Source organism: Cydia splendana, chromosome Z (genome assembly GCF_910591565.1).
Source record: "Cydia splendana chromosome Z, ilCydSple1.2, whole genome shotgun sequence".
In the NCBI taxonomy this organism is placed as follows: Eukaryota; Metazoa; Arthropoda; class Insecta; order Lepidoptera; family Tortricidae; genus Cydia; species Cydia splendana.
Genome location: NC_085987.1, coordinates 8,257,160 through 8,377,646, shown reverse-complemented (window position 1 = coordinate 8,377,646; position 120,487 = coordinate 8,257,160). Strand labels below are relative to the sequence as shown.

Sequence of the window (120,487 nt, the reverse complement as noted above, 5' to 3'; positions counted from 1 at the left end):
TTGATGCTTCTCAAAAGTGGACTTATTTGTGTCTCTAGCCGAGGCAGTGAGCAACAATGAGCATGTTTTAGGTAAGTAGGTACATTTGATGGTAACATATTGTATCAAATCATACAATACTATAACCAATACATAGGAGGCCCAGTAAAATTTTAATAATATCTCATAAATAGTATTAATATTTGTATCTCCTTGGATATCACGGGCCTATAATCCCGGTTTTTTGATAGGCTTGCGTGGGGACACAGATCCAACACGTAGAGGCCCGTTGGAGAGCTTTTATGTCATGTAGAACGCACCCGTTCACAGGTGCAACAATAGACACCCATGAACTAGTCTCAGCAGGCATTGGGACTATTGTAGAAAAAGAGAAAAGTATACCAGTCTATGGATTGAAGTTTGGGTGGACTATGAGACTGGGTTATTACAAAGACGTACGGACACCTGCCATAACAATGTTTACACAAGTTATCGAGGCAGGTGGTGACTTGCCGCGCACTAGATGGGCCCCTGAAACTGCCGTCGCGAAGACGACCAGGAGCAACATCGGTGTGAGCGGCCCAGGGGTGTCGAGAGGTGTGCGCTGCTTACTACCCAGTGGCTGTTAACAGCCACTGTGCCAACTCGCGTCTTATGCATCTTTCACTTCCACCCCTGGAGCATATAGCAGTATCGACTCCTCTCTGGACGGCCAATTAAGGCAAGCCAGAGCTGAGAGTCCTGCGGGTCCCCTTAGGGTCCACTCCGACCGACGAAGACACGCCGGAGACGGAGACATTGACCGACTCTCGGGAGCACTCGGGTCCGTGGGATCGTTACTTCCCAACAGCTCGCCACAAGCTGCCCTGCGGGCAATTATAATATTATTATACTTATCAACATACTTAATAAAATAATGAATAATGATATCAATCTAAGAAAATCCTCTTTGTGGTAATGTAATGTTAATGCAAGATTAGGTATAATACACCATTATTTTTTATCAAGCAGATACGTCTGCGAGCGACCCGGAAGCGGGAAATTTGTCCTTTAATATAGTAATAGGTATAATATTTTATATCGAACCTACCTAACTTGGTAACTACCTAATGTTTCTCTCTGGTAACAGCTCGTTTTGTGCGGTCGCGGTTCTAATCTAACGCATTTTTACAAGCTTTTATTTAGTTTCACCTGTCGCGTTGTCAGTAATCAAATCTTGCAAGTTCAATTTAGGTTCTCGGTTTCCGATGAAGCTGAAAAATTGTATGTAAGGCGCGTGACAATGCAATATTATGGTACCATCGAGCTGATCTTATGATAGTTATGATGGAGACAGGAGGCGGCCATAGGAACTCTGCTGTGATAAAACAACGCAATCTAATTGTGTTTGTGGCTTTTTATTTTGGTGTAAGTTCGTTTTTGAGGGTCATAGTTCTAACATGCTAACCTAACTTACTTTTCTGGTAGCAGTTTAGTTATGTACCTACGGGTCGCAGTTCTAACCTAACCTAACCCCAGAAGGTAATGGTTTGAACAAGGCTCTATCAAACAATGGATTTGATTAAATTTTTTGCCATGAGTGGTTTTAACAGTTAATGTAAGCAATAAATTGTTTTTCTATTCATATGTTATAATATGACATTGTGACAGTTAAATGTGTTGTCATATTATTTTCTTTTTATTTATTTTTTATGAATAGAATACGTTCTAAATACGTTTAGTAACTATATTTATTATATGATGAGATTGATGAGAGTAGACAATTACTCAAGAGTAGGTAGGTATTAATTAACGCGGCGTTGCATGGAGGTTCTAATTTTTCTATATTTACTAGCGGTACTTAGCCCCTCGTATATTTTTTAACAAAATAACCATTGTTCCGTTTCGCGGCTTAAAATAAAAACCTCTAATTGGTGCGATTTATTTATTTATTGTAGAACATTTGTTTCAATCGTACCCAAGTTTGTACTTACAAACCAAAACGCAGGCTATTCCAAGCCAAAAAACATTATGTTGAAGTGCCTAAGTCCACTGAAGCCCATCTTCGATCCACTGTGAATCCAGTCGCACTCGTGACTTCGATACGCAATTACGAAATCGAGCCTAGCCAAGATGATAATCGTTGATAGAAAACGATAATTGAAACTTAAATAATGTATGGAAATACCTAATAGTCACCTGCATTCGCTAATATACACTATAGTAATACCTACAGCGAGGCCAGCGAGGCTACCGCGATTATCATGTCCACAATATATGAAGTGCATTTAATAACTTGTTCAATAGTATACCTTGTATACAGTAAACATAAGAACTAATATTCAAATGTACATGGGGCAGATATATGGATATGCGTGCGGCTGAAGAAGGCGCCGGCGACGGCGCATCGTTCGCGCGCATGTGTAATGCGCTCCATTTCTCACGGACGTTTGCTTTACTCTAACTAAACAAATAAGAGAACTATAACACGTATTACTGCACCGACCCGCTTCAATAACAATTTCCACATTCCGCTATCATTATGCCGACAAATTAACTATTCATTAACTTCACAACACAGGTCATAAGTGTAGGTATTTCCAGTAAATAGCTATTGAATTCTGGGAATATTATCATTAGCTTAATCATCGTTTATCACGACATTTAGGAAACCCGATACCAATAGAAAACAATAGAAACCTATGAAGTTAAATTAACATGTAATACAAGTCTGCGTTAGTAAACATTAACTAGGTATTAAAAAGCCAGTTTGTTTCGTGTACCTATGTTACCCTAGCTACGAGTAAGTCAAATAAATTATACTCAGTAAATACAGAAAGATCTTATTTAAGTATATCCTATTTAACGATCGTAACGTAATTATGTAAATGAAATACACATAAGTAAATACAAAATCGAAATTAATCGACCTAAATAATCTTCTCTCGTTATATGGCCAGAGTATAGTGGTGAATCTAACTGCTCCATCCCCTTAAGATGATTCTTATGTTTAGAATCCCCCGCTTCTGTGGTATTAAATAAAACCGTCAAGAGGCGAGAAAATGTCCAACATCGGCAACCGGTTTCTCAGCCGCAGCCGTGGCAGTCACAAATGCCGTATAGTATAGTTTTCAAGCCTCAACAACACATAGGCCCTTTCTCACCTTTCTGGCAGTGACGGGTCTGGTCATCATGCTGTGCGCCCGCCCGGTCTGTACCGGTCTCTCCGCTCGCCTCATTCACATTACGCTTTCTACGGCGACGATTCTAAAAGATACAACATTAAATGCGTCTGTCAAAAAATCAGGTTTAACACAATGTTTTTTCTGGTAAACTGTATTTTTCTTAAACACAGTCACAGTTAAAAATCTACGCACCGAGACGATTCTACATAATGAGTTCAAACTCGGGTGGTGTTGTGTTGTTTTATTTAATTATGATTACTGATTCTGCAAACTGCATCTTAAGGCCTCAAGAAAATCTACTTATATGTAGTTACAAATGCTCTACGAAAACCGTACTGTAGCTGAACGCACTGCACCCTGTTATTATGTAGGTTCTTTTGCAATTGCTAGCTCGATCGAACCGCCTGCAATGGGTCAAATTTAAAGATTTTATTACACACAATAAGACCTAAGTAGTTAAAATGTTTCCACCTGTTGACGTGATGACCTTTTCTTTCAGGTCGTGCATGTAATAGATACCTAATTACTGTTTGATTTAAACCTGCCTGCCTGACCGAACCGAAGTTACCGAAGTCAGTCAGATCGGAGAAGGGTAGGTACTGAAGGCTACTGGACATAATTGCCATTAAGTGCTGGGAATTATTACGATTACTAGATACGTCTTCACGCGCACAATGCTTGACTCGCAGACCAGTTTTTCGCTATCCTACAATAAAAATTACTGCTATGAATACTATGATTAGGCCGCTTTGGGCCTCAAATTAACTGTCAGAAAAGTAATATAATAACCGTACGGAACACTAACTGTGAAGAGTTAACATAACGAGTAAGATCCATAACTACATAGGTACATATTTTACTTTGTCGTGTAGACCACACACAATGAGTTGCGGGTTCGTTTCTAATCTGAATTTATTCAGTACTTTTTTATCCGCATCATGGAAAATAATATTTATCCGCATTTGCCTCATTCATAATGCGTCTAATAAAGGTAAGATGTAATTAGTAAGTGCAGAAATTATAGTATTGTTTCGCACGGGGGCACGGGCGGCGCCTACGTGCCACCACACGCGTTGTCGGCTTGTTACGTCGTTTCAGTAAACACTCCTCTATCCACTATCGCTCAATGCTAATACTGACACGATGTACCTACTGTTTCGCACAGATAATGATATCATTGCCACTTGTCCGAGCCGACTGCGGCTAGTGGGTCGAGCAGAATATGTAAATACTCAGATTATTCCTTTTGTGTCGGGTGCAGTAAAAAAAAATTAATTGATGATATAATGTAAAACAATTTCGCAACGACGTTTTCCTTTCCAAGGGACACAGGACTCTCATACGTACAGTACACATGATTTATTATGATATTTATAATATAGCAATGATGGCGCAACGCCGGGCGTAACATGCGGTTCCTGCACAAGTGCACACATCAATCACATCATGGATAGCTTATAATATGTGTGTAAAATTATGAAACTGACTTCGTTAGTTTTAATACCTTTCGTTATGTAGCAGTCACATAAACTACTATTAGGGCCAGTTTCACCAACCACGATTAGCAGACACATCAACGTCACTCGGCAGTAAACTATGAAACTTATCCCACACAATAAAATTTAGCAGACTCTTTAACATTCGCAGACGATTTGGTACAACTGAGCCTTAATCTCAGAGAAATTACATAATTTTCTGTTTAAAACAGAGCTGCATTTACAGATATTTGAGATATTACACCAAGAAATATATCTACATAATTACTTAAAGATTAATGGACTCAGACAAATTCTATCTGAGAACTGAGAATAACCGAACGCAATCGCCCAAAGAGTGTTAAAATGATAGACGATTTACAGAGCAATTACTATGCCTTCTATGAATTATCCTTTTCCGAACAATACATTTTAACGAATCGAATGACAATTTATGTTGCGTTAAAATATACCAAGCAGGGACCGGAACCGGTTACCTTAACCGGGGTTTTTCATAGGGTTATTTTAGAAGTGGTTATAAAAACCCCTACCATAACGGTAACCGTCTGATAAGGTAACACTTTGATTCGGTAACCGTATCAGATCGAGTTAACCTCGGTTACCGGTAACCGAAATAAAAACCCAGTCGATTCAGTTACCTCATAATAAGGTTTTGAACCAGTTCAAACGATTGTAATCTTTACGCACACTTAAATTGAACTTATTATTGAATAACCTTGGTTGGCATGGGCGGTCTATTAAGTCTCCAGCACAAACACGTTTTTTTGTCGGTAATTTCGCGTATTGTCAATTCAAACAATATTGTACTTTGAGTCCTTAAGCTAAAATTGAAAACATTATTGAGCGATTACAGTATTATTTTGGAGCGACAGCCGCAGCGCGGCCATTCCTTTGTTTATCTTTATACCTGTGTGTGTTCTTATTGTTTTTGTTCATTTCGGAGCAATTCTAGTTTGGAATTTTTAGAAAAGGGCTTGCTGCAAGTATACACCATCCTATCCTAGCAATATCTGCTATTATTTAGTTATATTTTTAATGCTACTTAGATATTATTTTTCTATTTTCGGGTTCAAACTTGGTATGTACCTACAGATTAAAGACTGATTTAAGGAAAAATTTTAACCTAACTAGTAATTTTACTGGTAGGTATATAGTTTATCTTTAGATAGAGTGATTAAAAAAACCACTTTGTGATAAAGATACATGCGTTAGCGGATTGTGGTAGTGTGGTAGATATTTAACCATTGTTGACAAATGACATAATATAGTGTAAATAACATTATTTGCGGTATTTGACACATTATGACTGACGTATATAGAGATGTAACTAACGCAAATCGATTGTCACAGCAAGCGATTACGATTGGATGGCACGTAGACTGAGGTATCGAATTGTGACGTATAATGAATTTTTATTTGCGATTTAAATAAAGCTAGAATTATATGGTTTTCCCGCAAGCTACCGGTCGGTCGGTGTATTTAATACACCGACCGAGTAGGTCGCACCCATTATCAAAATTGAAACTAACTGGGGATCTATTTTAAAGTTTATTTATGTTATTTCTGTGTCAAATTTGTTGTCTGTTAAGTGACGATAAATATATCCATATTTACAGTTAATTATCCACCTTTTCCTTATTTTTATTAAAAGAAAAATGAAAAATTCATATCGATTTACTTAGACGACTACCGATTCATAACGGTGGTGTCCGGCCAACCCTAAAATTAAAAAAAAAAGACGTAGAACGTAAACGTTCGCAGTGCAGTTGTTTTCCTTTGTGATTTCGATGTGCAAAACATTTTACGTAGTATTGCTGTTGTGAGTGACAGACGTCAAATACCGCAAATAATGTTATTTACACTATAGTTATTATGAGCTTATTTTATAATAAGCAATTACTTTTAAACGTTTTCAGATGCGGTGAGTTGTGTCAGCTAAAAGTCGTAATTTACCTTGTTTTGCTTAATGCAGCGAGCAGAAAAAAATATATATATATATTATCTATAGCAGTGATAACCTTATTTTAATACTTCAAATCTTTCATTAATACCAGAATTCATTATATTTATTAAGTATCTGTAACATTGGTAGGTGAAATAATTTTGATTAAATTAAATAGATACATACTTAGTAAGCAGTGTTGGGCATTCAAGAATAAAATCATTATTTGAATAAGAATTCCTAAGGATAAAATCTTAGGATAGGATAAAATGTTGATTTTATACCCGTCAAAATTATGCAAATAAAAAAATTTATAAGAATAATCTCATTCTTAATCAAGTAAATGTAATCATGATTTTATATTCTTAATAATATTCCTGGATTAAAACGTAGTCTGGGTGCCGTATAGATAGAAGTAAATAATAATAATTTCTTGTCTAATTTATACCTAATTTTATTCAATAAAATCTTAAGAATTTAATTTACTGCCGCATAGTCTTTGTATTGGTCGATACCCGTATTGCTTTTAATGTGATAACTAAATCATCAGGTACAATTCAGCTGATCTGATCGGATGGTGGATAGCGAAACACTTCAATGGCTCACTGTGCCTAATTTAATGTAAAAAATAAAATACCGGCCAAGTGCGAGTCGGACTCGCGCAGGAAGGGTTCTGTACCATTACGCAAAAAACAGCAAAGAAATCACGTTTGTTGTATGGGAGCCCAACTTATATATTTATAATATTCTGTTTTTAGTATTTGTTGTAATAGCGGCAACAGCAATACATAATCTGTGAAAATGTCAACTGCCTAGCTATCACGGTTCATGAGATACAGCCTAGTGAAAGGCAGACGGACAGCCGAGTCTTAGTAATAGGATCCCGTTTTTACCCTTCGGGTACGGAACCCTAAAAAAGATGTTTTTAAAGGTATGATAAGGAATAGCTCGATATGGTGTATTCCTATTTCTCTCCGCCGGGCACAGATGGGAATAGGCACTTCATTTAAATCATTCCCATATATATGTCCCCACCTCATGTATCGCGGCGGTCACGTTGGGCAGGAACAAATGGGGAAAGTATTCATGATTTTTTCTGTTTTCGAATTATGTTTAGTATGTAGTTTCAGTGTCCGAGTTACTACCGAGACTCATTGTGTTTTTAAAAGTTCAGCTGATATTTAAAATTTGCATTCATTATTAGACGGAAATGAATAGATATTAATATCGTTTGACACACCGCCTACCACACGTGTTTAGCAAATGCTGACAAAAAATTCACCACGCCACGACTTAATCTTATTGTTATTGCCAATGAGTAATAAATGACGGTCTCAAGTGGAAACACGCCAAATAATACAATACAATTCATGCTGCGATCTGCGACTTTCTGCAAATCTAGTGATAAGCGTAGGACTATTTTCTTACCTGCTGTAATTTGCTATCTCATTCACTTTCCGTAGGTGTGAAAGAGATAGAATACGCAAGACCTCAAGGCTGATAAGAATAATAAACAAAATACATACTTAATTGGCAAAGGAATATACATTGAAACCATCATAATTATAATTTCGCAGTTTACTTTATATGTAGTTTCATTATCAAATTATCATCGCCACAAAATAAACAAAATAAACAAAATGAACAAAATGAACAAAATAAACAAAATAAACAAAATAAACAAAATAAACAAAATAAACAAAATAAACAAAATAAACAAAATAAACAAAATAAACAAAATAAACAAAATAAACAAAATAAACAAAATAAACAAAATAAACAAAATAAACAAAATAAACAAAATAAACAAAATAAACAAAATAAACAAAATAAACAAAATAAACAAAATAAACAAAATAAACAAAATAAACAAAATAAACAAAATAAACAAAATAAACAAAATAAACAAAATAAACAAAATAAACAAAATAAACAAAATAAACAAAATAAACAAAATAAACAAAATAAACAAAATAAACAAAATAAACAAAATAAACAAAATAAACAAAATAAACAAAATAAACAAAATAAACAAAATAAACAAAATAAACAAAATAAACAAAATAAACAAAATAAACAAAATAAACAAAATAAACAAAATAAACAAAATAAACAAAATAAACAAAATAAACAAAATAAACAAAATAAACAAAATAAACAAAATAAACAAAATAAACAAAATAAACAAAATAAACAAAATAAACAAAATAAACAAAATAAACAAAATAAACAAAATAAACAAAATAAACAAAATAAACAAAATAAACAAAATAAACAAAATAAACAAAATAAACAAAATAAACAAATAATATAAATAACATTCATAAAATGAATATTATTAATAAAATAAACTACATTAATAAAATGAATATTATTGATAAAATATTAATAAAATAATGCTTATTAATAAAATAAATATCATTAATAAAATAAATGAATTATAGTAAATAAATAAACAAAAACGTTAAAACAAAATTAAGAAAATTAACAAAGTTAACAATTAATAAATTCACTATTTTTTTTAGTATTTTACTGACGGCACATCACTAAATACGGATGTAGCAAACCTATAAGCGACCGATAATAAAGGTTACCATAACTGAATAAAAACCTGTTAAAAACCCCTAACAAAAACCCTATCGCGATTGGGTTTTGAGATTAACTCGGTTAAAGGTTAAGGTTACCGTTTCAATAAGCTTACCATTACAATCAGGTAACAGCATGATAGGGTTACCGAATGATACGGTAACCGAATCGATTGGGTTACCGAATGGATAGGATTAAGCGTAAAGAGGGGTTTTCCGGTCCTTGATACCAAGGCGTCTGGGGTACGGGAGGTGCGCAAATAGGTAGGTATCTATACAATACAAACGTACAATCCTGATAAACGAAATCATTAGTTCTTTCATAGTTTTCTTACGTCAGGTAAAGTAATTTTTTTTACATTTCTCATGCTCTGTAAGTGGCTCACTCTTTATCTATGAAACAGGGTTTTAGGGTTCCATACCCAAAGGGTAAAAACGGGACCCTAATACTAGGACTCCGCTGTCCGTTTGTCTGTCTGTCACCAGGCTGTACCAGGCTGTCTCATGAACCGTGATAGCTACGCAGTTGAAATTTTCACAGATGATGTATTTCTGTTGCCGCTATAACAACAAATACTAAAAACATAATATAATAAATATTTAAGTGGGGCTCCCATACAACAAACGTGATATTTTTGCCGTTTTTTGCGTAATGGTACGGATCCTTTCGCCGGGTTTTTTTTTTACGATAAGCAAAGAAAACTTTGTCTAAATGCACATTTGTTATATCTATAATTTCCGTTCTGAATAGTTCTGATATTTAACCCCCGTTTCCATAAATAACGATCTTTTTACTTAAAATGTTAATTGAAAGTACCTACCCTCAAATATACTATAAAATATAAATACATAATATAAACAATGTTTGTGTTGTAAAATACACATGTATTTTATTTATCTCGTATTCGGGTCATATATTTTCATTTTCTCTCATTCTGGCTCAAACTATTGGCTCGATATAATATAATACTACGTCGGACATGTGCCTTTCATCCCTTGGTCAACAATCGACTATGTATTAATGACATGAATCATGCCGCATGATGAAAACCGTAAATACATAACGTTATTTTACAATCACGGTGACCGTTAAACAGATCATAGCCACTATACCTACCTATAATTCCGATGCGAATGGCCTGGAAAATGGCAGGATGTTTATCGCACTGTAACATTATCAGTCACGCGGATAAATCCGTTGCATACGTTCTCGACTTCTCGCCATCATAATATATTATTATCTCCTATTTGTTTTGGTTTAAAGGTGAACTTTGCTAATTAGTCTAATTATTAGATCGATTCAATAGTTGAAGATGAACCAAGAGCAAGATCTTGCCAGATTTAATTTAAATATTTGGTGGAATCTTTTGCAGACGTATCTGCGTGTAAAATAATGGTTTAAAAATGCTGATCATTTAATAAATAAATAAATAAATAAATAAATAAATATTAAGGACATTTTTACATAAATTGACTAAGCCCCACGGTAAGCTTAAGAAAGCTTGTGTTGTGGGTACTCAGACAATGATATATATAATATATAAATACTTAAATACATAGAAAACAACCATGACTCAGGAACAAATATCTGTATCATCATACAAATAAATGCCCTTACCAGGACTCGAACCCGGGACCATCGGATTAATGTTGTAATAATATTCTTTGTGTTTTATGACTTACTAGGTCGTCATGCACAATTGATGGATTTGGGATTTGGACTTGGACCACTACCTAATGGGTTAGATAGGTAGGTTATATTATGTTTATGTATTTGGACCCAACGAACTGATTTGGACCACCTACTTAAAAATATTGCAACATTTTTTTACCATTTGTTTACATACAATGTACAAACATTGATTGAGATTACCCTATTGATTAAATTGGAATTTAAAACTGGATCTAACATGTTGTTTATCGACGAGGGCAGCGTATGCGTCACCGTCACCTACCATAGGTACCTGTCGTGTTAAGTCGAAAGGTTTTATACTAGGGATGTACCGACCGACTAGTCGCCGACTATCCGGCCTTATTTGTAGTCGGCGATTAGTCGGCAAAAATGGCCGATTAGTCGGCACTTTATAAGCAGAGCCCGGAATTCTCGTAGCATTTTTGAGTTGTCATAGGTACTTCTCGTTTATCGACTTCCGACTATACATATGTATATCGGTAATAAAAACAGAATACAATATGTAAAATATGCAGATAAAACTACTAATCAAAGGTCATCAGATTAATGGCCAGTACCTACTAGTACATAACATGATATCATTAGACTCGATAGCAATTGTCGTTGCAATTTCTTTCGAAAAATGTTTAAAAGGCATAAGCAGTCCACAAATTATTTATAAGATACAATAAAATATTATTATTTTTTTTTCTATTTATAATTTCCTAAAAGTCGGTATCCAAAGGTTATCTCGAAGAGATCGCTCATTCGCGATAAGACTGCATATTGTTAACTTCTACTCATAATCATATTTTACATATTGTATTCTGTATTTATCGATATACATATGTATAATCGGAAGTCGATAAACGAGAAGTCCCTATGACAGCTCAAAAATGCTACGAGAATTCCGGTCTCTGTTTATAAGTGACAGAAAAACAGGGCAAAAAGAAATACTTAACAGCAAATATTTATAAGCGTTTCGCCTATTTTTCCCAAATTCCTATTTAGGGTGTTTATGAAAACTTTTGTTCGAATTATTGACCGTGTCGTCGCTTTCTTGTCCGGTTGTCATAAGAAATATAGCCTTAGGATTTTTTTATTTATTTAATTTTTCAGCTTTACTATCTATAATATGATTAATAGCGTGACGAAAGGGGTAAAACGAATATTTTTTAAGTGCATCTGAACCGAACTTATACGAAGCTAATGATCTGGCCGACTAGTCGGCCGACTAATCGGCCATCCGAGTGCCGATCAGTCGGCTAGTCGGCCAAGTCAATAGTCGGTACATCACTATTTTATACCTATGCAAACAAACATCATGATCACATACGGCTTTTCAGAAAGAACTACGGAGCGAGTCGCGCGAGTCTGGATCGCGAGTCACGCGAGTCTGACCGACACTCCTATAACATAAACATTGCCCAGCTTGCTGGCTAAACTAATGTACGAACTCAAAAGTCTAAGCACATACTACCACGACCACGAATACCCAGTTCGTATTAATAGATCCTGTAGCCAACTAGTCTGGTCTCAGCGGTCTTAAATGTAAATGAATCGTCACTGTAGCGCGCTGGTGCCATTTGTGCAATGGGTGCCCGGCGAGAGGGGTTATTCCCACTAGTTACCGCCAAGTTGTTACCAGCCCATACAACCATTTTCAGTCGCCGTTACGACACGGTGTAGACACATCTTGTGTCGACACCGTCTGTTTCGTTCACAATTCCAGTCGCAGAGTCGTCGCCGTGTCGACACAGTTACCAGAAATGGGGAAGGGTCGACACATACATATTTACACACATAGTGTCGTCGCCGTATGCACACATTGTTACCAGTTTGCGACTACTTTATCCCAAAATCATTCGTTCATTCGTTCATTTTGTTCCTGTCAAATGGAAACTGTCAGATGGAAAAATACTTAAATAAAAATAAGTGACATTAATACGCCATCTCTAAAACGGATTACAAGACGTAAGTATTTATTGTTTGCATTTATATCACAAGAGGACTTAAATTACTATGGGGAATTAAACTGCTCGAGTGATTTGATAAACTAAGTGTAATATAATCAACGCGCCACCACATTGTTTTAGTTTAGCCGGCAATGAAATTGTTTACGAGGGGCGTTCAATATATAATGAGAATGAGATGCAAACTCTTTAAATATTAGGAAAGTAAATACTGGCCGGTAAAGCTAATCTAACTATAAGTATAAACAACATTATTTGCGGTATTTGACACAATATGACTGACGTATATAGAGATGTAACTAACGCAAATCGATTGTCACAGCAAGCGATTACGATTGGATGGCACGTAGACTGAGGTATCGAATTGTGACGTATAATGACTTTTATTTGAGATTTAAATAAAGCTAGAATTATATGGTTTTCCCGCAAGCTAAATGCATTTAATACACCGACCGAGTAGGTCGCACCCATTGTCATAATTGAAACTAACTGGGGATCTATTTTAAAGTTTATTTATGTTATTTCTGTGTCAAATTTGTTGTCTGTTAAGTGACGATAAATATATCCATATTTACAGTTAATTATCCACCTTTTCCTTATTTTTATTAAAAGAAAAATGAAAAATTCATATCGATTTACTTAGGTGACTACCGATTCATAACGGTGGTGTCCGGCCAACCCTAAAATTAAAAAAAAAAAGACGTAGAACGTAAACGTTCGCAGTGCAGTTGTTTTCCTTTGTGATTTCGATGTGCAAGACATTTTACGTAGTATTGCTGTTGTGAGTGACAGACGTCAAATACCGCAAATAATGTTGTTTACACTTATAGCTTATCGCCATGAAAAAATAAAACTGTTTTTTGTTTAAAAAAAAAATACGGCGATTTCTTTGCGATGCTATTTAGTACGTTAGCGAAAATGGAGAAAATTGAACTGCGCGCCGTTATCAAATACTTGTGTTTGAAATTTTTTTCTACGGACCAAGTCAATTTAGATTTACGGGACACTTTAAGGTCTAATGCTCCTACGTATTCGACAGTCGCACGTTGGTGCGCCCAATTTAGACGTGGAAGAACATCGACCATGGATGACCCCCGCTCCGGACGCCCTCCCAGGTAGCAAACTGACATCAGCGACGCACAGGCGACGTCATTTATAGGTCATAATAAGGTCGGTCATTTATTCGTCCAGAGTAGACGTTTTACTGACGTCTATTTGGGGTCAATATCAGGACGTACCTTTTAGTCACAAAATTGACGTTTTAATTACGTCTATTTAGGGTCACTACCAAGACGTACTATTTTAGTCACAAAGTTGACGTTTCACTGACGTCTATTTGGGGTCACTATCAGGACGTACCTTTTAGTTACAAATTTGACGTTTTAATGACGTCTATTTAGGGTCACTATCAGTACGTACTATTTTAGTCACAAAGTTGACGTTTCACTGACGTCTATTTTGGGTCACTATCAGGACGTACCTTTTAGTCACAAAAATGACGTTTTAATGACGTCTAATTAGAGTCACTATCAGGACGTACTATTTAAGTCACAAAGTTGACGTTTCACTGACGTCTATTTGGGGTCACTATCAGGACGTACCTTTTAGGTCACAAACATGACGTTTCACTAACGTCTATTTGGGGTCACTATCAGGACGTACCTCAGCGACACAGGCGACGTCATTTATAGGTCATAATAAGGTCGGTCATTTATTCGCCGAGAGTGGACGTTTTACTGACGTCTATTTAGGGTCACTATCAGGACGTACTATTTTAGTCACAAAGGTGACGTTTCACTGACGTCTATTTGGGGTCACTATCAGGACGTACCTTTTTGGTCACAAACATGACGTTCCACTGACGTCTATTTGGGGTCACTATCAGGACGTACCTTTTTGGTTACAAACATGACGTTTCACTAACGTCAATTTTGGGTCTATATCAGGACGTGCCTTTTTGGTCAAAAATACGACGTTTTACTGACGTCTATTTGGGGTCACTATCAGGACGTACCTTTTTGGTCATAAACATGACGTTCCACTGACGTCTATTTGGGGTCACTATCAGGACGTACCTTTTTGGTTACAAACATGACGTCTCACTAACGTCAATTTTGGGTCACTATCAGGACCTGCCTTTTTGGTCACGATTACGACGTTTTACTGACGTCTTTTTGCGTTCACTATCAGGACGTACCATTTTAGTCACAAATTTGACGTTTCACTGACGTGTATTTGGGGTCTCTATCAGGACGTACCTTTTTGGTCACAAATACGATGTTTCACTGACGTCTATTTGGGGTCACCTTCAGGACGTACCTTTTTGGTCACAAATACGACGTATCACTAACGTCTATTTGGGGTCACTATCAGGACGTACCATTTTAGTCACAAAGTTGACGTTTCGCTTACATTTATTTTAGGTGGCTATCAGGACGTGCCTTTTTGGTCACAAATACGACGTTTTACTGACGTCTATGTGGGGTCATTATCAGGACATACCTTTTTGGTTACAAACATGACGTTTCACTAACGCCTATTTTCGGTCACTATCAGTACGTACTACGTACCTTTTTGGTCACAAACATGACGTTTCACTAACGTCTATTTGGGGTCACTATCAGGACGTACCTTTTTGGTCACAATCATTATTAATTACACAGACCAACCCCTATAGACCGAACTTATAGGACGACTCGCGGTCACCGCCCGTATGGTGTATAGGTCAAATATAAGATTGTTCGCGCGCCGCTCCGATCAGTTGCGCCCAAGGTTACGACCTGTTAGCAGTGTGCACGAGTCTAAGAAAATAAATCGTAAACTATTGAATTCATTGGGAAATCATGGGATATTGCAGCGTAAAATGGTGTGGCAAGTCATCTAAGACTTCTACTTACAAAACAGATGGAATAACATCCCACAGGAAAGCGAAATTCATTATTTCATTGAATAATGTTTCTTGTCCGCGGGGTTCATTTTATACTGGTCAGTAAGCAGAGGCGAAGTATGTCCGTCCCTTTTCGTCAACTTGAAAATGCAATGCGCTATCCCTTTCCCTTTCGACTAGTGATGTGACGATGATGGTTTTTCAGTTGCGGAAACTTCGTGCTTCGTCATACCGTATTGTACCATTTTAGACATAATATATAGGTAACATGTTGTGTAAGTTTTTTTAGAATCCTCTAGGTGAGCAGTTAGGTCTCATGTCACGAGATGGACCTGATGATGAACTTCAAAGAAGTTCGAGGGAACTCGGTGTTGGTTTGTGATAGACATATGTTGTATGGGTTTTTTAGAATCCTCTAGGTGAGCAGTTAGGTCTCATGTCACGAGATGGACCTGATGATGAACTTCAAAGAAGTGCGAGGGAACTCGGTGTTGGTTTGTGATAGACATATGTTGTATGGGTTATTTAGAATCCTCTAGGTGAGCAGTTAGGTCTCATGTCACGAGATGGATCTGATGATGAACTTCAAAGAAGTGCGAGGGAACTCGGTGTTGGTTTGTGATAGACATATGTTGTATGGGTTATTTAGAATCCTCTAGGTGAGCAGTTAGGTCACATGTCACGAGATGGACCTGATGATGAACTCCAAAGAAGTGCGAGGGAACTCGGTGTTGGTTTGTGATAGACATATGTCGTATGGGTTTTTTAGAATCCTCTAGGTAAGCAGTTAGGTCTCATGTCACGAGATGGACCTGATGATGAACTTCAGAGAAGTGCGAGGGAACTCGGTGTTGGTTTGTGATAGACATATGTTGTATGGGTTTTTTAGAATCCTCTAGGTGAGCAGTTAGGTCTCATGTCACGAGATGGACCTGATGATGTCCTTCAAAGAAGTGCGAGGGAACTCGGTGTTGGTTTGTGATAGACATATGTTGTATGGGTTTTTTAGAATCCTCTAGGTGAGCAGTTAGGTCTCATGTCACGAGATGGACCTGATGATGAACTCCAAAGAAGTGCGAGGGAACTCGGTGTTGGTTTGTGATAGACATATGTTGTATGGGTTTTTTAGAATCCTCTAGGTAAGCAGTTAGGTCTCATGTCACGAGATGGACCTGATGATGAACTTCAAAGAAGTGCGAGGGAACTCGGTGTTGGTTTGTGATAGACATATGTTGTATGGGTTTTTTAGAATCCTCTAGGTGAGCAGTTAGGTCTCATGTCACGAGATGGACCTGATGATGAACTTCAAAGAAGTGCGAGAGAACTCGGAGTTGATTTGTAATAGGCATATGGTATTGGTCCATTTGAATATGTTTTCAATACAACCTTCTATGACCTTAATAAAACGGACAAAAGAAAATAATTGTATGAGATTTTGGCGACAGTTTTTTCTCGTATCGAAAGAGATTGCGATTCTGAGTGGAAATAATATAAAAATTCTAAACTTTAAAATTCAAGTTCTGGGTACTTTAAACAGAAATGCCCTAATATGTTAAGTAAAAATTTCAGGTACATTGTTAAATTACTTAATGAAATATTAAATTAATCAATAAGTATAATTATTAAGTAAGTTTACTCTAAGTATACTAAATTGGTAACAATTTTACCACAATAAATTTCGATGTCACTGGTAGCAGTACCCACTACCTGTAATGAACATGTCCCATCCCTACATTTACACGTGTCAGCGCGCCATGTTTAAAACGACCAATCGCAACGCCGTGAGCACCCCTCCCGCACCTCACCGTTTGGTGATTTGCGTCGGGAACAAAATGGCCAATATTAGGTTTCTAGAGGCGGTGTTCTGTGATTAATTACCAAATAAGTCAAGAGATGGCACTTTGTTCCCAACGCGTCTGTTCTACAACGCGGTGTTAAGATTTTTCCGGGTTTATATATAAGGTTCTAGGAACAATAGGTCGTCAATTCAAAAGCAATAGTGAATGTTGTAGACAGTGTACAGTAGTGTAATAAAGTGGTGGTTTTATACAGAGTGTTATTTTTGGACCTCGTACATGGTCCTTCGAACCGGATAGTTGGCTATTCGGTTCTAGGATCCGACGGCAGAGGGCGCCGTCCGGCACAGTGCGGGTGCTGCCGAGTGCAGTGCCGACGTCAACCACGGCCTGACGACATCGGGTCCATATTACGTTACTAAAAAACGTTCTACCAACGACGTTGGAAGACGTCCATATTACGTTACTAAAAGACGTCCTACCAACGACGTTGGAAGACGTCCATATAACGTTACTATTAGACGTCCTACCAACGACGTTGGAAGACGTCCATATAACGTTACTGTTAGACGTTCTACCAACGACGTTGGAAGACGTCCATATTACGTTACTAAAACACGTCCTACTAACGACGTTAGAACACGTCCATATTACGTTACTATTGGACGTCCTACCAACGACGTTGGAAGACGTCCATATTACGTTACTATTGGACGTCCTACCAACGACGTTGGAAGACGTCCATATTACGTTACTATTAGACGTCCTATAAGACGTCGTTAGAGACGTCGTGAGGCTATGACATATGTTCGTCATTTAGTACGTCTGTACGACGAAAGTAGCGACGTCATTTACGTCTGAAATGACCGTGAATGGACGTCGTTACGACGAAAGTTTGCTACCTGGGCTACTACAGCAGTAACTGAAGAAATTGTGAAAAAAGTCGAAAACTTAGTTTTGGCGGATCGTCGTGTCACGGTTCGTTTTATTGCTGAAAATGTAAAGATTTCAACGGGGAGCGTGCATAATATTTTACATGAACGCTTGGGTATGAAAAAGGTATCAGCGCGTTGGGTACCCAGAATGCTTACTGACACGCAAAAACAAACTAGAGTCGAGATTTGTCAAGAAGCTTTGGGCCTGATACAGCAAGACCGGGAACTTTTTTTGGCGCGATTTATAACAATGGACGAAACATGGCTCCATCATTACGACCCTGAAACGAAACTGCAGTCTATGACATGGAAAAGGCAATCCCGAAGAAATTCAAGGTGGGCCCATCTGCCGGTAAGGTTGGGCTCTATTTTTTGGGATGGTAAAGGGGTCGTAATGATTGAGTATCTCGAGCATGGAGCCACTATTACGGGCACTTTATATGCCAAACAAAAAATGGTCATCATTTTCGAATTCTGCACTTCCTAAAACCTACAAATCGACATCCGTGACGACGCAAGTTATCTTTATTTTCAGATCTAACCAATTGCTACAGAATACAAAGGACAAAAAAAGAAGCAAGGAGGTAATGAAACAAGCAAAAATACAGATGATTCCTCGACGCAATTGGGTGATTCTTAAATTGTGTCCAGATATTTTTGTCATAATTTTTTTTATTTTTCACATATAACTCTCACAAGTTCCGTGACATTTCGACCTTGTAATTTTGTACCCAAAGGGTAAAACGGGACCCTATTACTAAGACTCCGCTCGCGCTGTCCGTCTGTCACCAGGCTGTATCTCACGAACCGTGATAGCTAGACAGTTGAAATTTTCACAGATGATGTATTTCTGTTGCCGCTATAACAACAAATACTAAAAACAGAATAAAATAAAGATTTAAGTGGGGTTCCCATACAACAAACGTGATTTTTGACAGAAGTTAAGCAACGTCGGGCGGGGTCAGTACTTGGATGGGTGACCGTTTTTTTTTCTTTCGTTTTTTGCATTATGGGCATTATTTCGTTTTTTGCGTACGGAACCCTTCGTGCGCGAGTCCGACTCGCACTTGCCCGGTTTTTTTTAAATGTTTTTGTTTATCTATGAGGATCTCACTAGAATAATATAATTAAGGTATGTTTATGTTTGATGATAGAAATAAAAACTCAAAATTTTTTTATTTGTGTCTTATATTCCTGCCGCAGACTTTTATTTTTCCTTTTCCTTCTACACAAGTTAGGCCAAGTAATAATAATTTAGGGCTCTCAATTTTATCTTGACTTCTACATCAGTAAAGCTTCGAGGCCATGTTTGGTATCGTTTTCGTATAAATTCGCAGTACCAAATTTTGTTATGGTATCACATTGACACCATTCCGAAGTAAAAACATATAAACTTATTAAAATACTTTCTTTTAAACTCCTCTTCACTCTTAAACTGCTGAACAGATTTAATTTAAATTTGGTACACATATATTTTGAGTCCCGAGACAGGACATAATAAGTTATCTCAAAACTCATCTTTTAAAGGTATGAAATGTGGTGTAGGGGGGAATTCAGAATTGAATTCTTGAAGTTAATACTGTTTAAGTTTAGGTTTGAAGTCATGTTTTTTATCATTTTCAACTAAATCAAAGATGTAGACCATCCCAAATTTCATATAAATCGGTTCAGCGGTTATTGATTTCCCGTACAAATTTCCACGCCACTTTTCACACCTCTTTCCGGGACGCAAACTATTTCTATACCAAATTTTAACGAAATCGGTTCAGCTGTTAAGCGTTAAGAGGAGTTTAAAAAAAACCGGCCAAGTGCGAGTCGGACCCGCGTATTAAGGGTTCCGTACATTAAGTCCCACTCGCGCTTGACTGCACATTTCTAATAGGTTTTCCTGTCATCTATAGGTAAAGAACTATTTTGTGTATTTTTTTTTTCAAAATTTAAGACCTAGTAGTTTCGGAGATAAAGGGGGGAGAATGGTCATTTTGGGTATAAAATTAATTTGTTTACGTTACATGACCGTCTTTGGGTCCCTAATTTACATATGTATGTACCAAATTTCAACTTAATTGGTCCAGTAGTTTCCGAGAAAATAGGCTGTGACAGACGGTACGGAACCCTAAAGATTTTTTTTAAATTTTGTGGAATGTTGTCAATGTGATACCATAAATGGATTCAGCACCCCAGATTTATACAAAAACGATACCAAACACGGCCTAGCACCTTCACTGATGTAGATATATCAAGATAAACTTGAGAGCCCTAAATAAACTTTCATGAGCGGATATCTCAAAAACTATTCAACATATCGAAAAAATTGACTAAATAAACTTATAACAAATTAAATTAACTTTCATTTTGTATAAGTGGCCATGTCGCTAATGGAAACTATCCGAGATATAATCGAAAAACCGGAAAATGGGACATTCAAAGCCCCCTCTCTCCCTCCCGCTCAAGGGCTACGGTCGGGGACTTTTGATATGTTCACCTCCTAACTTGTCCAAACCAAGTTACGGAGTCAAAAATTGAGTTCCGAGCATTTCCCTCTACAACTTTTTTGAGCATTCGTTGCCTGACCTAATTAAGTAGCGTATTGCATTTCTTTAAAAACTTTTCTGTAAAAGGTTGACGGGTGTTGGGTGTTTATATGGTTTTGGTCGATTATTATCATTTGCATCGCCCATGATGACTTACTAGAATTACGAGCACACGAGACACTAATAGTAGTTTGACAAACCTTGGTTTTCAAGAGGTATTTTATATTGACATTTGCTGTCACAAATTTGCTGTCAGATTTGGTCACAAACCGCACGCAAAGTGCACACAATGTGTCGACACCTTGTTACGGAAAAGTGTACACACGGCGACGGCACTTAGTTACGGAACAATACTAGACACATTGTGTGCACTCTGTTACGACACATCTGACATTTAGTTACCACTTTGATGATTCTGCGACCGGAATGGCTATATGGGAGTGGTAACTACTGGGATTTTTTTTCCCAGTACTTACCACCAAAATTTTGTTAAAGTTCAATACTAATAGAGTAAATAAATAATTATAAGTCGATTAGTGTTTCATAAAACTGCCTTAAATAAAACTAAAAAAAAAAACTAAGTTGTGAATGTAAGGATAAATTTAATCATCCATTAGACGAACGACGACCGGCGACGACGACGGTTTTGACGACCGGTCTGGCCTAGTGGGTAGTGACCCTGCCTGTGAAGCCGATGGTCCTGGGTTCGAATCCCAGTAAGGGCATTTATTTGTGTGATGACACAGATATTTGTTCCTGAGTCATGGTTGTTTTCTATGTATTTAAGTATTTATATATTATATATATCGTTGTCTGAGTACCCTCAACACAAGCCTTCTTGTGCTTACTGGGGGACTTGGTCAATCTGTGTAAGAATGTCCTATAATATTTATTTATTTATTAGATTATTTTTTAAGTGATTTTATTATTTAATTAAACAGTTTAAGCTTTAGTATGTATAGTAGATCATTTTCAAGGCAGTTTACTGAAATGAAACACTAGTCAATTAATAATTTACTACAGCATAAAATCATAAAAAAAAATGACTGAGTTATACATTTTGGCTGGCCTGATGTTGATATTTGCATCGGAGGGTAAATTTTTTTTTTCGCTATCCGTTATTGGTTTCATAGTAAAAGTTGTTCAGTATGACCTACATATTTACCCCGTAAATTATTGCATGTGACTATAAAAAAACAACCTGTATTTATACTATTTTTATTAGTATTGAACTCTAATAAAATTGTGGCAATTATTGGGAAAAGTGGGAAACAAAATCCCACCTGTTACCAGTGGTAACTACTGGGAAAATTAATTCCCAGTAGTTACCATCAACTCGGTTTGGTGGTAACTACTGGGATTTTTATTCCCAGTAACTACCAGTGGTAAAAGGTGGGAAAAAAATCTCAGTAGTTACCACTGGTTACAACTTGGTGGTAACTAGTGGGAATAATCCGGCGAGAGCGGCCCGGCGCCTAGCCAAGCGACCACGGCCATCTAATGCAATCAGTTATTTGTGGGGTTCAGATTATTCCATCGATTAGATCACTGCATTAATTAAACACAGCTACCTGCGATATATAAAAAACTGATATTTTTTAATAGCTATCATTTTAAACGTGCGCAATTATGTAACAAAATCTATTTAAGGTAAAATATTTTTTCAAAAAGTTTTACAATTAATTACCTATGATCAATTCATCACATACATTTCACCCGGTGTGCAAGTTCCTTCAAAAACGAAGGTAACCACTGAGGTGACATTCGGAGGACATGGCTCATTTTATCAAGGAAATTGACAGAGGAAGCGCGCGTGTAACGCTGCAGCAGTAATGCCGCAACAGTAATGCAGCTGCAGTGCCTGCAGTAGTCATCCGAATGTCACCTTTACTCGCATACCATATAATGTAGTAATATCTGGGAGACCGAGCTTTGCTCGGAAAACATTTAAAAACTCTAAAATGCGGATTTTCCCAGAGATAAGACCTAGCTAGGTCGATTTATCGCCCCCGAAAACCCCTATATAGCAAATTTCATTGAAATCGTTAGTGCCGTTTCCGAGATCCCTGAAATATATAAATAAACAAGAATTGCTCGTTTAAGACGAAACAGGAGCTGAGTTTTAAATATTTTAGGTAAATATACCCGTCTCGCTAACGGAAGCGGCACCTAAAAGTAGTGCGATAAGGACAAGGCGAAAAATCCTGCGTAAAAATCTCTAAAATCGAGGTTTCGTACTCCTCAGATTCCTCCTCCAAAACTTAACCAATCGTAACCAAATTTGGAAATCTAAATGATTATGAAATTATCTGTGTCGGACCGTTTTGCTTTTTTGGCTAATTGATATCAGTTTTGAATGCCACGCCTCTCATTGCGGCATAGTCAATTAGGCCATTTTGGCCATTTTTGAAGGGCTCTAGCGCCTTAAAAAACAAAAATATCAAAAAAAGCAAAACGGTCCGACACAGATATTGACAATATTAATCTGTGTTGAAAAAATCATTGCTCTAGCTTAAAAAACCACGGAGGAAAACGAGGAGTACGTTTGTATGGAGAAATGACCACTCCCGTTGGCTCTTAAAGGTATTAGATTCTGTACATACAGTCATACTCAAAGTTTAAAGTAGATAGGTTACATAAAGGTGCGTTTTATACTTTAGCATTTCTTTCTTTACCTAAATTTTTATTAGACATTAATAATATTAATATTAAATTTTACGCGATGTAATAATTATAATGTTGTTTGCGAATGAGTATCGTTAGCAAATTCACATTTGCCCATAGGTAAGTCTGCGTATTAGATAGTATCTATACCTAATACTTACCTATAAAAAGTACATATAACGTCTTTTGATTTCACAGAAACGATAGCTATACGACAGTGGAAGAAATTGACGATGTTTGTCATCACGTGGGTTGGACTTCCACAGGCGGATGTAGATAACATTTCACTGCGATGACATAATATACATACAGATAGACCTAACGCTCCAAGAACGTGGAAATGTAAGTATATACCTACCTACTAGTGTGTTTTACATATCTGATTGCGTGTTTACTTGTTTAGTCTACTGCGATAAACTTGTAATGGTTTTTCTTCAGACTCTTAAAACTGTTAAATACTATTTATCGAATCGAAGATCTATTCGGAATCGGAATTTTCTTCTGATTGGAATAGTGAACGAGCACCGGCGGCTTGGTCGTGGTCGGTGAGAGGAAACCTGTTTCGTGGAACGCTGAGTGTCCGTGGGCGTCTGCCCGCATAGTGTCGAGGAAACTGCCTCGTCGATAGAAGTAAAAACTATAAGTACCGACAACGACATGTGTACCTACCTAAATAAGAGCTTTAGGTAGGTACTTCATCTGCAACGCATTTTTGGTTATGTCGAATCAACTGTGTTTCCTAAATGTATCTTTCTATTCGTGTTTAATGTATGTATATAAATATCAGACGCGATTTGAATTGAAAGCAAATAAATCCATTTTTATGTTTATTTTTTAATGTACTTGTATGACACCTTTCGCAGACCTAACGTAACCTAAAAACCAACGTGATGCATGTTACTCTAGTAACAATATTCATACCTATTTTAAGAAAACTTTGTTAGGTCTCTTCTGTATGATAAAAAAAGATTTTGTCAGTATCGGAAGCCTAAAATGGACAAACGCTCGGTAAATCGAACAGGTTGTGATTCGGAGGAAGGTAGGTCCATTTGAAACATGGCAAAAAAACTAAGGTGCCAATAAAGGGACGGAAACCTATTGTTTGTGTGTCATTCTGGTATCGAGACTGAAGAAAAAATGAAGGGTCCCTTCTAAAGAAATAGATGGCTTGGAATACAATGAGCCCTTTGTGCGCGCAGGCGCCGATCGGTCTGAGCGCGCAGCGCGCGGCGCGCCGCTCAGTCTGGCCCGCTCGGCTCTATCTATCTGATACTCGTATTATTCGGACTCGCTTTGTCACACACGTACTGCGATCCCAATATGGCGGATGGGACGCGCGCGGCGCGGGCGTGCGTTACATCTGCATACAATGCTGCCCCCCGCGCCGCGCTCCTCGCTCGCCGTAGTCCTGCCTGCGCCTGCGCTTCCTTTCCTTAATAGCGACAGTTTAATCCGACATACAATGAATCCGCTTGCTACCGTTTACCGACCATTGATTCGACGCTAACCTTTCGTGTAACACAATACACGCTTTATTTCTTAACAAATATGATTAAAAAAACAGCCTGGGCTATGAACTCTCAACGTCAATTTTTTGGCGCTTATCGAGTGTTCTGTGAATCTTTTGTCATACGCTGCTTTTCTTATTCTTGTGATGTCACTAGAATAAGAATACACTAGATTAGGTACTTGTAGTATATACATTATTTACACTAGCTCCTTTAAAAACCCAAATTATAACACCTCAAAGTAGGTACCAAGTATCGTTACTAATTATTTGTTAAGTATTTATAAGGACAAACTGACAGGATAAAGATAATAAACGATAGCGATGTAACCGCATGATTCTATTACCTACTGATGCAAGCAGATGTATATATTGTATATTAATATACCTATGTAGGTATTATATAAATGCAGCATTAATCATTCCTCACAAGACAATTGTGATAGATACGAGAATAACGTGTCATAACATCACGCCACTGCATTGCTACGTCGTCACCTGACTCATCGTCATTTGCCTTGACTTGACACACCAACTACTATGAGTGTTTATAGGTAGACACTTGAAACACCGGCATTCCTTACTTTCCTCACCGAACGTCCCCCTCTATGTAATATACCTACACAGGCAAACTGTTTTAAAAGGCATTAGATGATCTAGCTAGATGATCGATAAGATAAGTCTTTAATTTATAATGAATTTTCGAACAGGTGTCTACTTATAATATAATGCGCATGAACGTTATTTTCATAAAGTTTACTACATACTAGTAAGTATATTAATACCTACATGCATTAATATGAAACACTAACAAGTGGTGGTGCGGTGAGATCCCAATGCTTGAATTCTCAGAAATCTTCCGCGGTCTTATGGCATCTCTGATCCTTCGTCAAAAAAGATAACATCGAGTTAGCAACACCTTTTTCGTTAAAAGTCGTTCCATTTAAAAGATCTGTTTTTGTTTATTTCTTAGTTCTTGCATGAAACATAAGTTCTGTTTATTTGAAATCGTAAAAAAAGGACTGGTATATTCTTTGGAATAAGATATAAATAATACATGTAGTCGTTCGAACACATCGGCTGTAGTTCAATGGGTCCGGCCATATAAGTTAGCACAAAGTTGTTTTCGAGCCCTCACATTCTTAGTTCATATCTACTTTACATTATTGTGCATTTAATTGGCTCGCAAGAGTCGGTCCTTATGCCATTTATGGTATGTTGTCGAGAATCTAGTTCTACTTGATTGGCGAGGAGGCAAGGCGCGGCTTGACTTTACGGAGCTCTCAGCTCTTGCTTTCTTACAAAGTCTCTCCCATGTCTCTCCATACCACAGCGAGAAGATATGAACACAACGTACTTCCATTTTATTGACGCCACATTGTCAATTTATAAGTGTTTAAATCCCTTATAAACGCGCGATTGTTTCGAGCGATATCCCCAAGTGTTTTTTGTTCCACATAACGACGCAGAGATCCACTCAAAAAATGACAGATAGACGCGGTCAGAGCCGGATAAAGTGCATTCTTGGTGCATTCCATTCCATCCCTCTGACCCGCGGCTCTCCTATCATGTTATTATCTTGATATCTTTTTTTGTCAGTTGGTATTCGAAAATATATTGTGCGCATCAAATAGTCAGTTAGGTTAGGAACTAACATTTTGATTCCAATGTTTCTTACAGAAAATATAATAACACGCGTTATTTATAAAGTGTTATATCTTCAATAGATTTAGATTTCGGACAAAGCAAGTCAGAAAAATATTTAGCAATTTATTTCATAATTATTTAAATGATTTTCAATACGTTTTTATTTAAACACAATGGGAGTAAGCAAGTGTAGAACTTGTAGAAGAAGCCCGATAGTTGTTGCCATGCATTATCCGTGTTATTTAGCATTAACGAAGGTATGAAGAGCAATAGTTAAGTGGGTATGGATAGAGCCAAAAAAGCAAAGAAAAAAAAATAACGAACGTGTTCCAAGCTTCCAAGGTATGAATGCAGACGCATCCGTGTAACTGCTAATTAGATATTAGTCGAGGGTGTCTAGTGAGGGTTGGGTACAAATTCGACGGATGTCGCGCCGCTTCCGCCCGTGCGCCGGCGATGCCATTTGTTGCAAATTAGAACCAAAAGGGCGGCGTTCAACTTCAAAATCTTCAAACGCACCGCGCGCTGCGTGACACTAGCAAACGTGTGAGCCTATTAGGCTGCGCTACAAGATACGGCGGATTGATAAAAAAACTACTGGAAACTACTACTACTACCGGAAAACGCGTCGTGCGCGAGTCCGACTCGCACTTGGCCGGTTTTTCTAATTGTTTTTATGCCATTTATGACAAAAATAAATCGAGAACTCGACTGAGCTAACTTTGCACCGACTTGAATAGAAGAAAAAGAAAGTGAGGGAGTGTCTTTCTAAACGTTATTACTGTTATTAGCACCATGCATGACTTTTCTTTAATTTTGTAAATCATTATTTATATCGTTTGAACACTGGAATAAATAAAAAAAACTTTTATAAATCTCTCCATAATATTATTAAAAAATAATTAAAATGTTGAAAATTTTTGAGCGGTTGAAACGCTCATAATTTTTGGAGCGAATTCGACAGACGACTGACGTTTGCTACTTAGTGGCGAGTCAGGTCATAATGCCATCTCTTTCACTCTTGGTTGGTCTTAACAATTTGTTGAAACGAGTGAGGTCACGTGACGTTTCGACTAATGGCGTTGCGTTTCGCTCACTAGCTTTTCGCGGGCAAAGTTTAGTCAATTTTTTTATTATTTTAGCAATAAAATGATAATTTAATAACGGAAATGCATTTGTAACATGATATAACGGCAACAAACATCCGAATAAAAAATATTTCTGTCAAATATAAAATTCATGAATGAGGCTAATAAACTTGTTCCACGTTTATCCAGCGTGTACTTAGAACGTTAGAACTTTTTTGTAAATGCCATAGTAAAGAATGCATAATAAATTATTATGTTTCATGACAAACGTAAATAATATTTTTTCCTACGGTTTTACTGTAGCTCGAGTTAACCTTGTAGAGATAATAGGGATGTTTCCTGTACTTAAAATAAATTATTTCAAACCGGGCACGAAATAAAGCACCAAATAATTATTAGAAAAACATAGATAGCAGTTATTTTTAAACACAGTTTGTATTTAATAAATCGGATTTAAATATAAAAAGTAGGTGAGTTTACCGTGACGTCACTATATTTGTTTTCATATAAATTCCATACTAAAAAATCGTTTTGACAGTTCTAAAAAAGAAGCTGATTTGACTAGTAGGAATGTAGCCTATTGAAGAGCCAAGATCTTAAGGTGGATGTCTAGGGATGGGATGCCGATTATCAGCCAAAAGATGGCGTCAGTGTGCACGAATTGTGGATTTTCACCGTTTCTCCCAAAATATAAACAGTTTCATAAGATGTGTTGATGTTGGCGAAAACAATAAAAAATATTACGTCCAAATCGAAACATGTTATACTCAACAGCGTCTAATCTAAATAATCAGAGAATAAAACTGCAAAATATTGCAATATCTTGCATTCACGCACACTCACATACCTAAAGTCAGTGTCTAATGTCAGTAGATTTGTAATGTTACAGTAAAGTAACCTATAGGGCGCAGTGCAGCGCATGAATATTTTTAGGAAGAACAATTTAGAATTTAAATTCTTATTTGAGACATTGACAAGTAACTTAGAACCAACTGATACGTATTTTCAGACGTTGATTGTCATGTGCTTGTGGCACCCACAACATCTGTTTTGAATAGATTTTAGCTAGAGTATCAATGAATCTGGGTTCAAATCCCGACGGTGCTTAATTTAAAAAAAAAAATATAATTTTATAAAAAGTTTTATAGATTATATGTTTTTATTCTTATTATCAATAGAGAATGACGCAAATTATTTTACCTAAAATTACAAAAACGCTTTTAATGTTAGCTTAGTACAGTCGCCATCAGATATATCGGGGCGGATAAGGCGCTCACAAATATCTGAACACGCCTCTATTGTCAAGGCGTTAGAGTGCGTGTTCAGATATTTTTGAGCACCTCGGACGCTCCGATATATCTGATGGCGACTGTACTAACACTACTAAGTAAGCTGGCGTGTGAGTCACATTTCTGGGGAAGTAATGAGAAACAGAAAAAAAACAGAATAGTGTTCTTTAAACACAATATAATATTGTGATTATGATGGGATGCGAACTCGTTTATTTGCCTATACACGGTGTGGCCTGTAACACGAGCAAAGAATTAAAACATAGATTGTACTCCTCAAACGGTGACACTTTTGTTCAACAACTTTTAAAAATTATGAAGTATTTAGACTCCCTATTTTTCATACAAAATAAATATTATCTTCAATGGACGCCATCGCCACGCCATATTATTGTGATTGACGTTGCTTGTCACGCCTTAAACATAACAAAATTCGCAATACATTGCGTCTTAGAATAAACTTTAAAGTGTAATAAAAATCAAACCATAAGTTATTTTTAAAAGTCGCTGAACAAATGTTGGTCAGTATGAGGAGTACAGCCTACAGTTTAATTTTTTGCTCATGTTACAGGCCACACCCGGTATATGGTTGCACATAGAAGCGCTGGTGGCCTAGCGGTAAGAGCGTGCGACTTTCAATCCGCAGGTCGCGGGTTCAATCCCCGGCTCGTACCAATGAGTTTTTCGGAACTTATGTACGAAATAATAATTTGTATTTCGCTTAGATCCCCACGTTACAGGCTAAACCTAGTGTGGGGATCACTGTAGGTACTGCCCCTCTGTAATTCAAGTTGTCAAATAAATATACATATTTAGATTTTTTTGAATTTTAGTTTATGTTGTAGTTAGTTTTAGCTTTATGTAGTTTTTAATTCTAGTTTATATATTTTTTTGTTTATATTACATATTGTATTTCCTACTAAACTTTTCGTATCATTATCATCTGTTGTTCAATTAAATTTTTTTTTTTTTGAAATATCCGTTGATATTTGCCAGTCGCATAAGGTAATAAAAAGCAAAAAAAAAAAAGAAAGAAATAAATTAAATAAAGAAAAACAAAAATAAATCAGTCTTTGTTCGTGATTTGAACTCGGCAACGCTGTTCAACTTAGACTTATACTCAACTAGCTGACCCGGTGAACTTCGTATCACCTATCTATATTATGTCTCCTTTTGGCACGTCACGGATTAGCCTGGCCGCACACGCTCAGAATTTTATGCAGGTACTGATTGACATGATGTGTAAGCGAGATAGCACCATGCATTTGTAGAGCGACGTCCCGATCCCACCTGTCATTCCGTACGGAAACATAATGAACATTCCGAACGCCTGCAGCCAGGCCTGAAAAAAATTGTTATCGATTAGTCCCTCTACTATATAGGGTGACTTTAAATTGGTAATACAAAATGAATGTTTTACATATATCTTCCCTTCATTAAGCCCCTCAATTAAGTCTCATGCTTTTAAAATAATTAAAAGTATTTTTTCACACCACCTATTCGGAAAAGAGCTTTTTCTTCCCTGCTAGGAGGGATCAAAGTGGCACTTTTCTTCCCTGCTAGGAGGGATCAAAGTAACACTTCTCTGTTCTAGCACACTATTTTTAATTTTTTTGCACATTATTTTTTTAGTTTAAATAATCTGTTTAAGGGTAAGTATAGAACGTATCAATCCTATAATATATTGCTCAGAATATATAAATTCAATTAGTATAATTTTGAATGGCATAACGTGCAATAAGTATAACGTGCGATACGTATAACAATGAATTCTATAATTTTATAATGTATAATGAACTTTACATATAATATCGTTTATGATAAGTATAAAAAGATATAACGTTGAAATAATATAATATACAAAACAAATACCACGCAATAAACCTAACCTTTTATTTTTCTGGGGGGTAACAGTTCTAACCTAACCTAATACTTTTCTGGTAGCAGTTTCTTTCTCTGAGGGGTCACAGCTCTAACCTAACCTAACCTACTTTTCTGGTAGCAGTTTTTTCTGTGGGGGGTCACAGTTCTAACCTAACCTAACCTATTTTTATGGTAGTAGTTTCTTTTTCTGTGGGGTAACAGTTCTAACCTAACCTAACCTACTTTTATGGTAGCAGTTACTTTTTCTGGGGAGTCACAGTTCTAATGAGATAGCAATATCACTTGCTCCCTCTAACGCATAAATGCGTCCCATGGAGTGGCCGGCGATGGCCCATTGTGTACTGGGGCCTTAAGATTATGACCGATAAAATAGAGGTGCTAACTTCAAAATCTGTTCTTATTTCTTGTACACATTACAAATGTAACCTCTAATGGTGTGCAGATGTTAACTTTCTAACATTAATTGTAGTTTCGGTTCTGCGTGATGATGATGAGTCAGTCAGTCAGTCATCCAGGACACGTAAATTTAACGCTGTTTTTTAGGACTCCGTACCCGAAGGGTAAAACCGGGACCCTATTACTAAGACTTCGCTGTCTGTCTGTCTGTCACCTGGCTGTATCTCATGAACCGTGATAGCTAGACAGCTGAAATTTTCACAGATGATGTATTTCTGTTGCCGCTATGACAACAAACAGAACAACATAAATATGTAAGTAAGGTCCTATACAACAAACGTGATTTTTTGATGATTTTTGCGTAATGGAACGGAACCCTTCGTGCGCGAGTCCGACTCGCACTTGGCCGGTTTTTTTAATCCTGTTGGCACCTCAGACAGTGGCGAGACACTCCTGACTTCGGGCAGGGGTGCGAAACTCCTGACTTCGGCCAAACTCGGCTCCGCGCGGCTCAGCATTGCTCCGAGCAATTATTAGGGTTGGCACCACTTGACTTCCTTTGGCGTGCACGAACACAGATAAGATAATCACTTGAATTTTGACAACCCTAAATAGCCGAAAGGGATAGTGCCATATATTAGAAAGGGATAGCATGATTCGACCCTGAACCGCTGTCAAACTTCGGTTTTGTAGGAAGTTTCCTTTCTGTACGGTAGTACTATTATTTATTCTGTGCTTCGGGCAAACTCGGCTCCGTTCGGCTCAGCATTGCTGCGAGCAGTTATTAGGGTTGCTACCATTTGACGTCCTTTTGCATGCACGACCACCCTAAATAGCCGAAAGGGATAGTACCATACATTAAAAAGGGATAGCAAGATTCATCCCTGAATCGCTGTCAAACTTCGGTTTTGTAGGAAGTGTCCATTATGTACTTACGGTAGTACCAAAGAGTAAAGGCCCCAGTACACAATGGGCCATCGCCGGCCACTCCAAGGGACGCATTTATGCGTTAGAGGGAGCAAGTGATATTGCTATCTCATTCTACCGCATGGCTGCGTCACTATTTTACAATTTCAAAATCTCAAATACGGGGTAATCCTAATATTGTGGATATATCTTGTCGATTCGAAACCCTTTTTAATATACGTTCTTTCATTTGAGGTGAGAGTTTACCTTATCGACGGGATGAAGATCAAATGTTTGACAGGTAAGATACCTAGGAACATTTTGTATGGGAATGATCATTCTTTCATTATTTCGTTTTCGTAAATTTTTTCAATGTTTTTAATGGTTATTCTGCTATTCTAAGCCGAGACTAATCCAACAAATCAAAAACCATGAAAATCGGTCCAGCCGTTCTCGAGTTATGGATGCTGGAACAAACACAACTTTGTTTTATATATATAGATAGCTAGAAGCCACTAGACCATTTGACCATAGTAGATCCGGGCGAAACATGCCTTTCTTATTATATTTAAGTAACCCATGTCAAAAATATCAAGTTTGAAATAGAATTTTTCATTGTCGACTTACCGACATCCGAACGTTGCGAGCATGTTGCCTTTTCAAACCATTTGGCAACGTCGCCCGGGGAATAACTAAAAATCTTCTAAAAATGTATGTCCTTTTATATTTTGATATTTATGATTATAAATTTATGACGATTTTCTATACTGCAAATTGATTAAATTATTGAGAGAATAATGCTTGCAAAGAAAACAAGAAATATCCGTTTTCATTTCTCATGCTTTGAAAGAGGGTCATTGTTATTCTAAAAGTTGTGCAGAAAATGATACGTTTCTGCACTAGAGCATTTTTGGTTCCAATTCCAAGTACGATTTTTTTTTACGATAAGCAGTTGAAATTTGGGTATAAATGGATTTTTCATATAATTTCCATTCTGATATTTGACTCCCCATTCCATAAATAACGATACTTTTGGCTAAATTGTTAATTAAAAAGTATCCTAAACAAATACTATAAAAACTATTATAGTCATGTTTTAAAAAAAGCACATGCATTTTACTTTATTTGTATGCGAAGTGTTTAACTCGGGTGAAAGGCATCATTTCTGCCGAGGTGATCATTGATGATTTCGGCAGAAATGATCCCTTGGTTAACAATCTACTATTGTTATGCGCAAGCAGAACATATAGAATCTTGTTTATTTTCAAGAAGATGACATTTTGCTCCCAATATATATTTTTGAGAAAAATATAGCTACTTTAGTTTAAAAATCATTGTAAGAATAAATATAGGCTTCCAGAGAGCATTTATTTATATTTCTGCCGAGACGAAAACAGAATTCACAAGGCTTTTCGGTGGACGACCGTTAAGGGCTATTCATAAATTACGTCATTTCAAATTAGGGGGGGGTCTGGACATCGGATGACGGTAGCAGGAAGTAGGAGGAAATGGGGTCATTTGAAGCATGATTTTTGAATGATTATAGGGGGGGGGGGGGGGTCAAAAATCGTCAAAAATCGATGACGTAATTTATGGACAGCCCCTTACGCGAATGATTGTTTGGACTGACCTTTAATTCTATTAAATGTATAGTTATATAAATGTATTTTAATGTATAATATAAGTTATATTACATCTGGGAATGAAATTATATTAGAAAAAGAAGACTCTTTAATGAGTATACTAATAACATGCTTTGTGCATTAAATTTATCTCCCTCTATTGAGTGAAGATAAAACAAAATACACAGGTATTAACCTGTGTTCCGGTTTTAAAATGCCATCTGTTACACCTTTGATAAATTAAAAATCATTGCTTGTTAAAGAAGTCGCCATGTTAGAATTACACCTATACTATAAGCATCACTCACACAAACAAGCAATGGGGCAAAATTTTACTAATTTTCAAAGGCTTTTTTCTTAAAAATATTAATCAATTTCTAGTATTTTGTTACTTTGGCGTAGTAAGAAATATATATACTACCCAAACATTACGTATTCAAGTGAAGACACCCTACAGAATAGTAGTGAGTTAACAAGAAAGTTTGTATGAAATTCGAGCAAGTAGAACCACCTTAAGAGCGCTCTTACAAGAAAAGTCGAAATAATGCAAAATTGATGATACTAGTCGACGAAATTCAGGACTTTGCGCTCATTATTAGAAACAATGAGTGCTTGTTCCACTAAAAGCGTCTTCTTATCTTTATAAATATCGTTGTAAATATTAGAAAAAGGACTTATTAAATTAGTAATGATTTTTTTTCTGATGGTCGTTTCCGAAAAACCCCGTGAAGCACTGAATGGCGAGCTCTTATTTGGAAATGTTGAGAATTTTACTCTGCTAAACCTGGCTATTTTGTATTACTAATACCCTGTACTTTAGGCATATCAAACTATATTTTTCCTACATACCTTTGAGAAAGAGAAAATCAAAGTAAAACGAACTCGATTTTCTCTCCGAAACAAGTGTCAATTCCTACGAAAATCTACTTAATATCGAAGTCATTTTCATACTCAAGCAATCTGCAACGTTTGCTTATACTGTTGGTATACATTAGTGTTTATGAAATTCTACTATAATTTTTTGGCAATTTTTTGAAAACTACTCTATATTACCGATGACGCGCGCTGCGCCAGCTCAGTGCCGCGGCAGAGCTTGTAGAGGCAGGACGTGTGTCGGTCGGCTCCGCACATTTTCAACGGAGACGACGAGGTTTTTTATCATTGTGTGCGGCGGGCGCCGTGTAAAACGCTATACTGTGTGCGTGTAAACCGCAACGAGAGACTTTGATCCTAGCACTGTTTTTATAGTATTATAATTTATAATGGTACAGTTTAATAAACTACCGGACAGGATTAAAAATATTTGAAACGACCTGACATTCTATATGTATTTATTTGACTCAAGATAGTACTCAGGGTCTGATGATGGAGCCGGAAGGTGGTCACCGGTACCAATCAACCATGCAACTAAACCACTTCGTGTTTAGGCTCGTTTTATTCATCTCAACAAGATCTTTGACACAAGATAGTACTCAGGGTCTGATGATGGAGCCGGAAGGTGGTCACCGGTACCAATCAACCATGTAACTAAACCACTTCGTGTTTGGGCTCGTTTGATTCGGCTCAACAAGATCTTTGACTTAAGATAGTACTCAGGGTCTGATGATGGAGCCGGAAGGTGGTCACCAGTACCAATCAACAATGCAACTAAACCACTTCGTGTTTAGGCTCGTTTTATTCGTCTCAACAAGATCTTTGACTTAAGATAGTACTCAGGGTCTGATGATGGAGCCGGAAGGTGGTCACCGGTACCAATCAACCATGCAACTAAACCACTTCGTGTTTGGGCTCGTTTGATTCGTCTCAACAAGATCTTTGGCACAAGATAATACTCAGGGTCTGATGATGGAGCCGGAAGGTGGTCACCGGTACCAATCAACCATGCAACTAAACCACTTCGTGTTTAGGCTCGTTTGATTCATCTCAACAAGATCTTTGACACAAGATAGTACTCAGGGTCTGATGATGGAGCCGGAAGGTGGTCACCGGTACCAATCAACCATGCCACTAAACCACTTCGTGTTTAGGCTCGTTTTATTCGTTTCTATAAGATCTTTGACACAAGATAGTACCCAGGGTCTGATGTTGGAGCCGGAAGGTGGTCACCAGTACCAATCAACAATGCAACTAAACCACTTCGTGTTTAGGCTCGTTTGATTCATCTCAACAAGATCTTTGACACAAGATAGTACTCAGGGTCTGATGATGGAGCCGGAAGGTGGTCACCGGTACCAATCAACCATGCAACTAAACCACTTCGTGTTTGGGCTCGTTTGATTCGGCTCAACAAGATCTTTGACTTAAGATAGTACTCAGGGTCTGATGATGGAGCCGGAAGGTGGTCACCAGTACCAATCAACAATGCAACTAAACCACTTCGTGTTTAGGCTCGTTTTATTCGTCTCAACAAGATCTTTGACTTAAGATAGTACTCAGGGTCTGATGATGGAGCCGGAAGGTGGTCACCGGTACCAATCAACCATGCAACTAAACCACTTCGTGTTTGGGCTCGTTTGATTCGTCTCAACAAGATCTTTGGCACAAGATAATACTCAGGGTCTGATGATGGAGCCGGAAGGTGGTCACCGGTACCAATCAACCATGCAACTAAACCACTTCGTGTTTAGGCTCGTTTGATTCGTCTCAACAAGATCTTTGACACAAGATAGTACTCAGGGTCTGATGATGGAGCCGGCAGGTGGTCACCGGTACCAATCAACCATGCCACTAAACCACTTCGTGTTTAGGCTCGTTTTATTCGTTTCTATAAGATCTTTGACACAAGATAGTACTCAGGGTCTGATGTTGGAGCCGGAAGGTGGTCACCGGTACCAATCAACCATGCAACTAAACCACTTCGTGTTTAGGCTCGTTTGATTCGTCTCAACAAGACCTTGGACACAAGATAGTACTCAGGATCTGATGATGGAGCTGGAAGGTGGCCACGGGTACCAGTCTACCATGTAACTGAACCACTTCGTGTTTGGGCTCGTTTGATTTGTCGCAACAAGATCTTTGACACAAGGTAGTACTGAGGGTCTGATGATGGATCCGGAAGGTGGTGACCGGTACCAATCAACCATGCAACTAAACCACTTCGTGTTTAGGCTCGTTTGATTCGTCTCAACAAGATCTTTGACACAAGATAGTACTCAGGGTCTGATGATGGAGCCGGCAGGTGGTCACCGGTACCAATCAACCATGCCACTAAACCACTTCGTGTTTAGGCTCGTTTTATTCGTTTCTATAAGATCTTTGACACAAGATAGTACTCAGGGTCTGATGTTGGAGCCGGAAGGTGGTCACCGGTACCAATCAACCATGCAACTAAACCACTTCGTGTTTAGGCTCGTTTGATTCGTCTCAACAAGACCTTGGACACAAGATAGTACTCAGGATCTGATGATGGAGCTGGAAGGTGGCCACGGGTACTAGTCTACCATGTAACTGAACCACTTCGTGTTTGGGCTCGTTTGATTTGTCGCAACAAGATCTTTGACACAAGGTAGTACTGAGGGTCTGATGATGGATCCGGAAGGTGGTGACCGGTACCAATCAACCATGCAACTAAACCACTTCGTGTTTGGCTTCGTTCGATTCGTCGCAACAAGATCTTTGACACAAGTTAGTACTCAGGGTCTGATGATGGAGCTGGACTGTGGCCACGGGTACCAGTCTACCATGTAACTGAACCACTTCGTGTTTGGGCTCGTTTGATTTGTCGCAACAAGATCTTTGACACAAGGTAGTACTGAGGGTCTGATGATGGATCCGGAAGGTGGTCACCGGTACCAATCAACCATGCAACTAAACCACTTCGTGTTTGGCTTCGTTCGATTCGTCGCAACAAGATCTTTGACACAAGTTAGTACTCAGGGTCTGATGATGGAGCTGGACTGTGGCCACGGGTACCAGTCTACCATGTAACTGAACCACTTCGTGTTTGGGCTCGTTTGATTCGTCGCAATAAGATGTTTGACATAAGATACTACTCAGGGTCTGATGATGGAGCTGATGATGATAGACAGGTACCCGTCGCCACCTTCGCGCTCCATCGTCAGACCCTGAGTACTACCTTGTGTCAAAGATCTTGTTGAGATGAATAAAACGTGCCTAAACACGAAGTGGTTTAGTTGAATGGTTGATTGGTACCGGTGACCACCTTCCGGCTCCAACATCAGACCCTGAGTACTATCTTGTGTCAAAGATCTTGTTGAAACGAATAAAACGAGCCTAAACACGAAGTGGTTTAGTTGCATGGTTGATTGGTACCGGTGACCACCTTCCAGCTCCATCATCAGACTCTGAGTATCACCTAGTGTCAAAGATCTTGTTGAGACGAATCAAACGATCCTAAACACGATGTGGTTTAGTTGCATGGTTGATTGGTAATGATACCTTCCAGCTCCATCATCAGACCCTGAGTACTGTCTTGTGTCAAAGATCTTGTTGAGACGAATCAAACGAGCCCAAACACGAAGTTGTTTAGTTACATGATAGACTGGTGCCCGTGGTCACCTTCCAGCTCCATCATCAGACCCTGTGTATCTTCAGTGTCAAAGATCTTGTTGAGACGAATCAAACGAGCCTAATCATGTTACTACATGGTTGATTGGTATCCGTGACCACCTTAATCATCATCAGATCCTCAGTACCAGTTCGTTTTTAAACCCTCGTTGATACAAACTTTACAACCTATAGGTACCAAATGCAATGACGAAACATGTAAATAAGCGAGTAGGTACCTATAATTTCTTTCGAGTAATATACCTTCATAAGTACGAGTATGGGGCTATTCATAAATTACGTCGTTTCAAATGGGAGGAGTGGGGGGGGGGGGTCTGGACATCGGATGATGGTAACATGACGTAGGAGGAAACAGATTCATCCGAAGCTTGATTTTTGGATGATTTGAGGGGTGGGGGGGGTCAAAAATCGTCAAAAATAGATGACGGAATTTATGAACAGCCCCTATGTACATTTGCACTGCATTTAGTATTTTCGTACTTACCAAATAACAGTTTTAGAACTTTAAAAGTTAAGTACAGTTAGTGTTGTTATGGTTGATTTCAATATGCTTCGCGAAGGATCAAGAATGTTTAATCCATCATTGTAGTGCGAGTGTGGTAGAAGGGATCGGCATACTGAGCTCGCACGGCCTGCCGCAGCGCGTAAAATACCTAAACTCGCTCAACGCCGAAATGTAATAGCGCTCTTAAGAGTTGATTATTATTAAAAAACCGGCCAAGTGCGAGTCGGACTCGCGTTCCAAGGGTTTTTTGGCTATTTTCTTAAATAACTTCTAACCTATGTATTTTAAAATTATAAAAAATACATTTGAAATTCTGAAAATGAGCTTTTTCATTTGATATAAAAAACTTTATTTTTTAACTTTCTCATTTAACCCCTAAAAAGTGGCCACCATGTTTAAAATTCATTTATTTACGTTACATGTCCATCTTTGGGTCACTAATTTACATATGTGTACCAAATTTCGACTAAATTGGTCCAGTAGTTTCCGAGAAAATAGACTGTGACAGACGGACAGACACACAGACGCACGAGTGATCCTATAAGGGTTCCGTTTTTTCCTTTTGAGGTACAGAACCCTAAAAAGATGATTTCACTCTATTTTTGGATTTTACCCAATTACTAAAACGAAAAAATATCTAAAGCTGACCCTTGCAAATTATTTTAGCTACATTTCGTAGACCCCCTTTACTTCACTCTGGAGCTCTGGACCCAGGATTTGGCTAGACAAAAGCGACGACCCATGTGCAAATTATTAAAGTATAATTATCAAAAACACGTATGAGTATTTAGTAATTTTGCCAACATCAAAATAACAATAGTTATTTGTTTTACAATGGGGCAAAGTTGTTGTTTAACCGCTCGTGCTAATATTGATACCCGAGCAAGCGAAAGATTCCAAAATTGAACCACGAGCGTGGCGAGTGGTTCGAAAAATGGAATCTTGAACGTTGCAAGGGTTTCAAAGCACGAGGGTTAAAAAAAATTTGCCCCCGAGTGAATCACAAAATTTTTCACCACACCAACCCGAAGCAAATATTAAATGTAAAATATCAAACAAAATCAAATCCAAATGCATGATATTAAATATTTATCATCCAAAATCATCATTTAAAAGCCAATTTTACCAGCAAACATAAGAAAACAACTCATAATTTGCATTTGATTACTTTGCCTCACATGTGAATAAAATGCAACTTTGCTATCAGTTTTTGAAGTACAAAGTAAGCCTTTCCGAGCTGGTGTGGTGAAAAAGCTTTTTTTCGGTTATTCCCATTAGTTACCACGTATTTGATCAGTGGTAACAACTGAGAAAAATAATTAACTAGCGGGAATTTTTATTCTCAGTTGTTACCACCAAAATATGTTTATGTTCAATACTGACACAAATACCTACATAAATATGTATACCTATGTAGAGTGGGTTATTTTTCCATCGATAGCCGAATCAGTAAACTGCTCTAAAACTGAACAACCATTTTTAAATAAGTTTATACCAGTGAACGGAATACCGATGAACTGAACCGAATCCAAAAAAAAAGGTACAAAATAATTGTACACAAATCAGCTTAACAATATAGCCAATAGTAAAAAATTAAGAGCTATTTTTAGGGTTCCGTACCTCAAAAGGAAAAAAACGGAACCCTTATAGGATCACTCGTGCGTCTGTCTGTCTGTCTGTCTGTCTGTCTGTCCGTCTGTCACAGCCGATTTTCTCCGGAACTACTGGACCAATCAAGTTGAAATTTGGTACACATATGTAAGTTTGTGACCCGAATACGGACATGTAACGTAAACAAATGAATTTTAAACATGGGGGCCACTTTTGGGGGGTAAATGAAAAAATGAAAAAAAAATTTTTTCAAACTATATCATGTTACATATCAAATGAAAGAGCTTATTGTAAGGATTTCAAATAATTTTTTTTTATAATTTTCGAATCAACAGTTTAGAAGTTATTCAAGAAAATAGGCAAAAAATGACCATTCCCCCCCCCTTATCTCCGAAAATACTAGGTCTAAAATTTTGAAAAAAATACATAAAATAGGTCTATACCTATAGATGACAGGAAAACCTATTAGAAATGTACAGTCAAGCGTGAGTCGGACTTAATTAGAATAGAATAGAATAGAATAGAATAGAATAGTTTTTTATTCGTAAACACACAGACAACAGACATACATTGAAAAAACATAGTGAAAAATAAAGTGTAACGAAATGGTCCCATCTCAGCATGTTGCTGGCGACTTCCAGCGCTGATCTTCCGATTAAACCATCAAGTGAGAAATAATCACGGAAGGTAACAGACAAAAAAATAAGTAAAGAAACATAAAATAAACCGAACAATTGATTACACACATTTTACACAGCTAATACAAAAAAGAGATGAATTAAGTACACGGATTAACCGATCGAACTTGTACCATCCGGTCGGGTCACATCGTGGCGCGGCATTAGGCGCGCATAACTAGCGCCAGCGGTAGCTACACGAAATTAAATTCGATGACAGATTTGACAAACAATAAAGTGAGTGAATCTAATATAATATTATGTAAAATCTCAATCAGTTTTAACTTTTTAGTCATGAAAACAATGTTACAAAGTTGGCTAAAATACATAAACAAAAACAACACCAAAGTTAAACAAATAGAAACATAATGAAATTACACAGATAAAAAGGATGGCGTGTCGGGAGTGGTGTCGACTCCTATGCGGAAGGAACAAGAACATTGTGGTAAGTAACAAAATTTACAATATAATACAACAATAGCAAGAGTCTTGACTACAGGCAGCTGGTTTCCAATCTGCAGGTTTCCTGGTTAAGCTGGTGATTGAGCATATACTGTTTGAGCTTTGTTTTAAAACTATATATACTTTGCAGGTTTCTCACTGGGGGCGGAATGTTGTTCCAACAGCGGGACGCAGAATATTTAAAGCTTCCTCGGAAAGCGGCTGAGGCATGACGCATTACATGATGAATTACAGTTTTTAATCCGACCCCTACGGATTTTTTAAAGAGATTTCACTCACGTTTCACATAAAAAATACATTGTTAACAGTGCCGGATTACTTAGAGTAGTAGTTTTCTTAGAGTAATTGGTGATAATTTTCTGATAAGATAATCATTTTAAATATTTAACGGTCTTACCTACTTACGAGTAATTGTAAGGTCAAATTAAAAATAATGTTTAAAAAAAATGTTAAATTCAGAGCTAGCTTAAAGTTATTTGTACACGTCGACTTTATTGGTTGAATTAAGAGCGCTATTACATTTCGGCGTTGAGCGAGTTTAGGTATTTTACGCGCTGCGGCAGGCCGTGCGAGCTCAGTACGCCGATCCCTTCTACCACACTCGCACTACAATGATGGATTAAACATTCTTGATCCTTCGCGAAGCATATTGAAATCAACCATAACAACACTAACTGTACTTAACTTTTAAAGTTCTAAAACTGTTATTTGGTAAGTACGAAAATACTAAATGCAGTGCAAATGTACATAGGGGCTGTTCATAAATTACGTCATCTATTTTTGACGATTTTTGACCCCCCCCACCCCTCAAATCATCCAAAAATCAAGCTTCGGATGAATCTGTTTCCTCCTACGTCATGTTACCATCATCCGATGTCCAGACCCCCCCCCCCCACTCCTCCCATTTGAAACGACGTAATTTATGAATAGCCCCATACTTGTACTTATGAAGGTATATTACTCGAAAGAAATTATAGGTACCTACTCGCTTATTTACATGTTTCGTCATTGCATTTGGTACCTATAGGTTGTAAAGTTTGTATCAACGAGGGTTTAAAAACGAACTGGTACTGAGGATCTGATGATGATTAAGGTGGTCACGGATACCAATCAACCATGTAGTAACATGATTAGGCTCGTTTGATTCGTCTCAACAAGATCTTTGACACTGAAGATACACAGGGTCTGATGATGGAGCTGGAAGGTGGCCACGGGTACCAGTCTATCATGTAACTAAACAACTTCGTGTTTGGGCTCGTTTGATTCGTCTCAACAAGATCTTTGACACAAGACAGTACTCAGGGTCTGATGATGGAGCTGGAAGGTACCATTACCAATCAACCATGCAACTAAACCACATCGTGTTTAGGATCGTTTGATTCGTCTCAACAAGATCTTTGACACTAGGTGATACTCAGAGTCTGATGATGGAGCTGGAAGGTGGTCACCGGTACCAATCAACCATGCAACTAAACCACTTCGTGTTTAGGCTCGTTTTATTCGTTTCAAAGATCTTTGACACAAGATTGTACTCAGGGTCTGATGTTGGAGCCGGAAGGTGGTCACCGGTACCAATCAACCATGCAACTAAAACCATTTCGTGTTTAGGCACGTTTTATTCATCTCAACAAGATCTTTGACACAAGGTAGTACTCAGGGTCTGATGATGGAGCGCGAAGGTGGCGACGGGTACCTGTCTATCATCATCAGCTCCATCATCAGACCCTGAGTAGTATCTTGTGTCAAACATCTTATTGCGACGAATCAAATGAGCCCAAACACGAAGTGGTTCAGTTACATGGTAGACTGGTACCCGTGGCCACAGTCCAGCTCCATCATCAGACCCTGAGTACTAACTTGTGTCAAAGATCTTGTTGCGACGAATCGAACGAAGCCAAACACGAAGTGGTTTAGTTGCATGGTTGATTGGTACCGGTGACCACCTTCCGGATCCATCATCAGACCCTCAGTACTACCTTGTGTCAAAGATCTTGTTGCGACAAATCAAACGAGCCCAAACACGAAGTGGTTCAGTTACATGGTAGACTGGTACCCGTGGCCACAGTCCAGCTCCATCATCAGACCCTGAGTACTAACTTGTGTCAAAGATCTTGTTGCGACAAATCAAACGAGCCCAAACACGAAGTGGTTCAGTTACATGGTAGACTGGTACCCGTGGCCACCTTCCAGCTCCATCATCAGATCCTGAGTACTATCTTGTGTCCAAGGTCTTGTTGAGACGAATCAAACGAGCCTAAACACGAAGTGGTTTAGTTGCATGGTTGATTGGTACCGGTGACCACCTTCCGGCTCCAACATCAGACCCTGAGTACTATCTTGTGTCAAAGATCTTATAGAAACGAATAAAACGAGCCTAAACACGAAGTGGTTTAGTGGCATGGTTGATTGGTACCGGTGACCACCTGCCGGCTCCATCATCAGACCCTGAGTACTATCTTGTGTCAAAGATTTTGTTGAGGCGAATCAAACGAGCCTAAACACGAAGTGGTTTAGTTGCATGGTTGATTGGTACCGGTTGCCCACCTTCCGGCTCCATCATCAGACCCTGAGTACTATCTTGAGTCAAATAAATACATATAGAATGTCAGGTCGTTTCAAATATTTTTAATCCTGTCCGGTAGTTTATTAAACTGTACCATTATAAATTATAATACTATAAAAACGGTGCTAGGATCAAAGTCTCTCGTTGCGGTTTACACGCACACAGTATAGCGTTTTACACGGCGCCCGCCGCACACAATGATAAAAAACCTCGTCGTCGCCGTTGAAAATGTGCGGAGCCGACCGACACACGTCCTGCCTCTACAAGCTCTGCCGCGGCACTGAGCTGGCGCAGCGCGCGTCATCGGTAATATAGAGTAGTTTTCAAAAAATTGCCAAAAAATTATAGTAGAATTTCATAAACACTAATGTATACCAACAGTATAAGCAAACGTTGCAGATTGCTTGAGTATGAAAATGACTTCGATATTAAGTAGATTTTCGTAGGAATTGACACTTGTTTCGGAGAGAAAATCGAGTTCGTTTTACTTTGATTTTCTCTTTCTCAAAGGTATGTAGGAAAAATATAGTTTGATATGCCTAAAGTACAGGGTATTAGTAATACAAAATAGCCAGGTTTAGCAGAGTAAAATTCTCAACATTTCCAAATAAGAGCTCGCCATTCAGTGCTTCACGGGGTTTTTCGGAAACGACCATCAGAAAAAAAATCATTACTAATTTAATAAGTCCTTTTTCTAATATTTACAACGACATTTATAAAGATAAGAAGACGCTTTTACTGGAACAAGTACTCATTGTTTCTAATAATGAGCGCAAAGTCCTGAATTTCGTCGACTAGTATCATCAATTTTGCATTATTTCGACTTTTCTTGTAAGAGCGCTCTTAATAAAGACTTTGTAACCAATAAGCAAAACAAGCACGTGCTTACGGCACCACGTTCAGGGAGGGCACCAAAATGCCAGGTTGAAAAAGGAGAACAAATTTTAAAATTAGGGACAGACACATCGTTTTTACCACACGATTTTTTTAGCTGTCCAAAAGCTAATTTGCAAAAATAATGGCGCGTAATTCCTTGGGAAACAATCGGTAGCAGTAGAAGAGTCGTGATTACATGCATAGATTCGATTTCAACCCACTCTTTTGCGGTTCGGCGTTAGGTCTTATGCGAGGTCTTCTGCCTTACGGCAAAGTTGATCTTCTGCCTTAATTACACTTGGGCGTGGATCCAAATCCAAGCTTTCCTCTTTCGCAGCTGGGCCTACTGCCTTTCTCACACTTCGCCAATTCAATTCCAAGCTCTTATCTTATATTTTATGCATGAAAACAACCTCGCTGAGACCCTTAAATATCGAGCCCTATGTGAAGCTAGGCTGATAGAAAACTGTCACATCCCTTCTCTGTATGAAATCCTGGATTCGCGCCTGGTTGGGACTAAAATTAAAATTGCGTTTTTATATCGAAAAATTTTCGCGCTCGCTTCGCTCGCGTTTTCAATTACTTTATAAGGATATATGATAAAGGTGACATTCGGGTGGCGACTGCAGCAACATTACTCTGTTGCAACGTTACTGCTGCAGTACTGTCAACTTCCGTGATAAAATGATGTGACTGATTTCCATACTAAAAGTAAAAATGTACAACTGTCTATCATATTGCGTTTTTATATCGAAAAATTTCCGCGCTCGCTTCGCTCGCGTTTCTATTACTTTCTACGCTATGATAAAGGTGACATTCGGGTGGCGACTGCAACAGCATTAGGTACTCTGTTGCAACATTACTGCTGCGGCACTGTCAATTTTCGTGATAAAATGATGTGACTGATTTCCATTCTCAGCTGTAATGCGGCAATGAACTTCTCTCAATTTACCAAAAAAATCAATGTAATCTTGATGACCCTAGGGAGAGGGGGCACCTAGAAATGCTTAGGGCATCAAAATATCTTAATCCGGCACTGATTGTTAAAAATTGTGTAATATACGGAACCCTTGGAACGCGAGTCCGACTCGCACTTGGCCGGTTTTTTCACATTGGATTAGATGTTGGAGGCGATTTTCGGTCCGAGGAATTTTCCTTACAACTTTCTCGAAAAAAAATCGTCAGTATCAGAAGTACCAACTCTCACTGATTAAAGGGGCCCACTGATTAACAGTCCGCCGGACGGTATCGACCTGTCAGTTGTTCGGAACTGTCAAAATTTTGTTCTAACTGACAGGCCGATACCGTCCGGCGGATTGTTAATCAGTGGGCCCCTTAACAGTCCGCCGGACGGTATCGGCCTGTCAGTTAGAACCATTGAGTAATATAAGTAAAGAAAGAGTGGTAACTCCATACATCAGTATTCTTACCAAAACGCGCGTTATTTCGTAGTTGACATCTAACGTCAAGTAGTGGAACTATCAGTACCGGTACTTGACACCAGATGGCACAAAGTGTCGCTACTGACGAAAGATGTACTGCTAAAACAATTTACAACTAATATTAGAAGCAGACGGAGTTGAAAATAGAGTTTCGAGTAATCCGGTTATAATATTAGCTGTAAAATGTTGAGCATTAGAGTTTTTGTTCGCCGCGACATCTATCGTCGACTAGCAGTACTGATATATTCCGCTACTTGACGCTAGATGTCGACTACGAAATAACGCGCGATTTGGTAAGAAAACTGATGTATGGAGTTACCACTCTTTCATTACTGATATTACTCTGTGGTTAGAACAAAATTTTGACAGTTCCGAACAACAGACCGGCCGATACCGTCCGGCGGACTGTTAATCAGTGGGCCCCTTCAAGGATAAGTTCGCTTATTCGTGTATTCGGGTAAATCTGTAAATTGGATAATCCCGAAAATCGTTAAAATATCACTCATATTCCGTTGTAATCAGAGTCCCTATGCAAAATTATCTGCTATTTTGTTTTTTTTTCTTTCGGAATTACTCGAATACACCTGATTCCATTTACCCTTTATCAGTCAGAGCAACAAAGTACATTTGGTAATTTCTACAATAATTAGCGCGAAAATCTGTACATGGAATGTGACATATTTTAAAGGTGACCTACCTAATTTGAATGTGACATATTAGCGCGAAAATCTAGACATGGAATGTGACTAACTATTTGACGAATCTTTACAAATTAATATCTGGGAGACGGAGCTTTGCTCGGAAAACATAAAAACTCAAAAATACGCGTTTTCCCAGAGATAAGACCTAGCCAGATCGATTTTTCGCCCTCGAAAACCCCCATATAGCAAATTTCATCGAAATCGTTAGAGCCGTTTCCGAGATCCCCGAAATATATTTATAAAGAAGAGTTGCTCGTTTAAAGGTATTAGATAGATATAGTTTAAGCGTTTCTCGACAAAAAGTTCCTTCTTCTTATTCTTCATAAGGGATTAAAAATAAAAAGTAACTGTGTGAAAAATATGCAATAAAATAAAGCAAAACAAAAACAGTTATAATGGAAACCTGACATTACGAGTACCTACAACACGCGTCCGATTTATCTCTCCATACCTACAAGTATGTCAACAGTAATTATTAACCCTTGATCTAGCAATACATAGCTGATAGATTTAGATACTTACTGTATAAATCTTCTGTTCTGGCCTCCTCGATAACCTTCGACGAGCTGGAAGACCTCTTTCCACCTTTCTTATCTCGTATGCATGAAGTCATACTTAAAATATTCCATCAGTGAAATCTTAACTTGAATCTTATTCAGTAGGTAGGGTAAGCTGGGTTTCACTTATTCACTATAAAGAAATGATACTAAAACTGAACTACCAGCCATATTGTCTTTTCTACTTTCAATAAATCGCACTAAGCAAGCAATAATTAAGTGACAGTAATTAAGGTGCAGTAGGCTCAGAGAAAAGTGTTATACGGTTACCAAAAATTTCATTAGCAATCTTGAGGTTTTTCTGTAGGGACTTCAGCGATTCGAATCCTGAGTTTTTAACTTTTGCTTGATAGCCACGTCAAATTAAGCCGAATTTGGGCAATCTACGGAAATAATTCGTGTAGTTTTGAAAATTGGTACAGGCATACCTTGTGGTGTCCAGATAAACATACTAAAAGTCCTCAAGGGTAGGGACTGTGCTGAGGGTGTAGGAGGGAGGGGGGGGGGGGGGGGGGGTTTGAAGGTACCTTTTTTCTCATATCTCGAATATCTGTACGAATAGCATTATAATTACTTCGGACAAATGTTTTAGCATAAAATGTACTACAAATTTGGTTATGTTTATTTTTACTCTGCGATCAATACTTTAGGAGCTACAAGCTGTTAAAGTTAAATAAGACATAAAAATAGACGGTTTAAGAAAACGTCGTTTTTTTCGTAATTGTTCATCATAAATAAAAATTTTAGTTTAGTATAAGCAAGCTAAGCAACCTGCTGATAAAATATAAAAAAAACCGGTCAAGAGCATGTCGGGCCATGCTCAGTGTAGAGTTCCGCAGTTACCCGTCCGTCTAAATAGACTATTTGCAAAAACTCAGAAACTGCTAGACCGATTAGGTTCGCTATATTTTTCCTTGAAAGTCTTTACTAAGCTTTACTTTTATGTTTTTTTTCTTCATAATTTATGGACCCATGGTTCAAATGTTAGGGGAACTAAAGTGGAAAACACAACTTTTTTTCTTACAGATCGATTATTTCCGAAAATATTAAGTTAATCATAAAATGGTTCTTGAAGACCCCTATTCGTTTTAAAATACCTATACAACGACACCCCACACTATAGGGTGGAATCGAAAAAAAATTTCATCCCCACTTTAATGTAGGGGAGCCACCCTAAAAAAAATTATTTCTAGTTTATATTTTACGACTTTGTCAGCGTAACTGATTTATATATTCGTGTCAAATTTAATCATAAAAACAAGAAAAAATATTTTTTATGGTGGATGCCCTACATTAAAGTGGGGATGGGAATTCCCCTAACTTTTGAACCATGGGTCCAAAAAATATGAAAAAAATCGTGAAAACATAGCTTAGTAAAGACTTTCAAGGAAAAATATAGCAAACCTAATCGGTATAGCTGTTTTTGAGTCTTGGCAAATAGTCTATTTTGACAGACGGGTAACTAACTACGGAACCCTACACTGAGCATGGCCCGACATGCTCATGGCCTGTTTTTTTTTATATTTTATCAGCAGGTCGCTTAGCTTGCTTACTCTAAACTAAGTTTTTTATTAATGATGAACAATTACAAAAAAACGACGTTTTCTTAAATCGTCTATTTTTTATCTCTTATTTAACTTTAACAACCTGTAGCTCCTAAAGTATTGATTGTAGAGTAAAAATAAACATAACCAAATTTGTAGTAAATTTTATGTTAAAACTTTTGTCCGAAGTAATTATAATACAGATACGAGGGCTGCTACTTATGTATCCGGAATGGGCCACTTACTGGAACTACATTAAAAATATATATGTCGGCGGCCGAACGTAAGATCAGGCAGATCGTAATGTTCCTGTGTAATGTTTTGACGATAGTCACATTAACTCAATAGATAGGTAGGATAGGTTCGTTAGGTTGCTTCAGATGCCCGAAGGGCAAACTGCCCAGAAATAGGAGCCCCGCGTAGCGGGGCTCCGTCGACTCAGGGAAGGAGTCAAAGATTTTCACGTTTCACGATATGCCTAGGAATTTCACGATATGCCTGATCTTACGATCGGCCGCCGACATATATATAACATATAAAAATGAAACTCTTTGGAAGCAAAATACAGTTTGTTTCACATGTCTATCAATTGGTTTTACATTTTAGCATTATTTTTAAAAATTCTTTGTTTCATCTTCAACTTGTGAAAATTTTCGTGCAGATGTTTTTTTTACGATGTTCGGAGTGGATAAACTCAAAAATAGTGCATGGATAGACTTTTTTCGACTTTTGGGGAATAAGTTCCATCGAAGGTCAATGTTTTAGTGAGTAAAATTGTGGTCGGAGTAGTATATTACGGTATTTACGGTAGGACGAATTAAAAAAAAACGCTTAAAATCGGCTGATATCCCACAAAATATAGATGCTGTGAACGAACTCATAATGCAAGATGGTCATAGTATATACCGCAAGATAGAGGCATCTGATGGCAATAGTATGACGAGCATTTGTAAGATATTACATGAACATATGTTTAAAAAAAAGAAAAACTCGCGAAAGAGTCGTTCTTGCGTACAAAATGCACGTCTTGTATACCAAGATCAGAATGGAAAAAGTGCTATGAAAAGTCGTTTCAACATTTATGCAAAAGTGCATCATTCATCTTGGTGGACAAATACAAAGGCAATAAAACCATTTATAACTACTTATAGATATTTGTTATTTTTTGTGTTTCCGGATACATAAGTAGCAGCCCTCGTATTCGAGATATGAGCAAAAATATGAAAAAAGGTACCTTCAAACCCCCCCTCCCCCTACACCCTCAGCACACCCCCTACCCCCGAGGACTTTTAGTATGTTTATCTAGACACCACAAGGTATACCTGTACCAATTTTCAAAACTACACGAATTATTTCCGCAGATATTTCTAATTTGCTTAGGCTATGATAGAAATACAGTGAAACCTGGTTAATTGGCACCTGGATAAATGGAAAACTTCAATAATTACAACCAAACGTCCGGTCCCGGTCCCTTGAGACCAAAAGGCCTCTATAATTGAAATTTTGGAACCTCTATAATTGCAATTTAGATTTTAGTGCATTTCGTAATTTTGCCTCTGTAATTGACCACATCGCAACTAAGACCTCTATAATTGACACTGTGCTAAAAAAATCAGTTATTTTTGCTCTTCTTTTTACCTCTATTATTGAAACGAGTCTTACTTAGTACCTCTGTAATTGAAATAATGTAGTTGTAGACAGCAGAAACAATATTTTAATAGCAATGATTATTTTATTTATATCTTCATCCAGAATTCAATTTATTTATTGGGTATCTATCACAGCCTGTAGTAGGTGAAATAGTTTCGATTAAATCAAAAACAAAGTATGCTTTTTACATTCTAATAAAACTTTCTGCTACGATTCAAGGGATTTTTTTAAACACAAATGATGAGAAAATAAAGTAGTAATTAATGTAGTCTAAAAGTGCAAGTATAGACAGAAGCAATATATAGACCAAAAACCCAGAACGTAAGCGTGTAGATCTACTTTCAATGGTTATTTGCACCTCCATAAAATAAATTTGTCAGAACGCAACCTCTATTAATGAAAACCTCTATAATTGACACAACGATTTTTTGATTCCGGGACTGGGCAGTCAGCATGAGAAAATGTTCAATGGCTGGAAAGTGCAGGGGTCAAAATGTCCATACGAACTGGCTGTCTATGTGGTAAAAAGTATGAACGTTGTAATGCCTTAGTGTCAAAATGTACATATAATCGTGGTCACAATGGTCTAGTGACAAATGGTACACATCTTAAAATTCAAGTACAACAAAAGGGGTGATAGACGAAACGCTTGATTGATATAACGTGCTTAAGTTTAAATGAATAACTGTCAAAAAATTAACTAGACATGAAAAAAAATTGGTGTTTTTCTCCAGCATATCCACTTTACCACGTGAAACTGCACCACTACAGCTGGAGTTAGATGCATATATTGCTGCTTGATTGTACTTTTAAAAATACTAACGGCAATAATCATATGTCGCACTCCAGCGGGCGATATGCGGGCACATCAAAAGTAAGTTTCACATATAAATCAATATATTTTCAAGTTTTCAGAATAAGGTATTTTTACTAAGTGTCCTATGTTATTGGTAAAATACTGTTGTACCAATTTCTTTCCCTCCCCTTTTGTCCGCCACTCGTCGCGGCTCATGACATGTTCCCGCCAGTCTGTACGAAATGTGTAACTCGTCCCGCCATTTTTTTTAACTATAAGTACTAAAAAATCTACATGGGAAAATTCTGATCACGCAAAAGTATGTTATTTTTTACCTCTCTGTATATTGTATTTATCAATAAATTAATTTTATTTCTACGCTGGTAGTTGCATATTTAAGACTGATACATGATAACAGGTTAGTTACAAATACTAAGTATGTATACTAGTAAATAACGTTGTTTTTTGGAAACCTTACCACATGACGTGCCCGCAAATTCCCCTACGAGCGACAACTACGTCTGATTAAAGTAAAGCCCGCACGCGGCCTAACAAACAGACTGTATACCAGTTGCGTAACCTGGATATACCTAGATTTATAGATTCCTACAAGTGACCTTTCGCCATATGATTAAATAAATAAATTACGACACATCATTACAAATTATTTTATTTCAATTTATAAAGTACCGTAAGTTACGAACATAAATCACAATCAGCTACCTCCTTAATTAGGCACTTAAACTAAAAAAATACTTCAATTAGGCACTTAAACTAAAAAATTACTTTACTTATTCACAAACTAAAAAAAACCTTCATTTAAGCACTTAAACTAAAAAAATGGGTACGTTTGTAGTATAATTAGCACTTATTCTTTATTTTGTAATCTAATTATTGTAGTTTTTTTCATTTTTCTTCAACTTCACAATACACTTCAAGAAATTAGTAATAGTAATCTCTTTGTTCTTCAATTGTTGTAACTTTTTTTTATAATTTTTATCAAATAAAATGTCACATTTTCTTCTCTTTACATTTTCAAATAGCACATCTTTAGCTTTTGATTCTTGATAGATGGCTTCCTTTCTTAAAAAGAGAATAAATTGAAATAAGCTTGGATTAGCCCGCATTCTTTTATTTAACCTACTATGCCACCCCTCCAACGCGTTGTTGGTGCGATGTCTCTCACCTGCACAGCTGATTTCTGCCAAAAGTGATTTTGACAACCATTGTTTATTAAAATACTTTTCAAACTTCTCTATTGGGGTGGTTTCACGTTGACTGCCCACTCCCGGAATGGATCTGTTATGCTTGGGCAAACTAGACATTATTTCAGCCCACCCTTGTAATATTAGATCGGCTGGTAAGAAAGGCAAATATGACGCTAATTCTGCTAACTTGCGGCCATCTTTAGTGTCTTCTAGTTTAAGTTCCTCAGATTTTCTCCATATAGCCTTGTTGTAGTGAAAAAAACATCCACTTACGTCGCATTCAGGGTAAACTTCTTTGAAGGCATTTATAGCAGCTCTTTCGTAATCAGTTTTATATTTTTTTACGCACATGCCTAACTCATTTCTCAGGTAATTGAAGAGTCGTAAGTAGGTGTTTGTGGTTTTATCAGGAAGCAATGCATATAGCATTGGTATGATATTAGTTTGCTCTTCTGTGCTATTTACATCCATATGTATAGTAAATAGCTGCTCAAACGGTTGAGGAGTTATTTTGAACGTGCCATCTCCAAAGAATATTGTGTCATCACTTTTATTTTTTAATACTTTTCTCGAGTATTTGGTGCCGAATAATAAAATTTTATCGTCATTTCCATCCTCCCAAATTAAAAAATTTTGTCTTAATATTATTGGTACTTCGACGTCTTGTAGTGTTTTGAAAGACGTCGATTTGACCTGCAAAAACTCCTTTCGTGCTCTATACAATGACCTTTTTTTATTTTCAAATAATGGAATCGTACAATCATCCGAATCTTCATCTGTGTCCATATCCCGACTATAAACATCTTCAAATATTTTTTGAACGGATTCATAGGACTCGCAAACCATTTTTCTGCATTTTTGATAAGCTAGGTGATTTTTATTTTTCGACGAGGATGGCTCACAAGTATGTGCACTTTTTCGCACAATCTTTGTTCGACTGGCGTTTAAGGTAATCGATGAACCACACGACAGACGGTTTATGCACTTCCATAGAGTGGACCCACTTGGATTATGCACGCCCAAAGTATATCTATGTACACCAAGTAACAGTGAATCCCTGCCTTTTTGAGTTTTACTGAATATCAGTTTTTCGCTTTCTTCTTGCATTGTAACTGAATAACTCCGAGAAACATTATAAAGTGACATTAAACATTGTTTTAGTATTTATCAGTCATAATGCAAGTTACTTTTTAATCTAAAGTGGCCAATATAAATTGACAGAGATAGGTTGAATGCTATGTAAAGAGGTAGGTACGTAACGTAATTTAGTCATAGTGAAGTCGTCGTAGTAATTCTGAATACCTGAATTCATAGCTGGGCGAGTAACTATAAATATCGCCGTGTCTCTTTTATTTTCACGGGAGTGCTTATCTTTTGTTCGTGTTTATAGCCGATAGCTCATAGCTAACAGGTACATACCTGGTGGGATTTTACGTCTACTGTACAAGTAATGTTTAAATATACAAGCAAAATTGTTTTAAGATATAAGAGGGAAACGAGCAGACAAATCGCCAGATGATAAGCGATTAAAATCACCAAAGAACACTCACAACCACTTCAGTGAAAGGACTGTCTTGTATATATCGTTTAGATATGATTGAGCTTCACTGGAGTTACATAGTTAAAAATAAATAAATGACTAAACATTAAATTTTAACCTTTATTATTTAATTCTAGTCTACAGCCTAAAATGACCTTATTCTATTAGGGCAGACGACACGGTAACATTTATCAACTGTAGAGTACTTTTATAAATTTGTATGATGTCTGCTGTGTGGATTTCATTAAAATCAGTAACTGATGCACTATAATTTAATACATGGTCCCAGTTTTCAGATTCTAAATGTTGACGGCACACCCTTGCATCTCGTGGCACATAAAAATTATGTTTTGATAAAAGCATGGCCTTTGAAAGATACGGGATATGGAGAAGATCCATCGCGGGGCATTCACTAAAAATGCATCGGCTGCTATCGGTTATTGCTCGTTTTAGTGTAGGACGAGACCTGGAATCATATGTGTTATTTAACTCGAAGTAGCTCATATTTTTCAATATTTTACCACAATTTTTAATTGCTAAATTCTTTATTGCTAAATCAATCACAAATTGACAGTTAGTATTTTTAATAACTGACGTTCACATTCTAGTGGCTTGTATTATTTTTACCTTATATTTAGCATGAAGTTTTTAAATCTAGCTGAGTGTCTATATAGATATAGCTATTATTAGTTTGATGTTGATGAGTACACACACAGGCATGTTTATTTTTAGAAACATGGTTTACTGTCATCCGCGTCTAAGGCAATTTCGTCGAATGAAATTCTGGTTATTCGCGTATAAGGCAATTTGCGTTTCTAGTACTATGCGTAATTTGAACATACCGGCCATTTGCGTAATAAAATTCGGGTAATCTACGTAACTGGTAATTTGTGTACGAAATTCTGGTCATCCGCGTATAAGGTAATTTGCGTTTCTGGCACTATGCGTCTGAACGCTTTTTTTAACCGCCGCAAAACGAAACTGAACAAAAATCTGAGAATTTTTCACTTATAAAAATTATTTCCCTCAAACGTAATGCATTGATCTAGAACTGTACAACTTTTGTAAAATTTGGAGTAAAACCAAACGTTTTAGTTAGAATAAAGCTTTATACCATGTACAAAAAGGAAACATTATTACCGTGATGCATTTACGCATGTGTTCGCGTTGGCTATTATACATTATGGCACTTGTTTAATTGGACCTGAACACATTTTAACTGCCGTCCATTTGAACCACTGCAAATTTTGAAATTTTTACTTTTTGCCATATACACAGCCGGTCCGTATGGACATTTTGACACTAAGGCATTACAACGTTCATACTTTTTACCACATAGACAGCCAGTTCGTATGGACATTTTGACCCCTGCACTTTCCAGCCATTGAACATTTTCTCATGCTGACTGCCCAGTCCCGGAATCGATTTTTTGAACCTCGTTAATTGACACGACCTGCTTAAATGAAAAACCTGGTTAATTGACAAAAAATGGCCGGTCCCTTGAGATTGCAATTATCCAGGTTCCACTGTAAATCACGAATAAGTCTAAAATGCACTTATTAAAATTATAATAAATTTTGCACAAAACCTAATAATATGAAAATTATTACTAAAAATGAGCAATGTCATGCTCGAGGGAATTCAGGGATTACTTTTTTTAATACCTACATATTTAAACACACAAAAAAAAAACATAATATGCGCGGTCCCGAGCACGCACATCCATCTCGCTCACGCTTACGCTCAGTGAGAGTGAGAGAAGAATACGAACCTACTGGGCCTTAATCATATTTTTTCTTTTAATTCATTTGCTCATGGAATGCTGAGCAGCACAGCTCTAGCAATCCTAGATACGTCTACAATTTCTACTCTAATCAACTTTTATAGACAAAGCAACAAAAAAGAAGCAAAAGGGATCAGAGGCGGATTAGTCCAGTTTACAGAGGCCTAGCCAGCGCACCTACCACTACATGAGCCCTGTTTTCGGTTAAAATATCTAATCCATACCTTGATAATATACTACAGGCCCCATGCAGCTTAATCCGCCACTGAAAGGGATTGTCCAGTTCATCTCATAAGATAGATTAATAAAGAAAACTATTTACTTGGGCATATATTTACTTCCTTAGACTATGTCCCAAACTTCTTCAAAGGCGGAACACAACTTAGCACACGTCAAGGCCGCCGAGAGAGGGTAGTTGCTAATGGATATAACATCCTCTGCATAGTCCACTTCCACTTTCCCGTGTGCCATGGCGCCCACGATCAAGACGATAGGCTCGTCTTTAGGGACGAGTTCCCTACAGCTCTGCACTGTTTTCGAACTAAATGACATGGTAATTTTCTTTACGCCCACGGGCAGATGTGAGGTCACTGGATTTTTAATGACCTTCAAGAGCTTCATGGGACCATCTGATGCTCTTATAGCGAATTTATGGAGAAGTTGCACTGGAAAAATATTAAAATTGTAGTAAATTAATAAAACAATAACTACACTTAAAGAGTAGATATATTTCTAAAATAATGGCAATATTGGTAACTTGTGTAATGTAACAACCAATTATGTGAAAAGACTTAGATATAATCATTTAAGCTTGTAACAACAATTTCACAAAAGCTGTAGCCACAAAATTAACCTCTAAATAGGTTAGGGTATTTGCATAGCAAGTAAGGTTTAACATGGCACCAACCTATTTTGTATGTACGGGAAAAATATGAGTCTTATATGACATACTAAATATGTATACTTCAAAAATTCGCATATGCAATATATTATTCTTTTTAATCTAGCCCTACTACTGAACACCAATAGATGTAAACATTATACATGTATATTTTAATTTTGAGTTGCGTTTCCAAAACGAGCTTATAAAATTGATTAGTTAATTTAGCTAATAATATTTTAGTTCCCATTTTTTTTTAATTTAGCAGAACTCGGTACCCAGCTTAATATGTACTCAGTGTAAAGGAAATTATTAGTGATCCATACAAAACTTTGTTCACATTGCCAGTGAATGAGATAATATCAATAGTGAAAAAAGACCACTGCAAAAGCATCAAATAATTTCGCATAGCATATTCGCAACACCACAACAGATAATATTTTAGCATTTCATGTCAATATTTTTATGAATATTCCTGACTTGGGTCATTTTTTGACCACATAAAAATCCAAAATTTTAATATATTTTTTTGATGATTTGACTGCAATTTTGCTACTTCTTTAATATAACCCATTGGTTTTCAACCCTATGGACCCTATATTGTGACACCTCTGTAAGAGGATCCTCATTTCACAAAGTCTCAGTAAAAAAAAGGGAATAAAATTATATGGGCTACATTCATGAAATTTAATTTTCGTACTTAACATTAATTTGAAAAATATAACCTACTCTTTGTATGTCAAGTGAAAAACAGATACTGTATATAGTTAAGCTTGAATTCGCCTTGCAAATACCTATGCTTATAGCTGCACATTGAACTTTCAAGTACGAACAGTCAGCCAGTCTATCAACCATATCTCCAACTAGGTGCTCTTTTGCCACTTCGCTGGCCCAATATTACAGGGTTCTATGTTACATTTTCAAGATAGTTGAAATTCGATTTAATGTCACTATGACAATGTTCAAATTTCAATTCAATAAAAGTGAAACATAGAACCCTGTAATATTGGGCCAGCGATTTGTCAATTTCAAATAGTCCTACCAGTGGCCTAGCTAGGGTTCCAATTTGCTGATTATACAAAATATTGCAGTGCCTATTTTAAACAGTGCATCCTAAAAAATATATAAAACAAAAATTGGCAGTTATACTTTGCAAGGAAAGTGCTTGGGCCGGTAACTGATTACATGTAGTTTTATTGGATTCTACACTTTTAAAGAGTTATTAGGCACAGAACTTATTTTTCTGAAAGTAAACAGAGTTAGTGATACATACCCATTAATCCAGCAAATCTCTTGAATGTTCTAGGTATCCGAGTTTGTGGATTAATTTCTATGAGTACATTCTTTTCAGTGTGAATATAGACCTGAAGTAGACCAGCCCGGTTCAACGGGGAATCCATCAACATAAGGAGTGACTGGTGTGTAATGTCTGGCCTGCAAGAGCCTGGGTCCCGGTCATTCTTGCGAAGAATGTTAGCATGGTCATCGCAGTTTAACAGCTCGAAACTATTCCCAGCCTGAAAGTTATAATAAATAACAATTAAAACATTATATACATGTTTTTAATCGTCTTGCGGTTCTCGTCCATTGATAACTTTAAGCAAACATTAGCACTAACCTTACCTTCACTGTTTCCAACTGAGCGCCTTCTAATATCACTATTAACCGCTTTTCCTGCTTTTTGATATGGGATGTGACTAAATGTCGTGGCACTGGGTCATACTCGAAATCATTGTCTTTTTGATTAAGTTTTCTCTTCTTACCCACCATGGTTTTCCAACTATTTTAGCGCGTAGTTTTCTTAGTAAAAACAAACGTATGCCAAGGAGCACCCAGGTTTATGCCTCTTACCACCTTAACAAATACCGCATTGTACTTCTCTCATAATATTTTAAAATGCATAACAGGTATTACAACTTTTGGAAAAAATATCAAAACAAAGTGATAATTACACACGTGCATGCGCGGATAAACACGTGAAGATGGCGCCGGCGGACATATTTTTTTTGTTACCATAAAAAATAAATCTATTCTGAAAATCCCAAAATACCCTAAACTTTTTCTCTAAAATTCTGTATTGTATGCCATTTAAATGCATAAAACGTGTGCAAATCCATTAAATATTCCTTTGATTTGCGACGCGACCCGAGCGACACTATTGAATATTGTAGTATAGCTGGCAGCACTGCATGCCACAGATAAAACAATATCACAAAAATAGAAAGACATCCATTCTAAAAATATGATAGAGGAAAAGCAAGAATGCCAACATGCCAAGATTGTTTATTATATGTTTATTATAAACTAAAACTATTTGAGCGTTTTAAAATACCCGAACAGCCTTGAATATTGACAGCCGAAAATCGACTTGTATTGGATGACAGATTGACAGTAGACAGCGAGCTCGAGCTACACACTCTACACAGAATAAAATTGAAATTGAAAAGATTTCTTTTCATTGTGATAAACGGGCTTATAATTTAATTTATTTAAATGTATCGTTAGCTGCTTTGTACCAATTTTGTAATGGCGAATGACAGAGAAGTATTGCGTGAAATATGGGACGGCAAGTTACCAATATGCTTTCAATTACATCAAGAAGAAATAATGGAAATTCAACAGCCCGATCCGTTCTATGTAATGGTTCCAAGATTAAGTTATTTTCCTTTGGTCACTGATAAGGTAAACTGTACTTTTAATAAGTTTAAGCTATTGTACTTCTACAGAGGCTTGTGGTTTCTGTCTAACAAAAGATATATAAACATATATATTTATGGATGTTACAATTGTATCTTTCAAAATTTCTTTGTAACTTTCCAGATGAAAAGACATTTTCTAAGATACACATCTCAAGAAAATGCAGATAATGAAATGTGGCTTGACTTCAACGGGCAGCCCCTCAAGTGGCATTATCCTATAGGATTTTTGTATGATCTCTTCTGCGGAAACGACCCGCAGCTGCCATGGAACCTCACTGTGCATTTCACCAAGTTCCCAGAAGCTGTTCTCCTACATTGTCCTAACAAGTAATCTTCTATAATGAAATTACCTTTTACATCACATCTTTGGAATTTAGAAATGAGGAGGTTAATCAATTTTAGCATTGCTATGCTGCTAATTCCTGTACTGGATAAACTAGTTTCTTTCAGTATCAAATACAATAAATTCTAGCTAATCCGGCACTATTGCTGACACGAGAGAGCCAGAATAAAGGAATATGGCTATGCTAAAATAATAAATTTAAAGGAAATTTGGATGTTATTTGAATTTTAGCCATTTATAAAGAGAATGTGTTATTCTTAGTGCAGTTAGAAAACTTGACATCAAATTACTGGTTGTACTGAACCATTGAAGTGCCAGATTATCAAGTTTTCACTGTATATTCATCCTCACCCATTTTATTATTTTCATAAATACAATATAACGACAATTGTGGATATAGAATGTCCATGGTGTTAAAGAACCATTTTAATTATATTTTCATTAGAGCAAATACTAAATTGTGTATACATTTTCCAGAGATGTTGTAGAAGCACATTACATGTCCACTGTAAAGGAGGCTGATGTCCTCAAGCACCGGGGCCAAGTCATGTCTACCATGCAGAAAAAAGATCACAATCAGCTATGGCTTGGCTTACAGAATGGTATGCATCATATTTTAATACATAACATCATATTATGCAAGTAAACCTTAGTCTGGTTTCATCTAGGTTCAAAAACATACACAACATATATATACTTTAGCCACTCAAAAGCTAACTAGTACCACTACCAACAAAAAAGGCCTATTTGAGTAAATATTCTTTACTCAAATAGGCCTAGCAACAAACACCTTTGAATAATTAAGTTTTAAAATTACCTCCAACAATTCGAGTTTGCATACTCTGCATTGTCTCAGAGCACTTTTGAATTCTTACAAATATATCATATTAAGCTAATTATCAGTGCAAGTAAAGCCCCACTTATTTGGTCCAAGAACTTGCATGCAAGCTTTATATTATATTACACGTTTACGTGCTATTTGGTAGATCACCTGAATTTATTGTAATCTGTATTGAGTACTGAGTAGTGTATCGAATTATGCATGCAAGTTGTTCAACCGTCTAAATGGGGCTTTATAGATATTATTAGGGCGAGCGAAGCGAGCCCTATCACTAATCGACGAACTATGCATTGTTGTGGTACACTTTACGGAAAAACTACTGCACTGTTAGGTTTGAAATTTAACATAGTAATTTAAATTCATGTCTAGATGTGTTATCAAACATAAAAATATCATTTTATAAACCTAAAAAAATAAAATAAAGTAATAACACTTTGTATTACTACTAGCGCCATCTGTTGGCAAAATGATGAATTAACGTTCGTGCTAATGTTAATTATTTCTTTGTCTAACAGATGGCGTTAGTAATATATAAATAAATAAATAAATATTGGACATTCTTATACAAATTGACTACTTAAGAAGGCTTGTGTTGTGGGTATTCAGACAATACGATACTTATGTGGTGTTTTCTTACGCCATTAACAACGATGAATACCAAAGTGGGTACAATTTTGGATTCAACCCACATCGCTTCACTTAGTTTGATTCCCATTTTAGCAATTAAGTTTTTGTGAATACCTACTAGAACAATCAATCTTGCTGTATATTTACTGCGGAGGTCAATTTACTCGTATGTTTTGTGACGCTGACGATGTGATGATCAGTCATGTTGTGTTAGCAAACTTAAATCGGGTAATTTTCAGTTCGAGATACAGTTTTGGCGCCATTCATTTATTACGTAAGACGATTTTGGGGTGGAGGGGGGTCGAACATATCTTATTTTTTCTTACAAGGGGGTGGGAGGGGGTTTTCATAGTTCTTAAGTAAGATCACAAAGATGCGATATTTTTTTTAATTTCTATGAAATTATGACGTTTAAAATAATACTTCCACACTCTATGCTATCAAACACGGTGCAGAGTTAGCTTAAACGAGCTCAAGTACCTTTGTACAGGTACAAATAAACATTCATAAAAATATTTTTTTGAAAATAAATTATATTGGTGGCTGGACGCGGGGTCAGCTTATTCTTATTAGTTCTTACATAGGGGAGGGAGGGGGTCAAAAGCTGGCAAAAATTGTCTTACGTAATTAATGAATGGCGCCTTTAGTGTTACTATTGCTTGGAACTGCTAAAATTATAAATAAAGATAAGCATAATTAATACAAACTTCAGTGACTTAGGGCCGATACAGACGGACTACAACCCGACTGCAACTTGTATGGGAACTGCACGCCAATCGAAACGTCGGCGTGCAGTTCAGCAAAATGACCCAGTACCCTGGCAGTACCTAGTGGAACTCAGGTTTGGTGTAACAAAGGCACATTATGGTTTGGTCATCCGACTCATCTTGATGAGCACTTAGGAGAGTAGTACCCAAGATAGAGCCGATGCCGAACCCTGGCAGTACCTAGTGGAGCTCGGGTTTGATGCAACATACATAGACACACGCTGTTTTGGATATCCGACTCGTCATGATGATCACTGGGTAGATCAGTACTTTCAGTAGGTACCCAAGATAGCTGATGCTGAACCCTGACAGTGCCTAATGGAGCTCGGGTTTTATACAACATAGGCACACGCTGTTTTGGTCATGCAACTCGTCTTGATGAGAACTTAGGAAAGTAGTACCCAAGATAGAGCTGATGCTGAACCCTGGCTGAACCTAGTGGAACTCGATCAGGTTTGATGCAACATAGGCACACGCTATTTTGGACATCCGACTCGTCATGATGAGCACTTGGGAGAACAGTACCCAAGATAGAACTTATGCTGAACCCTGGCAGTACCTAGTGGAACTCAGGTTTGTTGCAACATAGGCACACGCTGTTTTGGCCATCCGACTCGTCTTGATGAGCACTTAGGAGATTAGTACCCAAGATAGAGCTGATGCTAAACCCTGGCTGTACCTAGTGGAACTCAGGTTTGGTGCAACATAGGCACACGCTGTTTTGGTCATCTGACACGTCTTAATGAGAACTTGGAAGAGCAGTACCCAAGATAGAGCTGATGCTGGACCCTGGCTGTACCTAGTGGAACTGTGTGTGTTAGTTTATGTGCGGAGCAGCGTGATTACCGCCAGTAGGTGTCCAGACGGGATAGTAATTCGATCAATTGTGTGGAGTGGACGCAAAAATAAATTCAAGAACATTGGCTCGCTGACCCAACATTATGTAGGAAAGCCAGTTGGGTTCCTTACAAAAAGTACTGGGCGACCGTGTAGGATGTAATGCACTTATGAAATTGTATATTACGTGTGGATGATATTGGCAATTTGATTTTGTCGTCTGGACACGTTTTTAAAGGACAAAGTAAAAGCTGTAACAGACAGGCGTACCGGACAGCAACCGGTTCGGTACGTTAAGGTAGAAAACCTCCGCGAGCCCTTACAAAGCTCTGCTTTTTGCTAGTTATAATTATTCTTTAAATTAGATGCAACTGCATCACTTTTAATTTAACAATACTAATTTTTTTTCTTGAGGTCCATTCTGCTTACAACTTTTTTGTTTGCATCCTAAGTCAGCCCAAAGCACCACTATTTACACAATTTTAGTGCCCATTCTTCTTTTTAAGAAAGTGAATGCCTTCTATTCTCACCTTCTAAATAAACTGTATTGGTCAATCCATTTCCTCGCGGTTTTCTCCCTCACTGAAATTTACTAGTGCTCTTACAAATATCAAATATAAATTCAGCCGTTCCCCCTTAAATAGTGATCACTTACTAAAATGCAACTTTCATTGCACTCCTTTGGCCTATCAATTCTGTGATAAAATGTATTCTATGTAGTATGTATATGTGTTTGCATACACATGCAATACATTTTATCTAAGAATTTCATCGAAAAACGTTCAGCCGTTTGTGCGAGATGGAGGAAACAGACATCTTAATATCTAAATGTCCAAACCAACAAAATTTCCCATTGAAAATATTGTTTGGTGTAACTTCCAAGAAAAGTATTGGTATGACGGGTATGACTGGTATGAGCGTATTTTAACTTACGTTTGGACGCCACACGCCTTGTTTCTCGGCTACCAACGCTCAAAACTTAATTTATTTACAGACAAATTCGATCAGTTCTGGGCCATAAACAGAAGATTGATGGAGTCGCATGGTGACAGCGAAGGCTTCAAGCACATTCCAATACGAATATACTCCGACGACGGAACCTTCAGTCAGCATCTAGTCAGTCCAAAGAACAGTGATAACAGTAGGAAAATACTCCAGCAGATGATAGCAGAACTATATCCCGATAAGCCTGACGGTATGTGAACTTTACATGCCTTAAGATTTTTACGTTACATGACTTACTCGAACGAAAATCGAAGTTTGCTAATTGCGGGCATCTTTGTCTTCTCATCTCCATTGGAGTAAAAGAGAAAGATCCCCGCAATTTGCGAATTTCGGTTTTCGTTGTAGCCCCCAGCTTATAAGTGGCCTTAAAAGTTCAGGCCGCTTGTTCGATTTGGAGCTATTCTACGTTCCATTATACCTTATTACAAGACAAGCGTTAAACTTTTTTTCTTATATAGAGTACAATTTCAAGTAAAATTGCGGCAGGTATCGCTCTCTTCTCCCTGTAAGTTACGTTTAATTTTGAGCACGAGAGATTTCATGTACATATGAATTATACCAATAAGAATATATTCTTACCAGTAACGTATGCGGGGTGAAATTTGGACGTTCAATATTGTTTTAAATAAAAAAAACACCATTCTTTTTTAAAATAATTGTTCTTATAATAATGTATATATCAAGGCTTAATGTAAAAAATAGTTTACTCCCATGCGAGATGCTTTACGGCAGTTCTGTGGTACTTTGTCCATCACTGTCGAAAACACAGATGTCGGCATTTTATTCAGCTCCGATTTTATTTTTCGAATCAAACTCTGTACATTTTTGGAACGAAAATTATTGCAATATACTCGCCTCTTTAGATTTGCCCAAAAATCTTCTATAGGGCGAAGTTGCGGAACATTAGGTGGATTTGATGTCTTCGGTACCTACGTATGGGATGTTAAACTCCGCCATTTTGCTAAGGGTTTTTTTGGAATAATGGCTTGAGGCTAAGTCTGGCCAAAACACTACATTTTCTCCTCTATTCTCGTATTTATGAAATCCCGCACTAATGGCAAACAACGCTCTATGTAGCGGTCGGCGTTCACAGCTAAACCTGACTCAAAGAATACAGGTTTAGACATTCCGCGTCGACGGATGGCAAGCCATAGCAAAACTTTTTTAGGAAATTTTGTATGCTCAACATATTTCACGTTCTCATCGGTTGGACCATTGGTGTTCTCAAAATAGTAATTGCCTTGCCACTCGTTTCCATCTAACGTGAAATATGACTCGTCATCCATAACGCAAGTGACATTGTTTTTAGCGTAAAATATTTCTTTGACTAATTTACGCAGCCGTACTTTCTGAGTGATTTCTTGGTTTTCAGATACAGTGGGCTTAACTTTTCTACATCGCTTATCGATGCCCATGTCTTTAAGATATTTTTAACAGTTTTGCCGTCAGTTTTAAATTTTCTTCCGAGCTCTCTATAAGATTTTGCGACACGGCCGGCCGTAATTTTCTTTAATCGAGCTCTCTCAGAAACCTTGCTCAAGCTGGAATAGTTTCCAGTACCAGGCTTTCTAGCAGTGGTTTTCTTCAAGGCAAAGGACGCCAGAATATTGTAAATAGTGCTTCGACTCTTACCCATTTGCACAAAATGTTCCACCACCTTTGATTTCGGCCATAGGGGATGGCTACTAGTTATAGAAATTATATACTGTTTGACGACGGCGTTCTTGTTGATTTACCATAATTACAAAATTAAACACCCAATCTTTATGAGACTTACCAAACTGATTGACAGATATATTGACTTTACATTGACAACACATATTTTTTATTTAAATTTTTGTTTTTATATTTTATATATACAAACTTTAATTTCACCCCGCATACGTTAGTTAAGTACATAATCTTGTAAGACCAAAATTCCTATAAGAAGTTCAAAGAACGGTGTCAAGATTTTGAACAAAATGGGTTTGCAAACCTTGCATTACTAAACGGCTTCTCTTCGCTCGCCCGTTAATATTACACTCTGGCAACTCTCTGGGCGTTGAAGGGTCTACCACCTTGTGGCCTAAATCAAAAACTAGTCTAGACATAAGTATCGTTTCATGTAAAAGGCAAGCGCCGCCATCCAAAGCGAGATGAAATGATTAATTAGTATTTATAATTTCCAGTGAAATTACGGACGCACGGCATCGTGATACCGCGCGACACGCCGCTTCAGTGGCTGTCGGAGCACCTCAGCTACCCGGACAACTTCTTGCACCTTTGCTTGTGCTAACTTTGCTTAATATTAGTTACATATATATACTTAATCAGCAATAAAATTAACGCATTCCTTAAACACATTGCGTTATTTTTTTAGTCCTGAATAGAAAAGACTTTTGTGTTTATTTTCAGTTTGGATAGATATTATAAGATTTTACTAAACTTTCTCTGTCAGTTAGTATTTTGGGTAAGGTAGATTGAGTCTCACCTTAGAAGCTAATTTAGAATCACTTCCTGACATTTGATAAGGCTCCAATTTGGTATGCCCACAGGCACCAATGACTATGCAATATTATGAATATGATTATATCGAGCAGGTCTGATGATGGAGATGGAAGGGGGCCTAGAAACTAGGTTATATAATTAATATAACCTGGTTGTGTTTGGGTTTGTTACAATCGTTTCAATGTGTACTTGTGTAGACTGAAGTACAGACAGCAATAAAGTTTGTATGAAAGAGACCAAGTATAAGTTTGACTGGCATATTGTGAGTGTAGTAAAACAAAGCAGTACCAAGTAACATTTATTTTTTTAACGTTGTTTGGACGAAAAACAAACATACAGTATAAAAAAAAACTTAATTTATTTCGATTAATAGGTATCACTGGGCAACCTGATAAAAATTAAATAAATTAAGAATGCTGTCATATCCAGAGTAATAGCTGAGCATGAGATCCATAAGCAAAGCACCCAAATGACACAAAATTAACTTGGCACAAATAAGGAGGTACTTAACTTTCCAGAGAGATTCGTGGCTTGGTTGTAGGTATAATATACTTACCTACAGAACAGCTCGACTGTACATTTCGTATCAGTCAATAATGGTAGTAGTTAACCCTTTACCAGGCCCCTAAGAACTAGCATGTCTTCATACGTACTGTATATACTGTTACAACCGTATTGAACGCCTTGTAAAAAATGTATTTACGAAAGTCGGAGATGTTCCTTTAAACCAGAAATAAAAATGTGGGTTACGGTTATCCCATCGCCTGTCTAAGTAATTAACTGTCATACTCGATTTTGTCTTATTATATTCTTGATCATTCCTCCCACATCTTATATCGGTTATCATAGTCAAGGTTTAACTCCAAATCTACTACGAAATATTATATCAATCACTGAAAACAGTTTTATTACTTACGTGAGTTTTTATGACATGACAAGACAATTTACCGGGCCATGGGAAGAATAGCTCCCGCACACTTAAACTCTAATAAGGCCATGGGATAATGTCAACCCACATCCTAATTCTGGTCATACACAATAATGCATGAATATTTAGCAATGTTTACGATTACATTACCTTTCAACACTCAAAATCTACAAAATATCAAAAAATTGTTCGACCTATGTACTCCTGTTTTATAGAAATTAAGGAAAGTGTTCTAATTTCTCCGTAGTTTACTGAAATTAGAGTTCAAGTGAATTTAAACGGCTGCCAAAGATATATTACGCGATTTAGAAGCGTGTTGTGAATGAAGATCATAAAATACTATTTTCAGGGATTGACAAAATATTTTGTAGGAGGTTTGGAGTTAAAACCTGACTACGGTAACCGATAAAAGATGTGGGAGGAATATATCCCTTCGCCTGGTAAAGGGTTAATAAACAATGACAATTCTTTGTTTGATTATAGGTTAAAACATTGTTTTGTTTACTTTTGTGATGCCTGCGCTATTTTTTTTACTTCAAGGCCACACATTACGAGTATATTCAAAAAAGTTAGGACACCGGTTGATTATGAAAAAATACTTATAGATCTCTCCATTTTTATAATAAATTAGCTTACTTATATTAGTTGCTAAACATATTATATTTAAGGTACGAAGCAGAACATAGTTCTATTTAAAATACGAGTATCTAATACTCATACGTAAGTCGTGTTTTGTATCCATAGATTAGATCTTATAATAGAAACATAATGTAACTCAAAATATAGAGAAAAACCGTGATGAACCTGTATACTCGCTCAACATGACTCCATTTAGCCGGGTCCAGACTTGTCGAGTAGCCGCCAACACTTATCAGTCTAGACTGATTCAGTGCAAAAATGACTGAATATTTACCAAAAGGTTGCTTCAACCCAACCTTATGAAGCCACGACTATTTTATTATAACACGTCATAGTAAATCTTAAGGAAATGAAAAGATTAATTTTAATCTATGGCAGTTTTTTGGCGGTCAAAGGACAAGGAAGCCCCATAACAAGCAGTCCGTGTGCGGTGGTTTCTCGACTGCTGGTAGGTAAAATGGTTCATGCCCAAATGCTTGGTCAGTGTGAACCTCGCTTTTAAAAAGTAAACACGATTTGTTAAATTATCACAATTGAAACTTATAACAATAGACCTATTTACAGTTCACTGTTCTCCTTTTTCGGTTTGTGCTTCTGTACTACGTAGGGAATGTGCTTCGTGAATCTTTTGCAGCCGTTATTCGCGAAAATTGGCTGCGCCTCGCTCGGCCCGTACGTTATCACAGACATCGCATCTCTGAAAATGAGAAAAATATAAAACATAATACGACAAGTATGCCAAGGTGTATTTGTTACGTTTGGCGTTCGACTTCAGCCGTAGGGATAGTGGGCTCAACTTACGCCATCATGTGCTCGGTGGGCTCGGCGACGCCGTACGCGCGCAGCTCGGCCAGCGCGCACTGCTCCACGTGCTGCTGCTCCAGAGGCAGGAACGGGATGTAGTGGTCTATCAGGTGGTTCGCGATCGTCGACGACTGCTTGAAGCCACCTGCAAACAAAAATTATTCACAAGTTTGAGTCATATAGGTAGCGGTCCCGCGAAAGACGTGGGTGCACACCGCTGTGGGGTATTATTTATATTACGAGATTTTATTAAGAAGCTTTTAGTATGTCTATGTTTCTGTAATAAAATCTTTGAAGTAAAATCCAACACCTTGGTACTTCGAACAATTCGAACTAGCACCGAAAATGAAATTTTAAGTATAGAAAATTGCGCAATAACTGGATTTTAGTTATCTGCCTTAGAGAATAATATCATACGACATTGGGTGGATGTGACGTGACCTGGTTCTAGATATACGCAGAGCTGGGTACCGTTAATCAAAAAGTTAACTTCGTTAATCGTTAATCCGTTAAACAAAAAGTTAACTTCGTTAAACGTTAAAACGTTACTTTTCAAAAGTTTTAACGGAAGTTAAAGTTAATCGTTAACTCGAAATCGTAAATATACGCAATAAAAAATAAAACTAGGAGAAATAATCATAAATTTTGATTTTTATTAACGACTAATCTACTAATTAACATGATAATCATTACTAATTAATAATACCATAGCCAATAAAAATATCATTCGCTAGCATCTGCCATAAGGTGCATGTGCCCCTTCATGAACATGAGCATATTAAAATTGTCGTCTGATAGCGATGCCCGTTTTGGAGAAAAAATATCTTTTCCCGCCGAAAACTGACGTTCCACAGCAGCACTCGATGGTATACGTGTGTTATATTTGAGGCAGCGCGCGGCCTTGGTGTGAGTAGGTACTTAGGTATTAACGATTAACGGACTTAAGAAAAGTTAACGGAAGTTAACAAGTCCGTTACAGGTTTTTAAAGTTAACTTAAAAGTTAATCCGTTACTCGAAAACTTAACTTCGTTAATTAACGATTAACGGATTAACGAGTTAATGCCCAGCTATGGATATACGGGTACATTTATTTCATACCAATAAAGATGCATATATATAGAGTTCAAAATGATCTGGTTTCTTCAAATAAGAACAATCCATAAAATAAGAAGAAATATATACCTGTAAAATATGCCGTTTTGCGAATAATAGGTTCGAACATGTGGAATTCCACATCGTTCCTTTTCACTCCTTGTCCATACAAGTCCAGAAGAGTTGAGGCTATCTGACCTCCTCCAATATTAGAGATGAAGATGAATATGCTGTTCCTGAAATGCAGAAAAGTGGATCTTTAAGAGAATTAACCCTTTAACCGCCAGAGTCTGATATATAAGACATTACATATCCAGCTCATTTCGCCACAGTCTGATAAATAAGACAAAGATCTGATTTGGTTTTTACAGCACATTTATAACTCCCGTAACTATGCCAATCTTACTCTGCGTGGTACAATTACTGTCGGTGGCGACACAAGCACGCTCGATCCAAAATTGCTGGCGGTTAAAAGGCCTAATTACAGGTTAAGAGTATAGACATTTTTTACCAGTAATGGCCCCAAATACCTATTTATATTACGAGTATATAGCCAGGTCCAGGGACCGTATAACCGGTTTTATTAAATACCTGTATAAAAACTGTCAAACGAATACCGGTTAAAATGTTATACCTATATTCGCATTAGAGGTATTGCTGTCATTCCGTTTTTGTCTTTATCGCTATTTGTACACTAATTGACATAATGAAATACCGGTATTCATTAATACCTCAATAATAACAGGTATTCAGTATACCGGTAATGGTTTTCGTATTTAATACCGGTATTCATTGCACTTCATCAAAGAGTAACCAAAAACTTTGCGACAAGAGGTTAAAGTTGTTGTTAAGTCCTCATGCCAAAGACATATGTAACTTACTATCTATTCTTTTTGCTCATGCTTATATTGATCGCTGTACAAGCGAAAGATTTCATGATTTAACCACGAGCGTAGCAAGTGGTTCGAAATGTGTAAAATTGAGCGTTGCGACCGTTTCAAGGCACGAGGTTAATGAATGAATTAATGAAAATAATTAATCCCAGAAAACATTTCCATATGAAATATGAGCGCCGCGCCGCCAAAATTTTCGCGCCGCCGCCGCCGCCAAAATTCTGCGCTATCGGTGTGGCATCGGCGTGACCTTGTTAGATACTAGAGTCTGTCTAAGCTAACTTTGCACCGATTTGAACAGAACAAAGTGAGGGAGTGTTATTATAATATAAACGTCATATTTTCATAGAACTTTGACATTAACGATGATATTTACACACGTTGTCGTTGCAAATGCTATGCAGATTAGTTTGATCGGGAATTTATTGCTTTTATATAACGTGCTAACAAATTAGGTACCGATATTTTAAGAGATAGTACTTTATATAAAAACAATTAACTTTAAATAGAAATCAAGAAAACTTTTCATATCATATTTTTGTTTTATTTACCGAATAAAAATATAAATTAAAATTATATCTAAAAATAATCATTACGTGCATTTAACCACATAAAGAAAAAAATACATAGAGTGCTCACTCAGAAAAGTCTAATGCTCAACAACTTTCAGCGAATATTAAACAAGGATTAACTGGAACTTTATTTTCAACTCCTTCTGCTTTAATATAGTAGTAGTAGTAGTAGTAAAACACTTTATTGTACAAAAATCAAAACAAAACAGGAAAAATAACATTCGTCATTAGTACAAAGGCAAATTTATGCCTTTAAGGGATCTCTTCCAGTTAACCTTTGAGCAATATTAGTTGTAAATAGTTGTTCAATACAATTTTTGAGACATTTTTGAAATTAATATGCTTTTTAGGGTTCCGTATTTCGTACCAATATGAAGTTGATATCAACTGCAAAAAAGTTTCTCGAAGGGGTTTTTATAGGCTTTTAATATCGTACATTTAAGTCACATTCACTCATTGATTCATTCATACTATTTTTGCGATTAGTAGGTGGTCTGTGCGAGCAGTGTGTGTAATCATTCACCTCTCCTGGCGATACGTACATATAATAACTATTATATATTTGACTATAGCTACCCGCACTGACTTCGCACGGATTACACAAAACCTTAACAAATTGTACACCTAAACTAAAGCTTCCTCAAAAATCTTTCTATTGATAGCTGAAATCCGCATGAAAATCAGTTGAGTAGGTTTTGATTTGAGTTCATCGTGAACATACATTCATATAGTTACAGACAGACGCGGCGGGGGACTTTGTTTTATAAAGTGTAGTGAATTAGTGATAGATTCAATTAACAGTAACCTCACAATATAAAGAGATGTTCATTATGCTGCTTATCTACAGTTAATGCCATGAAAAACTTTTTTCCTACCATAATTCAATAAATTAAATGAAATTAAATTAAATGAATTAAGGTTTGAATTCTCTTCGCATAAACCAAGTTTTCAAGGCTACGCCGCCGATTCGCCGCCACCGCCAACCAATTTTGACCGGCGAACCGCCGCCGGCTAAATGCCTATTGGGCGGCGCTAGACGTGCGCGCCGGTCGAAAAAAATTGGGTGGCGGCGCGCCAGAAAAAAATCCACGGCGGCGGCGTGGAATTTTTCAACTTTTCAATATAATGTAACGTATAATGAAAAGCCATGCTTAACCCTTAAATCGACAAGGGAAAAAAATCTCAAAAAACTGTGTTAGTATCATTTTTTTGGTGTTATTATCTTATTATGTGGTTGTTTATTGTAGAAAAATCATGAAAAAAATCTATTTATAATAGTTTCGAAAAAAACATAGGTATGTCAAATATGTTGGATGTTGCCAGTCGGTGTAAATAAAAAGATACGCCGCATAATGAAAAGACGTCTAGTATTTTGGACGTTGCCTAGTTAGTATACAGTACTTTATATGCATAAGGTTTTTTTTGTCAAATTCATGGTTTTTTTTAATAAATATAGAATAATTGCATTTTTAATTACAAATACACTTACTGATAATGTCAACTTATGTTATGAACTAAAGTAAAACCTATTATTTTTATATTTTTCCAAAAGCTTTATAGCTCGTAGGTGGTAAAATTTTACCAGTCATTGGCGTCATTTTATTAACATTAAATCAAACTTAGCGGGGTATCGTAGGATGCAGCAACATCTGAGCAATGGTATACAACAATGCATGCAATTTTATCAATATTTTCGTAAGAAATTTCTCAAATGAAATCGGGTCTGTCTCTTGATGTCTTGATGAACGCACAGGAAAAAAAGACCGTAATAATATTTTTTTATCTATTTGGTTCATTACGTTGCAATACGACAAGTAATGACTTTTTAAAAGGTTTTGAAACACCTAAAATCCCTCTGTTTAATTCATATTCATATTCATAAAAACTACCAGAAAACGTGATAATTTTACTCTTCGCATACTTGGCACTAGTGCCCTGTAATCGACAACGGTTAAAACACTGGACATTATACTTTGTAAATGTGTTTTACCCATAGGTACATGGTACATACAACACATTTTTATGTAAATCGTACTGCCACATAATAAATAGTTAGTATGGTGTTGGTGCGACATAAAATAGTAGAAATTAAATTATATGACCAAAAAATTTCCGTGAGTACGTAATTATTGCCATGTTTAAGTAAGTATTTTACGTCAAAAATGTGAGAGTTACGTAGGAAGTGGCGCCTATTTCAACTATTTCTTATCGGACTATAACCTATTACATATTTTAACGCTGCATAATACTGTCTTATAAAAAATATTCGGCGCGCATTTTAACCTATCGGCGGCGGCGGCGGCGGCGCGCGGACTCCTTATGGCGGCGGCGCGCACGTCTAATCGGCGCTCATATATTTGAGATTATAAACTACATACTTAATAAAATACAATTAAATCAACAAAAAAAAACAATTAAATGAATCAAATGAACGCTATTAAATATTTATCATTCAAAATCATCACCTAACAGCTAATTTTACCAGCCAACATGAAAACGGGCATTCTAAGATCCGGATCTTAAGTATTTACAACTTTACAAGCGGGCCGGACAACGTCCTTGACGAGTAGCGAAGGAACGAATCGTGGTACTACTACAACCGGTATTGGCACTTACTTATTACCGGTAATAGCTTTAGGAGTAAACTATCAAATAGTGGTATTTGTTGTCAATTGGCTAAACCGATAACACTATTGAATACCGGTATTCGAATACCTCTATTCGGAGCTTAAGTGATATAAATACCCAAATTCAAATTACACCGGTTATACCTCAATAATAACCTGTAGTCAGAATACCGGTAACGGTCCCTGGCCAGGTCTACTCAGAATGAGCTGCCTCGCAAGGAATTGCTGTGAATAAGGATACTGTAAAAGAATTACCATACAAACAAATTTAGATAGAAGGTACTCGTTTTTCTCCTGAACTCTTCATATGTTAACACAATTCAATTCTCAAAAGCAGTTTTATCCAAATTGCGGCCCGTGTGCCGCATCCAGCCGGCTAGAATAAAAGCTCCACGTAAAGGCAGCCGAAGCCAATAACTAATAAGGGCCCTGGGTTCAAAAAGCTTGGAAACCTCTGCTCAAGAGAACAGTCTCTAAAATGATAATCAAATATATACACATACCTAAAATCTACCCCATCCACAGACTGGTGGTGATCCAGGAATGGCTTCACGGTGTCCAGTATGCTTGGACACATGTCATGTATTTCATCAAATATTATTAGAGATGTTGGACAGCTCTTCACAACCCTGAATACTTCGGACATTACTTCCTTCTGAAAATGTAAATTTATTATGCATGTTTTGTGTGTTAGGAATTAGGAATAACACAATTTTATTGTACCTACACAATTATTTAGTTAAAGATAAAGAGTTTTGACATAATTTTTTAACATAATTAACTCGTAAATTGGGCTGTTATTATAATTCTTTGATTCACCAGAGTAGCAGAAGTATTAAGTTCAATCACATGCATTTAACCTTTTGGACGCCAATGACCGATATATCCACACCGCAGGTTCAACGCCAAAGACCGATTAATCGGTCACAGACCACAGAGCAACATAGACCTACGTGCATATGCATAAAGATCAATTTCAGTTTTGACACTTCGGTGACGTGGCGCCGGGTGACTGCTTTTGTGTTTGACATGGCGTCGAAAAGGTTAAATAGGTCAATATGTAAAGGTAGTATAGTGACTCATTTGCATAGTCCCTGACATTGATTCTAAATTGCTTTATTTTTTAATGTCATAAGAACATTACACAAGACAGGTGGAATTAAACTGGTGTGGTATGTAAAAAAAGTCAACAATTACAATAAATATCAATCAGATCGAAATATAATGTTGCAAAAGAAAAACATACAGCCATCTATTAATTATTGGTTAATTGTTACCACATATCGTCAGGTGACAAGCAAAACTCATTAATTACTAAACAATATTTAAACAAAAATCAACCTTATTTATGTACTAATATGGTTCACTATGGCTATGAACTTGTGGTGGTAATTAGTGAGTTTAGCTTGTCACCTGATGATATTATACTGTATTCTTTAACATACCTTCTTCTTGTCCAAATCCTCACAGTTAAAGTCCTTATCTCCCATGAACAACTTGACATACTGGCTTTTAGTTCCCTTCTTGTAGAGGGCCTCAGCGATCATATTGGATGCATAGTTCTTGCCGACCCCTGACCAACCGTGCAGACTGATCACTAGTGCTTTCCGGTTGCTGTTATTTAGCACTGCTTCTTTGTGTGCACTTATGATACTGCCTAGCTCATTCACTAAGGGTTGTCCAAACATATACTTGGAGAGTGATGTCTTTAATTCTGAAATTTTTTTGAAGTTAAAACATGCAAACAGCAGCTTATTATGTTATGATACTAAGGGTTGGTTGCACCAAACTGTCTGTCACCGTTAAAGCGGTCGCTAAATTTTATTGTATGGGAATTTTCATAGTAATCTGTTGAGTGTTTTATGTTGATCATGATCAGTCTGTTAAGTGTGGTTGGTGCTACTGGCCCTTAGTCCAGTTTTTTCAAATTTTTCTATTCTTTGGTAAAGTTGATTCTATTAGGGAACATTTATTACAAGTTTATTGAATACATTACAGCTCTATTACCAATCATTTTAAACTTACTCTCAATGTCATATGGGACATAATTTGCATTGCAACATTCCATGAACCGACAATATGAGTTCTCTTTTATCGTTTGCCACTTGTACCAACCACCTGTTATAAAAGCTGCACCCATCAAGGACATAGTAATTAGCTCTGCAACCATGCATTCTAGAAGACCGCAGGTTATGATAAATATCAAAAGTAGGCTACAGTATTTCATTTTTATCTAGTCCTGAATTTGCTTAATTATTAAATATGTAGTAGTAGTGGCTTTCCCCAAGTACACAGCCTGTTCCTTTTAGCTATTTAGTACTTTGTTTCTTCAAATTTAAAGATTACAAAGACTACAGGCACTCATTGGAGCCTCTGTAAAAAATATAAATTTGTAAGGTTAAGAAAGTTGATTAAATTGTTTAGTTTGCTATCATTTTAAGATATCATAATTTTTATTTTCTTCTCTCTTACCCACTATATTACAGGTTCTAGTGGATTTTGTATAAAATCAAATAAAACTGCGATAACGTGCGTGCCAAGAACAATATGTACTATGACAGCATCGCGATAATGACAGCTGACAGCATTGACAGCTGCCAGCCTACCACAATGATGGGAGCGTTTGGATCAGTTTGGATACCTAATAAGTTTTCTTTGGTTTCGGGTCGATTCGGTGGCCGCAGACCAAAGAATACACAGACTTAAATATACCATAGATGACGCAAATGCATCTACTTCGCATGTCCGAACCCGGACCAAGCGTCGAGGTTGGCCGTCGCTATTGACACTCTACGCGCGCCAGTTGTGGCAACCGGTATTCCGTAAAAAATTAAAAATGCCTCGTTGCGTGGTAATTAACTGCAACAGCCCAAAAATTGCAAGCACCCAAGGGCAAGGACATATTTCCTATCACAGGTAAGTAATTTTAAAATGATATTATGCGTAAATTCATTTTAAAACCATTTTTTAAGTATTCCAGGTTGTGATTCCAATAATATACCTAAGTAACTATAGATTAACTTTACAAAACTATATTTACATTACATTGCGCTTTTGCTTTGAGCGTTTGATCTGACGTCGTCTGTCAAATTTAGCGAGTAGTGTTGTTCCTTCTACCGATCGCTTCTAATAAACGATTTTAATCGATATCGGACAGATGAATGATATTAACTATTATAAAAAAAAAAATTAATAGTTATTGATCAAAAAAAATCATGTCCTAATTTTACACGACACCTTTAAAAACGAGGGTAATTTAAACATATACGAATACATGTTTATACGTTTAGTATGTTTATAAATTTCTATTGTGTTAAAAAAACTTTCATTATTTTTGTTTTCCACATGATCCAGTCATAAATTTTGAAAATACCAGTTTCATTGAAGGGAAAAGTTGGGAAGAAGATCATTCGTCTGTCAGAAAATCGATATCATTCATGATAATCGATTTGTGATTTTTGGCGTGGTTCGCGGGGGAGCGGGGAGTGAGCGAGCGAGACCGCAGATATAAAATCTATGAGTATGAGTAAGACAGTTGAATCGTAGCGGTGAAGAGGGGCATCGGTGTCTTTGAATCGGTTAGGATTTCCCATCACTAAATTGTGGCTGTGACGTCACAGTAGGTGGTAAAAAGTCGGCACGCTTGGTTTCAATTGTGATATTTGCTTCATCTATGGTATATTTAAGTCTGTGCTTCGCGCTTATATTTTTTAAATTTGCCGCCTTTTTCTACTGACAAGATTTACTTGACCAAGTATATTCATAATCCAACACACTCATTCCTTTCTTTTGGGTGCAAGTACTAGAGTAAGACAATTAACCCTCTGTCTATGTTTGAAATGGGACGATCCCTGGCCATATATTAATTTAATAATCCAGTGAGACGAGAGGAGACGAGCCTTCGAGCAACACCGGCTTCGAGACGAGCATATTAAAACGAACAAATGCTAAGGTGAAATTAGTTCAAAGAGTAGTATATTGTTTCTGAACGTACTTCAAACTGTCAAAAAAAAGTCAAATTAAAGCCCCTGCTACACGGCAGCCGACAAGCCCCCAAACCGCGTGGCCTTGGTCTGTCCCGGACCGTGTAGACAGTTGTTACCAACAAAATTTCGTTTGACCTCCGGACGCCCTTGGCATGCGAGCGCGCGCCAGCGACCGCGGTCTGAGCGGTCGGTCCGGAACCGTGTAGCCGCCCGACGCCGACCGCACTAGGCCATTTCGCTTGAAGGACGCGCCGTGTGCGCTCGTGTGGTTAATAGCCATGCCATGGGTACTCAGTAGCATTTCTAATAATTCATCAAATACTTTCCTCTTCATTCTCAGAAAGTTATGTATGTCCCCGTAGCGTAGTCCAGCGAATTCATTAAGTTGAAATGACTCAACAAATGCCGTTTTTTGAGCCAGCGTTTCATTCATATACCCTTTTCTTTTTTTACAAACTTTTTATTAACTTGCAATATACCTAATGTAAGTATGTAAATATGTTTTTATGGGTCAAATCTTGCAAGTTAAATTAGACCCACTTTCTAGTTTCCGATGGAGCTGAAAATTTGCATACATATATAAGTCGGGTGACAATGCATTATTATGGTACCATAGAGCTGATCTGATGATGGAGACAGGAGGTGGCCATAGGAACCCTGTGATAGAACAACGCGACCTAATTGTGTTTGGGGTTGTTAGAATTGTCTCGACGAGTATTAGATGCCTCTGGAAAGAAAAGTACAGTCAGCGATAAAAGCTTGTACCAAATATTATTTTTTTGACAAAAACTTATTTTTTTGTCATTGCACTAGTATGAGTAGGTAGGTTATGAAATTTGGCGCCCCGGCCAATAAGTTTTGCCGCCCCAGAAGTGAATAAAGAAAAACAAAATGCAATCCGCCAGGGGTGGCATACGCCGCCCTTAGGGCCATACGCCACTGAGTAGGTACTAATGCCACGCCAACTTTCTGAAAGGTTAGGGGCCATTTTGTGCGCTTGCAATACGTGTTGTCTGTCCGCGAGTTCTGAACACACTGTGGTTTGCCACCGTCTAGCCAGACAACTCAGACGGACCCACACACCAAGGACAGACCTAGGTCAGACGGTTAGTAGGCTTGTCGGCTGCCGTGTAGCAGGGGCTTAACTGCATCATTACGGAATAAACTTCACACACAATATAAACGAGTTTTGTTGTTGGATTTTATAACTTTAAAACAATCTTTATAAGAAAATTTAATTTTAATATTATAATAAAATGGTATCGTTGATTTGTTAAAAAATCATACTACGTTAGTACCAACTAGGGTTGCCAGATGGTCGGGATTTGGCGGGATTCTCCCGATTTTTAGCATGTGTTCCCGATTCCCGACAAAGTGAAAATTGTCCCGAAAAACAGCTTCGCGTTATCCATACTAATAGTATAAAGGCGAAAGTGTGTCTGTCTGTCTGTTACCTCTTCACGCTTAAGCCGCTGAACCGATTTAGTTGAAATTTGGTACCTATAGAGATAGTTTGAGTCCCGGGGAAGGGCTCTATGGGCAGAGCAGCTGACGTAGTGCCAATAATGTAAAATATCGTTGTTTTTAATACAATTACTTTAATTTAATGTTTGTTTTTTCCCGACTTAAGTCCCAAAATCCCGAAAAATTGATATTTTTTCCCGATAATAGCGCCTTACGATCTGGCAACCCTAGTACCAACACTGCCTAAAGCATAGGTATGCCGTTATACTATCGGAAACATTTATTATTTTAGTTTACAACTTTAAAAAGTAACCTTGTAGTGGAGGCTTTAGACATGGAGAAAACTAAATTCAAAGTAGAATCCGGAATACAATTATTAACAAGATTGTCCACCAAGAAAACTACAGTCGACAATTTCTACCCTAACTTGTTTCAATCGGGTCCGAAGCCAGGAGAAGTGATTGAAATGTTTAGTAACAGAAGCTGTTCATTTCTACTGATTGACATGATTATCGAAGCTGTACTTCCTATAAAATTTGGTGGTGCCGAAATAGGTGTTCTAATCTTAAATACAGATGGTCACATTAGCTTGCAAGCATTAACTGCATCATTACGGAATAAACTTCACACACAATATAATGTTGGCCTTCATGAAGATGACTTTGCAAAGGTGCTAAATGATATGATTGATAACATTTTCATATTGGATGTTTTTGAAGCCACTCAACTATACACCAGTTTTCAAAACCTAGAAAATATTTTAGCAAAACATAATAATATTTCACTGTGCGTGATTGATACACTGACAGCATTCTACTGGTCAGAACAGAGCTTTAAAATTACCAAGATGGATATCTATTTGAGAAATCTTCTTCGTATTGTTCAAAAAGCTGTGCAATGCCATGAAGTGACTATATTATACACACGGCCAGAGTACTTTAACTCGAGCAAAGATTTACTTGAGAACACTGAGGCTTGTGCTGATGTCCCTACTGCTGAAAAAGTGAATTGCAGGATACAAGTGTGCCAAATTGAAGATGAAACCTTTATTGCAAATGTTAGAACATCTAGTGATGTTACCAGAAAAAACTTTAAAATAGAATTTAATAAAATAAATTGGTTGTAAGAAAAAGTCTGATAACAACTTCAGCTGTTTTTATTGTGCTGCTATATTTTATGATTTTACATTTTCTTCATGCACTTTTTGTAATTAAAGGAAAAGTATAGAAATGTTTTGCTTAAGAGCTAAAATAGTAGTCTTAATACATAGTAATACTGAGAGATCAATCATATAAAAGTTAAGAATAGGATGAGGATGAGATTCGAAAGATTGATATTTCAATGATATATGTGCTCCTTAGAAATAAACTTATCAGTTTTGTAATTGATATTGTTAAGATACCTACATAAAGTACATTACAAAGTTTTCCAGTAAACATTTCAGATTGACTTCAGACATGTAAATATTATCACCTTACTCTTAGTACTTACAATGAAAAAATAAATGTGTGATACTACCCAGCATTTCCATTACAACATTACTATTTTATACTATTTTATTTTTTATGATTAACAGATTTTTATAAATATATTTTGATATTGTTGTAATAAACAATGTACCTACCTAAATATTAATATGTGCATAATATTTTTTCTGTTAATGTTAAGGTAGAAAATTAAATGGATTAAAACACATCTGCCAGTCACAATCTAGAATATCTAGATTTCAATGACCTGAAGATAGAGAACCTATATTCTACAAAATTATATATTTAAATGTCTATATCACTATTTTGTTAACTTTATTTTGACCCAGTATTAGAAAGTAAAAAAAAAGTTTGCACTGAAATTAGGATATTGTTTTTATTGTAGGATAGCTAAATTTTAATTTCAACCATTCTTCATTGATTTAGTATTTATAAAAAATTATGTAAAAAATGTTTTCTATCCATCTATACTTCTCATAGTTGAGGTGGCCCTTCTAGGTAGTATCACACAATGTATTTATGAATATGATTCTAATACAAAATGACAGCATTACTTTGTTTTATTAACAAACCAGTCAACTATATAAATAGCTACCAAATATTAATCTAAGCCCTATAGAGATATTTCTACTAGTACCTATCATTATGTGTGATTATGTTTGTGCACATAAACCTAAGATACAATTTGTTACTTGCAATGCTGTTGACTATTCACTGTAATGTTACATCATTAAATAGATAATGTATGTGAATGCTACTAAACCATGACTGAAGTAATTAAGGTTTTCCCATTTACTGAGAGTATGATTATAAGAGTAGCCAGACTCCTGGACAGAGAAGGATGCCTCAAACATTACTCCAAGGTATGCAAGGTGTATTATTGTTGTTAAGGAAAACACAGTGTTGATAATCACAGCTAGGAAACTGTTCTTTTTGTGTCTGTGGTGGCATGCTTTTGTACATGGGTTAGCTAAGCAGCAGACTTCCAATGCTGATGCAACCTTGTGTCTAAAGTTATATTCTACATATGAAAAGGTTCCAATGCTCAGCAGGACAGCAGCTAATTGGAAATTCAGACCATGGAGCAATGAAGAGACCACATAAGTTGATAGGAGAGCCACAAAGTGCCCAAATGGTTGACATGTCCTAAACACGTAATTCTTTAACCATTGATGCATAGGCATATTCCAGTACACTACTACTTGCACAAGAGATCTTGGAAGCTCAATAAAGAATGGTCTTGTGATAGTTAGTTCTGAGTGACAGTCATTTGTGAGGCCAAAACCAGCACTCAGCATTGTTACCACCGACATACTTGAAACAAAATAATGTGACATCCTGAAAGCTTGGGCATCTCGATAAGCAACCAACCATTTAGTAATATTATCTGGGACGTACCAGGGAACAATGCAGTTTGACAAAACTAAAAAAAGCATTGATAGTGCAAAATTTATTACAATTAATTTTATCCACCTTCTCGATAAAAATTTTACATCAAGGTAAGTGCTGTAGGTATGGAAGGAGATCCATGGTCCAAGAATACAATTGGCAGGGCACATCATGTAACCGCCAAATTCAACAGGATTAATCATACTTTTAAAAAGATTTCTATCCAAATCTATAGCTACTGATATTATTTTCATTGCTGCTATCATTTGAATACCTCGAATCTGCTGCCACATCTTGGGATTGATCACATACACCTCACACAGTACCAGGTAACCAATGGTAATGACAGAGATTATTACCCCTCTATGCTTCTTTGTCAAGTAGGATAGAGCCAGTATGATGATGTAGGAGCTGGCAGCCAGGCCCACCGTCCACACGAAGGCGGCGCCGACATTGCAGTACAGCAGGAAGGTTCCGATGACAAGGGACACGCTGTGCCGCACGTTGTGTGGTATAGGCACGTACTGTATTATACAGCGCAAAATTATGTTCGCTATTATCAAGTCTTTTGCAAATCTAAGCCCTTCGTAGAGGGTTGGTTCGCCACACAATGCGATATATGCCCAAGTGTTTTCTTCAATGTAATCATCCTCTTCATACATTATTTCTTCATCAATTTGATGTTGTGTGCGAGTATCTAATGTACTTCTGATTAAATATTGTATTTACAGCATACCGGCAAATCGCGCGTTAACAATGATGGGTACGCGTAATTTATAACACAATTATGAATGTATACCTTACTAATAAATGAAACGGGCTTGAATGTAACACTAGTAAAATTTTCTTACTGAAGATAAGTACGGTTTTAAGGAAAAAATATACTTTTATGTGTAAAAGATGGACATTAAAGACAATGGGTTCATTTCATGGGCTGTCAAACATATTGACTCACACGAAATAGAAAACGACAGCTTCTCTGTCTCGCACTCCTTCCATTTCGCAACTGGACGATTTTAAAAGTCACAACAGACTACCGTACTTAGGCCGCAGTGCGGTGTAGTAGTCTGGTATGGCTTTTCACGACGTTAAGTTGGTAGTACTTTTCTAGCATGAAATGAAATGTCACTGACATAAATCTATCTACTGTGCGGATCTAGCTTAATCTGTGGTGGTGCCCAATCTACTTTCTCACTCGCTTGTGTGGGCTTGTTTCCAATATTTCGTATTTCATTGATATTAATCTAGAAATTAAGTGTTTGAATTAGTACTGAAGACGCAATATACATACATTTTAAGCTTAGTATAAGTAATGTGTACTTGAAGTGACGGAACAGAAGTAAATTTAGTCAATAAATCGGGCGACGCGCCGCCATATCATCTAGCGACGCGAATTCGTATGATTCAAGTGTGACATGGTGTAACCACATTATCATCGATTAAAGATGGCTAGTCCGTCTCCTCAGAGCAGTCCAATGCCCCCGCCACAGGCGCCAAGTCCTATGGGACCGCCTACGCAAAGCCCGGCGCCTCCTCAGTCGCCTCACAGCCCGTACAACCAGCAGCATGTGAACGGGCCGCCAACACCGCATCAAGCGGGAGCTCCTCAGGGTCAGATGTCGAACCACATGTCGCCCGGGCCGGCGCCTCACCCTATTGCTTCTAACTCAAACGGGCCCCCACAGCAACATCCCGGCATGCCGCCAAACTCGCATCAGATGCCGCCTCATATGGTTGGAGGGCATATGGGCAGTCCGGGACACGCCATGCCCACTGGCTCGCATCCCTCCGGTCCTAATGGCATGCCTGGTGGAGCACAGCATCCCAACATGCCCGGGCAAGGCCCACCCCATGGATACATGCAGCATCAAATTGGACATATGGCTCCAGGACAGGTATGCTGTAAACATTTATTTCATGATGCTACTTCATTTAAATTAAACATCAAATGTGCATGCTAAATGTTTATTGTTATCAGAATTATCTTGTGGTCAATTAGAAATCAAAATATTATAAATACATTCAGTAGTAGTAACTAGGGATGTTGCGGATGCAGATTTTTTGACACGCTGCCGCTAATACGTTCCTGTTACCTGGTCGACATCCGCATTATGCAGATGCTCCGCATCGATTTCATGCGGATGCGGATGCAGATTGGGATGGTGAAAATCATGCAGATGTTCCGCGGATGCGGATACGAATATCCGCAACATCCCTAGTAGTAACAAACATGATGTTGCATTTTTGTCACATTGTCAATTGAATAGCGGCCCATAAAGATCAATAGTGAATGAAAGGATTTCATTTATTCCCCTTGCCAACTCATAATGCAATGGCCCAATATCAGATACTTCTGGCAAAACATTATCAAAGTTTGTCAAGTAGAAAGTAATTACCACAGGGACATTTAAATTTTCCTTAACCCAGTCTGCACAATTTCCAGTATAGTTAACTGAAAAAAGAATGAATAATCAAGAACAGCTAATTTGAAGATATAGATAGTTTGTATTATTATATTTAAGCTTAGTTAATGTTTTATGTTTTTTTAATTGTGTCTTAGTAGTAGCATTTAGTTAGTGCTTAATATCTGTTTTTAGATATAGAAAACCCAGACATGCCTATAATCATATCTAATATTTTGTTTGACACATTGTTAGCTCAATATATCTAAACTGTAAATTAGATTTAAAATATAATTACACAGAAGACTCCTGGTAGTCCCATAGTAATAGGACTTGTTGAACTTTGCATTCAAGTCTCGAGTTGTTTGCCGTAGTATTTCCCTCTATGGAAAAATTTCACAGAATTATTTGCAGAAAAAACCATTGCAATTTTTGTACTAATAATTAATTTATGGAAACAAAAGACATTAATGAATTCTAGGGATGAACTTAACTTCAAATGTCATTTTTCTAGTAGTATATTCATAAACAAAGGCCGGAATTTTTGAACTATTATAGGGACTTCTTATTTATCACCACCAGATATTACATAATATCCATACAATGTAGAACCTCGGAGTAATTAACAATGGAGCCGCCATGTCTAAAATTTTCGGTACAAAATAGTCTGCCGTTTTTTGCGGGGGAGGGGCACATCAAATGTATAGGTACGTCATGTCAGATAAACGTCAGTCCATACATATGGTTGACATGTGGTTGACCATTGGCCGCCTTTTTTCGACAGAGGGGAACGCCTGTTAATGGCGGCTCCATTGTTAATTACTCCGAGTGTAGAACACAACATATAAGAAATTAATAGTCAAAGGATATAATTTAACCAGTTAATATGGAAATAATATGACTAATAGGAACATTCCATGAAATTGTCTACCGACAAATGGTAGACAATTTCATGCGATCAAATTACCATACAATGCGAATTTTCTGAAGATTTGCAGGTATAAGAGTTTCCTTTCTATGACAAATGGTCAAAAATATGCACAGAAAAATAATCGCCTGCTCTAAATGCCGAAAAAAAGCCGCAACACAGGAAATAAAATGAGTTTTTACGATACAGCCTGTGTAATGCTCCAATGTATCAATTTCTAATACTTATATTTGTCAGTAAATATTACATACTAACAAAGTCTTACTTACAATAGTATCCATATTACTTTGCTCTTTATCTCCAACGGCATAGGGTGTAGTTATTAAATTATCAAATCCTTTGACATTGAAGAAGGCCAATGTATTTGGTGCTATGCCATCCAGGAATTCTGACAGATTATATGTCTCATATTCAGAGAGAGCATTATCAAAGAACATGTTACTACAGGCTTTCTCACCTGTCAAATTAATACATTTTGTAGCATTTTTTCTATATTTTAGTGGCATTTGTATATTGGTTGTATCTACTTAGTAAATTTACTAGAATACCCTGGAAGTTACAGTGAAGTCTCAGTTCAGCCGGTTTTCCCCAGGTGTTTTCATGACCCTGCCCAAATAGTTCCCAAAAAGCTCCTAACTAGGGCAAATTCATTAGTCTACTGTTTAACCTTTTAACCGCCATGGAATTTTTCATCGAGCGTGATCATGTCGCCGGTGGTACAAAGTTACATAAAGTTTTGTCATATTTATCTTGTCTTATATATCAGTCTACGGCAGTTAAAAGGTTGAATATATCTCATAAATAAGAAATCAATCCTTCTTCTTCCTCGCGTTATCCCGGCATTTTGCCGGCTCATGGGAGCCTGGTGTCCGCTTCACAACTAATCCCAAGAATTGACGTAGGCACTAGTTTTTACGAAAGCGACTGCCATCTGACCTTCCAAACCAGAGGGGAAACTAGGCCTTATTGGGATTAGTCCGGTTTCCTCATGATGTTTTCCTTCACCGAAAAGCAACTGGTAAATATCAAATGATATTTCGTACATAAGTTCCAAAAAACTCATTGGAACGAACCAGGCTATGAACCCGCGACCTCCGGATTGAAAGTCGCACGCTCTTACCGCTAGGCCACCAGCACTTTAAAATAAGAAATCAATCCAAGAAACAATAAAGTAACATCATTTATATTGTAACTTTTAATGTGACAGTTAAGATGGTCAGATGATTTAAGAAGAATCGGAGGAGGTAAATGGATGCAAACAGCAAAGGAAGAAATAAATAAATGGAAAGCTTTGGTACTCCAAAGTCCTTTGGTACTCGTCCTTTGACATAGGCCTACTGGCCTACTGGCCTATGTCAAAGGACGAGTTGAAGTCAAGTTGTGAAACCAACTTAATATATTCTTTGTAACTAGAAACTTCAATAATAAAGGCTGTTATTTTATCTTATATCAAGTTATATCTCATGTATAGTTTACCTTTTGCTTTGTATAACCAGTTCCTATCAAGACTGACACCTCTGGCGAGATTGGGGTGGCACAATATTCGGGGCTGAATTACTTTTCTATTCTTAGCCCAAAAACGATCCTAAAATTGGTCTCAAATTGATATATGAATTAAATTCAGCAATTATACAATGTACTAATGTATGTAATATAACATATAGAAATATATTTTTACATACTCTGTACAAACTGTAAGTGTATCCATCAGGATTTAGTACTGGAAGAAAATATGCATCAAATCGTTTTGTAAATGGATGGAATTTTTCATCCAGAAGACTTTTCATATAAGCAAGCACTAAGGCTGGTGAAATCCAGTCCCGACCTGCCTCCCCACCTAAAATAAATATTGCTGGATTTCTATGTCCATTTGTTTGATTACCAGGAACTTTTAAAATTACAATATCCTTTTTCTCATATGTCTTGCCAATTACAATTTTTTCAATTCTTTTCGTATATTTATTTTCCCAGTACTGATATAGTTTTTGTATTGTCGGAAAATCTTGAAATCCATTATAAATGATCATGTCATCAGTTAATTCTCCCGAATCCCATGCATCTTCAGTCAGTTGTGGGCCACTGTAGTGAAAATATAAAATATACCATAGTATGTTGACATAATTAATTAATTAACATTAAACCAATTAAACATATTAAACCAACATACAAATGATACTGCTTATACTTTGTGAATAATGTATCACTGTTGTTAACTATACCCTCAAATTCCGTCATATATTTGTCTTCAACTATAACATGCATTGGTATGGCTGCTTCATTTGTAACTCCATTTAAAAAATAGCAATGGTCATAGTTTCTATGAATAATGTACAATATTTGCCTGTCCCTTTTAGTTAATGCTACTAATTTGTACAAGGTGTAATTCTTATTGGCATCACACGTAAGTAAGCTTACAAATAAAATAAAGGAGCAGCTATATATCTCTATTGCACGCACCATTTTGGTTGTAAAACCGTTATGTTAATCAAGTAGGCTGTGCGACGATTTAATAATACTAAAACTCGTAAAGGTTAAATTGCGCATAAATTTCACTCAATGAGCAAAGTACTCAAAGTAGGTTTCGTAAATTTCTTTGTTTCACAGGTTTTTCGTATTGTACTTGTACAAACACGTTTTGCATTGTTATTTGAAACTATTAGTATTTCGTACTCTAAAGAAGTGGTTTCGCAAAATGAAATGTTTTACAGAATACTATCAATTATCATTATATAGGCACCAATGGCAATGGGTGGAGGCGCTCCTCCGCCGGGCAATGGTCCCGCGGGCGTGCCGCTGCCGCCCCACGGGCTGCCGGCCGGTGGGCCCGGCCACATGCCCCACCACGCTCTCATGGGCGGCCAGGGTCCGCCGCCGCACACGCCCTCGCCTGGCTACTCGGCGCATGGGCCCGCTGCACCCGGCACGCCGCCCAACCAGCAGTCGCCCGCGCAGCCACCCGCCGCACCCCAGCACCCGCCATCGGCGCAGACCCCTCCGCACCAGGGCGCCCCGCCCTCAACCTCCTCCAACGGCGCGTCGTCCTCCTCGCCTATGCAAGGCTCCATGGCGACACCGGGTCCAGACAACCTTCACGCGCTGCAACGAGCCATCGATTCTATGGAAGAGAAGGGGCTGCAGGAAGACCCGCGATACTCGCAGCTTCTTGCTCTTCGAGCGAGATCAAACGCCCAGGACCCTAGCAAGGGTCTGTTCTCTAACAACCAGCTTAGCCAACTCAAGTAAGTACAATAATAATATGCTGGCTAGGATATAGTAGTTGATGTAATGACACGCATGTTTAAAACATACTGTTTTTCAATTAAATGCATCCTGTCAACACTGTTTAACATTACAGGGCTCAGATAGCCGCGTACAGAAATCTGGCTCGCAACCAGCCCGTATCGCAGCAGATAGCCCTCATGGCTGCAGGCAAGCGCACCGGGGACACGCCGCCGGAGTGCCCCACGCCACCGGCGCAGCCGCCGTCGCCGTACAGCCAGCAAGGACAGGGCCAGGGGCAGCCCGCGGGCAAGGGTGCGGCGGGCGATACCGCGCGGGGTGGCGGAGGGGCACCACCGACACCGTTGCCTATGACGGGGCAAATGGCGCCGCCTACTCAACCTACACCGCCGCTTGTTAACCCGGTATGTCATCACATTTTCCAGTCCATTTTTGCCCTCTCCTCCTTCCACAGAAGGAGAGGGCAACGGGGGCAAAAACATGTAACAGTTGCACATTTTTTTCAAAGTAAATGCGCTCACTTTGGAGTGCAGCTATATGTGTGCGAAAACTGAAATTAATATCTTCATAGGCATTAATATTGAGAATCAAATATTTATTACGAATTACTCTTTCTAAATAGGTTTCAAGAATTTTGGTTTTTGGTATTGTATCAGTTATACAAAATAAAAATACATAAAATATTTGGTTCTGTCTAGGGTTTTAAAACTTTTCATGCTTTCTCGGAATTCCTGAATACCCGGGGATGACAAATATGCAGCACTTAGTTATTGTAATAGGATCTGGTATTTGTCATAAGTACTTATTATTGTAATATCTATTACCAGCCAATGGGACAAGGAGCGCCTCGCGGCGCGGCGCCTGTCAGACCGCCAGGCCCAGGCAACGCTGCCGCTCCCACCAGTCAGCAGGTAATATAGCTCTACATAGAACAACATACATCTGTATCTATTTTCCCAAGCAATGACTGGATTAAACCACTTTTATGTAGGGATGGGAATCAAAAGCAATCTAATCGATTATCTATTTGCCAGTTGATTATGTAATTTTTTCAAATCCTACATAGTTTTTTTTTTGCCATATAAATCGATTCGGTATTCCATCCCTTTTTTTGTGGGAAGGCATTATTTGTTTATAGTTCGTTTTTTTTTAGCATTAGAAAGAAGGTAAGCGATCTTGACAAGTCTTTTAATTGAAAACCGCCATTTAAAATCAGTAACTCTTACTTATGAAACCAGAAGAATATAAATGATCGTATGTGACCGTGACTTATTTTGAAAACGTGTTTTTCAATAAAAAGACACATCAAGATTGTTTACCTTATATCTAATGCTAAAAAAACGAACTATAGCTGGTTACCCTTTTATGACAATTGAAATTTGAACTTTAATTTCAATAACATACCACTTTTATTTTAGCCGGGTGCGCCTACTCCTGGTGCGAAACAGAATCGCATCACTAGCATACCCAAGCCCATGGGACTCGACCCCTTACAAATTCTTAATGAAAGAGAAAACAGGTAAGATTTCTTATTTATTTTATTTAGAAATTTAATTCAGGCAACAAGGCCCATATTACAAATACCTTACAGACTAACATACATATGTATTTTATAAACTTAAAACTAAACACTATTTATGTTTATGTTTATATTTATGTTTAAAGGACCATCCCACTATATAATACTGTTATATTTTATCGGGGATTTTAAATAAATAGAGTTCCAATAGCAAAAAGGGGTTGTGCACAAATCACGCGAGGTGTTTTCGGCTACTTTTTGACCCCCCTCCCCCTTGGTGATATTTGGTGAGGTTTTTGGCTACCCCCTCCCCCCACACAACCTCATTCCCCCATCAACCGTGTATTTTTTTGAAATTTTTTAAGTTGACCTAATTTTAAGATAATTAGTATTGGCCTGATGACAGTAACAACACTGACTTAATATTAGAAATAGACACACAGAGCGGAACACAAACGTCAACAAAATGTGGGTCAGAATGACATTAGCGGCAAATTTGCATTGATGATAAAAACGCTTACGTAAATTTTGAGTCAAGATAAATGTTTTGTACGGAAAAGAACTTACTGCCGTAAGCATTAAGTGTCAAATTTGTAAACATTACTACCAACACTGTTTAAACTTTAAGTCCGATGGCACTAAACGTAACTTCACCTTTGTATTTACGTCAAACAACGTCAAACGAGAATAATGAACGAATGGAGTCCCTTTGGTACATTTTAATAGGTATTACTGTACAGAAAAACCAAAGTAATAAATTAAACAAATTTAATTTGATCGGGAGTTCAAATAAAATTAATTTATGGTAACAACCCGTGTAAGTTATCATAAAACAAATTTATTTTTAATAACTAAGTATACGTCTTTAAATACTATTTTCCTTGAAATAAATTCAATTTATTAAATAACTGTGTATTTTAGATCTATATAATACTCTTCGCACTTTCGTTCTTTGCAATATAGTGCACGGGGACATTCAGGTCGCTACTGGTACTAGGGTTGCCAGATGGCCGGGATTTAGCGGGATTCTCCCGATTTTTACCATGTGTTCCCGATTCCCGACAAAGTGAAAATTGTCCCGAAAACCAGCTTCACGTTATGAAGCAATAATTTCAAGTTCCGAACTGTCGTCGAGCGAGCGAGCGAGCGACTCAAGATCTCAAAGAATGTATACTAGGTATTCTAATTTAAAAACGTCTATGGGCAGAGCAGCTGACGTAGTGCCAAAATGTAAAATATCGTTGTTTTTAATACAATTACTTTAATTTGAATGTTTTTTTTCCCCGACTTAAGTCCCAAAATCCCGAAAAATTTATATTTTTTCCCGATAATAGCGCCTTTCGATCTGGCAACCCTAACTGGTACTGATTGGTTATGGTCTTTATCAAAAAAATCCTGTGGTCGTCACTGTGTTCAGACAGGTTTAGCATTTACAGTTAGTCGATGTAAGCCCTTATTGGTCGTGTATATGTCGGAAACAGGGAAATGGGCCGAACACACAAGTGCCGTTTTGCCTTTGTTTAAAACTGCATCACCCCTATCTCTTCTTATAATAGCAGTCCACTCTGCACGTCGCATAGGTTTTCTTGGAAATCTTGAATTTAAACATAATATTATATCTTATGAATTCCATATAAAAATAAAAAAAGTATTGACCTCACATCGACTCATTAGATTTTTGTTCCTTCACATCCCTTCTTTGGGACTAACAAAATAATTTATTCAAAACCATGAAATTACCACCAGATTACATAAATTATGTAATGCTATCCAAAGAACTAACCGAAAGAAATGCATTCCATGCTTTTTCCTTGTTTTATCTTTGTTGTTTTTGCATATTTTCACCACCATTTTACGACATTGTTGACAACTTCACATTTGAGCGGTCCATACAAGACTAAACGAAAAAGTAACGCGTGATCTGTTTTAACGTTACTTTTGCGGGGCCATTTTTTGCGGCTGATTGGGTATCCAGTTCTTATTCTATATCAATGAGTAACAAAGAATCATGGAAATAATGGTTTCAAAGAAACATATACGTAAATACGATTCTAAAAAATGGCCCAATCTCAGTATAAACATTAGGATTATTAATATATTCAATAAAATAAAACTGCAAAATTCTCTAATCGGCTTCGAGCAACACCGGCTTCCGACACATCGGAAGGGAGGGGCCCAAGCGATATCTCACCGTACAAATGTTTCTGCCATTTTTCGCGGGGGGAAAGGTGCACACAGTCGCACTTCTCACCCACTTACATACAAATACATAGAAAATGACACACGTCAAAGACAAATCTTGCAAACCTCGATCTCTTTTTGTGTACGGACGAGTGACAAGTGTCACAACACGCACACTAACACATTTTCGTTGAAGTATGTTATTGTATTCTGAGAGATGAGAAGTCGGATTTGTCGCTCGACCGATCCGCAATTTGTACTGAGCGAGCAAAATCGATAAATCCAACAATTACATGAGACTAAAATATAATAATTGTGTTTGAATGTAATTAAACGTATGATATGTAAAAAAAATATTACATGTGAAATGTAACACTTTCTTTTCGTAAATTAGATGTCCCCGACCTCTTTTTATAACAAAAAACCGAGCAAACAGGCATTTTTGTGCAGCAGTGTTCACGCGCGCGTCTGGACTCGGTCTAGTGAAAAATCCAAGTGCAACTAGTTTTATTACCCGCGCTAGATTAGATTGACGCGCTAATCTTGTACCTCGGCAGAGGGGAAATAGTGCGAATGCCGCCTCCCTTACGTGTTGCTCGAAGCTAATCGGCCATTTTGACTGAAACGCGAATCAGAAGCGAGCTAAGAATTGACGTCATCAATGTATGACATATTTCTTAGAGCAACATAGACAACCTCATTGACTGTAATCCATTACGTCCTCACCAAAGAGTTTGGAAGTTCAAAAAAAATATTATTTCGCCACTAAACATTTATTACGTCCAAAAAATATTATTACACGATATAAAGTAAATATTTATTTGTTATTATATAAATAAAACGCTAAATAATACGATATTTCACAAAAAAACTTTTAATTTTTTGGCTGAATGGAACTATCATTGCCATGTTGGCTGTCGTAACTAGAAAAAATTAAAAATTAAAAAGGAGACCCGGCGCTCGGTGATTTTCACTCAAAATTTACATGTATCTAAATAATTCATCTTAAATTGCAACCGTGTGAGAGTCTTTGTATAAAATGACTTATTGTGAACAATGTTTGTAATGTATTTATCACCCCTAATCGTAATATATGGTGCTGAATTAACAATATCATTCGGATTCAAGGGAAATTCGTAACTGTAAGTATGTAAACAATGTCTACCAGCATAATTTATGACGTCACAAATGGCGTGTGAGGCGTTATCGCGCGAGGTTTAAACTAGCTATAATAAAATGCAATTATTTATGTTAAATCTTATGAGTATAGCTGAAATATTGTTTTTCGGAACCAATACAAGTGTACCGATAATATTAAAAGGGATTTCAAAATTTGTCATCAGGCCAATTGTATATAGAAAATCTTGTTTATTTTTCTATTTTGTTAAATAGACTCGCTAATTTGAAGTGCAGAGTGAAGATTTATGTTAAACGAAACCGAGAAAAAGTATCTACTCATGTGGAAGGTTTTTTTTTCTTAGTTTCGTTCACTGTAGAAAAATACACGTGAGGTTTCCTTATAGCCCCCCTCCCCCAACGTGATCTATCGTGATTTTTTCGTGACCCCCCACCCCCTATCGAACCTCGCGTGATTTGTGCATAAGCCCAAAGGTTTGTGAATGAATTGACGTAAATGCACAACATTTAAGGTACCCCGTCGATACATTTTGGCACAGAATAATTAATAGTACTACCGTACTGAAAGGAAACTTCCTACAAAACCGAAGTTTGACAGCGGTTCAGGGTCGAATCATGCTATCGCTTTCTAATATATAGCACTATCCCTTTCGGCTATTTAGGGTTGTCAAAATTCAAGCCATTATCTTATCTGTGGTCGTGCACGCAAAGGGACGTCAAGTTGTGTCAACCCTAATAATGGCTCGGAGCAATGCTGAGCCGAGCGGAACCGAGTTTGGCCGAAGTCAGGAGTTTCGCACCCCTGATTTTGGTAAATCTTGCAGTTCGCTGTAACTTGCCAGTACGAAAAAAGAACACTAATTACAAAATCCCGCTGTTACGACATGAGGTGTTGTAGTTTGCGTAACTTCAACTCTGGTGCCGATACTTATATGCTTATGTAGTCGATCCTGTAATAGCAGAATATTGTATGAATCGAAAATGGAATCGTATATATGTTCATAGAATTGCCGCTCGTATTGCACATCGCATGGACGTGTTGTCCAACTTGCCGGCCAACATATCGGACGACCTGCGGCTTCAGGCGCAGATCGAACTGAGGGCGCTGCGCGTACTCAACTTCCAGAAGCAACTAAGGGCTGAGGTAAACTTTAAATTTTTTCATGGTTTAAGACATTCTCGTGAGAGTAAACATTGTGATAGTAATTAATGCTCTGTAGTTAAATAACTCAATTTTGGTATTTTATTTTGTTGGAAACATTGTTTGATGGAGTAGTATGGTGGTAGAGGTAAGTTAGGCACTGGAGAAATAATGCTTTTAATACAGTATATTAGTAGACAAAAAGATATTTTAGAAAGATTTAATAAAAATCTACAAATTAAATATGTTTCTCAAACAAAACTGCACTTATCTTTATGAAGACTTCTACTTTAAAAAAACATAGATCCAAAACAAATTAGAAGCACACAATAAACCTTATTATGACGCCATGAAGTCTATACGTTATGCCGTACATGAAACATTCAGTACTATAATACACGTATAAGCAAATACGGTATTTGTTGATAGATCCTCGGCCAGGTCCGCCGCGACACGACGTTGGAGACGGCTGTTAACATAAAGGCGTACAAGCGCACCAAGCGGCAGGGGCTGCGCGAGGCGCGCGCCACGGAGAAGCTGGAGAAACAGCAGAAGCTCGAGGCCGAGCGCAAGCGCCGCCAGAAGCACCAGGAGTTCTTGCAGACTGTACTGCAGCATGGTAAGCAGCAATAGCTATCCTTTAATAGACCGCAAGGTTAGAGACGGCGGTGTACAAATGCGTACTACAAATGCACCAAACGCCAGAGGCTGCGAGAAGATTACCTACAAGGTTAGAGACCAGCCAGAGCCAGAGGTAAGAGTGCCAGAAGCACCAGGAGTTCTTGCAGACTGTACTGCAGTATGGTAAGCGTGCATCAGTACTTTGTTTGATTTATTAGCCGACCCTGCACAGGCAAGTAACATTAAAGGTACAACTAAATTCGCCCCTGAATCGTCATTCGCGAAACGCTTGCGCGCGGCACATCGTACTATACTAGAGTGTGACCAAGCTAACAGTAGAAAAAGGCGCGAAGTTAAAAATTTTATGGTTGGATAAACACCTCGCATCTACATTTTTTAAAATTTGCCGCATTTTTTTACTGAGGGGACCTCAACTCATGTTGACTTATATTTGCAGCCAAAGACTTCAAGGAGTACCACCGCAACAACCAGGCCAAACTGTCTCGCATGAACAAGGCCATCATGAACTACCACGCCAACGCCGAGCGCGAGCAGAAGAAGGAACAGGAGCGCATAGAGAAGGAGCGTATGAGACGGTAAGTTTTACAAGTGATTTCTTTATTAAGGGCCTTATCTTATAGCTCCGAGAAAAGATAACTGTACTGTACCAGTGTACCTACTAATACGAATGTTCTATCCACGACACTAAAACCAGTTGGTATATTTTTAACGGTCACTAACGAAATTACAATTTGGCGCCTCTGTAGACTTCGGGCTTGGACTAAGTTCAGAGCGTAGAAAATTAATTCAGACATAGAAGTTTTTGTGGCAAACTGAAGTGATTGACAAAATGAAATATCGACATCTGTTTGTCTGTTATCGTTGTTATCTTAACGTTATATAGTATATATATTTTTAACATTGTAGCTACCATTTTACCTCTGTTTGAAAATTATATTCTGAAGATTTCGGGTCAGTTTTCGAAGAAATTAGGTCTGTACTCGCAGAGAGGCATGTGCTCAACAGTGGACGAAAAAGATCCAGAAAGTCTCAGGCGAGCGCAACCGCGATTAATTAGTAATACATTTTGTTTCTTGTCAGTTTGATGGCGGAGGACGAGGAGGGCTACCGTAAGCTCATCGACCAGAAAAAAGACAAGCGTCTCGCGTTCCTGCTGTCGCAGACCGACGAGTACATCGCCAGTCTCACGGAGATGGTCAAGCAGCACAAGCAAGAGCAGAGGAAGAAGCAGCAAGAAGAAGAGCGCAGGAAGAGGGTAAGTGGGGCTTTCAATATTGGTTTCTCTTCCTCGCCTTAGCGTTTTATTGGTCGCAACCTAGTACAGGGTCTGATTTTGAAATCCAATTCCAAGAATTACGAAAATTGCTGCCATCTGATTATGTCGAAGGAATTAGGCACATAAAAGGGGTTTGGCCTGTTTTAATACACTGCATAGTATTGCATAGATTTAGCCAGAATATAATGTCCTAAACAATAAAGATTGAGGGCAATTTTGTATGGGGGTATGAGTAAGTGAAGGATCGCAGCCAAAGGATATTTTTACTGTAATGTTATGTCCTAAACCTAACGTATACGCCATTGTTTGACGGTTTAGCTGAAACCTAACCAAAACTTTATTAATTTTAATACAGACCTACAAAAACAAATAATAAGCTGTAATGTAAAATGTGATGACTTGTAGTTGTCGATCGTCCGTCCTAATTCCTTGTACTTAACGAACAAAATTGCATGTGTGCAGAAATCGCGAAAGAAAAAGTTACTGGAGGGCGGCGAGATCGACGCGATGGATGACAGCTCGCAGACATCCGACTCCAGGGTCAGCGTCATGGACCCCAAGACTGGCGAGGTACGTTATTGTAGTACTTCTGTATTATACATTCGACAAAATAAACATTAAATTTACTCAGAATTTACCCATATCGCAAAACTGCTGATTACAATTTTACAGAGATATATAAGTGGACACATTGGATTTAGATTACCTCTAAAGATTGATACATCTCAGCTCAGCTCATCGCTAGTTTCAACGTGTGAGTAGCCTGAGGCAAACTCGTTTGCGTCAGCCAGAGTACATAGTATTGTATGGAGTAGTCCATCTTCAAACAAAAAACATGGACCGCGCGTAAAAAATTAGCCCAAATGAATCATGAGGTTAGCAGGAATGAGGTATTCCTTGATATTTGAACGTCAAACATGAATTCCAAAATAGCCGGAGAAAAATCAGTCAGTCCATAAATAAAAAGATTTCTACGACAGTCCAGTTACGATATAATCATAAATAAAATGGCACTAGGTACTGAAAGGCGAAGAGGCGCCGCTGTTGTCGCAGCTGAAGGACTGGATGGAGGCGCACCCCGGCTGGGAGGTGCTCTCCGACTCAGAGGACTCGGGCGATGATAGCCAAGACGATGACGGTACGTGATCATTATAAGTGTGTTTTAGGTACTTGTAGTAATCTCTAGTATAGCAATAACAAATTTGGAGGCAAGAATAACACTTGAAGAAGAACGCGTTTGTGACCGAAACTTGACGCAGTGTCTTATGTGTGCGTTTATGTCATACATTTTGCTGCGTCAATGGTGCATTAACGTGTTTTGAGCAGCTGTGTGGCCAATCGTTAATACCAATTTATGGTGTTGGTGCGTTTACACTGAGGTAGGGTAAAACTTGGAATTTGAACTCACGAAAATTCACTCTGTCACTTGGAACCATAACACTACCGCTATTTGCATCTATTTTCACGCGTGTGCTCGTACCTCATTAAAGTAGTTAAAAGTAAGTTAAGTAATAAAGTAGTTATGTAGTAATTAAAGAGATTTTAAAATAATAAAGTAATTAGTAATAAAACCATTCTTAAAATAAAAGAGCTCTTAAATATTTCAATTTGAAAGATGTGTCTTGGTAGAATAATAGAATCTGTCCATTTATTTGTTTTGTGTCGGTTAAATAGAGAAACGCGAACGGAGGGAGAGGCACCACGAAAAGAGTGACAAGGAGAAGACTGATGAGGAGAAGGCGCGCGAAATGATCAAGAAGGCCAAGGTCGAGGACGACGAGTACAAGACGGAGGAACAGACCTATTACAGGTGAGTTGTTTACAGGGGAAATACAAGCGACGCCAACGCACGGCGTGGTTGACACGCGCAACGCAGCTGCTAATTGTCAACTAAACTATAAGTGCGTCGGCGTCTAGTCAACTTTATGGCTGCTGCTCGGTGCAACGTTGGCGCAACTGCGCAGCGACGCCATTTTCCACGGGGACGACTAACTAGTAGCCGACGCTCAAAAGACGCTAGTGGGTCCTAATACGTCCCACACCCACTAAGGCGGTGGTTTGAACTTGGTTTTATTCACCGCTTAGGGTGGTAGTTATTCCATATGCCCAATATCTTGGTCCAATGTCATTGCGTCTTACTCTCCCATTAAGCAAAATGTGAGACAAAATACACATTAGATAAAGAAATTGGTCAGGTGGAATACTACCCTTAGTCATATTCTGAAGGGAGAATGTGCAGGTCGTACTGGACAACTTACATAAATAATAAAACGGGCAGTTATGATTTGACTTACTAGAGTCAAGACAAGTCATACATTTTAACCATAAGTATATGTATTAACATATCATTTTAGTTGCTGAATATAGTTGGTTGAGTTCGTTAACCAAACCAAGATATATACAGAAGCATAGAGAAAAAAATACATAGTGCTCACTCCATACATCAGTTTTAGTACCAAAACGACTATTCTTTTCGTAGTCAACATCTAGCATCGAGTAGCGGAATTATCAGTACTGCAACTTGACAATAGATGTTCCGACGACCGAAAAGTCTAATGCTCAACAATTTTCAGCTAATATTATATAACCGGAGTAACCGGAACTCTATTTTCAACACCTTCTGATTAAATTGTTGTTCAATAAAATTTTCGTGAGTCGCGACAGTAGAGAATTCTAGTATCAAGTAGCGCTACTAATAATTCCGCTACTCGATGCTAGATGTCGACTGCGAAAATAATAGTCGTCTTGGTGTCAAAACTGATGGAGTTTTGACACCAAGACGACTATTATTTTCTTGACACTTTATTCTTACTATACTTACTATATTTCTCTATGACTCAAGTCAATCAATTTTTTCCATTACTTCACTTTCTTTATTATTCAACAAACAGTTCTCATACCGCTTTAGGAGATTCATTGCATATTTTATTCTAATTTTACTATGTGTGAAAGTATATTGATTTAAAACGATTACGTTTTGTCCAACAGCATCGCCCACACGGTCCACGAGTCTGTCACGGAGCAAGCCAGTATCCTCGTCAACGGCAATCTGAAGGAGTATCAGATCAAGGTAAGATTATACATATTCAGTCTATCCACTGGGCCTTACTGAAAATCAGCGTCGCGGTATGTACAGTCACCTGCAATAGTATGTTACTCTTCGAAGGCCGCAAAAATATGTGACACGCTCTTATGGCTCTACAAATAAGATCGTGTCAGATATTTTTGCGGCCTTCGTTGTGTAACATATTATTGCAGGTGACTGTACCATGTGGCTCATACCGTGACACCTAGCTGAGTGAGGACCATTTAGCGCAACTTTTCATTTTGTGTAATTATTCTTAGTTTATTATGTTATTGTGCTAATAAATGCTTTCTTCTTCTTCTTCTTCATATTCTTTCCTACCACTCTAGACTAGTTAAATAAATTATTCTACACTATGCATGAAATAAAGCACCACATAATTTATTAGAAAAAAACAGATAGCAGTTATTTTTAAACACAAGTTGTATTTAATAAATCGGATAGACATATAAAAAGTAGGCGAGTTGACGGTGACGTCACGATGTAATGTTTCATATAAATTCCATATTAGCAAATCGTTTTGACAGCTCTAAAAAAGTAACTGATTTGACTAGTAGGAAAATACCCTATTACATAATCAGTTACTTATAAATGGTTGTTTAGGGTTTGGAGTGGCTGGTCTCGCTGTTCAACAACAACCTGAACGGCATCCTCGCCGACGAGATGGGTCTCGGCAAGACCATCCAGACCATCGCGCTGGTCACCTACCTGATGGAGAAGAAGAAAGTCAATGGGCCCTTCCTCATCATTGTACCGCTCAGGTAAGACATGACACAACCTGAACGGCATCCTCGCCGAAGAGATGGGTCTCGGCAAGACCATCCAGACCATCGCGCTGGTCACCTACCTGATGGAGAAGAAGAAAGTCAATGGGCCCTTCCTCATCATTGTACCGCTCAGGTAAGACATGACACAACCTGAACGGCATCCTCGCCGAAGAGATGGGTCTCGGCAAGACCATCCAGACCATCGCGCTGGTCACCTACCTGATGGAGAAGAAAAAAGTCAATGGGTCCTTCCTTATCATTGTACCGCTCAGGTAAGACATGACAACTTCTGTGGGCCTTGCAAAGTCCAAAGGTCCAAAGGGGCAAAAATGGTAGGGAAAACTGCCGTCTTTTCTGTGGACAGTACGAAAGTTTGCGATTGGGGTACATTTTACTGAGGCTTTAATCATAGAGCTTTTAAGAAGTACATAAAAGATTGCAAATATCCGGCAAGAAAATTACCATTTAAATAAACCTTAACTCATACCAAAAATGTCACGGCCGTGTTTATAAAAATATATTCAATATAGTTTTTTTTTAATAGCTATGCTCCATAGCTTACCGATGTGTGTGTAAATTGCTTATTTATGTGAAGAATTCACACTTTTTGTTATGATAATACTCCTGATTCTGATTCATAATAATTCATAAAAATAGCAGTCGCGAAAGAATGTTTAAATATCTATCAGCTATCTTCAGGTCGAATTACCAAAACGAGTAAGTAAATAAATCGAATAGGTATCTGAAATATTCGTATTAGTAGTTCATTATATTCATATGTGTTTTGGCTGAGTTTTGGTCAATCGATCGTACTCGTTATATTTCTATAGCGTTGCTGTACGAGTATAATTAAATTTACAAACCATATTCCCAGTACTCTATCGAACTGGGTGCTCGAGTTCGAGAAGTGGGCGCCAACAGTGGTGGTGGTGTCGTACAAGGGCTCGCCGCAGTCGCGGCGGCTCGTGCAGAACCAGATGCGCTCCACCAAGTTCAACGTGCTGCTCACCACCTACGAGTACGTCATCAAGGACAAGGGCTGGCTCTCCAAGGTAAAAAACATTAAAATATGCCAGGAAAATTTAGTACTGTCATGGTCTATGGAATATGCCATATGCAACTTCAGAAATCTACTAAACTTAAATATTAAATGTTGGGCGCCAGTATAACGAGTGCTTGTCTTCATTTTATATATTTTCCAGTGGGCAACTGCTCAGGTTCTTATTATAACTATTATTTAGAAGGATTTAATTTAAAAAAAAAGGTGTTTGTTTACTTGTGTGTCAATCGCCGGTAGAAAACAATAATCGAAGCTTAACTATATGTATGGATTAGATCACATGACTTCGTCAGGATGTGTCATCTCAATACATTTCATCTTAGCTACGGCCCCCGATATGTTCTTATAGCAACTGCTCATTGTATTCAAATATGCGAATTCTCAATTAACTGTGTGGTTGTTTTTTTGTTAATTCCAATGGACTTTGCTATAATTTCCGCCTGTCCCCCAGCTCCAATGGAAGTACATGATAATCGACGAAGGCCACCGCATGAAGAACCACCACTGCAAGCTGACGCAGGTGCTGAACACGCACTACATCGCGCCGCACCGGCTGCTGCTCACGGGCACGCCGCTACAGAACAAGCTGCCTGAGCTGTGGGCGCTGCTCAACTTCCTGCTGCCCTCCATCTTCAAGAGCTGCTCGACCTTCGAACAGTGGTTCAATGCGCCGTTCGCTACTACCGGAGAGAAGGTACGATATACTTGTACATATACTGTGGAGCTTATTCGCATCGTTTTGTGTCTGGGACGTGCATACTGAACGGCAAGGTTTCTTCTTCTAGCTACGCTTTTAATTTGTAGGTACTGTCCGATAGTACCTCCAGCTTGGTCGATAAATATCCCATATAATTAAATAACTCTTCTAAGTTGATGTCGCTGTGGCATTCAAAATATGTAAAATCACTATAAAATTGACCTATTAGATTAGATTTATTTATTTCACAACATATGAAATTTATAATAATATAATGTTTTAGATAGGTAAGGAAACTCACTGAGCGTTACATTAGAAGAGTTGAAATATCACTCCATTTCACCACGCAAAATAGGCGCAATAATATGACGTCAAGTTGTGGAAACCAAGCCCGCGAGAACCTATAACCTGTCACTCCATTTTTTAAATTCTTATTTGTAATTAGTAATCAATAACCGCGCGAAATTACCTTTATATATACGGGTTGTCGCTAACGCCAGTTGTGTAACAGGTGGAACTGAACGAGGAAGAAACGATCCTCATCATCCGTCGTCTACACAAGGTGTTGCGTCCCTTCTTGCTGCGAAGGCTGAAGAAGGAAGTGGAGAGTCAGCTGCCCGACAAGGTGGAATACATCATAAAGTGCGACATGAGCGGTCTACAGCGGGTCTTGTACAAGTGTGTATTACTCTTTATTCTATGCTGTACTGTCGTCGGTACTGTTAACTGGCTATTCGTAAATATTACTGCAGTAATAGGTCTGCTAGTGAAACGTAGTTTAATAAAATTGACCAATGCATAGTGACTTTTTTTCGGTGATCTAGTAAGCATGTATTAAAAAAATATACATTGATCATGTGATTTATGTGCTAAACTACTATCAATTTTTAACCTGATTAAGTTTATGCGCATTATCTGAATATGACCTCTAAAAGGTAAAGAAAAACAAACATGAAAAAATCTTAAATCGTACGAATAGTCGTACGACCAAAAACTTAGACCGAGCCTTGTATTAAGGAGGGGTTTCAATTAAATGCATTCCCAATGTAGACTTGCTCTTTGGGATAAAGGTAATGTGTTTTGATGTGGTGTAACTCCACGGTGTAGTAGTAGCAGCAAATACTAACTGATATAATAATGGCCTACTCCTAATAATGATGATGTGTTCCCGCCAGACACATGCAGTCGAAGGGCGTGCTGCTCACGGACGGCTCGGAGAAGGGCAACAAGGGCAAGGGCGGCGCCAAGGCGCTGATGAACACGATCGTGCAGCTGCGCAAGCTCTGCAACCACCCCTTCATGTTCCAGCACATCGAGGAGAAGTTCTGCGACCACATCGGTACCGGCGGCGGTGTTGTGTCTGGGTAAGAAAATAGGACAATTGTTATAAAGCACCGCGTGAAGAAACACGTTTTTTATACTCGCACAAATACAACTCTGTGTCTCTTTTTTTTATATTAATGGTAGAGATGCTACATAAATATTTAGGCGAATGGGAAATAAATTGAAATGCGTAGTTGACAAGAAACTTTGACGTTATAGTTCTGCCATAGTATGTCTGGCTGTCCGTCTGTGGCTTAGCTCAGTGATCCTTACTCTAAATCTTAGGCATGTTTCAATTACGCAGACAAAAGTTATTTTTTACCCCATGATGAGTCATAATATGGGGTGCCAGGGGTAAAAATGATTTGTATTTTCGAAACTCATTTTTCTAACAAGCTTGAAAGTGTACATTTACATTGCCATTGACATTTATTTGGTGATTCTTATAATTTACCAAAAGGTTAAGTAACTATACCAAAATTGAATAATTAACTAATCGAATCCATTACACATACATTATGTACAATAACATTATTGACATCGGTCCTCTTTTATTAGTGTAAGTAAAGCATGATAGATATTATAACTTAGTAATTATAAGTCGGAACCTTGTATAGAAGAGCGAATTCCTTCTAATACAAGTTATTAACTTAAATGGAGGATTCGACACACCTGTATACCCTGTGCATGTTAAATGAATAAATAATTTAATTTTTGAAATAAGTAATAATGAATGTTCGCCCCCCAGGCCAGATCTATACCGAGCGTCGGGCAAGTTCGAACTGCTGGATCGCATCCTGCCGAAGCTGAAGCAGACCGGGCACCGGGTGCTGGTGTTCTGTCAGATGACGCAGTGCATGACCATCATCGAGGACTACCTGTCGTGGAGAGCCTTCCAGTACTTACGGTTAGTGCTTACACCATACTATTTAACCCCTTAACGCTGGAAGCATTTCGATATGTCAGGGACTTCAAACTTACAGTTGTTTGTCATACATTTTCTATGAAGTAGGAAGCCGAGGTTTTTTTCTGAGGACGCGATATTGCGACGGTGGAGTTAATAGTCAATAAAGGATACGTGAGACAGGCGTACAGATCAATACTTCGCGTAATTGTGTTTCATATTATTTGTTAGGTTAGAACAGGACACAGAATAGAGACCTTAATCGTTTGCTGTGAAATATGACTACAACTTCAATTACTTAAAATCTCAAAAAAATTATCTTTCACATGTGTGTAAAAAAAATACGTAGATTACTCACTCCATACATCAGTTTAGGTACCAAAGAGACTATTATTTTCATAGTCGACATCTAGCATCGAGTAGCGGAATTATCAGTACTGCTACTTGACGATAGATGTAGCACCGACCGGAAAGTCTAATGTTGTTGAGCATTAGCTGATAATTCCGCTACTCGATGCTAGATGTCGACTATGAAAATAATAGTATTTTTGGTACCAAAACTGATGTATGGAGTGAGCACTTTTGTCTTACTATATTTCTCTATGATGGTGGTCAAAAATCGTGGGTGTAAACCTCGGTTGTGCTGTATAGAGCAGAAAATTTTGTTCTCGAAACAATTTATATTAAACTTTCTTGGTGTGAGTACTCAAGAATCTGTCACAATCCTTATCATACGCAGACAATAGGTTAATTAATTACTTTTGACATAGATAAGATAACAATTTGTGTGTAGGTTGGATGGTATGACGAAGGCGGAGGACCGCGGCGACCTGCTGAAGAAGTTCAACGACGTGGACTCGGAGTACTTCATCTTCCTGCTGTCGACGCGCGCGGGCGGGCTCGGCCTCAACCTGCAGAGCGCGGACACCGTCATCATCTTCGACAGCGATTGGAATCCGCATCAGGTAAACTGTGCTTTACTACAAGTCACAGACCAACCCCTATAGACCGAGCTTATAGGACGACTCGCGGTCACCGCCCGTATGGTGTATAGGTCAAATATAAGATTGCTCGCGCGCCGCGCCGATCAGTTGCGCCCAAGGTTACGACCTGTTAGCAGTGCGCACGAGTCTAAGAAAATAAATCGTAAACTATTGAATTCATTGGGAAATCATGGGATATTGCAGTGTAAAATGGTGTGGCAAATCATCTAAGACATCTACTTACGAAACAGATGGAATAACATCCCACAGGAAAGTCAAATTCATTATTTCATTGAATAATGTTTCTTGTCCGCGGGGTTTATTTTATACTGGTCAGTAAGCAGAGGCGAAGTATGTCCGTCCCTTTTCGTCAACTTGAAAATGCAATGCGCTATCCCTTTCCCTTTCGACTAGTGATGTGACGATGATGGTTTTTCAGCTGCGGAAACTTCGTGCTTCGTCATACCGTATTGTACCATTTTAGACATAATATATAGGTAATATATTGTGTAATTTTTTTAGAATCCTCTAGGCCAGCGGAGCAGTTAGGCCGCATGTCACGAGATGGGCCTGATGATGAACTTCAAAGAAGTGCGAGGGAACTCGGTGTTGGTTTGTGATAGACATATGTTGTATGGGTTTTTTAGAATCCTCTAGGTGAGCAGTTAGGTCACATGTCACGAAATGGACCTGATGATGAACTTCAAAGAAGTGCGAGGGAACTCGGTGTTGGTTTGTGATAGACATATGTTGTATGGGTTTTTTAGAATCCTCTAGGTGAGCAGTTAGGTCTCATGTCACGAGATGGACCTGATGATGAACTTCAAAGAAGTGCGAGGGAACTCGGTGTTGGTTTGCGATAGACATATGTTGTATGGGTTTTTTTTAATCCTCTAGGGGAGCAGTTAGGTCTCATGTCGCGAGATGGACCTGATGATGAACTTCAAAGAAGTGCGAGGGAACTCGGTGTTGGTTTGTGATAGACATATGTTGTATGGGTTTTTTAGAATCCTCTAGGTGAGCAGTGAGGTCTCATGTCACGAGATGGACCTGATGATGAACTTCAAAGAAGTGCGAGGGAACTCGATGTTGGTTTGCGATAGACATATGTTGTATGGGTTTTTTAGAATCCTCTAGGTGAGCAGTTAGGTCTCATGTCACGAGATGGACCTGATGATGAACTTCAAAGAAGTGCGAGGGAACTCGGTGTTGGTTTGCGATGGACATATGTTGTATGGGTTTTTTTTAATCCTCTAGGGGAGCAGTTAGGTCTCATGTCGCGAGATGGACCTGATGATGAACTTCAAAGAAGTGCGAGAGAACTCGGAGTTGATTTGTAATAGGCATATGTTATTGGTCCATTTGAATATGTTTTCAATACAACCTTCTATGACATTAATAAAACGGACAAAAGAAAATAATTGTATGAGATTCTGGCGACACTTTTTTCTCGTATCGAAAGAGATTGCGATTCTGAGTGGAAATAATATAAAAATTCTAAACTTTAAAATTCAAGTTCTGGGTACTTTAAGAGCGCTATTACATTTCGGCGTTGAGCGAGTTTAGGTATTTTACGCGCTGCGGCAGGCCGTGCGAGCTCAGTATACCGATCCCTTCTACCACACTCGCACTACAATGATGGATTAAACATTCTTGATCCTTCGCGAAGCATATTGAAATCAACCATAACAACACTAACTGTACTTAACTTGTAAAGTTCTAAAACTGTTATTTGGTAAGTACGAAAACACTAAATGCAGTGCAAATGTACATAGGGGCTGTTCATAAATTACGTCATCTATTTTTGACGATTTTTGACCCCCCCCACCCCTCAAATCATCCAAAAATCAAGCTTTGGATGAATCTGTTTCCTCCTACGTCATGTTACCATCATCCGATGTCCAGACCCCCCCCCACTCCTCCCATTTGAAACGACGTAATTTATGAATAGCCCCATACTCGTACTTATGAAGGTAATCGCCATCGAGTAATATTCGAAAGAAATTATAGGTACCTACTCGCATATTTACATGTTTCGTCATTGCATTTGGTACCTATAGGTTGTAAAGTTTGTATCAACGAGGGTTTAAAAACGAACTGGTACTGAGGATCTGATGATGATTAAGGTGGTCACGGATACCAATCAACCATGTAGTAACATGATTAGGCTCGTTTGATTCGTCTCAACAAGATCTTTGACACTGAAGATACACAGGGTCTGATGATGGAGCTGGAAGGTGGCCACGGGTACCAGTCTATCATGTAACTAAACAACTTCGTGTTTGGGCTCGTTTGATTCGTCTCAACAAGATCTTTGACACAAGACAGTACTCAGGGTCTGATAATGGAGCTGGAAGGTACCATTACCAATCAACCATGCAACTAAACCACATCGTGTTTAGGATCGTTTGATTCGTCTCAACAAGATCTTTGACACTAGGTGATACTCAGAGTCTGATGATGGAGCTGGAAGGTGGTCACCGGTACCAATCAACCATGCAACTAAACCACTTCGTGTTTAGGCTCGTTTTATTCGTTTCAACAAGATCTTTGACACAAGATAGTACTCAGGGTCTGACGATGGAGCGCGAAGGTGGCGACGGGTACCTGTCTATCATCATCAGCTCCATCATCAGACCCTGAGTAGTATCTTATGTCAAACATCTTATTGCGGTTTAGTGGCATGGTTGATTGGTACCGGTGACCACCTGCCGGCTCCATCATCAGACCCTGAGTACTATCTTGTGTCAAAGATCTTGTTGAGACGAATCAAACGAGCCTAAACACGAAGTGGTTTAGTTGCATGGTTGATTGGTACCGGTGACCACCTTCCGGCTCCATCATCAGACCCTGAGTATTATCTTGTGCCAAAGATCTTGTTGAGACGAATCAAACGAGCCCAAACACGAAGTGGTTTAGTTGCATGGTTGATTGGTACCGGTGACCACCTTCCGGCTCCATCATCAGACCCTGAGTACTATCTTAAGTCAAAGATCTTGTTGAGCCGAATCAAACGAGCCCAAACACGAAGTGGTTTAGTTGCATGGTTGATTGGTACCGGTGACCACCTTCCGGCTCCATCATCAGACCCTGAGTACTATCTTGTGTCAAAGATCTTGTTGAGATGAATCAAACGAGCCTAAACACGAAGTGGTTTAGTTGCATGGTTGATTGGTACCGGTGACCACCTTCCGGCTCCATCATCAGACCCTGAGTATTATCTTGTGCCAAAGATCTTGTTGAGACGAATCAAACGAGCCCAAACACGAAGTGGTTTAGTTGCATGGTTGATTGGTACCGGTGACCACCTTCCGGCTCCATCATCAGACCCTGAGTACTATCTTAAGTCAAAGATCTTGTTGAGACGAATAAAACGAGCCTAAACACGAAGTGGTTTAGTTGCATTGTTGATTGGTACTGGTGACCACCTTCCGGCTCCATCATCAGACCCTGAGTACTATCTTAAGTCAAAGATCTTGTTGAGCCGAATCAAACGAGCCCAAACACGAAGTGGTTTAGTTGCATGGTTGATTGGTACCGGTGACCACCTTCCGGCTCCATCATCAGACCCTGAGTACTATCTTGTGTCAAAGATCTTGTTGAGATGAATAAAACGAGCCTAAACACGAAGTGGTTTAGTTGCATGGTTGATTGGTACCGGTGACCACCTTCCGGCTCCATCATCAGACCCTGAGTACTATCTTGAGTCAAATAAATACATATAGAATGTCAGGTCGTTTCAAATATTTTTAATCCTGTCCGGTAGTTTATTAAACTGTACCATTATAAATTATAATACTATAAAAACAGTGCTAGGATCAAAGTCTCTCGTTGCGGTTTACACGCACACAGTATAGCGTTTTACACGGCGCCCGCCGCACACAATGACAAAAAACCTCGTCGTCGCCGTTGAAAATGTGCGGAGCCGACCGACACACGTCCTGCCTCTACAAGCTCTGCCGCGGCACTGAGCTGGCGCAGCGCGCGTCATCGGTAATATAGAGTAGTTTTCAAAAAATTGCCAAAAAATTATAGTAGAATTTCATAAACACTAATGTATACCAACAGTATAAGCAAACGTTGCAGATTGCTTGAGTATGAAAATGACTTCGATATTAAGTAGATTTTCGTAGGAATTGACACTTGTTTCGGAGAGAAAATCGAGTTCGTTTTACTTTGATTTTCTCTTTCTCAAAGGTATGTAGGAAAAATATAGTTTGATATGCCTAAAGTACAGGGTATTAGTAATACAAAATAGCCAGGTTTAGCAGAGTAAAATTCTCAACATTTCCAAATAAGAGCTCGCCATTCAGTGCTTCACGGGGTTTTTCGGAAACGACCATCAGAAAAAAAATCATTACAAATTTAATAAGTCCTTTTTCTAATATTTACAACGATATTTATAAAGATAAGAAGACGCTTTTACTGGAACAAGCACTCATTGTTTCTAATAATGAGCGCAAAGTCCTGAATTTCGTCGACTAGTATCATCAATTTTGCATTATTTCGACGTTTCTTGTAAGAGCGCTCTTAAACAGAAATGCCCTAATACGTTAAGTAAAAAATTCAGGTACATTGTTAAGTTACTTAATGAAATATTAAATTAATCAATATAATTATTAAGTAAGTTTACTCTAAGTATACTAAATTGGTAACAATTTTACCACAATAAATTTCGGTATCACTGGTAGCAGTACCCACTACCTGTAATGAACATGTCCCATCCCTACGCTTACACGTGTCAGCGCGCCATGTTTGAAACGACCAATCGCAACGCTGTGAGCACCCCTCCCGCACCTCACAGTTTGGTGATTTGCGTCGGGAACAAAATGGCCAATATTGGGTTTCTAGAGGCGGTGTTCAGTGCTACAAGTACACTGAAAAAATAGCTACGCGAGCTATATGTTTAAAAGTACATGATTACTTCAGTTTGCGCATCTGATTAGCGCAACTCGAGCAAAGTTTCACCTATTCGAAAAAGGGCTTTTTCTTCCCTGCTAGGGATCAAAGTGGCACTTTTCTTCCCTGCTAGGAGGGATCAAAGTTGTACTTTTCTGTTCTAGGATACATTTTTTTTTTTTCATTTTTACATACAATTTTTTTAGCTTAAATAGTGTTTTGATACATGATAATTTCCTCATTTTTTTTTCCTCATTGTTGTTGATGTGAAAAGCAGTATCGGTCACACGGTATCAAAATTATTTCGTCTTATAATCCCTCATTACGCTCAGGATTCAATGTACGCCCTTGAAGGAAATATATCATTTTGATCCCTTGTCACACAAACTACTATTGCGAGGCATTCACCTGGTTTGGACGTACCTTGAAATGATGTACACACACTCTTACTTCTCGGTCGTTCAGTTACTTTCGCTCCTGAATATACCCAATACCCATTTACCGTCGTAGTTTTCATTAAATAGTTCGGTATCCATATATTCTCGTACGATTTTGCAATACCAAATCAGAGTTTTAACACATAAACATTGTAAGAATATTTCGCGACATTTACTTTTGCTACTGGATTGTACAATGGGCGACGCCCGTTTTGACGTTTAGATCTAGAGTAGCCTGACACGTCGAACAGGCAGACATTGCAGAATATTAAAAATCAGACCCGTTCAGAATTTCATTCGTTTTTTTTCTTCCTCGCGTTATCCCGGCATTTTGCCACGGCTCATGAGAGCCTGGGGTCCGCTTGACAACTACTCCCATGATTTGACATAGGCACTAGTTTTTACGAAAGCGACTGCCATCTGACCTTCCAACCCAGAGGGGAAACTAGGCCTTATTGGGATTAGTCCGGTTTCCTCACGATGTTTTCCTTCACCGAAAAGCGACTGGCAAATATCAAATGATATTTCGTACATAAGTTCCGAAAAACTCATTGGTACGAGCCGGGGTTTGAACCCGCGACCTCCGGATTGAAAGTCGCACGCTCTTACCGCTAGGCCTCCAGTGCTTTTTTCCAGAATTTAATTAGAGTGAACCGTAAAATTGGAATTATAGTTTGTATGTACATTTTATTGTACTGGTCAATTAGCCAAGGTCTTGCTGGAATGTAGGAAATGATAAAAAGATATTTAATCTGGATAGCCTCGTGTGAGACTAAAGTAGATTGAGTAAGCACACCTGTAGGCAAATATTAACTCGAGCTTCAGTCACGTAATTTGTAAAGAACATTAATACGATTTCTAGAGCAATAGCTGAGAGAGATGACAGATTAATAAGGGTTTTATTGCTTGACAGGACTTGCAAGCCCAGGACCGTGCGCATCGTATCGGGCAGCGGAACGAGGTGCGAGTGCTGCGGCTCATGACCGTCAACTCAGTCGAAGAGAGAATCCTAGCTGCTGCAAGGTTGGTTGCTAATTACTTTCATGTGTATTCAAATGACTTTGGGCTGGGCTTTGATTTTTAGCTTTAACAGTGCTGGAAAAAGGCCGGGGCCACTGTTAGGCAGTCATTAAGATGTACGTTCAGATCGTTCCGCCTATTCTTTGTCGACCAAGCCGCTGATCTCCTCTTGTGGCACGAATTCCGTACACGAATAATAGTCAATATTCTGTGAACAAATGAATCGCGGATCATAATAAACTTGAGTTACGTACAGTCTGCACATTGAGCACATATTATATTATTTATTTAGGTACAAGTTAAACATGGACGAGAAGGTCATCCAAGCCGGTATGTTCGATCAGAAGTCGACGGGCTCCGAGCGCCAGCAGTTCCTTCAGAGCATTCTGCACCAGGACGGCGACGATGAGGAGGTAACCTACATTTACACACCTACCAAATGACTCAATTATAATTTTTCCCTTCAACACCAGGTTATTTGTTCCAAGGATAGGTATCCTAGTAACAAATGACCTGGCATAGGTATGCTAGGCAAAGTCTTCAGTCGCTAAAGTTTTCTCACTAGCGCTTTGGCGCCATTCGTAATGGTAATGTCTATTTCATTTTTATAATTGTGTCGAATAGAGAGTACTTTGACATTGGTATAATAAACACTGACAAAAGTACTTCTCTTTCCGAACAGACTCTAGTAGCAACTATTTATTATGATATCTATTATGTTCTTGTGACGTATCTGTTTCAAGTACTTGGAAGTGCCATCTTCGCTTTATAAGTGATGCTCTACTAATTTTAACTGTAGTCTATTCTTGGATAACAACAAAGGCTCTCACAGCAGAAGCAGTCCACCGTGTCTGTGCTCCTACAGAATTTCTAAAACAACTTTTTTAATAGGAAGAGAACGAGTTGCCCGACGACGACCTGATCAACGAGATGATAGCTCGCTCGGAAGAGGAGCTGGAGATATTCAAGCAGATCGACATCGAGCGGCGCAAGACAGAGACGCAGACGCGGCTCATTGACGAGTCCGAGCTGCCCGACTGGCTGGTCAAGAACGACGACGAGGTCGTCTGCAACAAGGTGAGTGGTATCTAATAACCCCTCGACTCTCACGTGTTGAAGCAGATCGACATCGAGCGGCGCAAGACAGAGACGCAGACGCAGTTCATCGACGAGTCTGAGCTGCCCGACTGGCTCAAGAACGACGAGGTCGTCTGCAACAACGTGAGTGGTATTTAATAACCCCTCGACTCCCAACACTCAAAAGTTTCAAGAATTGTAATAACTCTAACTCCTAGGTGCTTTGGATTTTATTGTATGTCTTCTATGAAATCGCGTGACCCTATAATGCGACTGTAAATGGAAGAGAAATCTATTATTCCGACACGCTATGACAGTGTACGTTTGGAGTTTAAGGATTGGAGATCTTTATGCGCCGGGAGGTCTAACAACGTCAGCGGTCAGCGTCCCCTTTGTATGATCAGGATGCCAGACAAGTTAAACACATTGCACGAAACAAAATGTCGTGGTGTCTATTCATGCAGCACATAATACAAGGTTGTATTTATCCCAGGCCTTTACCAAACTTATTTAGTATTTCTTGATGACTTCAGTTAATTAATAAATTCGCTTAATGCAATCTTATCAATTTAAAAAATTACTACTTAGCTATCCAAAGTGGGTCTTGGCCTTCAAAACAAGAGCATGCTACCTGTCTTAATCCTACTCAGTCCCTACCAGTTATTAGCTTGGTGCGAACATAGATCTGCTTCCAGGCCGTATCCCCATCGAGACAAACCGAAAACTTGTCTAATGGCGTTATTCATAACCATCTGTCAACTCTAACAAGCCGTTAGTAATTAAATGGTTTGTCCCTGTCTTTTTGACATTTAGTTAGAAAGAGACAAAATTGAACAGAGGTTGGTTAGAGATTGCTGAGTTGTATGAATAAATCCGTGCATTATACCATCAGGGCCAAAACTGGAGCTTCATCGACGAAGACGAGATACGTGGGCGCGGCACCCGGCAACGCAAGGAGGTGGACTACACGGACTCGCTGACGGAGAAGGAGTGGCTGAAGGCCATCGACGACGAGTTCGACGAGGAGGAGGAGGACGACGACGACGACGAGGTGCTCGACAAGAAGCGGAAGAAGGGCCGCAAGCGACGGTAACACTTATTACTAACATTTTAACTTACGCTTCATTGCAATGCTGTATTAGTCAATTATCATGTCGTCATGTGGTTGGGTGTCGTATAATACCTTTTTTACCCGACAGTTTACACCGTTTGACGGATTACAATATATGAGGTGTCAACAGCTTCGTCTCATAAGAAATTTAAAATTGCTTGTGTAGCCTATCACCGGTCCGGTATTATATTTCCCAAACTCTACTTGTTTGTAGCGTATTCCGCGCTAAGAAATGATGCCGGTATAATATGTGAAAGCCATATTGAAGTTGACATTTGATTTGACAGCCGCCAAGAGGACTCTGACGAGGAGGACGCGCCGAGCTCGTCCAAGAAGAAGAACAAAACAGAGACCAATCAGCTCAAGAAGACGCTTAAGAACGTCATGAAGAAAGTCATTGACTATACTGACGAGTGAGTACTTACTATACTGTAATTAGTATTTTATCTACACACATAACATAAAGCCTGTATGATGCGTTCAAAAACCGCAAATTAAGACCAGCATAAAGATAAACTGTTTTGTTTCATAGCATCAAATTCTCATAAAGATTAGCTGGCCTGATATTGATTTACTAAAGCATTTTTTCCGATGTGTGCAGATCGGGTCGCGTGCTGTCCGAGCCGTTCATGAAGCTGCCGTCCCGGCGCGAGCTGCCCGACTACTACGACATCATCAAGAAACCGCTCGACATCAAGAAGATCCTCAACAGGATTGAGGATGGAAAGGTAACTATTAAATTAAAAGTGGAAAAATTCACTGCCTTGGGTAGGACTTGAACCCACCGGATCACTAGTACAGTGCTCTGCCATCTGAGCTACCGACCGTTTCTAATACAGCGTATATTTTCACCATATATGAGCCATAGGGAGGCTCTACTACTGCACTTTATTTTGACAAACATCTTTGAAAGGTATCTTGATATCTTCATATTACTACATTGATCATTAATTCATTGCGGCTATCTGTGAGTTAGGTTATATTATGCAGCAAAACTAGAAAAACAGTTCACTGGTGACATTGTTTTTGTGCTGTGGTTGACGATTTTGATGAAAATATATAAATGGCCAACATGTTGCGAGCTGTCACGAAAGCATGTCGAGTTTATTCTTAACCTTAACCAACTAACCGTTTTCGATGACCATGACTTATAAACTCAATGTGTTCTCAGTACAACGAGCTGGCCGACCTGGAGCGAGACTTCTTCACGCTGTGCTCCAACGCGCAGGCGTACAACGACGACCTGTCGCTGATCTACGCCGACTCAGTGCGGCTGCGCACCGCCTTCATCGAGATCCGGCGCCGCTGCGACGCCGGCCAGCTGTCGGAGGACTCGGAAGACGAAAAAGGTATGAAGATGATTCACTATGAACTTACAAATATCGGATTGATTTCTTCGCAACGCTAAAAGTTTTTATTTTGTCGCTTTAAGCAGTTATTATATCCCCATCTGTCAGTCTGAATGATGAAAAATCTAACGTTGATGTTTGTTTCACAGCTCCGTCGGGTGCAGCGGCAGAAGAGGAGGATGAATCAGACGAGGAGTCGAGCCGCTCCGTCAAAATGAAGATCAAGTTGAAGGGCAAGAGCAAGGGCACGCCAGGCCGTAAGCGCAAGCCGCGCAAGTACATCTCCGACGACGAGGACTTCGAGATGGACTAGCGGGACTCGGCGGCCTCGCCAGACTCGTCCGACTCGTGACTTGCACCGTAGGAACTGCGCGACGCCGCAAACATCGTCACACGACAATATTACTCATTTAACTTATATCCTACTTCAATGCTGGACTACTACAGACCCCTGAACTAAAATAGGCTTACGAAGTCAAACATCAATTCACGGTGACGGAATATTAAGGTTGACGAAATATAAAGAGAGCCGATCTCTCGAACAAGTTTGAACACTTTATATTTCGTCAACTTTACCATTCATGATCCTGTCATATTTGTGTGCTCTTTTCGATGTATAATTATTTATTATCGAAATAATTATACATTATTATTATTTCGAAATTATTTAGGATTAGGATTTAGGATTATTTCGAAGCCGCGAATTGTTGTTTGACTTTGCATGCCATTTAGTTCACTTTTAGTGACTGGACTACTTACTAGACTATTTAAACTGAAATGTATAACCATTTTACAAATAGACATTGTTATGAAATTATTCACTATATAAAATATTTCATGAATTTTTTTATTGGCAAATGACTGAATCATGTATGGTAAAAGTAAAAAATATGAAATGGTATAAATAAGGACAAATCTCAGGAAATTTAAGTAAACGTAATGAATATTTAATGACTAAGTATAGCTGATTTAGATTTTCTAGCGGTTAATATGGTTAAAATTCGTAATAATGATATTATAAAATGGAATTAAATATAGCACCATGCTTTCTTAAATGCGCTATGACATTTTCGTATTGACTATCTTTTTAAGAATATTTTCTTCATTAGGAATTTAGTAATAGGAATTTTATTAAGGGAAGATTTAATGTAGTATGAACTTGACTAGTTATAGGCGTGCTTTGGCATAATTAAATCAATTTCTGTCAATACATTGTTTTATTTAATCCCTTCATTTCATGGACAAATTGTAATAGAAGAGATGGTTCGCTGGAGTAAACGTGATTTTTTTTTAAATTAACTTTGTGGTTTTGTTATAGCTTGCTCAATGTAAAACTATTGTCACATTTTTTTATGCTGCGCAAGATCCGGATCCGGATTTAGACCCGGATCACGCTAAGTTTTACCTATGTACAAGTTTGTGCAAAATTCGCGTGGTCTGAGTCTTGATCAGTTTGGTTTGTCTGCAGCCTATCCCAGTAGGTAAACATTAGTCCTAGAATGCTGGAATATTTTCGTTTGGGATACCTCTAAGGCCGCGGGCTCGACGCAAGCGGCAAATTAAGACCTTGCATACATTTGGTCGAGCGCAATGTATGAATGGTCTTGTTTGCCGCTCCCCGCACCTGGCGCTGCTTGCGTCCAGCCCGCGGCCTATGATATATGATCTTGTGCATTAATGAGTTAAATGTGTGCACAATGTGAATGATGTGAATGATATGTATCCTATCCAAATTTATACTCAAAATATTTCCAATTTTTTAAACGAGTTTTTCTGCTCTACACAGCACAACCAACGGTTTGGACCCACGATTTTCGAACACCACACATGTGATAGGAATAAAACCAATTTCAGTCAATGCATTTTATTTAGCCAATATCTTCCTAGCGTCCCGCGGATGGAAGTCAGCCCACCGGTATTGTACGTGGTGCAAGTTGAGAACGTGCTTGTTAAGCGACGAACTGTGCGTAAAGCGCGCCGCGCACGCTGGGCACGGGTACGGCTTCTCGCGCGAGTGGACGCGCCGGTGGCGGCGGAGGTCCCCGCCAGTGTAGAATGATAAGTCGCAGGAGCCACACTTGAATGATTTGTTGCCCGTGTGCCTGGAATCAAAATGATGATCTCAATTTTATTAATTAATATCCTAATTCAAAAGCAAAACATATTAATCGGGGTCTCTCAAGGATAATATGCAAATTAATATTTTATAGACCCTCTATTCATTTCTAAATAGAGAAATTCTTTAAATTAATATTCAACATTCACAGGCATTTATTTATTGATCTTACCTCTTCAGATGGACTATCAAACTCTTTTTGGTATTAGTTCTGTATCCACACAAGTGACATTCAACTTTCTTCTCCAAACTATGTTTTAACCGATGGCTCTGCAGCTCGGAAGAAGTAACAAAAGTATCTCCACAGTCCTCACAGTTGTAGTTGCGAATGTTGTAATGTCGGTGCATGTGATCCTGCAGGCTTTTCTTTGTTTTTAGAGTTTTGTGACAAATTTCACAGTTGAAATTTCCTTTTTCATGGACTATTAAGTGTTTTTTGAGTGAAAAGGCATGTTTAAACTGCTTGCCACAAGTGGAACAGGTGTAGAATTTAGTAGGGCTATGTATTTTGCGGTGTGCTGCAAGACTAGAGGACTGTGTAAAGCTCTTCCCACATTCACATTGGTATGGCCTCACCCCATCATGCCTGTGCATATGATTCACTAATGTTTGGCTGTGGGGGGTGTGGTATGGGCATTTAGTGCAGTGGTAACGTCTTGAAGCTCCACTGCCAGTTACTCTGCCTGCATGCTTACGCTTCTGATGCATACATACATTATGCTTGGCTAGAGATACCTTTGATCTCAACACTTTATGACAGATACTGCATTGAAATTTATTTAGAGTATCAGAAAGAGAAAATACATTAAATGTTCGACTATGTACTCCATCAGTTTCTGACTTAATCTTAATTGTATCATCTGATGTGATATCATGATCATAAATATCGTAATTATTCTCAATTATGTCTATTGGGGCATCTTGAGATTTATCAACTTCCTTCATATTATTTACATTGCCACCATATTCCGTCTCTTCCTTAATTTCTTTAAGGTATTTGCCATATTTCTCTTCAAATATTAAGCACTTTAATCTAAATTTATAGGCTATATTTAATTCATTTATACAATTCTTGCACATCACATTGGGTAGGTTCTTTTCAGGACTTAGTTTTATTTGAAAACATGTATATATCTTCCTGAGAATTTCTTTAGATTCTTCTTTATCATCAAATATATTTAAAGCGTGGTCTTTTGTTTTGTTTAAACATATGCGGCACATACTTGAAGAGCACATAGATAAATTTGAACTAGAACAATACATATTCAATTTGAAGTAAATGGTGGCACAGAAGAATAGGTCAGAATAAGAAAATAGCTGTTTAAATTAACTAGTTTTGGCAGGGGTGCGAAACTCCTGACTTCGGTCAAACTCGGCTCCGCTCGGCTCAGCATTGCTCCGAGCAATTATTAGGGTTGGCACCACTCGACTTCCTTTTGCGTGCACGACCACAGATAAGATAATCACTTGATTTTTGACAACCCTAAATAGCCGAAAGGGATAGTGCCATATATTAGAAAGGGACAGCATGATTCGACCCTGAACCGCTGTCAAACTTCGTTTTTGTAGGAAGTTTCCTTTCTGTACGTTAGTACTATTAATTATTCTGTGGTTTTGGTGAGATCGTCTAGCAAAGAAAAATACACAAACCACAAACATAAATTTTTAAGTTACAATTGCAATCCAAATAAGCTCTCAATTCTCTTGATATAGATACGATATTCCAACGATCATTGTAATTATGACAGACTAGAAGAGTATTTTTGCTTATATCATTCTATAGTTGTATTTTTCTTTTTGGATTTTGCTTCCGCGTTTACGTATGGTGCTGATACTGCTGATTGCTGATCAAAGAATACAATACTCACTTGGATCACGTAGCTTGATGGCTTTATTTAGAATTATAATAAAATCTACAAGTTTTTCGGAATCGGGTAACACAACGGGTATTTAGACAAATGGAAACGGAGCACGGGAATGGAAATTTTCATAGAAAGTAACCCGTTTCCATTGCGTTCGATGACTTTTGTGTAGATATACGAGTAATATGTAGAGGTCTGTGCGGAAAGAGAAGAGTTGTGGAATGTATGGGGCCCAATACATTCTACGACTCTTCTCTTTCCAAACAGACTAGTTTGGCAATCAAGTCACGTCATACCGTCTTATTCTTATGCTAGTATTATAAGTTTTTCCCCTAATAGTTTTTTTACAGTACATATGGTCCTATTTTCCCGCACTAGTGCGTAAAATAGCACTTTTCGTGCGTATGTCAAAAAGGGCCATATGTACTGTAAACCGTTGTACGATACACGTGCGAAAAGGTAATTCTCAACTCGTGTCGATTTAAAACACTCCCTTCGGTCATGTTTTAATTTATCGCCACTCGTATAGAATTATCTCTTTTCCGCACTTGTATC

General features: G+C 38.0%; 8 protein-coding genes and 2 long non-coding RNA genes across 11 annotated transcripts; 3 read left to right on the top strand and 7 right to left on the bottom strand.

The window, feature by feature from the left end:
- Positions 1 to 52,531: 52,531 nt before the first annotated feature.
- LOC134805038 (uncharacterized) lies at positions 52,532 to 52,768 on the bottom strand. Its single transcript, XR_010146239.1, has 2 exons — positions 52,634 to 52,768; positions 52,532 to 52,603 (listed from the first exon to the last, which is right to left on the bottom strand). It is a non-coding gene; the product is annotated as an uncharacterized LOC134805038 (long non-coding RNA).
- Positions 52,769 to 53,466: 698 nt separating this feature from the next.
- Positions 53,467 to 55,900, bottom strand: LOC134805037 (uncharacterized). Its single transcript, XR_010146238.1, has 2 exons — positions 55,766 to 55,900; positions 53,467 to 55,091 (listed from the first exon to the last, which is right to left on the bottom strand). It is a non-coding gene; the product is annotated as an uncharacterized LOC134805037 (long non-coding RNA).
- Positions 55,901 to 56,725: 825 nt separating this feature from the next.
- On the bottom strand, positions 56,726 to 59,260 carry LOC134804181 (ribosomal RNA small subunit methyltransferase NEP1). Its single transcript, XM_063777110.1, has 3 exons — positions 58,912 to 59,260; positions 58,562 to 58,805; positions 56,726 to 57,073 (listed from the first exon to the last, which is right to left on the bottom strand). The coding sequence occupies exons 1-3, from the start codon at positions 59,056 to 59,058 to the stop codon at positions 56,751 to 56,753; spliced, it is 714 nt and encodes a 237-aa protein (XP_063633180.1). The 5' UTR covers positions 59,059 to 59,260; the 3' UTR covers positions 56,726 to 56,750.
- Positions 59,261 to 59,700: 440 nt separating this feature from the next.
- On the top strand, positions 59,701 to 66,747 carry LOC134804030 (autophagy protein 5). Its single transcript, XM_063776885.1, has 5 exons — positions 59,701 to 59,970; positions 60,109 to 60,314; positions 60,808 to 60,932; positions 64,397 to 64,597; positions 66,576 to 66,747. The coding sequence occupies exons 1-5, from the start codon at positions 59,815 to 59,817 to the stop codon at positions 66,680 to 66,682; spliced, it is 795 nt and encodes a 264-aa protein (XP_063632955.1). The 5' UTR covers positions 59,701 to 59,814; the 3' UTR covers positions 66,683 to 66,747.
- A 1,638-nt stretch (positions 66,748 to 68,385) lies between these two features.
- LOC134804219 (torsin-1B) lies at positions 68,386 to 77,016 on the bottom strand. The gene is made up of 7 exons (XM_063777185.1): positions 76,923 to 77,016; positions 76,476 to 76,823; positions 75,896 to 76,164; positions 74,954 to 75,105; positions 70,449 to 70,594; positions 69,263 to 69,410; positions 68,386 to 69,158 (listed from the first exon to the last, which is right to left on the bottom strand). The coding sequence occupies exons 2-7, from the start codon at positions 76,675 to 76,677 to the stop codon at positions 69,020 to 69,022; spliced, it is 1,056 nt and encodes a 351-aa protein (XP_063633255.1). The 5' UTR covers positions 76,678 to 76,823; positions 76,923 to 77,016; the 3' UTR covers positions 68,386 to 69,019.
- Positions 77,017 to 80,206: 3,190 nt separating this feature from the next.
- LOC134804225 (DNA repair protein XRCC2) lies at positions 80,207 to 81,033 on the top strand. Its single transcript, XM_063777193.1, has one exon. The coding sequence runs from the start codon at positions 80,235 to 80,237 to the stop codon at positions 81,024 to 81,026; it is 792 nt and encodes a 263-aa protein (XP_063633263.1). The 5' UTR covers positions 80,207 to 80,234; the 3' UTR covers positions 81,027 to 81,033.
- A 9-nt stretch (positions 81,034 to 81,042) lies between these two features.
- LOC134804215 (protein-serine O-palmitoleoyltransferase porcupine) lies at positions 81,043 to 83,720 on the bottom strand. Its single transcript, XM_063777179.1, has one exon. It carries the CDS (start codon positions 83,436 to 83,438, stop codon positions 82,110 to 82,112), a length of 1,329 nt encoding a protein of 442 aa, XP_063633249.1. The 5' UTR covers positions 83,439 to 83,720; the 3' UTR covers positions 81,043 to 82,109.
- Positions 83,721 to 83,951: 231 nt separating this feature from the next.
- Positions 83,952 to 117,162, top strand: LOC134804237 (ATP-dependent helicase brm). Its single transcript, XM_063777210.1, has 29 exons — positions 83,952 to 84,671; positions 88,840 to 89,345; positions 89,462 to 89,750; positions 90,174 to 90,257; positions 90,765 to 90,865; positions 95,189 to 95,327; positions 95,754 to 95,943; positions 96,403 to 96,541; positions 97,047 to 97,221; positions 97,705 to 97,812; positions 98,260 to 98,380; positions 98,917 to 99,052; positions 100,231 to 100,312; positions 100,931 to 101,088; positions 101,969 to 102,146; positions 102,606 to 102,848; positions 103,363 to 103,529; positions 104,027 to 104,215; positions 104,923 to 105,081; positions 105,872 to 106,043; positions 112,311 to 112,420; positions 112,710 to 112,830; positions 113,309 to 113,494; positions 114,387 to 114,583; positions 114,893 to 115,018; positions 115,207 to 115,333; positions 115,777 to 115,954; positions 116,104 to 116,554; positions 116,639 to 117,162. The coding sequence occupies exons 1-28, from the start codon at positions 84,222 to 84,224 to the stop codon at positions 116,265 to 116,267; spliced, it is 4,995 nt and encodes a 1,664-aa protein (XP_063633280.1). The 5' UTR covers positions 83,952 to 84,221; the 3' UTR covers positions 116,268 to 116,554; positions 116,639 to 117,162.
- Positions 84,734 to 88,599, bottom strand: LOC134804217 (zinc carboxypeptidase A 1-like). Of its 2 annotated transcripts, none has more exons than XM_063777182.1 (6): positions 88,274 to 88,599; positions 87,789 to 88,185; positions 87,583 to 87,691; positions 86,376 to 86,563; positions 85,477 to 85,561; positions 84,734 to 85,228 (listed from the first exon to the last, which is right to left on the bottom strand). In XM_063777182.1, exons 1-6 carry the CDS (start codon positions 88,564 to 88,566, stop codon positions 85,032 to 85,034), a joined length of 1,269 nt encoding a protein of 422 aa, XP_063633252.1. In that variant the 5' UTR covers positions 88,567 to 88,599; the 3' UTR covers positions 84,734 to 85,031. The 2 variants fall into 2 exon arrangements, with proteins under 2 accessions (XP_063633252.1, XP_063633253.1); XM_063777183.1 differs by having other exon boundaries at positions 84,736 to 85,228; positions 88,326 to 88,461.
- Positions 117,163 to 117,817: 655 nt separating the features above from the next.
- LOC134804214 (zinc finger protein 91-like) lies at positions 117,818 to 119,336 on the bottom strand. The gene is made up of 2 exons (XM_063777178.1): positions 118,243 to 119,336; positions 117,818 to 118,056 (listed from the first exon to the last, which is right to left on the bottom strand). Exons 1-2 carry the CDS (start codon positions 119,331 to 119,333, stop codon positions 117,819 to 117,821), a joined length of 1,329 nt encoding a protein of 442 aa, XP_063633248.1. The 5' UTR covers positions 119,334 to 119,336; the 3' UTR covers position 117,818.
- Positions 119,337 to 120,487: the final 1,151 nt, after the last annotated feature.

What these genes read in the sequence shown, in the direction of transcription:
- LOC134804237 (XM_063777210.1), top strand. Translation starts at nt 84,222, where the DNA reads ATGGCTAGTCCGTCTCCTCAGAGCAGTCCAATGCCCCCGCCACAGGCG. An exon ending in TGGACCCCAAGACTGGCGAG is followed by an intron (nt 97,813 to 98,259) that starts GTACGTTATTGT and finishes AAATGGCACTAG; the next exon opens with GTACTGAAAGGCGAAGAGGC. An exon ending in CTCATCATTGTACCGCTCAG is followed by an intron (nt 101,089 to 101,968) that starts GTAAGACATGAC and finishes CCATATTCCCAG; the next exon opens with TACTCTATCGAACTGGGTGC.
- LOC134804217 (XM_063777182.1), bottom strand. Translation starts at nt 88,566, where the DNA reads ATGGTGCGTGCAATAGAGATATATAGCTGCTCCTTTATTTTATTTGTA. An exon ending in ACACTTACAGTTTGTACAGA is followed by an intron (nt 87,692 to 87,788) that starts GTATGTAAAAAT and finishes GACCAATTTTAG; the next exon opens with GATCGTTTTTGGGCTAAGAA. An exon ending in AAAGTAATATGGATACTATT is followed by an intron (nt 85,562 to 86,375) that starts GTAAGTAAGACT and finishes ATTTTTCCATAG; the next exon opens with AGGGAAATACTACGGCAAAC.
- LOC134804181 (XM_063777110.1), bottom strand. Translation starts at nt 59,058, where the DNA reads ATGGTGGGTAAGAAGAGAAAACTTAATCAAAAAGACAATGATTTCGAG. An exon ending in CTCAGTTGGAAACAGTGAAG is followed by an intron (nt 58,806 to 58,911) that starts GTAAGGTTAGTG and finishes TATAACTTTCAG; the next exon opens with GCTGGGAATAGTTTCGAGCT. An exon ending in GAGATTTGCTGGATTAATGG is followed by an intron (nt 57,074 to 58,561) that starts GTATGTATCACT and finishes ATATTTTTCCAG; the next exon opens with TGCAACTTCTCCATAAATTC.
- LOC134804219 (XM_063777185.1), bottom strand. Translation starts at nt 76,677, where the DNA reads ATGAAATACTGTAGCCTACTTTTGATATTTATCATAACCTGCGGTCTT. An exon ending in CAAAACGGCATATTTTACAG is followed by an intron (nt 69,411 to 70,448) that starts GTATATATTTCT and finishes TTTTGTTTGCAG; the next exon opens with GTGGCTTCAAGCAGTCGTCG. An exon ending in CCCACCGAGCACATGATGGC is followed by an intron (nt 69,159 to 69,262) that starts GTAAGTTGAGCC and finishes TCTCATTTTCAG; the next exon opens with AGATGCGATGTCTGTGATAA.
- LOC134804030 (XM_063776885.1), top strand. Translation starts at nt 59,815, where the DNA reads ATGGCGAATGACAGAGAAGTATTGCGTGAAATATGGGACGGCAAGTTA. An exon ending in TTCCTTTGGTCACTGATAAG is followed by an intron (nt 59,971 to 60,108) that starts GTAAACTGTACT and finishes GTAACTTTCCAG; the next exon opens with ATGAAAAGACATTTTCTAAG. An exon ending in ATGGCTTGGCTTACAGAATG is followed by an intron (nt 60,933 to 64,396) that starts GTATGCATCATA and finishes ATTTATTTACAG; the next exon opens with ACAAATTCGATCAGTTCTGG.
- LOC134804215 (XM_063777179.1), bottom strand. Translation starts at nt 83,438, where the DNA reads ATGTATGAAGAGGATGATTACATTGAAGAAAACACTTGGGCATATATC.
- LOC134804225 (XM_063777193.1), top strand. Translation starts at nt 80,235, where the DNA reads ATGGAGAAAACTAAATTCAAAGTAGAATCCGGAATACAATTATTAACA.
- LOC134804214 (XM_063777178.1), bottom strand. Translation starts at nt 119,333, where the DNA reads ATGTATTGTTCTAGTTCAAATTTATCTATGTGCTCTTCAAGTATGTGC. An exon ending in TTGATAGTCCATCTGAAGAG is followed by an intron (nt 118,057 to 118,242) that starts GTAAGATCAATA and finishes TTTTGATTCCAG; the next exon opens with GCACACGGGCAACAAATCAT.